At 40.6% G+C, this 121,439-nt stretch overlaps 1 protein-coding gene across 1 annotated transcript; it reads left to right on the top strand.

Moving 5' to 3' along the window:
* The first annotated feature begins 31,197 nt into the window (after positions 1-31,197).
* Positions 31,198-99,867, top strand: ARHGAP12 (Rho GTPase activating protein 12). The gene is made up of 17 exons (XM_062506916.1): positions 31,198-31,866; positions 58,003-58,266; positions 63,304-63,444; positions 65,006-65,086; positions 72,916-73,041; positions 76,259-76,333; positions 79,070-79,131; positions 80,767-80,848; positions 87,237-87,338; positions 87,702-87,800; positions 90,321-90,423; positions 91,393-91,512; positions 94,362-94,460; positions 96,479-96,556; positions 97,313-97,447; positions 97,717-97,819; positions 98,241-99,867. The coding sequence occupies exons 1-17, from the start codon at positions 31,198-31,200 to the stop codon at positions 98,413-98,415; spliced, it is 2,514 nt and encodes an 837-aa protein (XP_062362900.1). The 3' UTR covers positions 98,416-99,867.
* Positions 99,868-121,439: the final 21,572 nt, after the last annotated feature.

Genomic DNA, 121,439 nt, shown 5'->3' on the forward strand with positions numbered 1-121,439 from the left:
CGTATCTGCACCCTGGGATGTCGCGTTCTGTGCTCTGCACGGTGTGGGCACTGCGGCCTTGCGGAACGGAGCTCAGTCCCTCGGAGCTCAATCCATCGGCTGTGTCCGCCTCCAGTACCGAGGGAAGTGTTGATACGTACCTGCAGCAAGGAGGGCAGCATAACCCACATTCTCCGCGTTCCCGAATCCACAAAACTGGGCGTGGGAATGACTCGGAGGTGCCCCGGGGTGTGTGTTAAAGAGAGCCATTTCCACAGCTCCTGTTGTGAGGAACAAATGCCTGGAAACCTCTGTCCTGTAAATCAGCTGAATTGTTTCCTACAGCTGGAATCGAATACACTTCACAGCTTATAACGGCGTATTGAAGATACCTGTGAAGTCACTCGCTGTTTTAGTGGTTTCTTGATTTTGCTTTTGTCACAAGCAGCATTAAAAAGTAAAGGTAAATTAGCTCAGTAAAGTGTAAATGTCGGTGTTTACCCTGCCAGCTCACCACCTTCATCAGCAGGCCCAGTTCCGATGGCCAGGGGTTGTGCTGCCCGATAGATGTTTTAAGTGATCACTCATCGTCCTATAAACAAGCGAGTATTTGGAGGGTATTTTGTGATGATCTTCCCTGAGAGGGTGCCAATGATTCCATAAATGCTTTTACTGCAGGAAATACCCTTCAGCTGAAACCAGGACAGAGCTCAGTCTGCTGCCCAGGAAGGTTTCAGCCACAGCTCACTGCGAGGCGTTTCTGTGCCTGCAGCAGCCTGGTGACCTTAGTGCCTGGGGCAGGTTTGCAGGGGGGGTGGCAGCAGGGTGACCCTTTTTCCTGCTGCTGAGGGAAGAGCCAAGGTCCTGCAGGAGAGGGCATCCTCTCACAGGTGCTTGGTGGGCTGTCCCGCAGAGGCAGCGCAGCTCCTGCTGCTGTCACCACCAGGCTCAGCCCCTCAGACTGCAGAGCTCTCCCCTTTGCCCACGTCGGGTGTGAGTGACTTGCCCCTGTGCTGGGGGAAGGGACGAGCTACCTGCTTCTCCTGGAAGATACGGTATTGCTGCTCCTACAGGTCTGCTTTCCTCCCGTGTGCTCAGGGTCACAAAACAGGAGAGGAGCTGAGCCACAGGCCGTGGAGAGGAAGGAATACAAGCCAGGCTGTGGCGGAGTAATAAAGGTTTTGAGTTTGGTTTGTGACACTTTCTAGGTCTGAGGTTCAGCTTGACTTAGGCTGAATGATGAGTTCCTCCACTGCCCGGGCTGAGGTCATCCTCCCTGCCCAGCAAAGGACTGTTTTGGTGATGAGCCTGCGAGGTGGTGATGAAGTGTAAGCTACTCTTGTTATCTCATTGCTCGGGGCACTAAAACCAGAATTGTCCACCCGGGGCTGAAATTCCAGCGATGCTGAGCTAGAGGGACAGCGAGCACTAACCCGGCCCGTGATGGAATCCGCCCGAGACCTTGCGGCCACGAGAGAGCACGGGGACAGTGGGGCCTCGTGCGCCGGGCACCCCGGGCCAGGGATCCAAGGATCCCTGCTCGCTGCCTTGGCCCGGGGCTCTGTCCTGCCTTCAGTCCGGAATCTGGGGCGTCAGCCGGGCCCGGATCCGCTCGGGACGCGGCCCCGGCCCCGGCGCGGCTCCCGCTCAGCGCCAGGGGGCGCGCTCAGCGCCCGAGCATTCCGGGAGCGCTCCCGCGGGATCGCCGCCGCTTCCCGGGCTCTGGACGGCCCGGCCCGTTCCCAGCCCGGGGTCCCGGCACCGCTCGGACCCGCCTGTGCTGCTGGGTCCCTCCTGTCCTGCCGGGTCCCTCCTGTCCTGCCGGGCACCGCTGCCGTGCTGCTCCTCCCCCCTGAGCCGCCCAGGACTGAATCCTGGCGGTAGAACTCTGGGACAAGACTCATGTCCAGTTTCTGAATAAGTACCGGAATATTCTGCTATGCATTTTCCACTCGGTGTTCAAATCACATCTTTTTAAGGGAAGATACTTGGAAGTGTCGCAAAATTTGGTTTCTTTATTTGAACTGCAAAATGAATAGTATGAATTAATGGCAGAAAGTCAGACTTGTGCAGTGAATGAATCATTATCAAATCCACTCATAGGTGAAGCTTGAGACATTTTTGTATTTTTCTCTCATTTCCAGCTGACTTGTCTTCACTGATCCACAGACACTTGAGCAGCATGAGAGAGGTGGGAAGAGTCATTCCTGATGATAAATGGATTTTTTCCCCCATGCTCATTATTTTAGAGGACTGTCAGTTTCCCTTGGCAGCCTGTACAATGGGTTTGCTCTCTAATAAATGCAGATAGCAGTAAATTAACGTTTCATTCCTACAGTGACAAACAGTGGCATCCAGTTCCAGCTCAGAATAATTCAATGACAAAATGGCAGCAGACATGTACCTCGCCTGTTATGGGCTAATCAGAGATGTAGTGTTCAAATTGGACTCAAAGCATCCACATAACTTGGAGTGAATTTATTAGCCTTTATTAGCTGGTAAAAATGAGCTGGGAAGTGTGAGAGAACACAAATTTAAAAAAGAAAATGAAAGATCAAAAATGCATAAAGATAAGCATAAAAGCGTGAGTCAAATCTAATAAAAATTCCGTTTCTACTCTTCATCTAACTGGAAACTGTGCAGAAACTGTCAGGGGAGGAGAGCTGTATCCACAATGGACTGCAGGAGTATAAGCACATGAGGACATGAAGAAAGGTATCCTTGGTTCACAAGCTTGGCTGATAAAGCTGGTAGGAATTATGCTGCCAGCCTGGGAAAGGATGGAGTTTTTTTTTTTATTATGCTCTTGGTCAGAGTTTGGAAACTTAGAACAAAGCAAGACTGTGGAGATGGAGACCCAGAGGTATCTGGAAACTGTTGCACCAAAGAGGTCCAGTAGAGAAGAGCAGATACCCACTGCAGGGAGAGTCCAAAGGCCAGTGAAGGGTGAGCAGAGCTCCCTATGACTCCCCTTCCTTGCCATGGTGCTGGGAAGGGAGCTGCTGATGCTGAGGCTCCTCTCTGCTCCACCTCTGCTTCCTTTGTTCCTTCCTGCTGATGCTTGGCTGGTGGGCCTTAGCTGGATTGACCGTGAATGCTTCTTTCTTCTGGAGTTACAGCACATATGGGAAAACACTCCAGAGGGAAGTGGATACTGAGATTTTTGAGACAACTTGAAAAGAAGAAGAGATCTTGCAAGGACAGGAAATCCAGCCTTTACTTTTACAACATGCCCCGTGGTTTTGTTCTGCACATCAGCAGTTCTGTAGAAGGGAAAGGACCAGTGGAAAACACAGGGTTCCCCTTTCATTTGTGCTCAGCTTTCTGGGCTGGGTGTTTCTGAAAGACTATTTTAGTGCATGTGTTCTCAGTGAGAGCTATGCTTTATGCCAAGTTAGTGCCTGGCATAAAATCTTACAGGTGCTAGTTGCTTTTGAATTTTCATCAGATATTTAAAAGCATCTCATTTGTGTCCCCTAGAATTAGCCTGAAGATTCTCATCACACTTGTTTTTTATTAATGAAAGCTCTTAGAGACACATCTGGCATATTTTATTGATCATAATCTCATGGCTGAAAGCTCATCTTGGTAGCTATAGCAACAGAACTTTTTTTTTCAAATGTCAACATAGCTCCACAAAAAGTGGAATAAGGGGGAGCAGATAATTTAAATTACTAGACAGCTAATAACCCCTTCTTCTGTAATAACTCCTTCTTCTGTAACCAGTTCTGAGATTTCTGATTTGAGACAGTAAATAATGGATAGGAACCAAGTCTCTCAATGACTACCTCTGCTGTGGAAGCTTGTGAAAGCAGAATAACATGGATGAATGTGGTATCTCCAGAGTCTTTTTTTTGCTGATTGTCCATTGCTCCCATCCTCTGCTGAACTGCAAGGATCATGAGCAGGCTATGGGCACAGACCATGGAGGAGCAACAGTACAGAGCATGTATTTGCAGCTCTCCCTCTACTACCCAGTCAGGCAGGGCTCCCAAACACTTCCCACAGCAGCAGGACTCGCTCCTGCTCTTGGGGGCAAGAGGCACTCCCAAAATGTGCCTGGGAATTAAGAAGAAGTGATTCAGACTGGAATTATAACCTTCTGTAAGTGTGCTCTGGTGCCCAGAGACCCCTGTGAGACTGTCACCACCAAGTTTTTCTTAGAGATTTTCTCAGGTGTGTCTTCTCAGGCACAAGTGGGACCTGCAGGTAACCTGGCCTGCACTGTGGGATGGCTCTTTCCTCTGCTTCCAGCTCCAGTGTTTGGCTCTGAGAGCATTCCTAGCAGTGTTTCTTCATCCTGCCTTACAGGCAGCATCCTGCTAGCACTTGAGAATGGTGACTTGAAATGGACAGACAAATAAAGCAGTGGGTGGATGCTGTTATCTCCCTTGCTTTCCCTTAGGGCTTTCCAGTAAGGCAAGTGGAGAACCACCCTCAACCTCCAGCCAGAGCAGAATGTCAGATCCAGCTGTGGCTGCCTGACTTCTTCAGGTCTGCAAGAAACTGCATATGGGTATAACCAGTATTTAAAAAAAAATATCTAGACATTCAAACCTTCACATCATCTTCTCAGCAATTGAAAAAAAAAATAGGCCTTTGGAAGTGCTGGAGAGCACAGCCCTGAGGAAATTGCAGAGGGTGAAAGGCAGACTCCTTCATTGGGGTCTGCAAATGCTGCTGGGTAGGGGCTGGAAAATGTTCCCAGCAACTCCATGGCTGGTGAGCAGGGCAAAACACTTTGGTGTCCTTAAATTGTTCCCCCAAATGGTGATTGCATTCCCCAAGTCCCGATCCCGATCCCGGTGGGGTAAATTTCCCTGGGCCACACAGTCTCAGGCAGGGCTGATGGTCTTGGCAGCACCCTACAAAGGGCCTAGATGATGATGAAGATGATGAAGATGATGATGATGGTGACTGAAGTCAAACTGACAGCTGTCAGGCAAGTCATTCAGGGGCTCTGCTGCTGTAAATATCACCTATGTGTCCTGCCTTTCTGTGCAGTCCTGTCCTCAGCCCCAGCAGCGCGAGGCTGTCCCTGCAGATGTCCTTTCCACCCAAGGAACCGCAGAGATCACCCTCTCAAATCCCAGGGTGGGCTGAGGTTGGGTTTGCTTTTGTTTTATTTTACATCATCTCTTCGGGGTTACGCTAAACGTCGCTGTGCCCCCAGCTGCAGGTGCAGGTGGCCGGGGCAGGGCTGGTGCCACTGACCCCCGTCCCCCGCGCAGACCATGCAGCCGCTCATCCGTGCTAATCCCAGCTCAGGTCACTGAGCGGGAACAAGGCGAGGATTGTTCCCTGGAGCCGGGGAACAGCAGGAACCGAGGCACGGGGAGGGCAGGGAAAGCCGCTCTGCCCCATCGCGGACACGGCAGAGGGTGAACGGCGTTCCCGTTTGGCTGCGGGGAATGCCAAGGGCTGGATGCTGCGAGGGATGCTGGAATCGATGCCGAGACCTCCTGCTGCTGAATAAAAGGGTGACTGGACGCAGGTTGGCGCTGACTTGGTGAAACACATTTCCCCTGAGCTGCCCCCTGGTAGAGGAGATAACCATGGGGAAAATATGCAGCGACGGAGCTGGCAGGGATGGACACAGCAAATACTTGTGCCCTTACGGGTTCCTGCTGGTTGGAGCGCACCTCCCTGCCGGGACAGGTCCCTCGCTGCATTAACACCCAGAAATTCGGGGAAGTGAGGCCAGAGGGATGCACCGTTCTGTCACAAGGCGAAGGGTGGGCTTTGCTTCCTCTTCAGTCACTCAAGTGCATCGCTGGGGAGAGTCTGCACTTTTATATGGTGAGAGCAAACATGGAAGAATAAAGTAGGTCCATAAGAGTGGGTGAAAACAAGAGAATTTCAAAGGCAAAATGGCCCATGTGGTTGGGGAAAGTCAAGGGGACTTCAGAAAATGATTGTGGTGTTGCTCTTGAAAGCAACAAAGGTGTACAGAGTGTTTCTTTGCTCCATTTAATTTCTTCCCCTGCCTTTGCATTTCTTGAATGCTATTCCGGGAAAAGTCTTTCACCTTAAGGAAAGGTTTTGCTGCATTATCATAGCTGAGGGTCTCTGGCAGATCAGTGCTGGAAGAGTTTGCCTGGTGCTGCTACTAGCAGTGGGCAACATCACTGGCAGGATCATCCACAGAGAACTGAGCACCCACTGGGAAGTTTTGAACTCATACAGATCTCAGATATTTTAGAAAAGATTTATGAGATCGCCTTTTGTTTTAGTTCCTGTTGTGCCTTTACAGCTGTGAAGATAGCACACCACCCACATCTAAGAGGAGCCTCAGACAAAATCAAATCAAACCCAAAATTTAGGTGCATCACAGCAGCCTGCCCTGACCCAGTAGGGATCTAGTTCTGTTATCTCCTTCTTTTCCACACCTGCAGACATCAAAGTCCCTGCACGTCTGTCACCTCCTGGAACAGCACAGCCAAGGAGAGGGAACGTGCTGACCCCTCGCACCCAGACCAGGGCTCAATGTCTGGGAATGTGCTGCAGGCAACATTACAGGTTGCATTATTTGGAATTCAGCACTTTCAGGAGTGAGGATGGGAAAGGGCTTTTCAACATCTACTCATGAGTGATGACCTCTAGGCCAGAGACTCACACTGGCTTGACCCAATAAATATTTATGGACTCCATACAAAAGTGGAGAACTTCCACCGATGGAGCTGAGAGAGCAGCAAGAGCTTGTCACTGCCCTTGGGCAGAGGAAGGGCTGGACCAGGAGTTCCCATGTCATGGCTGTTCTAACCACAAAAAACTCCTAAACCAGAGGATGAAAACCAATGAAGCAATGAAAACCAAACCCAGAAGCTAAATGAACTGAAACAGAGTCATGACTCATGTATGGTGTATGGGTCTGCACTGAACTTCCTACTCCTACTTTCCATACACCTTCAAAGAGCTATAAAAACACTCCACTTGTTTTTTTTTAAGATGAGCTTAGAAAGAATATTTGCAAAAAACTATTGTTTAAGCTCTCATGAGGAGCAGGGCTGGACTCTACCCTCCTCAGCAGCTATTTCAGCTCCTGCCTGGGGCACACTGCACTCCCTACACTGTCTTCTTTTCATCTTGTGGGTATGTACCTACCTCTTCTGCATCCCCTGTGTAGTTGTGATATTATGAATGCTAGTCAAAAATTAAATATCACAGGGTGCTATTGCAGCCCAAATCATCCCTGTGACTCTAGTCTGTGCTTGTAGCTAGTTTGTGTGTGATTATTGTAGCAGGATTGTTTTCTAGGCTTGTAAATGAACTTAGCTGAGGAGTTAAGTTTATCTTCTGTACATGTTACTGATATGATCATTTGTATTTGACTCAGTCAGCAGTCATTTAGTACACAGGCATTAACAAACACTCATTAAAGTCAGGTAGAAACTGAGTGCTGCTTAGTACCCCAAATACCTCAGGCTTCTTGTAGCACTGCAAAATGATTTCACTATTTATTCAGGTATATGTATATATATATATATATACATATATATATATACACAACATGTGTTGTATCTATCTATCTAATCTATCTCTATCTATTCTACATCTACATCTACATCTACATCTACATCTACATCTACATCTACATCTACATCTACATCTATCTATATCTATATATCTATATCTATATCTATATCTATATCTATATCTACACAAAGATATGTGTAGATGCATGCATGTGCATGTATGTTTGGAGACTGTTATGTTCTGCTGACCCTTCAAAACAGAGTCATCCCTGTGGATGCTCTCCAGTTGACATGACCTCACTCAGTTTACTCCACGAGTGTGGGGTGGGGCAGGGCTGTTCTCACTGTGAGTGCAGCCCCAGCCCACGCAGCCTGAAGTCAGCAGCAGCCCCACCAGTGCCCGGGTGACCGGGTGACCGTGGTTGGAGTTCCTCCCACTCCAGGGAGCAGAGCAGCTGTGGATGAGCCTTCCTCTGGAAGGTGGGAAAGAAGCAGGTGCTCTGCCCCAGCAGGACATTAGCTGCATAAACCAGCTTGGTGCAGACTGGGCCTGGTACCAAGTGTTAGAAGAGCTCACATTTTATTTAGTGTGTCTGTTTCCAAGGCAGAGCCTGAGCTGGCTGCAGTCCTGCATTGAAGGCTCTTTGCTGCCCATGACAAGGGGCTCAGTGAGAATATCCTCAGGAGGAAAACTGCCCTGAAATTGCAGTGTGTCTCCTCAAACTGTTGTCACATCACCAGTGCTGGCAGCAGCAACCCACCAGGTGCTTCTGGCAGGGCAGACCAAAGGGGCACCTCGCTGTCAGGGGCAGCAGTGGCTCCTGCACTTCTGCACCAGGGCATGGGGGTAGGCAGCTGGTTTGTGCCACCTCTCTCCTGCACAAGCACCCCCAGAGCAGCAGTAAAGTGGAAGATTGTGTCCTGCACTCTGATTTACTTGGAAAAAGATATGTCGCTAAATATTGACTCATTCTGCAATGAGACTAATACTTTCCAAACAGCTGCAGGTCTCTCCTACCCTCTGAAATATTCTTGTGGGGGAGTGACGTGGAATATGTTCCCCTCTGAAATACTATTTTCGTTTGATGTGTGTTCTAATGCGTGTGCAATACTGTCAGTGAGATTGCCCCAAACTGTCACGTGTTGAAGACTCTGTGCAATTTGTTTCTATAATGGCACTTCTTACTGCTGAACATTTTAAGTGGTTTTTTATAAGCAGACAAGTATTGGGAAAGTCTTGCTTGAAACAGGGAAAACAGCTCCTGGGAGAAAACAATTTTTATTGTTCTTGGTTTATGAAACACTTTGCAGAGGTCAGACTTCTTTTCTGTGTAAAGATTGCACAGAGGGGTACAGAATGATTTTTTGAATGTCACAGTATGTCAGTAGCAGAGGTAGAATGTCATTATTAAGCATTAATTAATTAATGTTAATAACTGAAAAGCAGTGGAAGGGATGAGGTGGTAGGGCTATGTTCAGACTAAAGGTCCTTGCTCCTGGTCTGCCTCTCAAACTGCTCCCAAAGCAGGTGCACACAACATATCTTGCCTGTGCACTTCAGCTGCCCTGACTGAGCTCTGCCCTGACCTTCCCTTGCAAAGGAGGGCAGGCTTTTGCCCACAGGACCAGCATATTAAATTAAAACAAAACCAAAACAAAACCAAAACAAAACCAAAACCAAGACCCAAACCCCAAGACAGGGCACTGTGCTTTGCAGGGAAGCAGCCTGCTCCACCCTGCCTGATGAATCACATCATCCTTGGTGCTGTGAGCTGCAGCCAGGGCATCTGGAACCAGGATGTTGATGGATGCCATGGACACGTTCAGAGGGAATGAGAAGTTCAAGCAGCACAGCAGTGGCACAAATGGCCCTTCCTGTCACAGACAGACACACCCCAGGCTCAGCACAAGCAGGGGCACTGCCTGTGCTTTGCAGGCACATTTTGAGTGTCTCTGGCTCTTTGAAAGGGTGTCCAGAGGGTCACCTGTGCTGGAGCCATGACCTCAGTGACTGGATGGCTTGGAAGGTCCAGAGAGGCAGGAGGGGTTCAGCAGGGAGGACCTGAGTGAACAGGATAGAGCAAATCTCTGATGTATTCCTACCAGCCCTGTGTATGTGAACAAGATGAAGTATAGAAGCATTCACCAGGACAGCAGTAATTAGTTGCAATTTGTGACTCAAAATGCATAATTAATGCTGTGTCACATACTGAGCATCAGTCATGCAATGAGAGGGTTGTGATGGCAATTAGAAATTCCTGAGTTTCAGGGGCATTGCTGCGTCAAAAATCCTGCTCCATTTGTGCAAGTTGCCTGGGCAGTATCAAGCCTTTGTGCAGCATCAGGCTGAGGGACTGCTTGCACCTCACAGGAACCTTGGTGCAGCTCCATCTCCAAAGAAATGGCAGTTTCTTTGTCCTGGAGCACATCTCTGAGTGACAGAGTAATCCTAAGCCCAGGAGAGAGCCAGCTCTCCTGCCGAAAAAGGGAAATATTGAAGGTCCTCCTACTCACTTTTCTTTCCTTGAAGTCTCCTCCTACACATTTCCCAAGAGCTCCCTCCCTCTCATATGAGCTTCTCCCACTCCATGGAGCTTGGGGAATGGTCATGCCACAGCCCAGGGCTTCAATCTGAGGTGTGAACAAAAGTGATCTGTGCCTGCCTCAGTGCCCATGGCACAGCAGTGCTGGGCTCTGAAACCAGTGGGCGATGCAGCTTGTCCATGGGTGTCCTACCTCCAGTGTTGCACATCCAAAATGCCTGTCCAAGAGCTGAGACACCTTTGCAGTGACTCAGCTCACGTGTTGCCTGTCAATAACATTTCCTGTTTCAAAAGACATCCTGGGCTGATGCCACCCTGTTTGTCTTCTGCTCCTGTCAAATGCTTCCAGCATCACACAGGCACTGTCAGATGTGTTTGGTTTGGGCACCCAACCTAGTATTTCCCAATATTTGGGTTTTCTCAGTCGAGATGAATACTGGGGCATTTTCATGGTCACATCTGCATACAGGGAAAGGAAGGACTACCTGCCAGCAGCAGGGACAAAGAAGTGGTGTCCCCACTGAGGCTGAAACTTAAAATCATGCTGTTCTTATTAAAAAAAAGAGAGAGGTTGGTGCTGGTGCAGACAGCACAGTGTCCCATGCCTACCAGAGGGAGGAGAGGAGTGGTGATCTCCCCAGCTTCCTCATTAGCACCACTCACGTTCCTTCTTACTGATTTTTAGGAAGCAAACTTCATTTTGCATTAAATACCTCCTGCCTCTATACCCCACACTCCTCATGGCCTTTTAATGGTTGTCCTAAAGCATTTTGAGCTAAATGCTGCTTTCAAACATGTCCCCAAGCCCTACTGGTACCACTGGATCATCCTTTTTAGCCTTCCACCCATTAATGGCCCTCTTACAATATTAATGGCTCACACTTCTAATAATATGAGGTTAATCTAACTCTGCATTTTTTACATAGCAATTGTTATTAAATCTCTGAATCCTGATGAAATATTATCAAGTGGCTTCTACCAGCTGCTACAGTGGTAAGGCTGTTCGCACAGACTACTGATTTCTTTTGTTTTGTGGAAGCTCTACAGGACTGAAGAAGGACCACATATTATTTTTTACTGCAGGCTTTTCACAGGTCACTGAACTGACACCTACAGTAAGCAGACCACCATTATTATTCTGAACAGGGAGGCAGCCCCATCCCAGCATTATGAACAGGTTTGAGAAAATTACTGATTTTTTTTGGTTCAGCCGCTGAACCAAAATGTTAATAAAAGAAACAAAGAAGCAATTACCAGAGTGAGCAGTATGTAAAATTTGCAGGTGTTTCTTTTAGCTAAAAAAAGCCTTGTCCACAAAAAACATTTAATCTGACCTACATTAAAACATTTTATTTCCTTCCTTATTTTATTTCCTTTTTGTTAAAAATTAAAAAAAGAAAAAAGAAAAAAGGGAGAGGTTCCATACACAGAGCTGTTCCTACGCATTCAAGATGCCAGCCAGCATCACGCTGAGAAATCCTCCCTCAGAAAGTGGCTGGGCCCCCACTGCACTGAGTGAATGACAAGGATCTCACACTGACCCAAAAATGCTGCTGCTGTGTCCAATTGACCAATAAATACTGTCTTGTTCAGGGATGATCTCCTGAATAGCCAGGCAATCACAGTTCCTTGGCTAAAAGCTCCCTGATGGGTGGGGATTCATTTGGAGAGGATGTGAGTCTCCAGTCTCCAAGGGCGTGGGGCCAGGAGCATCCTGCAGTATCCTCTCTCTGTAGTGGGGAGAATTGTCACCAACAATTAATCACATTTTTGTTTGCTCCTTTGTTATTTTCCCCCACAAATTTGGGTAAAATTGATGAACAGTTTTGGAATAACTGAATTACTTCTAAGGGAGAATTTGTAGTTTTCTTCTAAGAAACTGCTGAGATCTAGCTCAGCAGATTATTACTATTAGCAGCTCTGAGGATCCTTTGGGCAGCTGGAGACCATGTAGAAGAGACAGAAGTGAGACTAAACATTTTCCAAGCAAAGATATAATTAGGGATTAGAGAGACTGATCCTACTGCATAGTGTAATTAGGAGATTATGACATGGCATTGGCTGGGATTAGATTTGACAGAAAAATCTGTGCTCTGCTATATAAAACCTTCCAGGTTCTGAAATGAAAACCTATTAACAAAAAAATCTTCACTGTCTTAAACCCATATTCTGCAGCAGCATGGCTGTGTGTCGAGAGGAGTGAAGGGAAGCTTGTGTGGTCTCCTGGACAGAAGTAAAGAAACCCCTGACAGGAGGTGACCACAGCTCTGCCTTTCCTGCACAGAAACTGGTCCCAGCTGAGCCTCCCCTGGTGTCCTCAGCACCCCCTCAGCCAGACCTTTCTTTGAGCACCTCCTGGGTGGCAGCACCATGGGGCAGTGACCTGAGGACCCCTGCTTCTCCTCTGGCTTCTGGGCAGGTTCCTGGGATCTCCCCTGGGGTTTGGGAAGAGGCTTGAAATGCACCTGCCACATCCTGGGCCCTGGGCATTGCATGGGAGCACAGAACCACTCTTTACTCAGCAATGGGGCCAGTGAAGGCACCCTGTGGGCTGGTGGGCAGGGAGAGAGGGAGAAGCTCACCTGAGCACAGCCCTGGTGTCACAGTGCTCCTCATCAGCCAAGCCAGCCCCTAAATCCAATGAGCACAAGGAAAACTGTGAGAACCAGCTGCATGGATCACATTCCCTTATCTCCCATCCTAAAGCAGTTCTAAAATCAATAACTCAAAAAAAAAATATCCCTACATTATACCTCTAAATGAACCACCAGCAGGACAGGCTTGGTGTGCTCTCAGTAAATTAATTCTTGTTAAAAGTCAATAAAACACTCCAGTGAAGCATCCCCCAAAACAAGCAGTAAGACCAGTTCTGCCATTCTGCTGCAGTATTTTTTGTGTTGCCCAGAGATGTAGATTTCCTGGGGAGAAGAGGGAAATTGGGAATCCTAATGCTCCCCTGCAACTCCAAGAATTTTGCCATGGGTTTCTTTGTCACATGCTACAGTTGCAGCACCAAGGCTGTCCAGTTCCCACAGCATCTTCTTCTCTCTTTCATGCATTATTAATTCTTCAGCACACGTTTTTACTGTGTTACATCTTTTACTCGCTATTCCTGGCAGAGTAGATTGTAAATGTGAACAACTATGGGTATTCCACTTTCCTCATTATATTCCCCAGCACAGGAGTTGGATAATAAAATAACAACTTCATCCTACAGTCAATTAAGAGGAATAAATCTGTGGATGGAATACATGCGACAAACCCCCAGTGTGAGAAGGCATTGCAGCCTCTGCTGATCCATTTTTTAGTTTATAAAAATCAATGTATTATAAAGTTTCAACAGGCTTCATAAGAAGATCTTGACCAAATCAAAGGCTTCTTTTACTTTGGGGAGCATTGATTTTAGCAAGGTCAGTTGCCTTTCTCTTGCCGTGCAATCACAGAATGAAAAACTGCAGAATTTACAGAAAATGGAGAGTCATCAGCACACTATCTTGTCAGAGTATGATTTGTCTGGAGACAAGTGACTGTCAGATTTCCTCAGCCTAGGAAGTTAATCTGAGCACTATCTGTCATCTAGTAACTGTGCTAAACTTCCTAACATTGCATCAAGCCAAATATTCAGGATACTAAAATGAAAATTAAACATGTGATTTTAAGTAAAAATTATTCCAGAGCAAGTGCTCGGATTTGCAAATATTTTAAATTACTGTTTTGAATTGTTTTGCAGTTTTATCTCTCATATGAACTAAATCTTTTGATATATCATAGGCTTGTCTAGTAAATATAGTTGTTTCTCCTCTGCATTGTAATTTCCTTGGTCGGGATTATTACCCACTGGAGTACCTTACTTAGCCTTTTTGCTGTCTGACAAGCTAATTAAAAAGTTACTTGAAGTTGCAAATAAAGAAGTAAAAGATTTAGAACTATAAAAAGTAATCTGCATGCTTCTATAAAAGCATCTCTCTGGGGGATATAAAATGACTGCAATGTACAGTCAGGAATAAATGGTAACACAGAAAATCAGAGCTGCAATTTCATCTCCCATTAGGCTATTAAATAATTTTCCTTTGACAGTGATTGCAGTTAAGCTTCAACATAGTTGAAGTTGAGCTTCACACCTGAAGGACGGGATGTCATCCAGAGGAACTTGGACAGGCTCAAGAAGTGGAGCCATGGGAACATCCTGAGGTTTAGTAAGACCAGGTACCAGTTTCTGCCCTGGCCTGGGGCAACCCCAGGTGTCAGAACGAGCTGGGGGCTGGAGAGGTCAAGAGCAGCCCTGCTGAGAAGAGCTTGGGGTGAATGAGAGGTTGGACATGTCCCAGCCATGTGCACTCACAGCCCAGAGAGCCAAACATGTCCTGGGCTGCATCCAAAGCAGGGTGGGCAGTGGGGCAGGGATTGTGTCCCTCTGCTCTGCTCTGGTGAGACCCACCTGGAGCACTGCACCCAGCTCTGCGTTTCCAGCACAGGAAGGACATTCTTGGAGCAAGTCCAGAGGGGGCCACCAAGATGATTAGAGGGATGGAATACCTCTCCTGTGAGGAAAGGCTGGGAGAAAAGTGGAAAAGTGAAGGCTTCAGGGTGACCTAATTTCAGCTTTTCAGCATCTGAAGGGAGCACACAAGAAAGATGGAGAGGGACTTTTTACAAGAGCATGTAGTGACAGAACAAAGAGGAATTGATTCAAACTGAAAGAGAAAGGTTTAGATTGTTTATTAGGAAGGAATTCTTTAATGTGAGAGTGGCCAGGCACTGGCACAGGTTGCCCAGAGAAGCTGTGGATTCCCCATCCCTGGAAGTGTTCCAGGCAAAGCTGGAGGGAGCTCTGAGCAAGCTGGTTTGGTAAGAAATATCTCTGGCCATGGTAGGGGTTTGGAACTTGATGATCATTAAGGTCCCTTGAGAACTTGTTTTAAAAGTGTGTGTTGACAGTCATCTGTACAAAGTATAGTAGTCTTTTCCTCCCACATTTGGCCCAGCAGGACCATTGGGTAGTTTGTCAGAAGCTGCAGAAATGGTCAGGAGCTCCTGAAATGGGAATTTAATTCCTTTTTTTCCAGAGTAGGTTTTTTTTTAGGTTTTTTTTTTTTTTTTTTTTTTTTTTTTTTTTTTTTTTGGGGAGGGGGGGTTGGTAAGATCTTGAAGATCTTACTGTTCCTAAAATACCTGCTTGCTTAGGGGAATTTTAAATGTGAGTCTTCTCACTTGTGTTTATTTGTTGAACCCTTGGGAGAAAGAAGTCTTCCTGTATCTCTAACAGAGTACCCTGAAAAGATCTATATTTAAAGCAAGCCTACTCACCTGCCTGACAGCTCAGTTCTGTGGAATAATCTTGTTGCTTGGGGTTCATCCAGAGCCCTGGGGACAACTTGTTCCTTCAACACCCCCAAAGATGTCACTTGTACTGCCACCAAGTTTAGGGGTCTGACCTTACTTCCTGGCCCTGGGATGAATTTCCCTGGCAGTCCCTGCTGTTTTTGCAGCAGATGGCAATAACCCATATTGGGTGAGTGGGGGGAGCAGGGTGGGCAGGAGTCCCCCCAGCAGCCCTGCAAATCCCTGTGGTGTGGAGAGAGGGGAAAGCAGGGAGGAGAGAGCAAGGTAATGAATAATAGATTACTAAAATCTAGCCAGGGAGAAAGTGCATACACAGGAGAGGGGTAGAGTGCATAACTCATCTATAATTGCTGGATGGGGGGGCGGGATTTTAAATAAAGAAGAGAGCTGGGTTTTGTTTCCCTTTGTTTCTCTTTTGAGTTTTCCAGCAGTGTAAATGTATTTTTATTCACCTGTCTTGGCCTTAGGGCCCAAAGGTGACCCAGCTACTATCCTGCCATCTGTCAGGTGATGGGGCTGGTCACACATGAGATGCCAAGGCCTGACTGAAGCATGACCTAAAAATGACTGTAGCCTGTAATACTGCAGGCTCAAAGTGGTGAGTGTGTAGGATACACCTTTAAAAAGAGCGGGACAAAATGCTGATACCATCTTGTCAATGGCTATTTCACAGCTCCTGAAAATACCCTGCAGGAATTTCTATCTTGTGATTCATGGTTAATCATCCTGCTCACTCTGCAAGCCATAAAATTTAGTGAGGTTGACTTTTGTCACAGCAAATGAAAACCAGTTTAACTTTCTTGTGCTCCTGCAGAATGGACAAGGGACTGTAGGCTGGCTGACTTGGAGTCTGTAAAGGATGTGTCCTTGGGAATTGACTATGTTTGTGTCTGAAAGTGATGATTTGATGTGATAACTTACACCCTGGATTTGTCAAGATTAAACACAAAATTCTTATTTGCATTACAGAAGGTCACATAAATATAGGCCCATGGTCTCAGCTCAGAGCTCTGTTTGTGCCAATATCCTGTCTCTGAAAGCCAAAAAAATTAAGCTCATCTGGAGGAATAGCAAGTGGGACAACATGCCCTGGTTTTCTAATCACTGGGGGCAGAGATGAAAAGCTGGTCTGTGCTGTAAAACCTGAACATTTGTGACTGCTGCTGTTCAGGGCTACCTGTGTAAAGTGCCTTTTGTTTTCTCATCTTGCTACACTCTTGGCCTCAGTGAAAGACTTTGGCAATAAGTTCCTTGTTCTAGTTTGTGTGAAAACCTTTCTCAGTTTCTGCTTTGTAGCATTTCAATATCACTGGATGTTCCCTTCTTTTTCCTTTTCTTTTTATGAAAAAACCCACTTAGAAACTTTTGATCTGAGTTGTCTTTACCATGATGATATATTTTATTTCAGAGTTTCCTGGTACTGATCTCTTCCAAAGGTGAATGTTTTCAATGTCTTAAAAAAAAGGGCACAATAAAGTGGGAAGAATGGGTAATGCCCACTCAGAAAACATGCAGAAAACTGAAGAGCTACTCACATAAGAGAAGGTAACACTTCAGTTTTCATGTCTCTCCTGTCTTCTTTCAAGAAGCAAATGCAAAGGGCTGAAGAAGGTAATTTTTTTGGGGTGGATATTTGATTGCAGGAGCTGAAGCTGAAGACCTATAACTCTTAGAAATTAGTAACTGTTTATTATTTCTGTTACCAGCAGACATGTTTTAACTTCTGTTGTCATGGCAGCTTCTCAGCCTCCACAACAATAACCTGTCTTATGCTTATTGCTGAATTATGGTGTGTCCAGCACCTAACAAAACACTCAATTTGTGGCATGCACAGAGTACCTAGTCCAGACTACCAGCTCGGCATTTCTGTCGCTATTCTGTTAAAATGGAGCTGATGCAGTGAATGCCAGAGATCATTTAGTACCAGCTGGGCTGGCACAGAAAACTGCACTGTGAGAGACTTGCTCAGAAGTAACTGTCCTGCCCTTTATTTTCTGACCAAGAAGAGATAAGATACCTGTAGATACTGTGGTTCTTTTTAGGATAATTTGTGGTTATTCATGCACAAAACAATTTCCATTAAACAGGAGTGGAAGTGGGTGATATATTTTCCAGCGAATCATAAATTAACAACAAATTTGGCTTCAGTCATTAAAAAAACTCAGATTTGATCTGAATTTGTTTGAACCATGCTGCCTGTGGAGAGCAAAGGAAAAGCGATGTCAATGAATTCCTGTCACAGAGCTGGGGGAGGGGGATGCCTCTTTTGGACATTCACACTTGGCATGAAAAATGCAGGTTCAGTGTCTGCTTGAGGGGATTTAAGCCCCCTCTACCACCTCTTTCTCAGTCCTTCATCACTAGCAGACTCACCATTTAGTATTCTGGGATGCCTGCAATCCTGTTGCTGCTGTGCCACTTAGCATTAATAATTAAATCTTCCCTGCAGAGGGACTGAGCTTCAGATATCTTCCATCCTTGAGGAGTGCTCCAGGCTGAGATGCATTCACACCCTTTGTTTAAATGACTGCTCATGTATTTTCCATACACCAAAATGCTGGCAGTCAGAGGGACCAAAGGTGGCCCATTTAGAGTGACTCTTGTGGTTGGGAGGCTAATCTGGAAGAGATTGTAAGCAAGGTTTTAAACCCAGTTTCTGCTTAATTTGAACTAAACTGCAAAGTCTTTGTTTTACTATAAGAACTCTCACATTTAAATTTGTTTTGACCCTGGTCATGACCTGATTTTAATTTTGTTGCCCTCCTCCCCGCCCTCCTTGCTTTTTTTTTTGTCTCAGCAGGAAGCCTGAGAACTCTCCCTCCCTTTCCATTAGTTGCAAACATAATGCTAAGGAAACTTTGGGCCTGTGAACACCTCTCACTTGGCTTTGGAGTTTATTCATCCCTAAGGTAGAGCTATTATTTCATAATTGGAAGCACCTTCGAGGGACTCTTTTATCAGTAGTTTAATAGCTACTTACAGCTCTGCCACTGCTTCCTTGTGAATCTGCCTTGGTGTTAACAGCTTTTATCTTGGCTCAGCTGTTTGCAACTGCTCTGGGGCTCCCCACTTCCAGGACATAGTTTCATCCTGACCGAAACCAGCATCCTACACGGTATCACTCTGTCATTGGGGCAGACAGGTGCTCACCACATTTCTTCCCACGCTGCAGGAAGAGATCGTGACCTGAGTTATGTAAAACAGCGGATGGAGAGAACATATGATGTACTGGTAAAGTCATGACCTAGCATGCACAAGGCCTCTAGACTTTCTAATTAGGGACTGAGCTAATTAGAACTGGCTAAAATGCCCATATAGTGCATATGTTTTTATTTCATGGGCTTCAAAAGAGATATAAGAATAAACCTTTAAAAGGTTTAGCATTTATTAAATTGAAACCTGACTTTTCAAATGAAGTATGTTGTTACATGAATCAACAATTTTTACGAGAGTTTGGGGATTGATTTAATGACTTTGATAAGGCTAAGACGTTTTCATGAACATTTTACAGAGTGCCAGCACAGTGAATGGCTGAGGCTGGGGTGAAAGGCATTAGACCACAGCTATGACAAAGAGGTGCAATGCAGTGTCACAGCCAGCACAGCCTTTGATTTCTCCCTTTCTTTATCACAGAGCAATTGCAATGGTCAAACCATGATCTATGTGAAACATTCCAGGGTATCCCTCACATACACTTGGGATGTAAAACACTGGCTGAGCCAAAATACGAAAAGTTTCCATTCTTTCTCATGAAACTTCTATTTCACTGTTTTAAAATCACATGAAAATAACAAAGACCCAGCCAATCCCCTTTTATCACTTTCTCCCATGGTTTCCTCTCTAGTGAAAAGCTGGAATGACTCATTTCTGGCTAGAAGCAGGTGAGACAGCAGAACTAACATTAGCATTGACTGTGTCACCTATGGCAGTATTGCTAGGCCAGCCTTCAAGAAATGAAATTCTTCATAAGGGTTTCTGTTCACTTTTTAATGAAAAGAGGAAGGAAAACCAGTAGAGAAACTTGCAAGAAAGCAAACATAAGACAAAATGTAGATTTGGATTCCTTAAGATATCTCTGTTTGAAGGAGTGACAGGATTGGAAAGGGTTTGGGCCCTGAACTCCATTGACTCCTTGGGAATGGCTATGATATACTGAAATTACTAAGAAGTCTGAGCCAGCACATAGTTTCCTTCATACCAGCCCACTCAGGGACTTGAAATAACTTTTTTTTTTTTGGTCAAAAGCAAAACACAGAAAACACAGAAATGAAAGACAGAAACACAGCTTGTCATGGAAATGTCATCACCTTCTACCTGACTCCTTCTGCAGTAGCTATTGGCACAGGAGGATTTTTTTTTTTTTTTTAATGAAGCAGAATGAAATTCTGAAGAGTTGGTGCAGGGGCTGTGATGGAACAGAGGAACTGGAGAAGGAAAAATAAAAGGTGGCATCTGTACTAGTCAGTTAAACACAATCACAGGTGCTGGAACTTGATCATCCATACTGTGAAATTGTGAAAGCAGTCCTCCCCATGGCTTTGGTGAGAGGCTAGCTTGCCATCTCCCACACATGTTCTGCAAGGGGACCATTCCCAGCCAAGCTTTAGACTGTGATTGCAAGAATGTTTACTCAGTTGAATATTACAGTTATCAGATTAAGTATTTTTCTGAGTCACTGGGATCCACAGAGTGAAACCTCTTCCAACAGGATTGCTCTCCAGTTCCGTTTTCTTCAAGAACAACCCCATGGTGACCAGGCAATACCTTTAAAAGAAAATATCCTGCTTATATAACAGAAATAAAACGTGTGTCTATTTTTCATATGACTGATTTCAGACAGCTGAAGATTAAAATCTAAGTCTTTCTTTCTCATGAATTTGTCTAATTCTTTATGCACATGAAAACTTCTGGCATTCACCATTTCCAGTGGCAGTGATTTCCACTAAGTACACGAGCAGACTCTGGAGTGCAATTGATCTGATCACACATGGGTGCCTACTGTAAGACGAGATGAATTACTCCCCAAACTCCTTTAATTGCAATAAATAGAACTCCACTGGGTCTGAATGGAGCTTTGTCATCCATCTTTGATGTAGATACACACTGATAGATACCTCAAAAAAAACTTGGGTAGGATGAACCTCACCCCTGACTTTTACCTATGCTTGTTGAACTGAGGGAAAACTTTTCCAGTTTCTGCTGTTCCTCAGAAAAACCATCCAGTGTGAACTAGACAACCTCACATAACTTCACTTTGACCATCCATTGGGAGCTTTTCTGGACCTTGAGGAGCCTCTGTGGTTGCATGGGATTAGCAATGTGCAGTATGAGCTGGAGCTTCCAGTTTCAGAGCACCCACCAGTGACCGCATTGTTTACCAAGTCACACCGTACCCTTGCACTGAAGTAAAATCTGAACTTCTGTGATTTGAGGAACCAGAAACTACCCTGTTAATCTTCTCTAAGCCTGAATTTGGTGCAGTATAATAAAATTAACATGAATAAGATATTCAACACAATAGGTTTTATTTAATTATTTTTGTAAAGCCATGTATAATTTAAATTCTGCTTATCAGTGGTTGATAAATGATCCTTCCTTTTCTTTGAAAACATGCAAGGCACCTAGAAATTAAAGACACTTATGCAGGGCTGTCCTTAATTCTCCATGGTATAAATGGACATTTACACTGTGCCTTTGAATATGAGCGTTTTTTCATTACAGGTTTATAAAACTGATATTACTATTTAAAGGATTAATTAATTACCTGTTAGCTCAAACCATAGTGAGATCAAGACACGATTAGCTGTGTAGAGATGACTAAGATTTAGCTTAGGCAAAGGTCTTAGGTCAAGGTAGCACAAAGAAATGTCCACCTTCATCTACTGTGGGTTTTAGTTATTCAGTCAGAAAATTATTCATTACTTTTCTCCATTTTTAATTCTGTGCTGTGACTCAGAGGTATATTTTAGTGCTCCACACAATAAGTGATATGGTTTGGAGTACTGTGCTCATGAAGAGAAAAGAGATAAACAGTTTAACTACACAGGTAAGTAGGGAGTGAGATCTTGGCAACACCAAAATCAAAAGGTCAGATTGACCAGAACAAAACTCATTTTGTTCTTTAGTAAGGCTGACAATCAGATAGCTGCAAAAAAATGTCCTACACTCACAAACTGAGACTGCAAATACAAACAATATGTATGTTTAATTTTTGTTACAGCTTCCACTGGCTGCTCTGAGACAGATGTGAATATTGAAGATCACAGTGGTGATGTGGCTAACAAACACAGCAGAATAAAAAAGCATGGGTTGGCCACAGTTCACTCTGCCTAACACAATTTGCAAAAATAATCTGCCAGAAAAATGGAAAAAAATTTACAAATTCCTTGCTGATTTTTCACAGTAAAACAAATCATCATCTCTGAACTGTGGATAAAAGTTCCTCCTTAAGGCAGAAAATTCCTTTGTAGTGTCATGGTGAAAGAAGTTCTTTACTGAACTTGTGAGAAATCTGGATTCCTTTTTCTATATTCTTTACTTTAGTTGTTCCCTCACCAATTGATTTTCCTTACAATGCACAGTTATATAAATAAAGATGGCTCATCTATTAGTTGAGTCAGGAGATGGGGAGTAAATTGATAAGTTCATGCAAAAAGCCTACAGCATCTGCACTTTGTGAAAAAGTGTTTTTGTAGTACAGAGAAAGAACAGAAAGAAGGAATTGATTGTATGTCTACATGTGGGTGGTAAGAGTATTTTTAGATAGAGGTGAGAGGCTGGAAGCTGTCAAGAAACTGAGAGAAGGAGAAGAGTACACAGGAGATGCCCCAGGTAATGTGTTTTATATCAGGAAAGTTGAACCATTATATAAAATACAATGTATACAAATGTATACATTTGTAAGCAGCATTAAAAGTAAAATAAAAAATATTCTATTTATATAAAAAATATTTGCTGAAGTAAATAATTTGTCTAAATTCAGAATGTTTTCTCTAGAGCATATCACTGCTGAGGTTATAAGACCAAAAAGAGAAAAGAGGTCTGAAAGGGAGTGAAAACTTGAGGAACCAACAAAATGAGCAAGGTGGATATTTGCAGTATCCGCTGTTAGATGTGACAAAGCTTTTTGTATTTGCTTTCTTGGTCATTTCCGAAAGAAAGAATCAACACAGTTCATAATGAGATTATGTTTGGTAAGGAGGGGTGGCAAACAATGAATAAACAACCCAGATTTAATACCAATCACGTTTTCAGCAGCACATTTCTGCTGGTTACCTAACACGAGTTCTGGCACTATGAGTAACAGCATGGCAGCAGCCACTCTCAGATATGCATTTCTAATTAATTAAAACATGACACACATCTAGAATTACTGTGACTGAGGCATAAAATAATGGACAGCTGAACTTGCAGAGACGTGATATAGACTCAGAAGAAAAAAAATAGAAAGGAAATGAAATGGCAATTTGCCCCTCCAAATTAATAAGCTCAGCTTTTTATACATATAATGCCAGTATTTGAGGACTTTGAGTCTGAAGTGTGAAAGCAACATTTCTATGTCTAATTCAAACACCGTAAGTGGATTTTTTCAAGACTGGATTTTCAGAACTATAAAGCTTGTTTTCTATGGATTTGTGTTTTATCATAGATAGTAACTATCATCTTTCTCTCCACTATCACAGCATTTATAATGTCACTTTCTTATGTGGTTTCTTCTTCACCTCTATACGGCTGACGGCTTCTACAGACCTTGTGGGAGCTTAACTACCTTCAAGGGAACTCCCTTTTGGCAAACACAGTTAAATTTGGACAAAGGTTTTGAAGGTTTGGCATGATAGAACAGACAAACACTTCAAACACTGACGTTTCATAAGGAATCAGTTTACAAAGAGAGAGATTGATGTCGTTGTGTGCAAGGTATGATACAGAACAGTCAGAACAAAACAGATACATGAATTGAGTCCTGTTCTCTCTACCACAGCTCGCATGTACTACATAAAGCAATTACAGTTGGCAGTTCTTTCAATCTGGGATTTGTGAGGTCAGTACATGTACTGGATGTTTCCAACTAATATATACATGTAGTCCCATCTGAGGTATGAGTACGGCAGCATTCCTACATCTCCAGGAAAAACAAGCCACGGTAAAGGAGTAAAGGTTGTGAACTTTAGCTCTTTCTACTCCAGTGAAAGGGCACAGTAATCCTTCGTAGGCAGAATACGCAACAGACACTAAAATTAGAACTTGGGCTGGCCGGTTTATTTGTAATGTGGAATCTTTCATGACTGCATTTGGGCAGGGACTTAAAATTACATATCTTCTGGCACCTTCAGCTCTATTATGCCTGTTGAGCTTATGTGGGACCATTGGTTCAACCCTGACTCATTGGGAAGAGTGCCTCCCACTGAATCTAATGCCATATCCTGCAGCACTCTAGTGAAGCCTTGGCAGTAGGGTAGGATAATTACAATGTGGTTACTATGACTGATTTTTTGAGATGCTTTTATAAACACCTCAGGCATGACAGCAGGTAAAATGCAGTGAGTTTGTTCAGAAGCATCCATATGTCCCACGTATATATTTTTTTTTACCACAAAACTGGGCATACAGATAGAATCCTACTAGACAGAAACATCCAAGATTTACTCTATATCATTTTTACATATGAGTAATTTACAAGAGTATGAATAAAAAACTACTGTCCTTTGACACATTTCTTTTACCTTCCAATGACAAATAATGGACATCCATATACAGGATGTTTCCCTTATATTAGAAATGCTGGTGTCTAGTCTGCTTTTTCCAGACTCTGTGAACAATTGCTGAATGGGTGGGTGTAACAGTGTTATCAGCCTTATAACACCAACACAGTTTTAAAATCTATATTTTGTGACCAGACAGCCCAAAGTCAAATTATCCTTGGTGTCAAGGGGACATTCTCACAAGTATTCAGCCTCAAGAAGAAAAAGCTTTGAGGTATATGCAGTGTTTTCTACTTTTCTTGCATGTTTGTTGCACAACACATATGAGATTTCAAGGAAATATCAATATTGGAAGTTCAATATGGATTCCAATTCTGTATGAAAATATGTCCACATGTTCAATTAAACCTATTGATGCTGTTTTCTTCTTTTCCTCAGTTAAAGTCTGTTTCTCTCTCTTGTTGGCAGTTCTCAGGTCTTTTCCCATTGCTTGTCCTTCCCTCAGCAAACCTGTTCTTTCCACCTTTTGATGATTTTACTGTCTCCTTCCTCCTTCCGCGTGTTAAAATACTCAAAGAAGAAGTTAGACCAGCATTACCCTTCGTTAGATTAATGGAGTGCAGACAGTTTACGCATCTCCATGCCATTGTTTCAGGCTGTTTGCAGATTCATTCAGATATCGCTGTATCAGTTACAGTCAGTTCATGCTTTCAAGGTTATCTTTGCAACCAAGAGAAATAGATACTGCTTTTTCAATGAGAAAGATAAGATTACTTAAAATTTGAAAATGCTATGAAGGACACCTAAATATTTTCAAACAATGCTTGAAAACTTCATTTTTTAATATAGGAAGAGATACCAAGCAAGTTAACTCGAAATGAATGTCAAGGACTGTTTCTTAATATTTCTTTTGGGGCAACTATTTACAAAAATGTGTTTTCTTCAGGCATCGTCCGTTAAACAGCCAGACCGACCCCTGTTTGCAGCGAGGAAGGTGCGTGGTTTTTGTTTTCCCTCTGTTGGTTTCACCAGGGACAGAAAGGCCTGGGTGTTTCACACGACCACGCTCAGTCAGGAGCTGCGGGCATCGCTCCAGCAGCCGCCCCGGAGCGCTTGAGCAGCCCAGGGCGAGGCGGACAGCAGGACGGCCGGACGAACCGGGGCCGTGCCGTGCCGTGCCGTGCCGTGCCGTGCCGTGCCATCCCCAGTTCCTCACCGGGGGCCGGGCGGGCCCGGGCACCACCCCCGCCCCACCCCCGCCCGGGCCCGCCCCGGCACGTGACCCGCGGTGACGCCGCCGTGCCCCGGAGCCGACGCGGGAGCGGAGCGGGAGCCGCCGCAGCCGGAGCGGGGCCCGGGCGGCAGGTGGGTGTCTGCGCCGCGGCCCCCGGCCCGCCGGGGGGAGGGCACGGGAGAGGAGGGAGGGGAAGGCGGGGCGGGGACGAGCGCGGCGCTGCCGCCGCCGGGACGGTCGGGCAGGGCTGGGTGGCCCCGCGGGGGCACGTCCGTGCCCGAGCCGGCGCACGGGGCCGCCGCTTCCCCCCCCCATCCCCCCCCCGACCGCCGCCGCCCTCCCGCTGTCCCTCCCTGTCCTGGGGCGCCTCGCGAGCGGCCCCGCACCCGCCGGGGGTCCGGGCGGCGCCGCCCCGCGCTGCCCCCGGCGGCGGCTCCGTCTCCGGCTCCGTTCCGCGGGCGGCGCCGGGAGCGCCGAGCTGGCGGCGCCGGGAGGCAGCTCCGCACCTGGGCGCTCCCGGCGCGGGCCGCGCTGCCGAGGCGGCGGGGCCGGGCCGCCCGCGCTGCCGTGTGCGAGCGGCGCCCGCTCACCTGCGGGAGACAAAGGGAGGCAGCGGCGGCCCCGCCGCCCTTCCCGGGCGCCCCCGCCGGGCCGGGGGGGTCTGCCGCCCTTGTGTGAACTTGAGCGCGGCACCTCGGGCCGGGCCGGGCCGGGCCGGGCGGGGCGGCCGTGCCGCGCTATTTATAGCCAGTGCTCGCTGTCAACAACTTAACAAAAGCCCGCACCGAGGAGCGAGCGGGGCTGGGAGGGAGCTCGCGGGGGGCGGGGGGGCTGCAGCGGCGCTGAAAAGTTGTCTTGACACTTGTTTAAAATGCATCGCTTATTCAGTGCTCTGAGTCACGGGCAATTATTAAATGGTTGCTTATTATGCCTCTAGCGTTTAAAGGCGTGTGAGCTCCGGGTAGGTAGTTTACTTGCAAGTAGCTAGCGCTCGATTTCTAACTGTGCTAGAGGAAAGAGTGAAGGGCTAAGTTTGTTTTCATAGGGCTTGTAAGTTGCCTGTGTTTTGGTTATATATGTTGTTTCTACTTGCCTCTATTTGTAGGCAACTTTTGCACGCTCTAAATGCACGCTTTGTAGAGTGTGGCTCTTACAGGCGTCGGTGAGGACTGGTCTGCATGAAATACTGGGTGAGCAGTCAGGTGTTCTGGACAAGCAGTGGTGCCCCTTGGGAAGAAAGGTATGAATTGGGTTGAAGTCTGACAAGGATCCGGTCTCCCAGGCAGTGGTCATGCAGATACAGCCTGAACCCCTAAGAAAGCTGCCCAGGGAGAAACAGAATTATGGAATTTATTGAGGTGGAGCCAGGGTATCTCATCTGGCCTGAACTGTTAAGAATTTATCTTAATTTAGCCTTCATAATTGAGTTTATTTCTGTATCAGAACTGCGGAAGGGTTTATTTCAGTAGTGGGTGAAGTTTGATGCTGAAAATGGAAAAAGATTACACAAGTCAACTGCTTCTTCTTTGTAGGACACTTCGAACAAGGTCACACAATGAAATTTAAGGCGATCTGTTAATACTCAGTGGTGTTTTTAATAACTTATCATCTGCTTGCTTTAGGAAGTAACAGTTCCCTTTCCCCAGTAAGGTTTTTTTTTTTTTTTTTCCCTAGTGGAAAAGAAAAGAAATAGCAGAAAGTATTTTAGGTTATTTCCCAAGACTCAGTTACCTGAGATGAGAAGTAAATGCTCTGTGCCTGATAATTTCAAAAGAGAGGGTGATGTGTGGTTTCCTTGAATTCTAGGATAATGCTGAAGGTGGGGGTGATCATATCTCATACAATACACGAGCGTACTATATGTGCATCATATATGATCCTATTCTTGATTCTGTGTCTTAGGACCGTGCTTCTTTCAAGCGTTTGCATATGGACTCCAATCGAGAGAGCATCATTCTGTAGTTAAGACTGGATGCTGTAAGGTGAGGATACAGCTACAGGGTTTAGGTTGCTCCAGAAAAGGCTCAGCTCTAAGCCGACCTCTCTGAACCCTGCCTGTCTGAGGGCGATTGGAGCCGTCACATCGGCTCTGGATAAAAACGGTCTCGTTTTTTGGGGACTCACATAAAAATGTAGCTAGAGGCAAATGTTGGCATGGTTGGAACCCCTGGTGCTGTGTGTGCACCCGCTTGTGGGGAGAGCTCCCCGGAGCCCTGAGTGCCGAGCAGAGGCTGCTGGCCCGGTGCCGGGAGCATCCGATCGGGCCGGTTCGGTGCCGGGAGCAGCGGAGCTGATCGGGCCGGTTCGGTGCCGGGAGCAGCGGAGCCGATCGGGCCGGTTCGGTGCCGGGAGCAGGCAGGGCCGGGCCGGGCCGGTGCCGGTTCGGTGCCGGGAGCAGCGGAGCCGATCGGGCCGGTTCGGTGCCGGGAGCAGGCCGGGCCGGGCCGGTGCCGGTTCCGGTTCGGTGCCGGGAGCAGCGGAGCCGATCGGGCCGGTTCGGTGCCGGGAGCAGGCCGGGCCGGGCCGGGCCGGGGCGCGCCCGCGGGCGGAGGGCTGGGGGAAGGGAGGAGCTGACCTCTGCGAACACCCGGGGTTGCCAGCCTTACTCAGCCTTAGCTGAGTAAGAGATGGGAACGGTTCCATGGGCAGCCGGAGGCCGAAGGGATCTCTCTGTCCCGGTGCCGAGCCAAAGCCCTGCTCGTCTCTCTCGCACCCGGTGCCGTGCCTGTGATCGCCAGGCTCCGCTCCCTGGGACAGCGGGAATGCCCCGTGAAATGGTGGTTTGTGTGTCCACGTGGGGATGTGACCCACCTTAGATCACTTGCCAGTAGGGATTGGGGTTTTCTTCACCAGGAGAAAAGCGAGGTCTGAGTCTGTTTTTTGGTGTTCATGAACAGGTTTTCTTAATGAGGCCTTTTGTTATTTATCTCTCAGTCAGACATTGAGACTTTATTTAAGGCATTATTTATTTAAGGTGTGAAAGCTTACAGATGTTCTCTGTGGAAGCAAATGATTTTTCATACTTATCCGTCCTCTGATTAGAGTAATTCAACCTTCTTTACCAACGTGGGTGCCATCCAGCATGACAGGTAAATAAATGGTAAGGAATAAAAACCACGGTGAGGATACAAGGGCTGATGGAACCACCCATATCACTTCAGTTGTTGACTAGTAGCACAATGAAGTCAGTAGTCCAAGTGTCAATACTGTGCATTCACACCTGCGTTGTTGTGAGCCCCTAACAGCAGAGGTTGGACCTAGGCTCCCATGGTCTTTAACCTGTGTTTTGTGAGACAGCTTCATGAAAGGACATTGCAACTGTGTCCCCTGGGCTGCACAGAGGATACAGGCAGTCTACCTTTTGTGACACAAGAGCTACATCAGAAAAATCAAACCAAAAAGAAAATTAATGCGTTTGAATCTGTGAAATCAAGGCCATGGTAGTTGTTTGCTGATCTACAGGGTTAATTTCTCGCTATACCACCTATACGTATTTCTTGCTTTTTTGGGTTGAAGAGGAGAATTAGAGCCTTGCTCAATCCTGATGATGTGATCTGTTTGTAAAACTGTTTTAGTGTTCTGGCTGAAAACAGCCAGTCTCTCTTTAATCAAATGTTCAACATTACCAAATGTTTGCTGTTTACTTGATAATTTTGCAGCTTGGATGAAAGACCAAAAATTATGCTGCTTATTTTGTTGTTTCTTTTTTGTTGCTATTTTTTTAAAGGGGTTAGGCTGCAAATTTATTTCTGAAGTGGGTAGAGATATTTTTGTATATTCTGTATATTCTATATATTCTGTTTTATTTTACTTGTATCATTCAAATTTTTGTTTTTTTTTAACATAACATGCTACCTGTTGAACCTTTCTGTCTTGAAAAAATGTTAAGCGTGCATTCTCAATAAGTAGTCATATGGAACTGGCAAAAGAGGAATGAAAAATCCAAGCTTTTAAACACTTGTTAACCCTGTGGGAAACCAGAGGCTTATGTTCACTCTGGTTTCTGTGTGGGAGAAAGAGACTCTGGATGGATTCTTGTCCTGTGGTTCAGCTTTTTGAGGTAACAGAGCTTTGAGGTAGACTGCAGCTTGGTAAGACTTGTATTTTTTTGGTGTCTGACCCGGAAGCCATGAAAGGGGTAGGTAGCAGCTTTGAAGGAGTCAGGTTTGTTAAGAAGAAAAAAATGTCATGTGCATGGCAGCATTTCCAAAAGTAGGAAGAGAGTGGGAATGGCTGCAGTTTGTTCACATTTACCTTCTGCTGCTGTTGCTAAACAACTGCAGAGCTGCACTTAAAAACACCTATTTGTGTAGAATAGCTGGTAAGCAAGTTGTTTTGTACCGAGGCTGTAAATAGACTTTGAATGTCAATGTACCATTTTATGGTAGAAAGTAAACACCAGAATCCTGACCTTTTTTTTCCTACTGCTTAGTGTTCCTATTGTCAGCTTTGTTGAATGTGGTACCACCATTCCTTCTGTCAAGTGTATGATAAAATTGTTAATCTGACTTTGTGATTCTATTTGGAGCCTTGAAAACAGTGGTGGCTTCCTAGCTACCTGTAGGAAATGCTTCTTGGAAATAAAAGAAGATGGGCTGTGGGAGAGTGACACAGATTAAAGATGGGCACTTCTGTCTTAATGTAATACTTTAGCTTTTTACCTTCTTTTTATCAGAGCTTTTTACTTTGTCTCTGAGTTATCTGGCAAATGGATTTCTTTCAAGGCTCAGATCAAATAACAGAAATGGCAAAAGAAGATTGTACAATCCTTAGTGGTTTCTGCTTTAGATCTCCCTGGAAGTTCTTTTCTGTTTTTATTTCTGTCCTTAGTCCCGTTTAGCAGCTGAGTTCACTCTGTGTGTGTGTGCCTGCATGGAATTGCATTAGTTCCACTCTGTGGCAGGGTAAAGGCTACAAATCTCATCACAAAGTCTTAACTTGCAGAGTTGCAAGTTTTTACATAACTTTTCTCATTTGTGAAACATGTATTTAAAAATAAATAAAGATGTGTTTGTTAATCTCTGTAAGATTAAATATAACAGCATTTTACTTGAATTCTCCTGTGTTCTGTGTGAATGATGGAGATCTTACATGCTTTGATTTTTCAAGATTAAAAATTCTACCTTTTGTGTTAATTTGCTATATTATGTTCAGTGCAAGTTGGCAAGACTAATGCTTACCCACCCATGAATTTGGACATTGATGCTACATGATTAAATAGAGAGAATTTGTTTGTGGGTATGGGTGCAGTGGCAGTTGTCTGGATTATAAAGATGCTGAAAAGTACTTTTCAGAATTTTCATGTATTATTAATTATTTAATTACGCATTTTGGTTCATACTCCTGTTTTGTCACTGTTGAGGTTTTTGTTTGCATTCTAAGATCTAGTCCTTAAACATTTGGTTAGATCAGGTTTTCTGTGAGGTAAATAAATATTTGGAATATTTTGATTAAAGCTAGTGCAATAACAGAGTTTAACAAATAAATTAAGCCTATATGTAAGCAAGAGAATGACACAAATCAGCTCCCTCACCAAATCCCCAGTGATCAATCAATGTTATTCAGTAATAGAAACAATAACTAATTAATTAATTAAGCTAATGAGCCACTTGATAGCAGGAGGGTTGTGTGACTAGAACCATTAAATCAGTGACCCAAGTTGTTCTACTGATTTTCTATTTCAACACTGAGAAAGCTATCTGAAAATACTTATTTTTTCCAAAAGTTGACCTAAGGTTGACATGAACTGAATAGGCAGGATTTTTTTAAAAAATTATTTTTCTCCAATATATTCTTAAACGGCCACTTGATTACATACACTGTTTTTTTTTCTTACAGCTCTGAACATTAACAGGAAAATAACACTGAAACAGAATGTCGCTTACTTTTTGTCTGAAAAGGTGAAATCTTTTCAGATAGAAATGGCTGATAAGGGTGGGAAGATGCTTCCAGGACAACTTTACATTCAAGTGGAATATGACTATGAATATGAGGCCAAGGACAAGAAAATTGTGATCAAGCAAGGGGAGAAATACATCTTAGTGAAAAAGACTAATGATGATTGGTGGCAAGTCAAAAGAGATGAAAATTCCAAACCCTTTTATGTGCCAGCACAGTATGTGAAGGAAATACCCCGGAAAGCACTGATGCCACCTGTGAAGCAGGCAAGCATGCTGCCAAATAATACCTTGAAGTTGACACATGGATTACAGAGATCAACAGAAAATGTGAATAAGTCACCAGAGCTTTCTAGTTTTGGAAAATCTTCTCCAGTACAAGTGTCTTGTTTAGTTCGAGATGCCAATCAAAATCTGGGACTGAACAATAGCCCCTGTCAAACTTTCGGTTTGAATCTGGACCTTACCCAGAACAATGGAAAACTTAACAATGAGTTGCAGTCTCCCAAGGTTTCCAGTCAGTTTAGAACAATTTCCATGGGTCATTTCCCATGCCCAGAGTTCTTGGAAATAGAGAAGACCAGCTTTTTGCATGAACAGTCTTGTGATTCAGCAGGAGAAGGCTCAGAAAAAATTCACCAAGATTCGGAGTCTGGAGATGAACTCAGTAGTAGTTCCACAGAACAAGTGCAGGTAAGATTAAAAATGGCTCCCATGCCTGGTTTGTTTTCTTTGTTATTGCCATAATTGTATGCTACTGTTTTGAGAGTTATTCCCAAAAAATTCCAACTGTTTAAATAAAAATGTCTTCTCTCAGCATGAAATTGTTACTAAAATCAAGATAGTTGATGTGTTTAGTTCTTGCAGAATTACTGTGTTATGGGAATTGATTCCAATTATGTTATTCTATGATTTAAAGAACAATAGTGTTTCCATATTAAGATTGGTTTAATATGACACTGAATTTGTGTTATATTTTCTTTCAGAGGAAGGGAGCCTACTGCTCTAACTCCTCATGAGTTGGCTTGTTGAAATAATAGTGCTAGTTACTGTCAGTTTTCCCTGAGTGTATGTAGATAATGTAAGAACTGTAAATTAATGCCTTAGTGGATTTAGTTACACTTCAGATTTACATGGAGTTTAATTTCTGGCTTGATCGTTTTATTTGTAGGCTGTTTTAATGAGTCAGCCCTGCCAATTCTGCTTTTCACAACTTTACTCTGAATTAAAACTCAAAACATGTGAGTTTGTTAATTAGTATGGAAGAATCTCAGGAATGATGTACTCCTACTTCAGGCTAAAACTGAGCATTGACGGCCTTTGTCCTTGGTAAAGCAGTTTCACTTCGTAATTATTTTTTTTTTTACCAGGCATCCCCTGCCCCCATCAAAAGATTAGAACTCAGACTTAATCAGGTCACTTCTAGTACGGGTAACCAAGTTAATTAGTCTATTGTAATCCAGGTTTGCTCTTAAACCAGTGATGTATGTGTGCATACAAGTAGTTATATATTTATATATGTGTGTTTATGTAGATAATTCCACCACCTCACACTTGCCTCCCCCATCTTTTCTGTAGGGACATGTTAAATTGTTTTCAATTCTGTTAAAGGCTCCCTACTTTTGAAATTAATCTGTAATGTGAAACTGTTTTTGCTTGGATGAAAACTGATTGTTATGGTAAATCCCATTTGCCAGCATGTGTTCAGAGTACCAGAGGATCTCAAATCAAACTTGATGCTAACTTCAGATATTAAAAGTTTTACCATTGAGAGCTGTGAATCAGTATGTTGCTAATAAGAAACAATGAAGACAAAGCTGCTTAGGAACAAGTCAATATGGGAAGATCTTAAAGATACAAGACTGATTATGTGAATTACAGAGTCTTGAACTGTGTGTGTATATATGTACTAAAATACTCAGAGTCAGTAACTTTTCAATATTCTACTAAATTCTTGACCTCATTCTTGATATTTGGAGTTTCTATAGTTATGGGACACTGTGTCTCTAATATTTGTATATTTTATGTTAGTTTAAACTTAATCACCCCTCTCCCAAATAATGTGGAATGAGTAGGATTACTGAATTTAATTTCTTTCCTTCAGTGATGTCTTACGCAGTGTGAGAATCTGTGAGCTTTCTTGCACTTTGTACAGTGCTGCCCTAGCTCAGTGTAGTTGATATGAACCACTTAGAACTTGGCATGATAAAGTGATTACTAGATATTTATTTTAGAAGCGTGTGTTGGCACAGCCATATTAATCAATTGTCAAACAAATTATGAAAATACCAAGGAATGTTTAGAAAGTATATCCTACTTTAAATAGTTTACCACATGAAAATTTATATTATGTGGTAGGACAGTTCCTTCTTCTGTGTTGGCTATAATTTGATGCATTTCCTTCTCTAAAGCAGATGGAATTAATATTGCATGGGTGTCTTTTGTCAATAATAAATATATGGCCTGCAGCTCAGTTTCCACTGAACTTTGTGCCTCTTGATGCAGTGACACTTAATCTTTTCACCATTCTCCCCTCTCACCCCTCCCTACTATACATTATTCAATGCTGCAACTGGTTTATAAGTTTGTATTTGTGTGGAGCAGAAATGCATGTATTGTTGACACTGTGTTATGGGAGGTCTGAAGTGGGGGACTTTTGACAGTGTTTAAGAATAACAAATGCTAAAAATACCACATTTTGGCTGTGGAAAATGGTTGGTAGTTTGAGTGATGTTACTGAAGAACTTGCCATTATCAGAAACTTGGGCAACAAGAGCGTGGGTGCTCACTGTGCCTTGCAGTTTGCCTTATTTTGTAACTTAGTCTCATTCTGTGTTATCACTAGCTCTTTAAATACAGTGAAAATGTTTGACATTTAGTAGCTGTGGGGATTAAAGCAGCGGTAGAACTGATGTCACAGTTAGCTCAGTCTAGATGTTCAGAGTGCCAGCCTTCTCACTGGAGCAGCTTGGCAGTTTTTTTAGAATTCTTTCAATAATGAGCATTGTTTAGTAGAAATCAGCTGTGCAGAAATTAATGGCTCAGAAAGCTGTTTTTATTGCTCTTAGTCTGTAGTGAGAACATCAAGTTCCTGGCTTTCACGCACAAACAGGATTTCACTTCACAAGACTGACTGCTTCTCCCTCCCCTGCCTGCTGTGGAGTTCACTTTTATGCAGTCTGCATTATAATAAACTCTAAGCTACAGGTGTTTTCTCTTAAATTTGTAAGATTAGAAGCTAGAATTACTTTAATGCCTTCATGTAAAGTAAGTTTTTGGTGGTGTTGGGGTGATTGTATTCAGCTTTAGCCTGACCTTCATTGTGTTTTCACTGTCCTTGAGTACAAATATGAGATACAGAGGAATGCTTCTCTTGTGAGATCTTTCTAAGAAGTGGTTACATTATTCCCTGAAGATTATCCTCCTCCTCCTTTCCAGTAATAAAGTGCAGGTTCTACAACTGTACAGTCTTGAAGTCATAGGCTTGCTGGCTATGGAAATACTGGAATATCCAGAGCCTCCAAAGTAGAGCATAAAGGAAGGATTTTTTTAGCAGATGAAATATGTGAAGGGAAGGGCTGAGAGGTGGCAGTGTGAGCAGAAGTATTTGCTAATGGAGGTGTATCAAAGGGTCTGGTCAAGAGAAACATCAGAACTGGATAATGAACATTCTTGACATTTTATGCAAAGAAATTACAACTGTTGGTTGCCACTCTGGTGGATAAGGCGTTGTATGAACCATATGTTAGCTTATGGACTTGAACTGTAGGAAGGCTGGAGGTAATTAGAGGAAGTAGGGATTGAGAGGAAACAAGCTTCAATTTAACCAGATTTAAATCTGGTGTTGACAGTAACTGCAGGTCGAGTTAGAGCTGAATAAAATTGTTTCAGTGAATGCGCAGCTGAGTGTAAGAATCATTGAGACAATGATGGCACTCAAAGCTGTGAGAATGATGAAGTTCAAGAAAATTTAGGGAAAATGGTGTCAGGTGTGATGTCCTGATCCCAAGAAAAGGGCAGAAATACTCCTCAGGGATGCCAAGGATGTGGGGAAGATGAAAAGTTCTGAAAGACTGATTCTTTAGCAGATATGGACAGTACTTGAAAGAAGCAGATGGGATGTCTAAGCACTATGCAGTAGAAGCAGAGACTTGAGTAATTGTTCTAAAGATGGAAAAAAAAAAAAAAAAGACTTACATGTTCAGGCATGCCTAAACAGGCAGGAAAAGATGAAGCAAAAGAAGAAGGCATTAAAAGTGGTCTTTAAAAAGCATCCTGGGCAATGCTTGCTTTCCTAACAGGTTTTGAGAGAGAAGGTGTACAGACAGGGAGAGAGTTGGGTGAGTTCAGAGATCATGTCGAGGGTGTTCAGGTGTTATCTTTGAGGATGATACTTTGGAATGAAATCATTACAGACAGAAATTAACATCTGCTTTTGGCAATGCTAATGCATGACCTATGGGAAATAACTTTGTTTCTGATGCATGTTACCTCCTCTTTTGTCACAGGAGACATAGAATGTATTTAAGAGTAAATACATGGCACTGTCTTAATGTTACTTTTTATGCTTATTAAAAGTTACTTTTAGCAGCAGGTTGGTTTTAATCATTATAAATATAGACAGTGACCTATTTGCAAAGATTGTTCTGTCTTTCATCCTCTTTAGTAATTGACTATTGCATAAACTGTGAAGCACTAAAGGGGATTACCACTAGGATGGCTGTTTTGCTTTGATTAATTCCAAGTAGTAAAGATCTTAAAGAGCTCTTTCTGTCTTGCCTTTGCAATTTCTGTGGAATTGCAGTAACTTTTTGCTCAGGAAAAAAGATATTTTGTGTTTCTGTGGATGTCAGAGCATATCTTCTGGAGATCTTGGCGTTCTTGACTTTGTCACTTCATTGAAAGGCTGGTGGCAAATCATTAGTGTTAGACTGCCTTGCTGGTCAAATGTTAAACCTCTGAAATAAATGGCTGTCACTGTTTTGTGGGGCACAGAATCAGTTTGCTTCTACGATAAGAAATTTCATGCTGTTTTTTTTAATTTAATTAATTTGTCCAAGAAATGAGTAATTTGACAATATGAAGGAAGCATGCAGGAATTTTTTTTTCTTAATAAAACTGAACCTGTTTGCAGATTCATGGCAATATGTATAATGTAATAGTTTATGTTTTAAGTACCATCTTTTAATCTCTTAACTTCTTAATAACAGCATTAGTTATTCTAATGATGTTAAATGCTGTAAGCACCGATTATAATGAGGTGAAGACTAACTTTCAATGACAAGGAACCAAAAGCTTTATAGTTGAAGGAGTTTTATAGAACACTAATTTTAATATTTTTCCATAATTTCAGTAGCTGCTGCTAGAACTTTGTAAACAGCTTGAAATGCTTGCTAAATTACATTAGCAACTCTAAGGTTCTGGACAGATAATACTGAGGAATATTTTTCCTGGCTGGTTTTGAATGTATGCTTTTTTTTTCCTACACAGTGTCAACAGGCCTGGATACTTTCACTTTACAGTGGTGCTGTTTGTGATCAGCTTGGTCTCTGTAGTTTTAATATGTAAGTCAGGTATAGTTCTTCCTCTTGGGCCAGGTGAGTATTTCTGGGTTTAGGTGCCCTAAAATGAGCAGCCCTTTTGTGCCACTAGCTGCCTACAGCCCATATCCTGTATGCTTCTCTGAACATCCCTGCTGCAAATCAGATTGACCTTCCTTAAAAAAATAAAGAGCAGGCATAAGTGTTATCTGCGTGAGGCAGTTGTCAGAAAATCATGACCTGTGAGACAAGTTGGTTTTAGTTGACTAGCTTGTTCTAATACTGGTGTTGGGTGCTCAGCCGAGTAAGCTACAGATCTACTTGGTACATGACAGTTTGATGTGCTTTCAGAATTGAAGCAAACATCTAGTGCATTGTTAAAATTCTGCAAGTGCCAACACAGTTTTTCGACTCTTGCACCTCTATTTACTCTTAATTTCATGCAAAAAATGATGAAATGGAACTTTGAAGGCACTGATTTAGATGAATAAACCTGTGTGTTTTATCGTGGTGGAATTACTTCCTAGCTCAAATGAAGCTCAAGTTGCACTGCTTAAGGAAGAATAGTCATAATATAGAATTGATTTTTCTGTTTTTATGTAGAAAAGTGTAATTTCTAGTGTGCAACCTGTGAATTTTGGTGCATGCTATCCCACCTGCCTTTTCTTTTGAATTCATGCCAAGTACCAGCCTCAGCAGGGTGATGACAGAATCTTTAGGGATGTTGGAGTAAATGCTTAAAAAGGAAAGCAGCCCTAGGAAAAGGAATAGATGTTTTGTCTCACTGCTGCCTAAGTTGAAAGCAGCTGGAGATACCAGGAATTTGCTTTTTCTCAATTGGCAGTGCTTCTGTCATTTGAAGTAGGGAACTACCAGACTCAGAAAAGACTGTAATAGGTAAAACTCTGCTTGAGACTGTTTTGAGAATATTTGATCGTATCTTGTTCTCTCACATAACTCGGGGTACAAACAGTTGTTTTTGCTATGTCTTTACCTGGTTATAATCTAGGCAGTTGTTTAATGTTGCAGTGCTTGCCTATAGAACAAAGGTGCTGTTATTCTCTAGAATCCTAAAGAAAGTATCATTTGTTTCACAGCAGTGTGACAAAACATCAGGGAACGTATGACTCTGTAGAATAAAATGCAAAATACTTTTTTCCTTTTTTTGAGGCAGCTCTCTGGAATAGTAGACATTTGTGCTTAAAAAAAAAAAGGCAAAATCTGTGCATATCTAGTACCCCAACAGCTGATATATCTCTGACGTGCTTTGCCAGGTATGTTTGATTTAAAAACGATAGAGGCAAATGGGTTTTGCCTTTATGTGGAGTTTGTTCTACAGCTAAGGACACTACTTTTGTGCAAAACAGTCTTTCAGGATAGTAAGAACTGAGGATTCTCTAATGACTTCTGTGATCGTGAGTAACTGGACAACATACTGTTAGAATACTTTACAAATTTTGAATTTAGCCTGTCTTAAAAGGACTTTGGACTGAGTTCTTGGGAAAGACAGCATACTTCTAGTAGATTATAGTTCTGTTCTGGTAGACATGAAAGTGCTAGGTTAGTGCAGAGAGGCATTCGAGCAAGCATAGAGAATGTCAGTAGTAGGAAATGGTGCAAAATGAAAATGCAGAATGCAAATTTCGTGGTGTTTCTGTATTCTAAATAACATGCATTTGCTGGCCTCTCTTGTCTTGAAGAAAAGGTAGTAGTGCTGAAAACAGTGTAGAAGAGGTGAAAAGCACAAGCAGAAACATGGAACAGTTCCCTGAAGGCTTTGCAAAAATCTTACATGGGGGTGGGGGTGCACATTTAGTGTTGCATGCAGAGGACTCCTGACTTCTACGCTGTTTGTTGCTGAAATGTCTGGGGAATTGTTGAGAACTAGAAGGCAGCCTTAATTTTGCTATGCTTTCCCCCCAGCTTTTGATAGTTCGTCCTGTCTTTGTAAACTCTTCTGACAGAGATTTGGATGACACGTGTACAGTGATGCTGTGAAAACTGGCATAGGTGTTTGGAGTCTGTATTTTAATTCATTCTAGTTTTCCATCTGATAAGTTTCGTAAATGAAAGTTAGAAGTTAAAGAGCTGTCTGAATGAATTTAGGTTATTGCTTATGTTGACTTTTGATGTTAAATTATCTGGCTTCACCTTCTGCTTATAATCGAAATAATGATTAGAATCTTGGACTCCTATTTCAAATCTGAAATTGCGTATTGCATTTTGAATTTAAATAACATAGTTTTAATTATTCCCTTTTAAAATGGTTTACCTAAGGCTTCTCAATGGTCTTCAGATAATCTAGTTAAATTAAGTAACTTCCCTGTATTTTGTTTAAATGGAATGCTGAAGAGCAGAGTTTTATGTCTGTTTTCTGCTGGTGTGTAGAGTACAGTCTTTTGCTTTTGTGTATTGTTCAGCTGAATCATTTTGCTGCTCTAGTCACCACCTGGCTCTACAAATATTTATTTCTAGTGCTGCAGGGAGGTGGTGGTGCTGGCCCAGGCAGTGTTGTGGTGAGTGTATCAAAAGCCTGTGAGTCACAACTCCTTTATGGCAGCCTAGTCACAGTCTAGTGCAAAGTCAGCAGATCTGAAGGACCTGGGGACACACTTGCTCTTTTACTGTCACTGATGTTTTGGAACTCAGGCAACAAGTGTGCTTATGCAATACTGTAATAATATGTTATGTCTGATAAAAAGGAAAATACATTAAACAAACTTTCTGTACTCTCAACTGGTTGTTCAGCATGTCTAGTAATATTGCATGCACATTTATTTTCTAGAGAGCTTGGAAGATCACCAGGATATTGTTTGGAAATAATTCATGGTGCAACAGAAACATTACAATGCTGCACATAACTATTGTTTATCTTTTAAGTATTTAGCAGAAGCCTTATCCTGCACTAAAGTGTTGCAGCAATAAGTTAGGTTCTTGAGTGACTTTGTGCTTTTCCTGTTGTAATGGAATACAGGTGCTTCCCTCCTCCCCCCAGCCCCCACCACTGAAGATTTATCAACATGCTTGGCACTATCCATATCAGCTCTTGGTTATGGGCATCCAACTGGAAAAGCTGATAGACGTTTGTCATGCATAACTGCATTGTGCTTTAGGCACAGGGGACTATGTATATGTGTGGGTATATATGTACATACCTACGTTCTCTGTAGAGATGAGACATAAAAAAACCGGGGGCTGTTTCTTGATAGCGTTTTGATCTTGATTTGCACCTCATACAGTGTGACTACGAACTTTAAGCTTCCTCACAAGATGTACTCATCAGTGCTGTCTTTTTCTGTCATCCAGATAAGTCCATTTGTCCTGGCTGTGACTACATTGTGTTCATCACTCTGACTTGTAATGGCATTCTCATGCTTCCCTGAGGCTCTGTTCTTTTCCTGCTGTAATGTGTTACTCCATGGTGCTCATGCCCACGAGCTGTGCCAGAGGAGTGCAAGGCTTCTTCCCAGGAGAGCTTTTCCCAGCCTGGCTCTGTGGCTGCCCTGCCATAGGCAGGGAGCAGGGGCTGGAGACGAGGCAGCGTGGCCCTGGTGGTCACACACTACTGTCCCTCTGACCCTCTGCCCATCTCTCATCCTCTCACTGAGCTCATCTGCCCCTGGCTGCTCCTCACCAGTCTCCCACTGCAGCCCCGTCAGGGAAAGCCTCAGCCTTCAGCCTCCCTGGCTTTCGTTCTTGCCTTTGCCAGCCTGCAGGGAGATGCTGATGTGCCTGCCTGAGGAGATGCACAGGGCCAGCCTAGTTCAACTTGAGATGGTTTTTCTTTTAATTCTTCCGTGCTTCAGTCTCAAAGAGAGACCTGTCTCAGTGTTTTGCCAGGTTATGGGTGGTGATCCATCAAGGTGTAAATTTTAAGTTTTGTTTACTTTTCAGTTATATATGTAAAAATTGTATCGCATAGATTTTTGCTTTTTGCTAGTTCATAAGTTGCTATTTTAACTATCAGTTGAGCAAAACTTAGGTATGGGCTCGGTCTTTTGGCTATTTTCTTTAGTGGAAAAATAGAAAAATCCAAATCCCAAATGCTGTGCTAAAAATCTAGATCTAAACTCTGTTATTCTTCTTTTCTTGTTTTGTAAGTCTTTAAAGCCTCAGCAGATTGTGTCCAAACTTAAGGTGTGATGGTTCCCTGTACAGCATTTGTGAGGGCTGTAAAACAGCTCTTTCTAGCTGCTGCAGGTCTTTGGTGTGCTGTTTATTGAAACAGTTGAAGTGAACATTGTGCTGAGATGGTACTACTCTGACAAATTCTTTCTTTGTAATCAGTTTTCTGAGAAAAGTAGCTTGAAGGGGTATGTTTAAATTCTGCACCCATAGATGGTCTTAGGAATTGTCTGCTTGTCCTGCTCTCACATCATTACTGTCTGTCCATAAAATGCTGCATCGCTTCTCAAAGTATTATGTTAAATGGTGATTTAAGAGCACTGAGCCAGCCTCTGTGTTGTTCTTGGTATGGCTGGATCTGCTTGAGTGCAGCCTCAGAATTATAAAGTAAATAAAATTCCACGACTACTGAGTCTTTTTATATCTCCTTAACTGCTATCTGAAACAAAAATCTCTGGTTTAATGTTCATCGAAGTAAAATGGTAGTTGCAGATTTACTTTAACATTTTCATATTGAAACACAAAATGAGATGACAGAGGTATACTTCCTTTTCTAGATACTGATTTGCAGAAATAGCTGTTATTGAAAATGAAAGACATTCTTGCTAGTGTAAGGAAAATAAAGGGGAAGAAAAACTGCAGAAATGCATGGCTGAGTGTTTCATGCTTTGTCCTTACACTGGGTGCCAACAAACTGTCTGCAAGTAGAGAGAAACAGACTAAGAAATACAGTCAAAGAACAAATACTTCTATTTTCTGTAGTTGTAGAGAGGAAAAAAGATGCAACCTAGTTGAGATTCCCATGAGAATTTTATTGCTTTACTTAATTCTTCTGTAAGCAGTACATATAGTCTATTGCTGACTGTGTCTGGGATTTTGAGAAAAGTCTGTGCAATTGTATGCTTGGCTTTAGCATTTTAAAAAGCTTTCAAAAGTGATATTAAAAAATCTCTAACTTCAAGTTAGAGATATCCAGTGGATTGGATATATTTTTTTGAAATGTTCCTTCTGCTATTCACTATACTTTTGCAAAACTGAATCCCAGTGTTAAAACTGGAGAGTGATATCATTGTCTGTTCTAGCTCAATTAAAGTTGAAAATGAAAAATATCTTAGCACCGTGGCATAATTATGTAGAGGCTTATTTTTGTGTGGTCTTAAACCGCTATTGAGGGAAATATTCCTGCTCAGCTCAAAATTTGAAACACATCACATAAACATACAAATATGCTAACTGATATCACTTGTTTTGCTCATCCTATTATGTCTTTTAAGGCAAAATTTTGAACTGAAGTCTTGACCTAATGTTCTCTGTCTGTCTTCTCTGGCATGAGACACGGCTTTCTACTTTATCCCTCATTACCAGAAAGAAATGTTATACGTGCTGTAATAGGAGGTGTTCTTTGTCCTAAGTCATTAAAATACATGAGATTGAGGGTGTTCAAGCAGCCCTAACAAAACTTCAGAGTTTTGCTTGTGTGCTGTAGCACGTACATTGTCTTGAGAATAGAGGTAGTGTCTTGGGAATTTAGAAGGCCTTGTGACATTTTGTCTTAATTCTTTATATTTCTCTCCCCTCCAATATAAGTGACAGGTGCCAATATCTGTGGGATTTTTAGTGCTTTATTTAGAAATTTCAACGTGCAAACTAAACAGCTGAGTACTTATGTATACTGGAGGTGACAATATATAAAGAGCCTGTTAAGAGCCCACCTTAAAATGGGAATTTAATTTTAAAATACTTCTCTAGTGGAGCTGTGAACTTCCTTTCCCTAAGTGCCAAAATCAGAGGTATTTTTCCTGGTCGGAGAAACACAAAACACATGCAAAGTATTGGAAAAACCAGAAATATATTCATTTTAACGTTAAGTATTTTTCCCATCTATTGCTTTTTGCCTTAAGGTTTGTTTGCTTCAGGCAGGCTGGTGAATGTCCCATTCCAATATACTGGGAGACAGGGAGGATTACAAAGAAATGCAGTGTCCTAAAATACCAAAGGCTCCTTTGAAAATGGAATTTTAATCTCTTCTCCAAGTCCTTACACAGTGACTTTGTCTTGCACCTTGTAAAAAGTCTTGCTGTCTGTCATAGAACCCACTAATTATATTCAGTGTTACACAGTAAACATGTGAGGGTACTGGATCTGAATACAGATTTGATAAAGGATAGCCTAATACAGGGACTAGTGGGTTTTAAAGACAGGAAAGTCTATTAAGATAACTGTTGTTTGAAATCTGCCTGGTGAAAATGAATTTTGATTTTTAAAACAGTGAAATTTTAGATTATCTGTTTTAATAATAGGATAAATGAGTAAGTGGGAGCATGATGTCTTAATTTTAATTTAACCATTTGAAAGATTACTTGCTATCTGAAATTGTTTAAATATGTTAAAAAATTTGAATGATGAGGGGAAAATGGCTTTTGCATGATCTCTAAGCTTCAGTCTTTATTGAGGGAAGGTTTATATGGAAAAGGAAGCCTATGAAAAGCCACCAAAACCATGTCAAACAGCTTCTTGGTCTGAATCTTCATGTCAAAGGATCTTCTGATATTTATGCTTTATGCTAAGAATACCAATAAAGACATGATTTATGATAAGTGACTTAAAAAATTTGATACTTGTAACTTCTTGCAGGTACTAGATGCATTTTGTCATAGTATGCCAGCCAGTATGGCCTAAAGCTCTGTACTGCTGTGGCAAAAGCGGGCATAAAACTTCAGTTTCTGCTCAGAATAGATGAATCTGCATGCTAAAATGGAAAGGATGTGCTCTTAGCAGAGTTTAGCAGTTTAACATCTCCCTGCATTCCTCTGAGAGGATTTATGGCTGCAAGGCTCATCTTGGAAGCTTGAGGCTTCACTGGAGGTTTTGTTATGATTGCTGTACTGTTGCTGTGCCAGATTGTTTGCCCTTCCTCTAATCCCCCATTTCAGTGGCAATCTGAAATGCACAGCTCTAATGCTTCCAGTAAGTGTTATTTAGGAGATACAGCTAATCACCCTCCATACTCAATTACTGCTCTTGTGAAGACAAAAGCATTTGGAGTAATGTTAGCCTAAAGCCTCTTCAGGCACTTATATTTTCCCAATAAGCTTTATATCTTTAATACAGCTGTTGTACTGGATGTGGCTGAACAGCAAAATCTTCACAGTCACCAAGCAGAACAAGCTCTGACACTGGCAGCAGTGTTGCAGAGGGCTCTCTGGGCAGTGGGCTGATCAGCTTTCAGCACTTCTGCTCTACAGACCCTCGTGGGACCTGGGACCCAGAGCTCCTACAATGCCTGCAGTTGCATCATTCACCTTTTTATATGAGCTCAATGGAAATCTTGCTGGAAAACAACATAGAAATCAACGGCAAAATATTTGTGTAGCCAGTAATTCTAAATGCATTAATTATTAATAAATTTTTCTCTTGGAGACTTCCAGGAAGTTCAGCTTCCATTCTATCTGCAGATGAACACCAGCTTTCTGTCAGCTTGCAAGAACAGCTTCACGGGCTGAGCATTGCTATATATTCAAGCATACATGCATGACCTTTAAAGCATTTCCCCCCCCCTCCCCCACAGCTTGGTAGATAGTGCTGCCATACTTTATTATACTTGTATTTTCAATGAGAATGTTCTCTAAAGGCTGGTGGCTCTGGCTGATCCACTGAGTGCTGAGCATGGAATTATAATTCATCAGCACGGGGGAGGGCTGTGGCACAGGCACTGCTTACTGCCTGTTGCTTAATCAGCATGAAACTATTAGCAAATTCTTGCCACCTCAGCTATAATGTCCTGCTAATAGGTTTGCTTTATTGCATAGGACAGTCAAAAAAGCCTGGAATGCTTTCGTAATTTTGAGTAAGCATAACATTCCTCTTAATGAAGTTTGACAGCATTTTCAGAACTCCCTCGCACTGTGTAACAAGAGTACCGTTAGACATTCCTGTGTACTAAGTGCTGGTAATGTATTTGTGTCTTTTCTAATGCAACTTTTCTTACATGAAAGCTTTTACATTAGAATTTAAAATTATGTTCTTTTACAAAATAGATTCCTGGCAACAAAAGCATCTGCATATTATTAGTCCATTTAAACATACTCTCTAAATTTAGTCATGGTTTTACAGTTGTCAGAAGACTTTGTAAATCCTACTTCAGTGGAAAAAAAATCACAGAAATTATTTGTGGTTTTTAAAATTAACTTAGATTATGTCTCACCCCCCAGTATTTTGGAATATGCTTGGCAATCTGGAGCATGCAGTGTGTGGGGGAATGTGTGTGCTGGTGTGGCCTTTCACTTGGATCATCAGGAGTAAGTTTCAGAGAGGTTTGGTGCCAAATATTTCAATCTGACTGTTTCCTTTTCCTCCCTGTCTTTTGTTTAGGGGCATTATTTTTTTTTTTAAGGCAGTTTAATAAGTCCTTCATTTTACTGATAAAATAGAATGAATCTCTGATACCTAGGGCTTGGGGTGATTTTTAGTTTTTCTTGTCAGCAGTGAAAAATGGTGTTGTACATAGAAGGAATTCAATTATGTCAGTTAATTTGCTTTTAGTAAGTTGTGAAGTTGTCTTGCAACGTGGGAGAAGTGAGAAGGGTCGCTGTATTTTCCCACTCCCCAGTGTGGTACCAGGCAGTCTGCATGATGGGAAGGGATGTGACAAAGACCTCTGCTTCCTATTTTTATTGCAGGGTCTGGTTCACTTGCAGCTGCTCTCGCTCATTTCTCTTACTTCTGAGAGTCTATCTCATTCCTGGAGCCCAGAATTCAAAAATGGTTTTTATGGTCTTAATCCAGCAGTGCTGCTCATGGTCAGAATGGCTCTACTTTGAATGCAGTGCCATCCCTGGGAAGATCAGATGCAATCTTTATGATCAGTGCATCTTCAGTAGACCCTCTCTGGATTGGTATAACTGTGACAGAAGGCTTTGGGAGATGGAGTCTACTTCAAATATCACAATACTTAACCCCCACACTCCTCCTTTCTGGCAGGCAGTACCTCTTTGTTTCAGCTCTTCATAAGAGTTCTTTCGTCCACAAACTTTGTTTGAGAAGGACCTGCAAACAAGCAGGGAAATTTCTGTTAAAAATTTAATTGCAGTAGATGTTCATACTTGTCTGAGTGAATGAAATCCACACAGAAAACTAGAGTAAGACTTTTTATGTGTGTGTCCTGTTACTTACACAGCTGGCATGTACAGCAAACACAGCATTTTGTTGAATAGGTAGTACCAAGCCTTTTAATTACTCAGCAGTCCATGTAGAACATAAGAGACCATTGGAACTGTGTTCTGACATTTTGCAATTCATACCAATGGACATCATGCAATAATTTTCTGTGTGAAACCTGTAACTGAGTTATGTTTAAGGAGTGTTGTTGGAAGAGGAGAGATTTAGTTTTGGCTTTGGAGGGTGGATATCTGTGCTGAGCTTCTGAGGGAATTGTTGATGTGTCCATTCGTTATTATTCTTTGAATATTGTGGCATACACTCTTTCTCTCCCCCTTTTTTAAAAGTAAGTTTCTAGACCATGTGACACAGTCTTAATCCCTTCACCATTTGTTTTATGTAAGACAGATACGCATTGATGCTATTTAGGGGTTCTTTCTTGGTTACTGTAGCATACAATCAATGGGATTTTTTTTTTAATACTCATGGACATGTAGAAGTTATATTTGAACTGTGAAAATTACAATTAACTGCTTCTGAACAAATGAATAGTGGATTTTAGATTGCACTGCATTTGCTCAGAACCGTAAAGAAGTTAAGCAAAAGCCCCCAAACCCAGTTGATTTAGTTTGCAGGACCTCTCTTTTGTATTACAAAATGCAGCTTGTTTCATGATTTGCTTATTTACAACTTTTCAGGGAAGAAAAATGACTTTAAATTTCCTATAAATGCTGCAGCTGTGAAAGCAAACCAGGGGGAAATGGCCACAGGTCCCAGTAAAACTACTTTTAATTAAACATGTGTGGTTTGCCAGCTCATAACATTTTGGGGTGGTTTTTGCAAATTGTACCTGGGAATTGACTTGCGAGCTGCAGTTCTGAGGATGCTGAAGTTGATAATTCACAGTCAGGGGAGAAGTGCAGTTGAAGCATGAGTATTCCCATTGGCACATTTCAGGATATTGCCTTGGGTGACTTAAATTCTGTGCTGGAAGGCTTTTTAGTGTAGACATGATTTTACTGCCTTTTTGATCATCTCTGGACATGGAAGTGGGTTTGTCCATTGTTGAACTTTCTTGTTCTGGGAAAAAAAAAAAAACCCAAAAAAACCACATTTATCCCACCAAGTATAGCACCGTGTATATTTTCTTGTCTGGTTTGTTTTGCATCTTACTAATTATTTGTGGTTAAGTACCTCGGCGAACTGGACAGGATCACTACAGGGTTGACATGACTGAAATCTATTTTTTTCTGAGATCTGAGAAGTTTAATTGTCCATAACCCATCCCTCAGATTTGTGGGAATGTCTGAAATTGGAAGGATAAGTAGACCCAGCGATAGCTTCTTGTTTTATCCATGCCAGTTTTGCTACAGGTTGAAGAAAATTGTCCTTAAATTTTTCTCTTTGGGAGAGGTGTGCAGGGGAGAGAAAATTTTCTAACTGGTATGATTTTATAACACTTCCAGGTTTTAACTTACCTTGAGTATTGAGATACCCTGGTGTTTTGCAGAGGAGCATATAGCATCTTTCCTTGCTTAAATTGATTTAAAATATTCCCACCATTCCTGACTCATTTTTTTCTACTAAAAAGTAATATTAGTAATATTTTTAATTTTTTTAAGAAGCTGTGAGGGAAATGTTTTATGCTCCATTTGTAAAGTATTGCATGTATTAGATTTCATGTTAAGTTTTTCTTAAAATGCTGACTAAAACATGTTCTTCAGAATTCAGGTTTTTCATTTCAAGTGCAGGACTTAAGCTAGTAAATAAAATATCTTTCTCTTTTCACTCTTATCTTTCATCCTACTGCTGTGTTCTGTACTCTGGGGTGGCAGGAAAAGCTGTCCTTAGTCATCTTAAAAATATTTGTTATTCTCTGCTTGAGCTACTTGAGGTACTTAGTTCTTTCTCTGATGCCATGAGACCTCCTCTACTTCAGTTTTTTAGTGCTCTGATCACCATGGTACTGTATTGCACTTTCTTATAGGTTGCTGATTATTCTGAAATAAAAACAAGGACTTTAACCCAACATTTCAGTTATGCATACTTGTGCAATAAATCAGCTTTTTACTATATACTTTTAATAGATTCTTCATTTGTTTCAAACTTCAGATGTGAGTGTGCTGCTTTTCAGGATGAGGGTTACAGGTGTGTAATGAAGCCTTGTTTACAAAGCTTTGTGAGAGTAAGGAAAGTAGAGAACAACCCCATTGTGGCTCTTTCTCGCTGCATAGGAACAGAAGCAAGAATACCAGAAGTGCTATTGAAGGTTGTGAACTAAACTGCCCTTAAGCTTTCAAGGAAAGTTCCCTATTTTCCTGATCATGCTGTTGCAAAAGTTAGTTCCTTGTTTGCTCCATATGTAAGTAACTTTTTTTCCCTCTTCAATCTAGCCTTTATTTTTTTCCTGTCCCTGAGAGAAATACACAGTTCTTCACTTGTATATATTTCTATAACTTTCTATATAATGTAGTCTATATATTTCTAGATATATATTTCTATAACTTCTGTCAGTTTCTATAACTGATTCTGTTTTAGATACTTGAAGATAATTCCTTCTCTCAGACACCTTTGGAATTTAATTGGGCAGCTAAACCTCATTAAGGACTAAGAGGTTCTGAAAGAGAAGGTCCTGTTCCCCTGTCACCTTAGTCAGACACTTCAGAGGTATCTCTGGCTGACCTTGCAGTGACCTGCAAATACCTCAGGAGTTAAAATATGGGAGGCTTTTTGTTTGTTTGTGTGTGGTTTTTTTTTTGTTTTGTTTTTGAAGTCTCAGTGGGATTACTTTATTGCCATTTTGGTTTTTTCTATCCCTTTGCTGCAGGGTCAATCAGCATCAGGGGTGCAGAGGGCAAGGGAGATGGGGTTGCTCCTTTTGGTAGCTGGTGGCCAGGAGACCAGCATAGCTAGCTCTTAAAAATGTTTCAATCATCTTTGATTTTCTGAAACAAATCTGTGCTTTTTCTTGTTTCCTAAACTTTGAGTTGTTGCCTGAGTCTGTTGAACTGTGTGCTTTATTGATTTGATTACATGAACTGAATTAGCAAAAACATTTGCTGAATTTCTGTATAAGCAGAAATGTCAGTGTGACTTCTACCTTCCTGCATGAAGGAAATTATTTTCTTGTGTGCATGGGTACTTAGGGTAACTAACTCATTTAAAGTTACTTTGGTAAGTTACTTTTCTCTTGGCTTCCCTTTCTGTGAAGATTAGCAAACCAGTTTCTTCAAAAGGAAGAAGTGAAATAAAGTTGTTTTGGCTTTTTTAAGAGTAGACATTCTGATGTGTTAGAAAGGATAGCTCTTAAAAATTTGCCCGAAGTTAGAAACATGGACTTTGTGTGTGCAGTCTTAAGAACATTCTGTGATTCTTATTTCCCTAATTCAAGTTTGTTTTATATTAGAATATGAATACATTACTTGATGAACAGATTTTATCATAATTTTTATAGACTTTGGTTGCAAAATTTGTGCTTTGGTATCTAAAGGTATAGAGTTAGCATGACAGTATGTAAAATGTGGTTCTTCAAATCATGTGCTTTGAAATTGTTTAGCCAGTCATGATCCCTAGCACATGCTTTTTCAGGTGTTTCTGTTTATAAATTAAGCACTCTTGAAACTTGTTTCCAAAGATTTCAATACAGTGTTTATGGAAGTCAATGTGAATAGCTACAGCTACATTGTCTCTTTCTGAAGTTTATTCCCAAATGGGCAGCGTAGTCAAGGCAATTGCCCTCTGGAGTTTTGGGGCACATGAGAGGTATAGTAGCTTGTCAATGGTAATTGCAGGTAATAAACTCAGGGAATGTTTGGAGAGGCAGATGTGGAGGTAACAGGGTAAAAATTGACTGGAGCCTACCAATTACACAACAAGAATGCATTACTGTTAATATATTAGTAAGGCAAACCAACAGATTCCATTCTAGTATCTGATTTGATAGTTTGCTTCCTAGGCCAGTTAACTGTGTTCTTCACTGGGGTTTGCCACCTTAATTAATCCCATAAGATATTTCCAGTATCCCAGTAAGTGTGCTCATATGTCAGCTTTGCTTATTACTGTTTGAATACTGGTGATGTTCTGCAGCTGCATATGTTATTAAAAACTTCTAAGTCCTGCAGTTCTTAAGCTTAAGAAGATGTTTTGAAATTATTCTGACACCTAACCAAGAAATACAACCATAGCAAATGCTTGCCAGATTGGCTGCCGCAAGCAATATTTGGTGAAGGAGAGTTTCACACAAGTGAAATCTGCTTTTGCAGCAGAGTAAAAGGACAGCAGCTGTAAACTGAGTGGGAGTTCTCCATTTGCTTGTCAAGTGTTTGGAATGAAATACCCTTTCTAACAGAACACATATTTGATGGCTGTTCTGTTCTGTTTCAGAACTGTCTTGCAAATTGTTATTTTCTCTATTCTTTTAAAGAATCCCCACCTATCTACTGTGAAAGTGAACCATTATGATACATATATAGAGTTTAAAAATTCTTAATTGTTCTGGGTTTTTCCTTATCTTTCTAATGGGATAGTTTTTGCTCTACTGATTGATGGGGTTTTGCTAACTTGTGTGGTAGTATTTAGATTTCATTCTGTTTATTCAAGTGGTTCTCAAGCTATCTTTTAGGTTTTTGAGCTTGCTCAGTACTCAACTTCAGTAACTTGGGAATTTTATCAGGGGTGGTGTTTACTTTCCCATCTGCACTTTTCATGGGTTCCTGACTTTACACTGCTTTGTAAAAGCACTGGACCCTCAAAAGTACACTTAAAAGCTATGAGCTCTGTACTTTTGAAAATGTAAACTGTAGAAAAAATTGCTATTCAGTTTGAAGTGACTGTAATGGAAACTTTTCCATGACCTTTAGGCTATTATGAGTTCAAATAATACCATTCTACACTATTCCCACAATGATATTTGATAGGAGCTAACTTCTTAGACGTGCTGTGTTTCTGTAATGGATACAACATAGAAGTGTTCCATGAAGATCTTAATAATCTGCCTTTAAGAATACTTTCACCTCTCTGAGGCAAATGAGATGTACAGCTGTACATTAAACCGGTTAAAGCAGTAAATGCTTTGGTAAATGAGGAGTCTCCACTACTTCTGAAACTTCAAGAGATTATTATGCTGTAACAGTTCTAAAACAACTGAAGGGCTTGTTGTGTTCTTGTGATACATGCTATCATGAAAACCTATTGCCCTATTACAGGATGATTTTCCACTGGAGAAAGCAAGCTGGGCTTTTCTTGTGTTTTCTTAGTGTACTATTTTAGTTTTTATAGAATGCATCCTTGAGAGTCATCACAAATGTTTCCCAACAGCTTTATTATTCACAAATCTGCATTCAGATATGTACTGTGGGCTTTACAGAGCTAAATAATTGATAGCAATTGAGCTAAAATGTAGAAACAACTTGAAATTAACTTCCCTAAAAGTGGAGGAAAAATAAATGTGTAAATCTCCTTCTGTATGGCATATCCAGGTTGTTCAAGATGTGGACTAAATTTCTGAATTAGGTTACAGATAACTTTGAGTGTTGAAAGTCTCAGCATTTGATCTGGTGAGCAGGGGGAAAAAGGGGTGAAGGAAATTTACTGTCTTGCTTTTGAACATTGTCAAATTTGGCCCCTCTTTCCTAACTGGGCTAAGCTTGCTGTATAAACATATATGACGTAAAGTGATTCATATAGTATTGAAATTTTCTGCTATAGGAAAAGCAGTTTTGTCTATATCGTTTGACAAAAGGTTTTTTATGGAAAGAAGAAGCTAGACTGTGCAAGTGGCAAAGTACAAGTACGGTAAACACTGTCATCTTTGTGCATGTTTGACAAAGGATCCCATTGTAAGATCTTATTTCCTTTTTTTAAAATATTTGACATCACTGTTGCAGTCCTTCAGTATACTTTCTTTTATTGCTATAAACTTCCTACGTGCATATGTAATAGTTTGCTCATGCAGTGAGCAACTGAAGGAATGTGAATGGGAAATTTGAAGAGTATGCAGGGGAAGAAATGGTTTTCCATCAATTTTCTTTGATTGGTCACTTAATGCTGGATGATCTGGGAGGGGTCTCTGGTACTCCAAGACCCAGCCAAGTGCTCCCTCCTGCCACAGGCTAAGTCCTTCTGCTGCAGCCAGTTTCCATTCCTGTTCCTGAGTGCTTCTGAATGTGGCAGAGGCAGATACCTTTAGCTTTCTGTGCTGCAGGATTTTGCAATACAATTAAATAAATCATTATCTTGATGAGTAAGAAAATAATTTAAGTCACTTCTTTTGGACTACAAAGGGAAGAGAATGTATTTAGTTTGAGGGGCTTTTTGCTATGCACCTGGATATTGGCAGATCACAGTAACACTAGGTAAAGATTTCTATTTTCATCAATTATAATGTGGTGTTTTTTTTTTTTTTTTTTTTTTTTTATGAGAGAGCTAAAACAGACGATAATTTGCATGGCTGAAATAACACAAGTATATTCTAGCAACCCTGATGTCCTCAGACTGTTTCATAATCTGGTTTCAGGAAGCAAAATATTAATAGAAGTATATATAATAAAAATAATTGTATGCAACTCTCTCTAGTAATAGAAAGAAGTAATATATCAGCCTGTAGTTCAGTGTAAGTAAAATACAACATTTCCTGAAAGATAAAATTAGCAAAGATGAATCATGATTAAGTTAACTGTTTCCAGTCGAATCGAAAGTTACTGACTAGCCATTAAAAATTACTTTGAATCTGTCTGCTTAGTTTTTAAATGGGATGCTTTAAACTGTTGAATGGCCTTTATTAGGCAGGTATGTTTGAATGATTTGTATGGGATGATTTTATTTCTGTATTGCTTTGCAATGTCATATTTTTTTTCTTACCACTTTGTAATGGCAAATCAACTGAACACAAGAACTTCAATGCACTTAAATAATACTTGCATTACTGTAGCTTGTCTGAAATTTATAATCAGCTGTTAACAGGCTTATAATATTTACTCTCATATTTTGTTTTATATGTTCCTTAGACTTAGAGTGTGAATTATCCAACCTATGTTGGAGAAGGTTAGAGCATAAAAAATTTGTTTCGGTTATCGTTGAAATTTGGTTTGTTAAATTAGCTTTCTCTATTCACCTCTGAGGTAGTAGAGGACTCACTGAAAAATCTCCCCCGTGGGTTTTTGGGTATAAATTGTAAATATGCCTGTATCTGTTAGAAAGAGAACAGAGTTCAGCATGTTTGTAAAAATATAAACCAAAAGCAAAAAGAGGAAAGAAAAGATAAGCTAATTATTCCATTTGAAGCTGTCACTTTATGAAAATGAAACTGTAGAGTTTTAGAGATTTCTTTTGTATCATTCCTGTTGAATAAAGCTGGTATTGAAGTCCCAGTACTTCCTAAAAGGACAGTGGGAATTCCTTGGCAAGAAGCTCAGTTGTTGAGGGAACTGGGATGCTTCATTCCCAGTCTCAGGATGCTGTGGGATTTTCCTGTTCTCCTTTCTTCAGCTTGCTGCTGCAGAGACAGTATTCCCTTGCTTTCCTTCAATATAATGCTCCTCTTTTGCATGAGTCTGGACAATCTGTTGTTTGTAACTTCATAAGGAGTATTGAGATTTGCCTTTCCTTTTTTTAAAAGGTTCTTTATTTTTAGCAGCTACTTACGGCAGTCTGAATGGTGCTACTGAAATGAAAGCTTTTACATTCAGGTTCATAACATTAAGAGAAGCTGCAAACAGAAGCACCACAGTGAAAGCAATTTCATGTGTGGTATAGGTCATGTTTTGCAGTCTAGCATTGCAGTAATTCTTTAAGCAATTGTTATGTGCTAGAGGTTTTGTGTTTTGAATTTAAGTTCTATAAAAAGAAAAAGGTAATTACTAGTTACAAGCAAACTTTTTTTTCTGGGTTTTTGTTGCTGGCATACTATGCTACTTCACAAGGTACTTTTCATTACTGAAATATGTACATTTACTTTCCATTGCACTGAGTTCAGGTTTCCAGAGGCCTGATAGCATATCTGTGGCCTTTGTTAAAAATATTTACTGTTCATTCATGAATGATTAACAGCTTGTTTTTTTTTTTTTTTTAAAAGGCCCATATCTGCTTCCTACTGTGCCAGTATAAAAACTGTGTTCTGAAAGTGCTGTGTGTGCAGTCTCTGTTTGAAGAGTGTTGTGTGCTGATCTGGAAACTTGGTCCTGCCTGCATGAACCTCTCTTCCTTATCAATTAGCAAGGATCTAGTTCAAGCAGGCATTTCTGACTGACTGAAGTTAAATGTGGCAGATTTCTACAGTATTATACAGGGCATTACTGAGCTCTGGGAGAGGTCCTAATGTTCTTGAAGTGGTCAGAGTGCCTAATGGGCTGTACAATTTTCATTCATGTTGCAGTGTCATAGAAGTATTTCTGCTTTCTAATTTTCCTACATCACTTTTACATCAGGAGTCCTTCACTGTTCTTACCAGGAGAAAGCAGCATGAAAAAGTCTGAAATCCATATCAAATAGCAAATGAATGTTGAAATGTTTGGAGTATAAGGCGTTTAGTGTGTGCATGCATGGGCGTGTTGAAGGACGTGTTCTTGCAATTCTGATAGTGAGAATACAAGGAGTCTCTTTGGGAAGATTTAATTCCATGTTTATGAGCATTCAGAGTTTGATAGTGCAAAAAAAAAAAAAGACCTCAGGGAGGGAAGTTCTCGCTGGAAGTCCTGTTTTTAATGTTTAGCATATATTTAAATCTCCCTTAACTGTGTATGTCTGGTTTTGGGCATAGACCCATGGAAGTGATCAGGAACTGTTTTGGTCTAGATAATGCTTTGTCTATTCATATTACTATATTGTCAGTGAGTAGTGATTTTAATAAATGAAAGTTAAATTAATCTGCTTTTTGGCGTGAAATGGTTGAAGTTTTTTGCAGAACTCAGTTGTGAACTCACAAAATGGTGATCTGAAAGGAAAGGGGGAGGTGGTGCAGTGCCCAGGAGCTCTGCAGGGACATCCACTGTGGCCTCCTTTGTGGGACTCCCCTTCCCAGGCTGAGGGGTGGGAGTGAGGGGGGATTGACCTTCCTGCCAACACTATCAAATGTGCACTAATGTTAATTTCAGGAAACTTTGAACTTTCTAAAAACTGGTTTTTCTTATCAATAAATAAGATATTGACAGAATTAGCCTTGGTAAGGTTGAGTGCTGTTGAACTGAGCAAAATCCTAGACACAACATACCTCATCACATGGTTCTGGGTATGAGGAAGTTTTGTTGTGTGCTACAAGGTTATTAAAAATAGCTCCTGATAACAAAGTCATATCCCTCAGATGTGCTTATGGGCTAAGCTGTGTGTTATAGTCAGATTGGTGGCTTTGCATTTTCTTAATGCGTCACTGAAAGCAGTCTTTCCAGACGTCTTTCAAAAATCTTGCAGTTCTCTCAGAAAAATCTGTCAGAAGAGAAGACAACAGGGAGTGAAAGTAGCTGGAGGGCTGGCTTGGCTGCACAGCTAGTTGTCTTGTTTACTGCTCAGGAAAAAAGTTCTGTCTTCTCCTTGAAAACCAGAAATTGTGTATTTGGTGTATTGTAACAGAAATTGTACTATGGTACATTGAGTTTGGAAGCACTGAGCATTCAGAAGAAAATCCCTCATTTCCACTTTGATATCCTGTTACTGCTTCAAACATAACTTGTACACTGCCTGAATTAGGTGGCAGGCTGTGAGCTCCCAGTACTGGCTGAGCACGTCCCTGTCCTGCAGCTTCATCTGGAGTTGTGCTGGTTATAATGCTGAAATGCTTGAAAACCTCAGTGTGAAGCCTCTGAGCCATAATCCTATGAGTTGCTTGAGAAAATACCCCAATGCAAAAAATGTACCAAGCATTCTGTTTTGCAGGCTATTTTGAAAAAACTTTTATTAATACACAGAACTATTTTTTAATAATGGCACTTAATTATCTTAATTAAATCAAAAAAGTAGCTGTTAAATGTGGGCCAGACAGCAAAGCTGCTTACTGCTTTGTGTAGAAGAGGAATTTCAGGAGGAGGTGAGGGTTGTGCAAGCCACCAGCCCGCTGTGGCAGCCAGGATGCTTGATGGTGCCACTTTTGCCACTTCCTTAAAAGAGAGGAAGGAGCTGGAGGTTTGTGCATTCTGTGGTGTCATTTCAATGACAAACCCTGTGGCAGGATGGTTTATGTGGGAGATGCAGCTCTGCAGGCTCTCAGGAGACCAAGGCAGAAACAGTGCTCTTGAATGAGGAGGCATCAACATTCCTGCCCCAACATCCCAGGGAATTGGTTCATCCCTCAAGACAGTAGGGTGGTCTTCATTCCAAGTAGTGTTGTTTATGCTTTTAGGGCTCACAGGATCAACTTCTACCAAAGGCAACTGTTCTAGCCTCCTCACCCAAAAAAAAAAGAAAAAAAAAAAGGCAACATCTGTGACTTAGATAGTAGAAAAATACCCTTTTACTGTTCATCAAGTTTTGTAACAGATTTTTCCTTTGATTCAGGTATAGGAGGATACTGATTAGCTTTGGCTTTCTCATTTTGCCAGTGCTGCTTTTTTTTTTTTTTGTTTTCAGGCACTTGTGGTTTGCCTTAGATGTACTGTACTTGCTATATCTGGTAAGCTGTGTTGTCTGTTTTAAAGGCATGCAAAACAAGTCCATGCCTGTTACAATCTTGTTAAGTTCCTCTCTAGCTGTTTCCCCCTTTGGTTGTGGATATTGCCCATATTTGGTTCTACCTATGGTGCAATCAGTTTATATCTGATTGTGTGGTATGATATGCTGTCTTGCCTGAGCAAACCCTGATAATTCATGATTAGATGTGGCCTAGATTAGCATCTTATGATTTTAATGCTTAAAAGTCCATTATAAAAGCTCTTCTATGCAATGAAGTAGCAATAGGAGGCACAAGGACTTGCCTACAGCAAAGCTGCTCAATTAAAACCAGGGGCATGGCTTAAATTGTATGTTTTTTTCCTTTAGAGTACCTAAATATTGTGCCTTAAAATACAGAAATGGCAGTGCATTACCAGAAATCTCTTTAATTTGGTTTAATAGCTAGCTGCTTTCACAATCTCATAATCACAGCTCTTGTGAAAACACATGCTCTTACACTCTGCATGGTGTGTTTGTATTAGGCTTTAAAAATTGAACATCTGAAGCTTTATTTCTCTCCTAAACACTGTAGGGGCTCATTTGTAAGTACTTCTGGTTTCAGTAAGTTCTGTGGTCTTCGAACCATAATTTCTGCTGTCACATAAACAAACTATTTATTAATAAGCAATTGTCATTAGCGTTTTGTTTTCTTCTAGGTGTTTGTTGTTCTACTTTTGTGCAAGTATGTGAACAAAATCAGGTGGATAAGAATATCCACTTAATTTCTACGAGAAGAGAGGGGTAATTGAAGCCCTTGGTGATGTTGCCTAAAGTATTTTCAAATAACTGGTGAACTGTCCAGGTGTTTTTTCAGAATTTCTTAGTCACAGCACTGTGCTTATCTTTCTGACTGAGCTGCCTGTTTAGACCTTGCTGAGAATGCAAAAGTGCTGCTTTACATTCACCATCACTGTATCAACAGTGAGGTGGAAAGGTTGGGGAACAATCTTTGCCTAACAAGTAGCATCTCAGATGTGCTATGTATTGTCTTGAGCAAGATTGCATTACTTATGGTTTCTGAGCAATACTTGAACTATAAAGCTGAAGTTTTTCAGCAAGGCATGGCAAGCATATAATTTTTTGATGATGATTCCAGTGTATTTCAAATCCACTGTAAGACATAATTATCAGCTGTCGTCTGGAGAGATGCTTAAAAATGGATTCAGTATTAAATAAATATAGCTTGTGATATATATCCTAGAATTAAGAATTTAATGTTCTTATACCTCAGCATTTTATGGCTGTCCTTTTTGCTTTTGTACTTAACAACAAAGAAAGGAGTTTGTTGGTTTGTTTTACTACTGTATTCTGATTTGTAAGGGAGCATCAAAAATTCATTTACTCGTTAACAGTGCATTTCTTCTCTCAATAGCCAACTACTCCACCAAGCCAAGGGAGGCCTGATTCACCAGTTTATGCTAATTTACAAGAACTGAAAATATCTCAGTCTGCACTTCCACCACTACCTACAAGTGCTCCAGTCCAAATAAATGGGGAATGGGAAACCCATAAAGATACGACAGGACGCTGTTATTACTACAACAGAGGATCACAGGAGCGAACCTGGAAACCTCCGCGGTGGGCCCGAGATGCAAGCATTAATAAAGGGGATTCCCAGAGCCATGCAGATCATGAGGTAGTTCCTTCTGAGATCAAAAGCAACGGGACTGTAATGCATATCAATGGTCTTTTGCTGTGGAATTTGGTACCTCTTAGTTTCAAGCTGTCAAGGAGTGTCTTCCTTTGTCTTTTTGATTATGTGTCTTGGTATGAAGTAGTCAACAGTTTCAGTCTTGTGTTCCTTTTGGGTACAGGAACTGTGTGGAAGAGAAGCAACTTGTAAAAATGCCTGTACAAACAGCCTCATAGCAGATGTTGCTACTTTTGACTAGATTGCATTCAGGCCATAAACATATGCTTTAGGTATATCGATGGATATTACATTATGTAAAAGTTTTGCTTTTGCAAAGCCTTTTGGTAAAGCTTTGCTGCTGACCTTGCTTGAGATAGTTGAAGCTTACTATGAAGTTACTTATGTTAAAAGATGATTTGGACTAATATCTGAGGTACAAATTTATTCTGTGCAGCCAGTTGCTAGGGAAAGTCTGATGGTGGGGTGTGTTTATCTGAACTGTAGTAGTTCAGATAAAGCAAAGGAATTGGGATATGGATATTGCTATTTAGATATGCTTAAAATAGTGTTCTTGTGTCCAAACAGTACTGAGGTTAACCAGTTTCTTGATGGAAAGAAAAAGGAGATATTTATCAATAAATCTTCTACATAGTTCATTTCTATATACCCTTTTCATATATATATATATATATATATACACATACATACATATATATATATACACACACACACACACATATATATATATACAGTTGTCTTGGGGTGACTTTATGATTTTCTCCTGCACCAACTATATATAGTGTCTCTATGTATATATCTAAGCTATAAAAGCAGAATTTAATTTTAGAATTGAATTATGGATTTCTCAAGAATTTTTGATTGCTGGAAGCCAGTCACAGAGGTCTACCTCTGGAAAGGTAGTAACAGGAGCAGGACAGAAAGGGAAATGGAAACCTGTAATTTCCTTTGGCACTGGCCTTCACAGCAGCCATGACATCCACAAGCATTTAAATAGCCAAATTTTCTTGCCTCAGGCGAAAGGCAGCAACAGGCAAACAGATGGAATGTTTATGCCTGTCCCTTTGGTATCTCTGGTGATAGTCTCTTAATTTGTCACTGACTGTCCTTTTGCTGGATAAGACTGGTTTTAGTCTGGATAAGCTGATTGCTTTTTTGATTAGTGCTCCTTGTCGTAGCAATGGTTTTCTCATTGTTGCAGTTCTTCCTTCTTTTCATGGAAGGACTTGCAAGAATTCTTTCTCCCTCCCCATCTGCAAGCAATCCCTCTGCATCTTATTCATATGTCTGTACCATCACTTTACCACATGGTTGCATCTTCAGAATGCTTGATTTATAATTTTTTTTAATTGCCCATAGCTTCTTTCATCTCAGTTCTTCTGTTTATTTGTGATGCTTCAGGTATCACAAGTTGGCCATCAGACATTTATGTCTATCAAGTTTTCAGTCTTCGTGAGACCAGTGGATAATGCATATTCTGATTTTTAACTAGACGCTAAGTCTCTATTTCCAGTAGCATAAGCTCCTTAGGTTAATTTGTGTCTTGACTAGGTTATCAAAATATGAGTCTAGGGGGAGATACATGTTGCATGGTCATGTCAATCCACATACCAGCAGTCAATCATGTGTTGATTTTGAAGTTGCTTTTCCCCCATCCCTCTTTCCTTTCTTTCCTTTTCTGCTCTGCTTTTGGGAGCATGCTTCACACTCCACTGTTTGTGTTCCTTTTTGGAGCCTCTGGGTACTTAATCCAATAAAAAGTAAAGATTGAGATCCAAGATTAAGATACAGTAAGATGTAGGGCATCTCAAATTTTGTCTGATTAGGTAAAGTTAAAGCTAATATATCTTAATAATTATAAGTTGGCTTTTATGCTAGTCTGAGTTATGCTCTTTTAATAATAAAAGAGTGCATGCATAAGGATTAAATGCTAATTTCTGCTGATTTGTCCTCAGAGGAGCTTGTGTTGTATTAGGTAGCAAAATGGAAGGTGATGTAAAAATGAGAATTGAGTGATCACATGTTCTAAAATATGAGTAATGTATGAAACATGACACAGTTTATAGTTGGTCTTTGAACTTGGTGATTAGGAAATCGAATTTTATTGGATAATTAAAAAGGGGCAGAATTGTACCTTATTTGCCAAAGTAGCTGGTCACAGAGAAAGAAAACAGTTGTGGGTCATGACAGTTAAATGGATGTTATATGTTATATGGATGGGATGTGGGGAAACAGTGAAGTCCTATGGACAGGGCCTATAGGAAAGTGTATAAAATTTTGGAATTACAGATAAAATGTGTTATAGGCAGTGACTTGTTAATGTATCTGAGGAAGGAGTGCTTAACAGTAACTAGGAGAAATTTGTCAAGTGAAGTAATTTAATTAAGTTGAACTGTAAAAGGAATGAGATGTCACAAGATCAGAGAAGACAAACCCTTATTACCTAGGTAGGAGGTCATAAGGTGAAGTATACATCCACAAATTACCAAACAGCTGTAGAAAAGCAACGGGTTTTAATTGAATTTCAAAACTAGATTTAAATCCTGTCCAGAATGCTATTTCATTCCATGTTTTTTGTTTCAATATAAAAAAAAAAACAGTAATAAAAGGATGGGAGCTTTCTTAATTAGTATTCTTCCTGATTATTTTTACTTTTACAAGAAGTAGTAATGTTAAAAGCTAGCAAGGTTGAGTGATAGAAGGGAGACAGATAGCTGTTCCTATTAAATGCATAGTGCTGAACTGGTCTCTGCCCCCAGGAATTCTCTATGAAATAGAAAAAATAATGACAATAGAAGCAATGATGTGGGGGACCTTTTCTGTAGTTCTCTTTAATGTCACAGCTAAGCTCTTACAAGGTGCAAGGTTGGGCAAGTGCCTGCTTAAGATGGCTTTATTTAAGTGTGAGATAGTGTAACTGGGGATGAGACTGGAGATAAAGCACGGACAATATGAAAAAAAACATACAAGCAGTTAATGCTGAAAAAGTGTTGAAAGAGAAATTGAAAGCTGTGGAACGTGGTTTAGCCAGTGTTCTGTAAACCCTGTTGATGCAGCTTTAGCAGCTGTTCCTGACAGCTCAGGGACAAGGAGTGCCTTGGCTTGGTAAAATTTGTAACAACTCAGGAATTCTGTTGAAGCTTAGGCCTGCAAAAGTACAGGATGTGAGTTAAGCCTTGCAGCATTTGAACTATTATTATATGGATGCCATGCAGATAGACACATTGACAGTCATTCCTGCTGTACAACAGTGGTTTTACTAGGAGAATTTTCATTTTTAGGTCATCTGTTTAGTTTTACCTGTGTAGGGTGTTTCTTCAGTATCAGGAGTTGCTTGGAGGAGGCAAATACCAGTCTATTATATTAGGTTATAATCTCTGTAGATAGCAATAAAAATGTCCAAAGTCTTCAACACTGATTTGCCATATGTCAGTGCAATTAATATTTAACTATTAAGACCATGTAAATTTAAGTACGTGTATACAGTATAGTTATCCTAAGAAACAGTAGTTCACATGGGACCAATAGCACCTTTGGCAACTCTTACACTTGCAAAATTAAGATTGAAAAATGGGACTGAAGACTACCCCACCCTGCTCCTTCTGCTCTCCTCCCCTCCACAGTGGCTAGGAATTGGCACATGAGAATTTCACATTGCCCCATTGCAAGAGAGGTAGCATTGGTTAATCCATAGTATACATGCTCACATTCTGAAAGCTGTAGAGGACGTTTATGTTTTCTCATGTTCCTTAATTAATGGCCTGAAGATTTCCTGTGGGTTTTCCTGTGCTTGGTCAACTGGATTATGTCAGTTGAGGGAGTTTGTGTCACATAAGTGGTAAGGTACTCAGAAAAATAACACCAAAAAAACATACATAGAAATCATTTGGGTATGTCACTAAGTACATAGTCTCAAAACCCACTGATTATTATAAACTGGGGAGTTTCTGGTAATTTAATATTTTTTCTTAGACTTAATTTTTTTGGGAGAGATTTTTTTTCCTATTTAAAATCGGAATTGTGGCTCTCTCCTGCCTTACAGTTTTTTCTCAAAACCCTCATGCCAGTGTTATTGAACCATAGTATTTTACTCCTGTTGTTTCTGAGTAGCGGGGTGTATTAAATGTTATGCCTCCTGCTAGCTAAGGATCCAAGACACTGAAAGGAAATCTGCATAGAATTCCTCAGGAGACCACAGCGTAGAGATTTTGTGGGAGATGAAAGAAGTGAGATTTTTTTTGATGCATGGAGAGGATGCTTAGAATAAGACTACAGTGTGTTAGCAAGGGGATGAACAAGGTTTTTGGGGGAAACAGAAATTGTTTGATGTGTGTGTAAAATCTTTTCTCTGTGCTACACATCAAACTTGTTCCTAGCATAATAGTTTACTTCTACCATCAGGAAACAATTTTTCACCTCTGCTAGCTGTGCCTGTTGGAAAGTCTTGCTTTTGCAATGCTCTTTATGTGCATCACAGTTGGAAGAAGGAGAGTGGAAATTGATAATATTTTAAGATGCATTGGACAAGTACTGTAAAATGCTGGCATCTAGGAAGATGGAACTGGAGTTTCAAGTTGTCCTTAATCAGTCCTGTGTTTCCAGATTTATTTGAGAAAAGGAGAAGGATTTGGATATGAAATTTAGGATGGTGGTAGAAAACTGAGATAGTAGGGCTCCCAGGTTTCTTAAAGGCAATGCAGATTAGTAAAGCTAACTCTCTTCATCTGTAATGTAAATTTGTAGGAATAAAATTTGGATAAGCAAAACCCCTGGAGTTTAAATTTGAGTAGTGAAATCTGGTAGAAATAAAAAAAAAAAAGTATCAGTAAAAGCTAGTTGTTCTGAACATACTTTGAATTGTCTGCACTGTAAAAATGCATCTCATTCTCTCATATAATGTATAACAATGTGAACTCCCTGATTTCATTACTATTCTCTTTCTAGTCAAATAATCTTTGATCTTTCAGATTTTAAAGCGCTTTCATTCTCAAACCTGCCTTATATGTTTCTGACTACTTGTAGCATCTTTCATCAGAAGAAAACGACCACAGTTCTTGTTACAGCCAGTCAGATAGTCAGTATGGTTCTCCTCCAAAGGGTTGGTCAGAAGAGTTGGATGAACATGGTCAAACCTTATATACCAATGACTATACTAATGAAAAGGTACTTTTTCCTTCTTCTCATCATGTGTTCTGAATCTTTTCCACTAATTCACTTCTAGAAATGAAGCCTGCATTTCCAAAAGTGAAGAACATATCTCAGTAGTATCTCCTTTTGTTTTCTTAAATATGCATGAAGCTTTAGAAAGTGAACTGACTTTTTCTTATGTATGTTTTTGTTTCTTAGAAGTTTAATTTCCAGTTGTATATCAGATTATATTCAATGAATTTACCATGTATAATTTTTAGTTCCTGCCCTCCCCCTTGTTCTTGGTTGTTCTTCAGGAATGAGCATACCAATAAGATTTTCTTACTGTCTTTTAAGAGCTGGTCTTGTCTACGTAGACCTTTTAGTTAAGATGTTTTTAAATGGAATGTAATGCTGCTTTATCACTTCCATAATTTCCTTTATTGGAGATTTTCACTACTGCTTTCAGATGTAGACAAACTTCTTAATTAAACTACAGCCATATCAGCAGATTTATGCCCTATTCTTGCTATCTAATTGCTACTGTCAACTTACTGTGATTCTGGGCATGCCATAAAACTTCTCCCACTTAGGATAAATTACAGCATTGTTTATATTGGTGAAGCAGTTATTTTTTTTAATTGTTCACTGAAGTTGCATTGTGAGTTTTTTTAACTTACAAAGTGTTAACTGAAACAGTACTTTGTTTACCATATAGCATTACCTGTTCTTGAGTTGAATTTAGGCAAGTTTTATTTGCAAGAATTTTCTAAATAGTTGGATTTTTTGTCCATTTTATAATTTTATCCTCTTTAGTCTGTTTCTGACAAACATCTGTAAAGTACATTCCTATGTTTTTAGCAAAATATGGAGCCTTCTTTTTTAATTGCATTGGGATTGATAAAAAAACAGCTTTTCTTACCACAGTTATAGAAAGGTAATCTTGTGAAACCTGCTTGAGCCAAGAGCCTTGCAGTGAGTGTTTCTGTATTTTTCTGCAATCATCTTGATTTTTGCTCATTACAATTATTTTCTTTCTGCACGACGAGTCCCAGTTGTCATGGGCTTGTTTTTTTGACTATGTGAGGTGCTTGTAGAGGCTACAGAAATGGTATTGTCTTCTTCGTGATTCCTCTAGGGACTGCATCTCACGTTTCCACTGATATTTTGAAAAAGTTGTTCAACAAGTGCATGTATTTCTCAAATTATCAGCAGTTGCTGGTTGAGCTGCTTTTTTGGAATTTTATATATAAGACCCTGATGCAGATCTGATGGAAAAATTATACCTCCTTAAACTGACAATATAATGTTGATAAGAATGAGATGTGGCACCTTAAAAAAATCTATTTATCACAATCTCTTGTGGGATATTGCAGGACTTTTTTTCTAAGGAGTTACAGAAGAAAAAAATCAGGATGCTGAAAACCATTGCTCTCATTGCAATCTAACCTTGGTTAGTTAATGGAGATTGTGCATTAGACATGGCTGAAGTGGATGGCACTTAATTTTTAATTTACTTTAAATCTCAGGTCTCAGAGATTAACTGTTGTGACTGTCACTCTGATTATGTTTTCTGTCATCACATTTCTTTCTGCAGTGGATAAAACACGCAGATGAGCAAGGTAGACCATACTACTACAGTGCTGATGGTTCCAGGTCAGAGTGGGAGTTGCCTAAGGTGAGTGACCTAAAAAAGAAACTTTAACAACTTGGGGCTTTCCCCTCTTCCTGAGTATGTGTCCTATCAGGTCTTTAATGTGAGGTATTAACCAGCAGACAACTCGGATATTGATCTTTATTATTGCATTTGCATTTTTGTGGAATTTTTGATTATGAAGAAAAAATATATACTCGAGGACATGAAAAATGAATGTATGTAGCTATTCAGATGTCAAAGGAGATCTGGTGTCTTTGCTGAACTGAGGGCTGCAGAATGGTATCTTTGGTTTTGCTGTGATAAAGAAAACATGCATAGAAAAAAGAGAAATCTTCACTGAGAAACTGTAGTCTATTTTTAGTACTCTCCAAGGTGCTTGTACAAACAAGTGTTGAAAAAAAAAAGTTTCAGCAGAGTTTTGTGGTATCTTTGAGGATGATAGTTTCAGCAGAAGTGTGTTTTGGTATTTATTAATATTTGTAGTGAAAATAGAAACTTGTAGGGCAGCGACAGATCTAGGGACATTTGGTAGTCTGAGGATGTATCTAATACTATTTAATTCTCATATTCACTTCAAAAAACTAGGGCATTTGTCATATGGATGTTATGTATGTCTTCCCTGCTGTTTGTTCAATACTACATAATAAGGTGCAACCATTAAAAAATTGTTTCACACAAAAGTGTGTGCATAAGTATATGAAAATGTATGTTTTTCCATTCTTGTTTTGTCAGTACAAAAATCAGTATCTCAAGCCACTTTCCACTTAGAAAGGAGCAATCTTAATAGGTAGTGCTTTCATAATACTTGTGAGAAAATATTTACATTGAAAATTAAGAATGAAGTTATATAGCTTAGGAGCTGTTCTGTTATGTAAGTAAAAGAATGTGCATCTGAATCACTGAAGAGTTGAGTTAGCTTTGAGAATTCTTCTGTGTTAGTCTAATGTGTTAGTTAGATAACTTATATTTTGTAACATGTCTCAATGTAACAGTATAATCTGTACCTGTTGGTTTTAAAAGCTGTTTATCTTTTGTCTGAAAACCTGATAGACCAGGTTTTACCAGAAGCAATTATTACTTCAATGTGCAATTCAATATGAAATAATTGTGGGGAATAATGTAACAAGTACTTAATTCTATGACTTCCGCTGTGCAGAAGGTTTTGACTTGGAAGAGATTGGGTTTCACAAAAATAGATTGAGTTTGGATTTGAATTAAATAGCAAATTGTCTTTAATCCAATTAGAATAAGTCACAAAGGTAATCCAGAACCATTACCTGAGGTACATTAAGAGACATAAAGGAGTGGGTTCTAGTATTTATTTAATAATGCATGTTATTCTAGTGATTCCAAACAGAGTCTGAGTTCTGTTGTGTTAGTAGCCACTTCCAAAATGAAACATAGCCTTTGGTTTGTAATTTGTGATCTGAAAGAGAACACATACTTCTGGTAGAAATTTTCCTTGAAAATTATTTCTCATGATCTGTTTGGGCGGAATCTACTTTTTTAATTCCTTCTCGGAACTAGTAAATCCTGGCTGGCAGCAAATATAAGGTTAACAGAATAAAATGAGCAATTGACTCTTAATTAATGATTTAAGAATCTCTGTATTTTCAGAAATCCTTGGATTTTTACTTTAAATTCTGTGGAATAGATTAAATACTTCAACAAAAGATTTAGCTTGTTTATGTAAGTATATATTTGAAGATGTTATGCTTGTGAGTAATTAAGCATGACTGAAGATTAGTCTCTCAAAGATCTTGCTGAAGCTGGTTTTAAAGTACTTAAAACAAATGAATTAGACCACTCAGACTACAAAACTGCTTTGAAGATAAATAATCTATGTTGAAAACTCTCTTGAGTAGTGAGAGAAAACCATAGAAACCATCTCAGCGTTGTAACACTTGCTTAAATGAAAAGTAAGTTACTAGGAAAAGTCCAACTCCTTGCTCAGTTTTGTTTGTCTTTTTTCCTCCAGTGTATTTAGCACAAATACTGCCTTCTAAATCTTGTGAAATAAAGCAATGTAGTAGCACAGTCATGTAATGCTATTAAACCAGAAAAAGAATAGAATCTTTTTGTTAGATGGTTCTTAATAAGCTGGATTTCATTAGAACTAAGAATGTTTCAGAGATTTCTGGAAATAGCACACTAGCTGAGCTAATACTATGACATAAAAAGTCTTCAGACTAATAGAATTAACTATAAATGTGCATGTGCTTGGGAATAACACACTGTTCTTGTACATGTGTTAAAAATTGTGTGGGTATATGTTGGGAAGGGAGGACAGTTACAAAACAAATTACTTTAGACAGTCTCACAGAAAGCCCTCCAGTCATGTGAATTTAAATAACATCTAGGAATAGCTGGATGCCTCTGGCTAAAAATGATGTTTCAGATGGAGTAGCTTTGACAACTAGTGAAAAGTCTATTAAGGCTCATGATGAGTGTGACCCAGCTTTCTGCAGTGCAAGAGAAGAACATACTGAGTTAATCTTTAAAATGGATAATAATATTTTAATCATAGTTTCTACTAGATTGTGCAAAAGACTTGACATTTCTGATCTGCAGCATTCTGCTGTATTCAGTGTTTGGTTCTTGCCAATTATAAAAAAAATCCCAAACCAACCAAAGCAACTAAGTAACAAAAAACCCTAACAAACAAGCAATTAGAAGTTAGATCACTATAATGAAATAGGTTTATTTCCTGTGTAGTGAAAGAATACTGTCTAAACTCAGATTAAGAAGGGCTACAAATCTATTCCAGAAGCTTAGTTTTCTAATAGGCGTTTTATGACTTCAACAAATGAGAAATCTCTAGTAAGGGTGAGGGGAATTAAACTCATCTCGGGAGTAGGAGCTCCCTAATTTCTGAAGTTTTAAAAAAAATTAACATATCAAAATGACAAAAAAAAGGTGGGAAATCTGTCTAATAAATATTGAAATAAATAGCTGAAGTGAGAGAGAATACATAGCAGATATAATAGAAAGTCTCTCAGATTTTCAAAATGCACTCCTGGGCCAACACCTGGCATAAAAGCATGATGCTTGGCCTTCCTCTGAGCAAGCTCACTGATCCAAGAGTAGCTTTTGGAAGAAAAATGTGTGTACTGTAAGACTCTGGAGTGAACTCAGTGTTAATATTTACAGACTGTGATGTTGCAATTGCATGTGTTCTTCTCACCAGTTCCTGCAGCATAAGCTCTCCTTGCTGTATCCACAGAAGAAGCAGTAGCTGGAGGAGCTTCATTTTTGCCATTGTTAATGGACCAGATCTGACAACTGTCAGAGCATGATAGCTGAAAAAATTACAGTAAAGCAGGGTGCAGGTAATGTCAGGAACATATCATGCAATCAAATGGTAAAAGAAAATAAATATGAGAATATGTAAATAAAGCTTGGTTGTCTTATGGTAAATCTGTCATGTTCTGAGCTGTGCTGCTGGATTTGGGGTTAACCTGTGTGCTGGCATTTGAGTCTACTGCAAGTCAATGCAGTTTCATTAGCAGTAGTGACATTCTTGTCCTAAAATTTGGTATTGGCCGGTGAAAGTTGAGACAGCCTCAGCTGATGTGAGGATCCAGGTGGTTTCTAACAACACAAATAAACCCGAGTTAAGTATGAGAAGGCAGTCGGGATTTTTTTTTTCCTTTTCTCTTTAATATATGTATTTCTACTCAGAAAACCTTCTGTGATCTTCCTCCTTTGTCCTGCGGTTTAGTGGCTCCCACCTCCCCCCAGCTTTTGCTTGGGTACTCAGCAGGACCTGTGGCAATCAGCGAGGGCTTGGGGCTGCTCATCAAAGAGCCTGAGGATAAAAAGGGGAAGCAATGGATGTCCAAGACAGCAAAGTGAACCAAGTACGTTATCCAGAGGTGTCTTTCAGTCACTGGTACATTTGAGCTGAAGCTGCTTGTCCCACTGGTCTCATTCTGCCTGGGTTCTGTCCCTTCCATGTGGCTGAAGCCTCTGGCTGCTGCCACCCTGACATTCTGTGGCAGAGAACGAGGAATCTTCATTCCCTAGAGAAAGGAAGGGAATTAAATCCCTTAAAAAGGACAAAAATAATCCTTACATATTTATTTATGGGGGCTTAAGAAAAAGGTGTTACTGATGTAGTTGATAAGAAAAGAAAAAGCTGTAACATAGGTGCTACATCTATCACAACAAAAAAGTTTATTCAAAGCCAAGGACTGTAGGAGCACTAGAAAGTCGTTTTGTTATGAGGCAGCTTTAATTTTCTTTTTTTTTCAAGAAGGTTCTTCTATTTCAGACAGTGTATTGGGACAACTGCAGATAACATATATGAGGTGCTAAAGGTTATTAGGATAGCACAATGTTTTTAAATGCTGCTGTTTTGGTCTTTGACTGCAGTAAGGTAAAATGCTTCACTTTAGGTTTCTTTACCGACTTTCAGTATTGGTTGCTTCCCAGGCTTTTCTCCCTCAGCCCACCCAGTTCCTTTGTCTGGCTGAAGATGTTGCTAACATAAACCAAGAATAATCTTTTTTCTGTTTCATAAAGCTGACAGATCTGTGCCAGCTCTGAAGAATGGGGACAACTGCTACAAATAACTTGGAGGTGTTACATTTGTTTCAGCCACAGTTAGGCTAGGATAGAGCCTTGGGCCATGCTATGTATCAGTTTAAAATTAACTGGAAATCACTCAGCCAGTTGAGAAGGTTAGAAAATTTTATACTGAGGCAAAGAAAGCCTTTAAGTAGCTGGAGAAGGTATTGAACAAATTCAGCAATGAAAAGAATACTCTGTCACCTGAATTTACACCACTGCTGTCCTTGAAGTAAAGCAAAAACTGTAACAAAAAGAAATCCCTCTTTTGTTTGGTGTGTGCAGTCAGAGAATGAACAATTTGCTCATATGCTGCCCCTTGTGTGATAGAAAATGCTCCCTATGAAGTGGGGGACAAGCTGAGGTGATGTGCCAGAGAAGGGTTGGTGTAATGAGACAAGTTTGAGTTTGTGGAGATTTCCAAGGAGCAGTAGTGTATACATTTGGAGTCGTGTTCTACATTTTAAAAAGCTTTAGAGTTAAGAAAATAAAATTGCACCCGAAGAAGATGCTGTTAAGGCATGTGGTGTAGCAGGGGTTGTGCCACCAGACAATTTGAACAGGTCAGTTTTATTGCAGAGGACAACCCTTGCCTGATCTGTCTTCAAGATTGCACCAAGTCTTAGGCATAGAAAGCCTGCCTGCTTATGGTTATGTAAAAACAATATTTTGTTTGAGGGAAGGCAAGCCCAACCTAGTTTCTGGTAAACAATGGTAAATACTGCAAATGCAGGAGGAGAGAGCAGCTCCTCTGCAGGTAGGAGTCCTGTAGGTTGTCAGAATGGGAACCAGACCTGAAGCTGTTCTGCAAGGCTTTGTGACCTGAGGTTGGGTGGGAGCAGAGCAAAGAGTAGCAGGGTGGTGTCATCCAGCCAGGTAAGCCTTCCAGCTCTGGCCACCTCTCCCTGTTCAGGGGACTCTGCCAGGTCTACAGGATGGTGAGTTCTGCTGGACAATGCAGAGTAGGAAGTGGTGTCTCTGTCTCCCTCGGATTCTCTTTGGAGATCACAGACCAATTAATGTATTTTAAAATTGGAGACTTGTCATGAGCCCAGAAACACAAACCTTTTATTTCCACATCACCCTTCCCCCCAGTGTGTTTTACTATTTATAATGAATAAAACAAACAAAGAAAAAACCTCACAGACATCAGAGAAAAAAAGATTGACTTGAAGTTTCTACTGTGAGAAAATGGGGCAAAAATGTCAAATGTTCCCTTTAAAGACTTGTCAGTTTACCAACACTGTTTCTATCACCAATGCAAATTATTTAAGCTGCTAAGATAGAGCTCAGTGTTCCTGAGTTGTTAGCAGTGTTTTGTTGATGAGCTCCATATACTGTGGTACTTGTTAAATATGTTTAGTAAAACTTGAATTTCTTGTTACAGTTCCTTTCTCCTTCAAGGTGGGGTTGGTTGCCTGTTAGAGAGGTTAACTCCTGATGGCTTGTGATAGTATCAAAAGCACTATTTAAATATAGACCACCTGTGCCCATATCCTAACTTTTAAAATGTACTTAAATTCAGGATAAATTACTTCAAAATACATACTTATTTATTCAATTCCTTGAGTTACTCAAGGAAAGTACCTGGAACATTTCCATAAATAATGTATGCCAGAGTCAGTAATGTGTAAATATATTTCTGAAGTAAACAGTTCTGTTTCGTAGCAAGAAGCGTGTTGGAATTGCCCACCTAAATGGGTTAGAGCTGCTGCAAGGAGTGCTGTTTGTTGCAGCCTTTGTGATTTAGACATAGTTTCTCTGGAAATGGTTTAGATTTTAGTTTTAATGCTGGCAGGCAGTTTTGCTGCACATTGCTCAGCATGCTGCTGCAGTTTGGGTTGTGGGATCACCACCAGAGTGGATATTTCCTTAACAAGAAAGCAAGGCAGGACTGGGGTCCTTTCAGCATGTACCATGGCCCAGCTTTTGGTTTAACAAGGAAACAAACTGGGAGTTGCTTAAATCTCACCACTGTAGGGAAGCAGTTGTCATGTGAGTGGAAATGTGCTGAAGCCAGTACCAAGGCAGGCTCAGAAGTGACTTTCTGCAGTGACAGCCAATATGCTTCTGCCTGTACATGAACTACTGAATTTTATTCTCAGTACTGCAACATCCATTCACTTGGGAGTGCTTTACTAGTCTTGTGGATATTTAGCATTTGGTTACATTAAGTTATTTAACTTTTAAGCATCTGTTGGGTTATTGGAGCATTAACTCTGTTCATAGTAAAATCCAAAGCTAACTCAAGCATTGTGAGTAGTAGCAATTCTGATTCTTTGTAAGGGCAATAAATATAACTGTATTATGCAATTTTGGTAAGATTTAGTGTTTATGTTGTTTAGGTTAAAGCTTGCCATGCTTTGTTAGTATGTGCAGGTGTAGGTTATTCTGTCTTTGAAAACCTGAGGCTCTGAGCTTATAGTAGGAATCAGTAGCAAAACCATAGAACTCAGTGTCCTTGCAAAGATTGTTTCTTTAGCCTTCTCAGGTAAAAGGGGCACTTCACTTTTCTTTGTTATTTCCTACCTAGTGGATTCTAGGGCTTTACATGACTCCACAAATACTGGCTGCCTTAAGTTTCTTTCTATGTGCAGGTTTTAGTCTTTTGATACTGACTAAAAAGAATGAGATTTTAATAAATTACTTAAACCCCCCATATGTTGTTGTCTTTTCTTGTTTGTGTTTTCAGTATAACACTTTGTCTGAAATAGTTTTAGAATTTTTTATAATGTATTGATTGTGATAATGTAAAATGGCAACACTATTAATGAAAATATGCTGCAGTTGTGAGATCTAGTTAAATGTTGTATCCTTCTCATGAGAGTCATACTAGGCAGTCATAACAATATAAATATCTTACTGCAGGATAATAGGTTTTTCTTTTTCATACACAAGAGCTGGTCAGGTGCTGTAGTACTGTCAATGCAATATGAAGAGTGAATGTTTAAATCTTGTATTCCTGTAGGTCCTTGGTGGTTCTCAATACCCTACTGGGTTGCAAAATCAGAAGCATCTGCTGCAGCAGAAGTCAAACATCTCTCTGCCTTTGGAAATTATTATCCCAACAAACCAGTCTTAGTTACTGCTTCAGAAAGGACTACAGGAGAAAGGACAATTCTGAAGACTAAATGCAAAATAAAACCAAGGCTGTTTCCACACCCTTGGGTGGTGACATCAGGGGTCTGAAAGCTTGCACTGTTTAGGCAAATGAGTGGTATATCCAGGTCTTGTTTGCATGAATTAGATTCTACTTACAATTTTATTTTTCTTTTCTTTAGTATAATGCTTCACCACAGCAACAAAGAGATATAATAAAGAGTAGGAGTCTGGACAGAAGGCTACAGGAGCCAATAGTTTTAACAAAATGGAGACACAGCACAATTGTGCTGGACACCAATGACAAGGTAGGAGCAAGTTATCAGCATACTGAAATGCTGCTTTTTTCTGATGTGTGATATAATTAATGTACCAGAAATAACTGTGCCAATTTCTGAAATTTCATTTTTCTTTTAGTCTCTTGTATCACTGTTTATAACATGCAGCACACTGTTCAATAACTTCACTACTGTTACTTTGTGAATAGTAGCTCTTTTCTTGTCCTTGAAGTATTTTAACTAGTGTTGGTTCAGGGCAAAAGCTGTGCACGGCTGCAAAAGGGTTGTAATATTGTTATTGAAGGGCAGAGGACAGTACTGAAAGTGCTGAAACACTTGGCTTTGATGCTCTCCAGAGCTGAGCTGCTGTTTAGTCTGAAAAATTCTGGGAGTCAGTAAAAACAAAAGCTGTTTTCTGCCCATTCTTGGGGCATATTCTTGATAGTCCTTTTGGGCTGTGCAGTAACAGGTGCTGTTTAAGCCAGCAAGGAGACAGGGCCTCTCCCTAGCTCTCCCTGTGCTTTGACCCTTTCCCTACCCATTTCTGCTTGTGCTGGGCCATTCTGCCTGTGGGTGAGGAGAGCTGATGTGAGCTGAGCAGGGAGGAACTGAAATGAGTGCTGTACGATGGTGATGTGCTGGTTTCTGTAACTTCCCTGAAGTCCATCCCAAGATTCATGGAAAATGAAATAACTTGGTAGTGCTGAAATCTTAGCACGAACTTCTCAGAATGAAATACCAAGAAATGGCATTGTAGGATCCCTTTTCCTAAAATTCTGAGGAAAAAAAAAAAAAAAGAATGCAGATTTGAAAATGTAAGGAGAATCCTATGTGCAATCACAGATGTCAAAACCAAACTTAAATGGACAAAACACAGTGGCTGTAATGACAATGGATCTGCTGCCAAGAACGTTACTTGCTTGACCTGTTGTTTCCATTTTAATGGACTTGCTTTCCATGAGTTGACTTCGCTCTTCAGAGCAAGATGTATTGGGTTTGATCCTGAGCTTTTGAGTTGTCAGTTTGGGATACATCATGTGTGGTGTTGAGGAGGCAGTGGGCTGTGCTTGGCTGGAGACTTTGCACCTCTTGGCATGAATTCAGCTCGAGCAATTCTGAGATCCCACTGCTGCTCCTTTCCCCTCCCTCCTCTTCCTCTGCCTCGTGCATCCTTCTGTACTCAGTGTGTTGTGGCATTCCATGAGACACAGCCTCCATGGAGCCCTGATAAATCAAAGATGAGTGGACACTTCTAGCCTTATGTGCAGTTTATGCTGTACAGGTATGAATGATTTTGTTGGAGATAGCTTGAAGTTCTGGCTTTGCTTTTAAAGGCAGACTTAACTTTTTATTTTTTTGGCATAAGATGTACTACTGTTTTGGAAAGAACTTTATGTAGTACTACATGGAATGAATAAACTTTTGTAAAACATTGAATAAGTGGAGCTGTTTACATTTCTTCAAGGCTCAGTGTTCACATATCGAGAACTTAAATCTAGTGAAGCAAACATGAAAATGCACAAATGTTATGGGTAATAACCAAAACAATCTCTATTTGAGCTGCATTTGTGAAGTCTTAAGTCAGCAGCCTAAAATTCCTTTAACAGTTTTCAAACATGTAGGCAGCACGTGTTTTTTATTGGTGAGGAAAAAATAGTTGATATGAAGCAAAACATTAATGCTTTGAGAAAACTTAAAATGTGTAGTGGAGCAATAAACTAATGTTTTATGGAAAGACAATTTTTAGTGCATTAATGCAGCTGTTTTATTACCACTAGCAGGCACACTGTTAATATATTCTGCTTTAAATTAGAATATGGAAAAGGAATGTTTCATTACCACGAATACTGGATTTCTTGTTCCAGAGTTGCTTTTGCTGTATGAAAGCTATCTCAAATTCAGAATGACATAGAAAGGAAAATAACTGGTAGTTGTCTGGATTGGCACATGAACACCAACCTTTCTTTTTAGCTGTCTCCTAGGGAAGCTGTTTTCTGTTGATTTTCCTTTTTATTTTTTTTTCCCCTGGAAAAGCAATGGAACTTAATTGTATGAAAGTAGGGCAGTCAAAAGAGTGCTTGAAATGTGTCAGAGGGAAAGTATAGGTTGACAGGGCTCACGAGTATTTGATAATACCAAACATATTGGTTGTTGGCTGTGGCACATATCTGGATATAGCCATCAGCTAAAGAATTTGATAAGTATAGGAAAAAATACCTTCCTGGGAAGACAAGTTGATTTTTTTTTTATTTGAATTTTTTTTTTTTTTTTGTTTCCAGACATCTGAAAATTTGGAACATTTAGGCTGTTCTACTTAGTAGTGTTAAAGTTTTCTGTTATTATGTTCTGAAAGGACTAGTGGGCCACTTCTCTAGGTAGATTTGCAAGTGAATCTTAAAGCACAAATGTGCAGAGTGCCATGTTATACTGCAAAAGCAAACTGGGTTTAGGGGAGCTATCAAGAGATTTAAAAAGAGAAAGGAGAGAAATGTGTTAACAGTAACAGAGAACAAGTGATGATTTTCTTCCATTTAAAATTCTTTACCAGATTTTCAAACAGCGTGTTTTGTGCAAGGCAGCCATTACTTCAGAGGAAACACACTTGCCTTTTTTTTTCTCCAGATGGGCAATTTTTCTTGCTTTCAGAGCTTTAGTATTTTATTTTAGTCTGTAGTTAACAGTTCAGAACAAAACCCCAGATCTCTAGAGATTTTTGGTGTTTGATTATAAGGAGATTAATGATCATGACTCACCAAAATTAATAAAGTTGGTATGTGTTTTTCTACATACATAATTTTTTAATGCTAATCTTGTATTTACTAATCACACAGAAACATATTGTATTCTTTAAAATCTTAGTATATGCATACGGTATCTTATAATAAGCCATTATTTTAAATATACATCATCATTTGATAGCTGTGTTGTACAAAAAAAATCTACCCCTTTATAAGGATGAAGGATTACCTTGAAGCTGATGCAGCATGTATTAACATTTCTTTTTCAAATGGTTATGTACTAATTAATCCAGTGTGAGTGTTGCCTGTAAACCTTGTAAGAACATACTTTAGTAAGCAAATTTAGAATGTAACTGTCTGAGAATATTATGAGTGCTTAAAATAAGTATGTTTTTAATGTATGAGTGTGTAAAAACAAAGAGAGAAAACATCTTTAAGTTAAAAAATATAAAATAATTGTATGAAAGACAATAACAGTACCTGTTGACATTAACTATTTAATTTTATAGGAATCATCAACTGCTTCTAAGGCTGGTTTTCCTGAAAATGAGTCCTCTCCTTCTTCACCAAAGCATCAAGCCACAGTCAGTATGCAATGTGTTTAAATAGATAAGTAGATGTTGTAGAAACTGAGCTATTCATGATTAGAGAATTGAGGGCAAGCCTTTTTGTTCTTGGGAAAAATAACGGGATAAAGCTATTTGAAGCTTTGCATTTTAAAAGGAATGCATTGCATCCAGCTCTGCTTTCAGGAAAAAAATGTGAATGTCCATGGCTTAAATGCAACTTTTTGATAGTAGATTAAGTTAAAAATTCACTGTGACCAAGTTGTGCCAAATTATGTGGAGCTCAGTTTGCTTCCTCCGACAGTGGCATCTTATGTAGCATCTTGAAAGGTAAAAACAGAATATTCCCCCTCTTCACAGAATCCCTCGCTGTTAGTAATGGTTGATATCTCTAATTTTGGCTTGTGTCTCAGTCCGCTTAAAGAGACATAGAGGACCTGGCATAAATAAGTGATGTCCTTTGGATTTAGTAGAATAACTTCTGGGAGAAAAACCTAAGACTGCTAAACAGTTTTTTTTTTGTTTGTTTGTTTGTTTGTTTGTTTCATCTTTCCCCAGTTTATATTGTAAATGTGATCATTCCTTTTTAAACAGTGGAAAATGGATAAAAAACTTTATTTTTTTTTTAATTTTGGAACTGTACTACAGTAGCATTGAAATAAGCAACTTAGCCAGTTTTACCAGCCCTTAGGTAGCCCTCAGGGCATTAAAGGCACAACTTCTCCAGTTTCTTTCTTGCTTTATCTGCAGGGGAATAGTTCTCCATCTTAGTTGTGATAATCCATTCTCACAGTACTTCAAACAGTTTTCAACAATAAAATAAACATTATTTATTAATCAAGCATAGCTGATAGCTGTACTGAAGAGCAATTATTTCTGCATGTGATCTAATTTCTTTAAATATGGCTCAGATCTTGAATTTTTGAAATTGTATTTTGTGGAAGAGCTCATTCCTAATTTAGGTAAGAGGGCAAAAGCATCTGTATTTTCTTTAGCTGTTCGCTGGATTTAAATATTCCAAAGAAAGCTGGCAAATTTTTGAGAGTTTTGGTCCTTAACCTGCTTTTCTCTTCTTTTCCCTGATTCCCTATATTTTCCCATTAGTACCCCCTAGTGTTGCTGCTCAGTAGAGCAGTATGATACTTTGAATAATTCTCTAGAACATGCCTACTGGTTCCACTATGAGTAATTGATTAAAATCATGATTTATTTTAGGAAGTGAGCACAGGTTGCTCAGTCACTGTGAAAGTTGGTGACAGGCCATTCTGCTTGTTAAAATGGTGCAGTGCTTGGGACTCTTGGTCCATGGTCCACATGGATCCCAAATGGAGTAGTCTAAAGAACAGGATAATTCATTTGTTTGGCCTTTTGGCGAGTGGATGAGGGAAGGGGACTCGCTGATTCTGTTGAAAATACCAGTTTTGGAAAATAATTCATCTGTCACTGGTTTGGAAAAGCATTTCAGTGCAGTGAAGATATTAAACTGAGTCACAGCAGCTGCTGCCATTGGACTGGAGTAACATCTGATCCACCAGCTAAACACCTTTGTCCATGATAATGTCTTTTCTGTATTTTATGTGTTGGGCTTAAAACATGTAGGTAGAACTTTTAAGATCCATGAAGAAGAGATCTATGTCTCTCTTAAGAGTGTTGCTCATGGTATCCCAGCAAAAAAATGTTCTTCAAAACTGTATTGTGCGGTTATGGTCCATTTAAATTTGAAATTCAGAGGGAAATTCTGAGGAGGATTTATCTTCTATTTTCATTGGATCTAGAATTTAGGTCATTTTTTAAATGATAAAACTAATTTGGAAACCATTCCCTAGTTGATTGTTTCATCTAATAGCATATTTCATACATTAAGAACTGTTAGAAGCTGTTACTGAAAATGAATTGATAAAAAAAGAATTTAGCATTCTTTTAGCACCACTGGCTGGCAGGACAAGGCTAGGGTGTCAGAAGAAAATGATAGATTTTGATGCCTCATCTTAAGATGATGTTTTAAGTGAATCTTTTTATCCTAGGTTGCTTTTTTGAACATTCCTTCATTTTATTATTTTTACACAGAAACTAGAAATACTCCAATATTTGAAACATACTTCTTGTTCGACAGTGTTCTTTTCCTACCAATCATTGACTGGTCTTTAAATTTTTTTGTAGGCATGCTAGTATAGATGGTTTTCATCAACAAGACGCAACTAAGTAGTTTAAAATTCTGCTATTTTCCATGGGGATAGGAAAAAAAAGAGGACATCAAAGAAATGCTTCACTCTTCTGTTTTTAACATGAATATTTAATTTTTATGCACTTCAACCATGATTTATTTAAAATATGAAATTATATTAACATTAATAGGAAGAATTCATATGGGAATTTAGGCAGTTTTTCTGTCAGCTGCCTCCTTTTTTAGTAAAGGACTATTGTGCTATTATACAAATAATTATAAATTTACATTCATAATTTTCACTGTTTACTATCACAAATTATTAAGTTAGTCTTGTCCAAAGAACCTTGGTCTTGATGAAGTAAAGCTTTTTTACCCTCTGAATGATAATAAGTCTTTCCCAGAGGAATTTTGATTTTGCTGATCTTTGAATATTTAAATGTGCTTAAAGACAGTTTCTTGAAGTTATAACATGACCAAAGATGGCTCATTGCCAGAAATTGATTATTTGGGGGATTGAATTCTGTGATGTGATGTTAATAGAAGCATATTTTCTTTTATATTTCTAATGTCTTACTCTTTTCTTCCAGGGTCAAGAAAAGTATGGGTTATTAAATGTGACAAAAATTACAGAAAATGGGAAGAAAGTTCGGTAAGTCTTGGACTTGAAAAGTGCGACTGCTGAGGGGTTTATCAAAGGTTTATATTGTATTAGGACAGGATACTGGGATTTACAGCTTCTTACTTTTTGTCTGAATTTGCCTCAGAGGTTTTCCTGTATGACACAGCTAAACCTTACCCCATGTGTTTGTCCCAGTGAGCTGAAGATAGTGGACTGCAGAGAGCCAGAGGCTCATGTATCAGGGCTTCACACAGGCCAGTGATTTCATAAAGGTGTATTGATGAGAGACAGCTTTTTAGAATGAGATTGATTGATTGATTTACTTAAGAGCAAATCTGTATACATTATAGTGTGTCTTGTTCCTTGGATGAAATTGGTTTAAGACGAGCTTTCAGACTTTCACCTGCTGTCCTTTGGCTTCCAAGTAGTGTACATCCATGTGCTCCCTAATTCTCCCTTCACTGTGCTTGTGAAGAGTTTGGAGCAGTGTATTGCCCAACATCAGTCTCCTGTAGGTGATGAGTGACCTCATTTGTAACTTTTTTCTGCATCCCAGGCAGCAATTTGCACTATAAATCATAATGTGTAATCAGGTGATACTGTCTGACTACATTTCTGGTGTGTTGCAAAGCATCAATGGCAAATACTGCAGAGGCACATCCTCAGAATTAATTTAGATTTGCTTCTTGCCTTCCCACCCCCCACCCCCCCTTTTTTTTCTTTTTTGGTTAATTTAATATTTTAGCTCTAGTAATATGTTATATCTAGTTCAGTATTTTCCCAGACTTGTGATACATGAAGCATGCTTGACCTGAGGATTGAGTAGCCAACACACAGCTGTTATTGTAAACCCACCCTGACCTAGTCCAGTGCAGCTGGGCAGCGCATCTGACCTCCAGTTTGGTTCCTCAGAGCTGCTTCTGAGAGTTTGGTAGGGCTGGGTAGACTCTAGCTTGTGTAAGCTGCTGCTGGTACAATGTGCTGTCATCATTTACATTGCATCTGCTGGAATCATTGATCTGGATTGTTGCACTGCTGAACAGAAAGATGCAACCTGGCCATCCTGTCACTTTGAGAGCTGTTAAGTAATAATTCATGATTGGCAATGGGAATAGATATTCAGGGCTTGTCAACACCTTTTTTTTTTTTTTTTTTTTTTTTATAACCATGTCAGGAGGATGGATCTGCTGGCATAAAATCAAATAGTCAGACAACTGAAACAGCTCATTCTTTCTCTTAATTTTTTAGATCTGTGGCAAATACTTTACTGCCAATATAAAGGAGCTGATAACAAAAATGGGACAGTTGCATCTCAGATGAATGAATTTGAGAATTATGCAGTAGTTTGTCATGATGTGTTAAGTACACAGTGAGCTGAGCATTCTGGATTAGCCCCTTTGAAATTATAATTGCATGGTGTTTCTCTTGATGAATGGCTTCTACTACTAATTAGCTTTGTTTGATTTAGACTTTGATGGTCAGGCTGGGATTGTTAACATATGTTTCCTTCTACAAATATGATAGCAATTAAGACTTACTGATGCCACTAATGACTATATATGTGCTTAACTATATTAACATACAGGTCAGCTGAGCAGCAATGATCAACAGTTTAAATATCTGCTTTCAGTGTCAATTTATTTTATGTTTGTTTTCAATTTACAGGAAGAATTGGATGTCATCATGGGCAGTGTTACAAGGGTCATCACTGCTGTTCACCAAAACACAAGGAAGTGGAACTGGCTGGGTAAGCCCAGGAACAACCCCCCACCCTCACTGAAGTGTTAGTCATGTAAAGCAGAATAAACTGAAGCCCTCTTATTTGCAGGGCCTAAATGCCTATACATATATATGTATATCTAATATAGAAAAAAATACTTGTCTATAAGTTGGCAAGGAAATAGTTTAATGTAGCAATTATGATATAGCATAAGAACAAAACCAGTTGTATGTATGTATGTATGTTTGACAGGCAAGAAACTGATAACATTCAGGTGCTCCTTAGGCTTGAAGTTATTTCTCTAAGCCAAATACATTTGTGTTCTTTACTAATGTATTTGTCTAAACAGTATGTGTGTTTAACCATTCTTGGGTATTTTTCATAAACTCCAGGTAATTTTGAATGCGATACATGTAATAAAGAAAATAGTTTGACACAAGGCTTCTTGTACTGGCCTATTTCAGCAATGCAGTGTTGTTGTCTTATGATTTAGTCTTTGTCTTGCTGGATTCCATATTTTGTTTTAGATCTTCATAGTGCATGACAAGTACTTGTACTTATTTTTTTGTCTGATGAAGACCAAAAGAGAAATATCACATTGAAGATGATGATTATTCAGCTTATCATCTCTAGTGTAATAGCACTATTATTAAATTTGCTATGTTTATCCAGCTGCATTCCTGCATTAATAGGTATAGAAGTAGCTCTTTATCTGTGGTTTACAGAGCTTCTTTTGGAGGTCTGACATTAAACTGTGTGGATCTCCTGTAATAACTAAAGACAGGCCAGAGCCAGTGTTTGTTATTTCCATGTATTGTCATGTGAATTCCAGCAAAATTGCCTCTTACAGGTCTGTGCTGTCTTGCTGTGTTTTACTGCTCTTTCTACTTGGCTCACTTTCTCTGCTGTGCTTCATTATAGTTAGTGAATTGGAATTGACAATTCCTTTCTATAGTGTTCAGTTTTTTTCAGATCTGTAAATATATTTTCCCCCCCTTCTGTAGATGGGGTGGTTGGAAAAAAAAAATAGATGAGAATGGATAAATAAAGTTTGGAGTAGAAGAGAATAAAAAACATAAAGTTGGGTAAGATGGTCAAGCAGAGGGAAAAAGAAAGAAAAACAATAAAGATGAAAGGCATGAGAGAAGGTAAATTCCACTGCATAGCAGGAAGTGGATTTTGGTGACTTCTGTGGTTGGCTTTTTCAGTCAAGGACCCAAAAATTATTTTAGTTTTACAGATATTAATATCCGCGTTTCAAATTAAAAGTTTTACGTAGGTAACTAGTCAAGGCCCAAAATCTCAATTACAGCTACTAATACTCTTAATTCAGGTGTGGCTGTAAATCAGAACTCTTTTTCAGCTGTATGTTGATATCATTAAAACACACAATACTAAACTGTTCATGAATACATGATAATGTTTTAAGTGATATGTGCCCAAATTAATTATCCATAAAATATAAGCAATAAGCAGAGTTGCATGATTTACGGGCGCTGGTGTAGGTTGTGTTATGCCATATAGAATAATTTAAAAATAAATTAAAATCTTAACAAATAAATTTAAAAATAAAAATGTATAAATTCTTTTGATAATTTAAGTGGACCGGAAGTCCCACAGTCAGAATATTTCTGTAAGAAGCTATCAACTGTATGTACTGTCAAGCACTGGAGTAGGGTCAGCAAAATAAATATCAATAGTACAAACAGAATAAAATGAAGCTGGAAATATTAAGCAAGAATCTCTTTCAAGGACTTAATGTTTTACACCTGCATAATCATAGCTGAATTTATAGATATGTAACTGAATGCTCAGCTCATACTCTTCTTGGTCTCTGTAGGAATTTTTTTTTTTTTTTCGTATTCAAAATTCTACCTCACCTCTCAAGTTTGTTCTGTGTCCATATTCTAATAAGGTGAAGTCAAGTCTAACAGTTTGACATATGATAAGAATTACATTTCTTCTTCATATTACAAGAAGAATATTTAGCATTCATCTAGTGATTGATGTAACCATATATTATTTTTTTGTGCATTGTTTTTTGACTTCATCACTTTTCTTCCTTTTTCTCATCAAGTCATTTTGCCAAGGGGGCTCAATTCCTGAGCTCTTGCTCTCGCTGCTTTCTTCTTGGAAAAATGCTCTCAGTCATCGACCTGCTGTCACCTATGTAAACTCTGCCCAAGTTTCAGCTATCACTGTATGTGTTCTTGTTGCATGCCTCTTGTGACTGTAAGGCTATTTGCCACTAATCCTGAAAGTAAACTTGAATTTTTCCAAGATATAGTTTTGACACTTCGTATAACAGCTCAAACAGTATCTTGTTTGCTGTTTTTGAAGGTCATCCAAGATGCAGATTAACACAAGTTTATTGCAATAATTCTGTAATTGTTCTACTGGAACAAAGTAGAAAGTGTATCTGGTTCATTGGTGCTAGAATATAATCCCAAATTTGCCTACTATATGAACCTCTAGTGCCTTGACTAATAAGCAGTATGGTATGCTGAGTTTTTTAACAGATATTTTGTCTGATTCTTTCTAACACAACTAATTTAGACTCTTTGTATGGTGGCTATGATACCTTTGATACAATGGGTACATGTTGTTTGATAATTCTAGCTGTAATTGGAATACCCAAAAATGTAAATGTTACGCATGAAGAGGTGAAAGGAAAAGAGCACAAGAATATTCTGGCTATATTCCACATACAGAAAGCTGATGTAAATTTATAGTATTTTTGTATGTAATTTAAGCATCTGTAGTTATGTTTTGAAAATGCCTAGAAGAGCTGCTGATCAAAAATTCATAAATTAACCTGTGTTAAAAATGATGCAACTGTCTTTTTCTTATTTGTGAAATTATTTGCTCTGTATGTGGAAGCCTGGGACAGATAATTTGTGGACAGTTTGATAACCTTGTAAAAGGCTACTTTTTATAATGAGATCTGGATTTTTAAAAAAGCTTTTTTCACTCAGTTTTTGGTGTGAATGAGATGTATTAGCTATTGTCAAAGTGACAGGGCTTCATAAAACAAAGAAAATGGCAACTGCTTAGAAGGATTCATCTGTCAGCTTTCTGTAATAGGCACATGTCCTCAGTGACAAGTACAGTGGTGGCAAACCTGTGAACTTCCCAAACATCAAGGAAATAGATACTCTTCAAGGTTCATCTGAGCAAACTCTTGTTTATGTTACACAACTGTGATTTTAGCCAAGGATGTTAAGTGTACATTACAATTCATCAGTATTGTGCTGCTGATCATACAGGAGCTCAGATGCTTTTGTGAGAGCTTTTTGGAATGCAAATACTCCTATCAGTCTGGTTTAAAAACAATTCATTATTTTGCTGTGATGATAAAGGTTTGTTTTGTTTTTTTTTTTTCTTAAGCTGTAGTTTTGAAACTCCCCTCTGAGCCAAAAAGTGCATGTCTCCACAACTTGCTTTCCACAGTCCATCCATGGATGACGAGGACTTGGAATGAAAGCATCCTATCCAACTCTAATTAGAAACAGAATCACAAGAATGCCAGGTGTCTTTTGTATATCAAAAGTCTTCCCATAAATAACTTACAGTTATTTCCAAAGAAATTATCACAGTACAGACTGTGTGGTTTGTCCCTTTGCAGGCTTCCAGGACTTGGAGAAAATTCTGAAAATTTTGAAAAGGCCTTCTATTTATTGACATCAGTATACATCTTCAAGTCTGTCCTTAAACTGCACAGCATCTACTCTATCTGAAGCAAACACCCTATTCTTTCCAAAAAGTTACCTCTCCCATACAGCCAGCCTAAGTACATCCCATGACTATGTTTTTTGTCTTAAAAAAGCTGTCAGAAGTAACTGTAGGACAGCTTCATATCTAGGACAGCTGGCAGCACTCTTATAGACCTCTCCCTCTTTCTGTCTTACACTGCTGCCCTTTCCAGGATTCCCAGACCACTCAAAAGAGAAATCCAGTAAGAGTAAGGGGTCTGCTCAGTAAGAGCTGGATCCCTCCTGACTGGGGCTGGCTAGGTAGCACTGTTTTGAGAAAGCAGACTGAATGTCTGTATATCAGCAGATGTAAAAGGAAAGGCTGTATTTTTATTTTTTTATTTTTTAACCTCTGTCAGCAGAACCTGCTGGCTTCAGGAGGGTTCAGTTGCCTTCAGCAATCTTTGTGTGCAGGTTGTGTGAGCAGCCCTGTGCAGCACTTGCTCCTGAAAGCTTTAAGGAGGGAAATGGCATCTGGCATCTCATTTTTGTAGACCCAGGAGCAGAAAAGAACCTTGACAGGAAAGCTCAAAGGAGAGGCTGCATGGTAAACTTTAAATGTTCTTGAAGAAAAAGGTGATGAGTGTGTAATGTGCTGGTATTTAAGAAGAGCTTTGCAGTGTAGCTGCATTATTTGCCTGGGTTTCTCCATCCTTGGATCTCATACAGCAGTTTGACCACCATTTGGGTGAAGAAGTGGTAAAAGACATTTTTTTTTTCTTTTAGCTTTAGTTTTTGCTGTCTTCTGTGATTCTCTGAAATGCTGAGGATAGTCAGGCCAAAAAGATGGATAGAGTGTAAAGCTGTAGGAGGTAATGTTGTAATGTCAGGTGTTAGCTTCAGCAAACTAATATAGTGGAGGGCTTTTCTTTTGGTCAGAACAGCACTGACAAATAACATTTTTTTCTTGCTATGTGTTGATGTCACCTCTAGCAAGTCCTGTCCTGTGATTCTCAGGGTTGTGGTTTTAACTAACCACCCCCCTGCCCCTAGTCCTGTAGAGGACTTTGGCACTGGTTTCCTGTTCTCTCTAGTCCCAAACTCTATAAATTGATTTAATTTTTTTCCAACACACAGCAAGATTGATCTAGACTGCCGGGAAGTGTATGTCTGGGACACTCTGGATGCATTGTGCAGCAGTTCTGTGACTTTCTCTTGAACAGGCAGCTGCTGCAAGAGCCAGAATGGCCCAGAGATTGTTCCTGTGGACTCTGCTGCTGAGCTGGACTTCTCTCAAAAGCTCTACTGTAATTAATAAGTGTTCTGGGATGAGGTATCTGAGAATTAAGTTAGAAAGCTGAAGGTGGTGGGGATTTTTTTCCCAAGTGCTAATTGGCATAGGGTAAATTAGAAGTACAGCCCTATTCTGATATTTCATAGGTAAAATAAAGAAGTTAAGATGCTGCTTTCCATTCAACACTTCAACGCCCTTAGGACTCTAGGCATGGAGATTTTCCAGTGGTAAACAGCCTTTCTGAAACACAATTAGCATTAATTAACATTCATGCTGGGAGTTTAATCAGAAGCAGCAGATTAGTCCTGTTTTCTGAACCATCTTTTCTCCCCTTGGATATGGCTGTGTGGAAACTTATGTTTGCAGCAAGGAGCTTGTCCTGGGGTTTAGGTCCCCCAGAGCTGTCACAGGAACAGCATTCACACATCAAAGACTTTGTGAAGAAATAAGAAAAGAGCCTTTCTGGGGGAGCAGATGCTACAAGCTTTCCCTGGAACTACAGCATGAAATTTCTGTGCTATAACTGAGTGACTTCCAACTTTCCCTGTTCCATGTGAAGTGACTCATGTGACTCACAGTTAGATCTTTTTGTTTGTGTGGGCCACTGATTTGATTTCCTTGAGGTATTACATTTCAAAGCTATGTAGTGTATGTTGAAATCATAGTAAAAGTACATTATCTAAAAAAATTCGGATGCCTAGTATAAATGTGTAAGTAGGAGGTAAGAATAGCTCCCTGAGGTTTTACTCCAAACCGTTTGAAGGGTTACTTGTGGGTTATTTGCTGTTTGTTTAGTAGACAGTAAATTCTGTTTAATTGGTAGGACAGGCTCCAGTATTGCAATAGAAGTGCTACAGAAAAGAATAAAAGCGTTGGGGGGGGGGGGGGGTAAATGTTTTTTAAAAATTATAAACAGGTAAATGTACAAACTGAGAATGTTCTTTCAGGGCGGAGGGATGTGATTCCTGTCCAGCAAGCCTACTGTTTCTGGTTTGATTTTTGGGTTTTGCATACAACTGCTGATTAAGTGGCAGAATGTTGGGGGGTGTTTTGTTCAGTTACTCATTAGCTGGTTTTGTTTAATGTTTGGGACTGCCTTGACTAAAATCAAGCTACTATCAAACATTGTATGGACTTCTGCCATTTGTGATAGGAAAAAAAGCTCTGCTGGAACCTGATTGGCATTTAAATTTGCGAAATTTTGAGGGCTTTAAGTTAAGCAGGTTGTAATAGACGTGCTTAAAGGTTGTTCTGTGGAAGATTTTTTTGTTTTCCTGGTGTCATGCCTGTTGATTTGTGGCAAAGTACTGTATCTGGTTTAAGTTATATAGACTGTAAATAATACATGTAATGTTTAAAACATGGCAGGCCTGTAGAGAATTACCTCAGGTTTAATTTTATCATCGTTGTTCCTAATTTTTTCCAGAAGTTTGGTGTTAATCAGTCTAAGCCAGAATTTACAGTGGATCTCAAAGGGGCCTTGATTGACTGGGCCTCAAAGGACAAATCCAGCAAAAAGAATGTTATTGAGGTAAATTATTTTATTCTATTTAAAAGCAGAATAATATGCAGTTTAATTACTGGTGTAAGAATTTTTCTTTACATTTAGAATCAGAAACTCGTAAAACTGAGTTTTATCCACTTTTACCTGCTTAAATACAGCTGTTATCCTAGTACCTGCAAGAAATCTCCATTTTTAATATGTCTGTATGGGATATGCTTCTCAATTTTAAGTAGACTGTTAATGGCTGTTCTCACTGGTGAATGTTCCTGATTGGCTGTGTATTAGCTAGCAATTTTACCAGTGAGAAGTTTAATTTGATTTAGGTAATTTTACTTTTGAACTGTAGTGTGTTTATCACTTCTGATGATGTCTGTTTTTATTTTTTTAAAGCTAAAAACTCGCCAAGGTACTGAGCTCTTAATTCAGTCAGATAATGACAGCTTTATTAATGAATGGTATAAAGTTCTTAACTACACCATCAATAATCAGGTATGTATTTAAATCTTGAAGGTTATATTTTCATGGTGATATTACTTAGTAAACGATTTGATGTAGCAACTTCTAAAGCTTCATGTGCATCTTCTTTTACTGATTTTCTTGAAAGCAGGCAGGAGTTTGAGGATATGGCAGTTCCAGGGGGTAGTGAGTGAAATATAATTAATAGTGGCAAAGGAAGAAAGATGGTCGACTGGCTTAAGATCCAGGAGGTGTGGGCTGGTGTCCATCCCAGAAATGAACTTCATTCTGTGTCCAAATACTTGCTCTGTCTCAGTAACCTGAAAGGTTCTGATAGAGAGGGAATAAAGGGGGAGGATGGCGAAGGGACAACTTCATGACATTCATTGTTAGCATTTGATACGGCTTCTCACTCACTATGGCTGCACTGAACTGCAAATTAAAAGCCCTGGCAAAATACTGTATTGTCTCCTCTTATCTGACAGCATAATGCCAAGTATTTAATTATCAGAGAAGTACTCAAGCATTTGCTTTTGATACTGCCAAACAAGATTAACCATTTTTTAATTCAGAAGTTGGAGGAGATCTTGGAGAAATTATTGCTCTTATACCAAGTTTAGTTAATGTGTATACTTACTTTTTAATAGTTTCAGGCTTGGCTGCTGTCCATAAGCTCCAGTTTTGCTGCTTTCAATGCCAGTCAGTGGCTTTCATCTCTCTTAGCTCTGATAGTGCTTTTCACATATGGGTGTTTTCCAGCAAAACACAGCAAGTTAATATGAATGGTTCAGTTTCTTTTTGAGTGCTCGTGGTTTAGGTTCCTAGTCTTCTGCTCTGTCCTGGTATGGAAATGTCATGGCCCTTAATAACCAGGCAAGGAAGGCAATGTCACCAGTGACACCCTTCTGTCTGCCCTGTGTAACCCAACTGAGGCAGGCCTCTTCTTCCCTGCTTGAAGATGAGTGAAGATGCAAAGGCTGAGACATGCTGGGATGTGAGTGGGGTATTATGTGTTAGGTTGAGGAAGTGAATGGTGGAATAAGGAGAGTTTATCAGCACTCTGGAGGAAAGGGTGATGTATACTGCTGGGAGCTGGTAGTCAAGAGACCCAAGACTACAAGGCGTAAGTCAAGGAAGTGTATTGATAATTTGAAGCACTGAAGCTTTGGGAACAAAAATCCATCCGATCTAAATCCAACTTCTAATTTTGGGAAGTTATTTGGAAAGTTTTGGTAATAGCAGCTGTGATCTTTTTCCCATGGCCCAGGCACTATTGCTAGCATGACAAGATCTTCGTCAAAACAAAGGGCAGATCACATTCTGTTCTTTTTGCTCCCTCAGGCTGCTGTTGTGGCAATACCCTGAGCAAGAGAAGCAGCTACCTGCACAGGATGTGCCTGCTCTTTTTTAAATATAGAAATTTCCAAGTTACTACTTTAGACTTGTTGCATGGTACAAACTAGATCCCAGATGACTTTTTTCTCAAAGCATTTAATAGGTTAAAACCCTAAAAAGCTTTGAGACCTCCTGAAGTGTGGCAGAGGATCCTTAATGTGGACATTATTTGGGCAGCTGATCTTCGATATGCAAAAAGGCTATCCAAAGCTTTTGAAAAGGAATGAAGGTGTTTAAAGGTAGTGCTGCTCTACAGGTTAAAGTGCAGCATTAGTCATGCTGCTGCTCACTCAGTGCTCTGGAGGTTTCCTTACATGTAAAAGAGGCCACTCTGGAGTCAGATTTTGGCAACTGCCTAGCAGTCCAGTTCACTTCAGTTGAACTGAAGTAAGACATACACAGTTTGGGAAGGGAATATGTTGTACTGAAACTGAGGAAGTTTCTTTCCCCATTTCCTGGTATGTCTGCAGTTGTGCACGTAGCATGGAGTGGAGGTAGGATCAGCAGACTCTGGTACCTGCCTCCACACTTCAACATGATCTATGTTTTTACTTGACAATGTTTAATGAGATTATGCTGAGATAGCAGGAACACAGGACAAGAATTTTAGGCACTGGTACACTTAGTTTTCAGAGTGAATTCAGTTTTGACTGGAGTGAGATTTTCCAACTGATAGTTCTATTTGCTATTAAAAATTTTTACTTCTAGAGAAAACAAATTGGGTAAATGCTTTAGAATTTTTTTTTGCACTTTATCAGTCAGGAATTTCTGTGGCAGACCATTAAATAGCTGATGTTTGTCTATTGGATTTGGAAAATAAATCCAACTGAAAATCACCTCTGTTGTTTATTGGTTGATGTAATGAAGTGCTATCATGAAAGGCTGGTTGTACTTTGTTCAGTGTCCAAAAACATTTTCTTTGAGTCTTGTGATGAAATAGTGTTTTTCAAAGTTACTTGCTCTGTCAATGAGAGTGGTGTTGTCTCTGAAGATGAGAGTTCAGGAAAGAACAAACAATGTCGTTATATGTCAATAATATAATATATTATTATGGGGGGAAATTGTGTATTGTAGAGCTGTCTGCAGGAAATACGTGTGGTAATGATGTATTTTCTGAACTGGCAGACTGAGCACTGCATATCTTCTTAAACCCAACAGGTAATAGAGTCTGATGAAGCATTAGATGATGAGGTACCAGATTCCCCTGGAGTGGAAAAACAAGACAAAGAGAAAGAAAATAAAGACTCTAAGAAACTTCGTTGTGAGTTGAAAATTTCCCATTAGCTGATTCTAGCAATGCTAGTTTTCATTTTCTGCATCTTCAGTATTATGTGTAAATAGGGAAGTAAAGGACAGCTGAAACTACTTAAGTTTGGAAACAGTCTTAACCTAGTTCATTCGATATCTTGATGCCACTTGGTAAATTTTCTTCCATGTTTTATTAATCATACTTTAAAAAAGGAAGAAGAAGAAAAGAAGTGTGAAATCTCTTTAGCTCCTGTTGTATGACACATTTAAAACAGGAAAATAAGCAATGGTGAAATGAATTATTTTCAAGGTGTTGTCAAATGCACAGAAATAGTATCTGACTTTTATAAATAGTTTTGAATAAGAACTCTTTTGTCGTTTTACAGTTTGGAATTTTGTTTTATCTGTGGCACAGCATCTGTAAATATTTGCTCTATTAACTCTGGCTGCAATTTTGCTAAGTTACTGCTGATGTATTGGCTGTTCAGAGAAACAAAACATTTTTAATTACACCCTCAGAATTTTGGAGCTAAATGTCTTTTAGATGCAGGAATTAACTTCCAGTGCACAGAAATTCTTTAATCAGACTGACTGTTTTGTGTCTTTTCCTTCCAGGCTCTATATGTAATTTTCAAAAAAAGTCATTATTTCTTACAAGATAGTTAACCTAATGAGAGGCAGGACTGGTTTTGAAACATAGCTGCATTTTTAAATTTCCATATCAATTTCATACATAAGCTACTGTTTTGTTGGCTTTTCAAGTTTTTAGTGACAGGGATGTCTCTTGGCAGTTTGAAAAATTGATGCTATTTGCATGAAGTTCCAGAAAGTTACGGAAAAAATTAGGGATGCGTTGCAAATTTGAATAGTTTTTTGGGTGTTCTGGAGTGTAACTATTTTTTGCTTTTAATGTTGGTTCCTTGGCTGATATATGCAGTGTTGGTTCTGTGAGTAGTAATGTTAAACGTGTTTCTCTTTTCAGCAGTGAAAGCACCCAGCAATATAGATTCCACAGATCAGAAGAAGACCAAAACAAAGCTCAAGAAGTTTCTTACACGGCGCCCTACATTACAAGCTGTCCGTGAAAAAGGCTACATTAAGGGTAAATGAACCTTTTTAACAAAGGACATAATTTGAAACGCTGAATTTAGTAGTTCATGTGTAAAATGGGGTTAAAATGGTCTAGTTTCAGAGTAAAATACATGTGTATAGTTGGTTTAACAAAAGTCTTGGCTGTATAGTGGAACTGGTGATTGCTGTACTTTTGAGTGCTGTTACTAGCCATTAAACTGCTCGGAGGATGCCCTCTCCTTCGGCTCACTGCTGGCCAAACTGCAGTGAAAACAGTGAAAACAGGGGCCCAGGAACGCCTTTGGACTCGGACTCTAGCTAAGGAGCACTGCATTCCACCCTTCTGAGCTGGAAATCCAGATATCTGACCCTCACTTGTGCAAACAGGGGAAAGAACAGCCCTTTGGGTACAAAGCTGAGTGCATGTGCTCACCTGTTCCACAAGGGTGTTTTAGTCCGTGTGGAACCAGACAATCATGTGCCGTATCATAAGAAATGAAATACTTAGGAAAACCAGGATGAGGTTACAGGAGTCTTAAGCATCGTTTTCCCATAACCTTTTTTGAATGTATGCATTGTTTTAATTGTTTCATGAAGAGTGTTACTGATACTCTTGAATCAAAGTTATGAAAGGTTTCTTTTTGTCACGCTTGTAGAAATTTGAGAGAACAGTATTTGCACAGGTTTAAGTTAATGTGTTTGTGTAAATTATTGACTTGGTACTCATTGTAAAACTTCATTTATTTATTTATTTGTATGCTTTAGCAGGACTTGTAGGTGGTGCTCTACTAGGGTCAAAATAGCATATGGGTAGGCAAATACCAGACCAAATCCTACTGTGATTTGCCTCACTGCATACTTTAACAGGTGTGCTTCTGTTGCATGTGGCGTTTGATATATTTGTGTATCTGCAAATATAATTTACTTGTAAATGATGGAAATTTTCATTGGAATAGGGAAATATTATTCCCAGACTTTGACGTTTTGCTCTGCTTTACAACTTAGTATTCATGTCATGGCTCAGTGAAATAACTTCTGACGTTGGCAAGAGTGAACACTAAGCCAAGTTTAATTTGTACATGTGCATGCTGATGGTTGGATTTTTTAATAAAGGCCTTAAGGAATGAAGAGTTTGGTTTTTATTTAAAAGCATGGTGTAAGTTTTTAAAGTTGGATTTACAGCTTTACATTTATTGTGTGAATGAAGAATACAGAAGTCTTCATTTAAAAGCCCAGTGTACTTTTGTGGCTGCTGCAGAACAAGCTTAGTAAATGGAAAGCTTGGCAAATCCAGTGTGACCAGAAAAATTAGTGAAAAGTTCTGGAAGAAAAAATCCACTTGAAACAGCATGCACTAAGTGGAGAAGTAACTGTGTTAAAGTTTTCTTACATGGAAAGTCAAAAGTACAGAAATTACTTTTAAGATGTGAAGAAAAAATACTCCTCCTGTATATGTTGAAGTTATTAAAGTCAAAGGCAATTGTAGCAAATTACTTTGTTACATGCTACTATTTTCTTCTGCTACCTAATCTGCATTGCTTTACCTGCCACAGCTGCATGCTAGCCTGGCTTTCTGCTGCGTGGGCTTTTTCAATCCTTTGCTACTGATTCTGCTTATAAAGCTCGCTGCGTGAGTAGCTGCCACAGCACTCAGGTGATGTGGACCACTGGCCTCATCATATCCAGCTAATAATGCCATTAAATGCCCATTTTCATACTGTAAAAATTGGTTTGATGTGAAGTTTGGCTTTCCCAAAGCACTAGTCAAGTTGAAGAGTTGTTAATCTACTGAAATTACTGAACATGAAAAATGGGCTAGATGCTGTGCATGATGCAAATGCAAGAGCAGTCTCTTTTGCAGAAGCTCTGAAGTAAGATACACCAGATTCTGGGAAGATGGCCACTTATGAACCTAATTTAACAGAGTAAACAAACCAACAAACACCCCTTCCCTTTAAGAGTGGGATCTTTGCTTCTCAAGATCCCGTGTCACCCTCATGCATCTGAACAGAAGAGGCCATCTATTATTTGGGCATCTTTGATGAAAGCCATAAAAATGGACCTATCAAAGACTTTGGTGATAACAGTCTGAGCAAGAAGAATTAACGTGTTGCTAAAATTCACTGAGACATTGCAAGATTCTCTTCTCTGTCCAAGCTGATTTTCATTTTTGCTCCACTTTATGATGGAAAATACTCTCCCTGGGTTGAGTAGTTTTGAAAACAAGACTCAGATTTACCATTGTCCATAGATATCTGTATATAGATTCAGACCTTGCAGCCAGGTTGCCTATTCATGGTCAGACTTGCATCCATTCAGAGCTCTGAGCTAAAAGTCCGTCATTTACAAATTTATGTCAGAAGACTCTGTGTTAAAGTGAATATATAGTGCTGTGTTAAACAGTGGGTCCAATGAAAGATGACATTTTGCAGAGTTACTTCCCAAGCAATGCCAAAAGCTTTCACTCCAGTTAAAGATCATTATCTCTTCGAATTTTTAACAAATATTGCAATAAATACATGTTGAACTTGGGACAGGAATGGAGTGTAATGGGACACATTTGAATCCATTAAATTTCTTATAGCATTATTGATGAAATTACTCTTAAAAGTATCACCTGATGGATTAAAATGATTTCAGTAGCAAAACTTCCTTTCTTGGAGGCTCACATTTGGGTAGCTGTTGACTCTCTTCTTACTGGGAGCTTTTTCTCGCTGGGAGCTGCTGAGAACTCTTTTCAAAACTTTCCTGTTTCCTCTCCAATGCTGCAACAATTGTATCCAGTAGACTTTGCCCTTTGTAGGGGTTTGTTTTAACCTGAACTAGTTCTGTCACTCGAGTCCTGTTCCGCTGTAAATCAGTCTCTTTACTTGGTTCCAGATCAAGTTTTTGGTTCAAATCTCACCAGCTTGTGTCAAAGAGAAAACAGCACGGTGCCAAAGTTCGTGAAGCTGTGCATTGAGCATGTTGAGGAACATGGTATGGTTGAATTTTTTTGTTTACAAATCTCTCTAGCTCACCACTCTTAATGTTGAAAATTTTAATCTTCAAATACTGTTGGTTTATCTGGGGACAATAATCTGAAACTTGTATCTGGAGTTAGCATTGTGTTTTCAAGAGTGAAGACATAGGTGGGATCCAAAGTGGGGAGAGGGGAGGAAATCTTTTATCTGAGAAGCTGATCTGCTGCAGTATATTTCAAGCTGAGGAGAAGGCAGGATAGGCTCCAAGGGAAGAGGGATTACAAGAAGTAGTAGAAGAGCTCATCAGGTTGGGTTTTTTTTCAGATTAAAAGTGAGACTATTGAAATGCAACTGTTCATTTTTGGAATGTTTAAACATGCTAACAATCACTTCCTTCCTTGGAGTGAACTTTTTCCTAAAAGTTTTGTTCCTGCTCTGTCTATGCACTGACTGCCAGAAGACCAGTCTGTTGGTTTGATGCCCTTCAGCCAGTTGCACAAATTGCTAAATTTTATGCAATTCTGGAGATTACCAGTGTCCACATATTGACTCAGTTATTGTCTGCTTTCATTGAAAATATGCATTTCCTACCTAATAACTGAGAACTGTTTGTTTGAGAGCTACATGTGACATTCTGGGTTGTCTGCTATAAAACACATCTTCACATTTTTGTTGAAAATTCGTCAGTTGTGTCTCCTGACATGACTGTAGTCCCTGTGGGTTTTCTTGTCTTTTTCTTGCTGTTGTCTTTGCCTTATCTCTTGGAAAACATGACTGAGAGGGGATTATGGCATCTCCATAATCATCATTCAGATATTTACTGGTCCATTTATCTGAGAACATTCTCTTGAGTATCAGGGTAAGTGTTACAGGGGAATACATGTGAATTCTAAGGCATCTTCCATGGGAACTTCATTTAGCCTGCCGTCCTCTTTGTCAGTGCTTCTATCTTACGGTCTGGGAGGGGAGAAAAACTGCTTCCATTGCATTACTCCAGTTTGACAAACTGCCACCTTGCTTGTGGCAACAGGCTTTATTCCATTTGTGATCTGAAAATTGTGAGAAAGGGATTATTTTGCTTTGTTCCTTTTTTTTATTTCTTTTTTATTTTTAAGGCAGGACTGCAGTGAAGATAGTGAAGTTTTCCTTTTTTAAGTACCTAAGGGGAAGCTGACAGAAATGAACAGCTTTTTTTTCCCTACCTCTCCAACTCTTCTTCCTTCTACCAATACACTTCAAATCAGTTCTTTCTGTAAAGGAATGACTAGTGGATTATGGGGAAAAGGGATATGTCAGATGGTGCTGGTAACTGTGCTGTGTTGCATCAGACAACTCCTTGAGGAGCTACAGGGACTTGCAGGTATTCTGGCAACACTCATCCTCTCAGTGGCACTGACTCACCTGCTGCATCCAAGTGGCTTTTCAGATAAATTCTTTACCTCCTAATCACTGCTGAGTAACTGCAATAGCAACTACAGAGACACAGTTTTCTTCTTTACCGGTCGACTGTGCAATCCAGCAAGGCAAGGGCTGCCCATTTAATTCTGTAGGGTATTGGGTAGCTCTGAGTGTGCATGTACATCATTCCTTCTCTATGTGAACCTGGTCACTTGACAACTTTGAGATGCTCTCTGTGCATGATTTGATTGGATTTTTCTTAACCGTACATTAAAAATTGAACATTGTATCCACAAAATACCTGGTTATTGCATGTTAGACTCCCATGTATTCCCTGCCCACCCACCAAGAGCATCTTAAACATGACATCTGATCTCACTGGGGAAACTTGGAGCTCTTGCCTCATTACTACTTGAATAGGAAGTTTTAGAGATTACTTTGACCTCGATGCTGCCAGACTTGTGTCAGCAAATTAAACCTCTTCTGTCTTATATGCCCTGCTGCCCATCAAAACAAGCTAGTTTAACTTAATATTTCTTTGTTACAAGGTGGGTTTCCTTTGCTTTTAATTTTGCTGAGTAGACCTATATATATTCCTTTGTAAGGCATTAAAATGGATTTATCCCTTTGTTTCAGGATTAGATATTGATGGCTTATACAGAGTTAGTGGCAATCTTGCAGTGATACAGAAGCTGAGATTTGCAGTCAATCATGGTAAGGTTACAACAATTATATTACAATAGCATATATTTTCAGATTGTTGAAGTTCATAGAAAGCTAAGGAATAAGATTTCTCTGTAACTGAAGTATGTAATGGGAAAAGACTGTCATCTTCAAAGTAAAGTTACATCAGAATTACAGAACTGACTATGTAACATACATCACTTGAAAAACCTGGTATTCTGGAGTCTCGTGTGGACCACAGAGGTTTTGCTAGACCAGAATTCTAAAAGAAGGTGGTAATAAAATTTGAGGAAGGGGGATTATTTCAAACAAAATAACTCACTACCTTTTGGAAAAACAGCAAGCATATTAAGTTTCCACTAGCACTAAAATTGTAAGTTAATTTTTTAGTGAGATTTGCTACTGCCTTTTAGTGGGAGGAGGGCTTAGCTCCTCTTCACTGTACTCTGTGTATAAAAACTTGTCTTTTGGCAGTATCTTAGTGCAGCCCATCCACAATCTGACCTCTTGTTTCCTGATTTTGTGTTGTGTCAGCAGCTCCTGTTCCCTTCTGGAGAATGCCCTAGGAGTAGGGGAACTGTATGTAGTGCAGTAGGCAGAGTTTAGCCATCTCCATCTGCTGCTGCAGCTCTGTATCCCAGAAAGGGATATGGAATGTGCTGAAGCAGAGCAAGTCTTCACTGCTTTGAAAGCAATAAGTACAGAAGAATAGTTGAGTTAATTAAAAAAAAAAATAGCTTTTATAGTTGAAGAATTGTCATTAATTATTTATTTATTTTCTCTTAGATGAGAAGCTGGACTTGAGCGACAGTAAATGGGAAGATATACATGTCATTACAGGAGCTCTAAAAATGTTCTTCAGAGAATTGCCAGAGCCACTGTTCACTTACAACCACTTCAATGACTTCGTTAATGCAATTAGTAAGTCGGGAGAACTTGCATATATGGTGTTTGGATAAGTCCTGTGCAATTTTTAAAATTATTTTGGACGTCAGAAGGTTTTGGTTTGTGAACAGGGAGGCTTGTCTGGAATTGCCTGTCTGCGATGCCGGGGCCGGCCGGGAGGTGGCAGTGCCCTATCTCGGATTGGCACTGCAAACCCTGCTTTTCGTTCCCAGCCTCTTAAATTCTGTGCTAAAGTTTTAAGCAAAAAAACTGAACTTTTGTTTCTCAACCTCACCCTTTTGCAGAGCAAGAACCAAGGCAGCGTGTCCCTGCTGTTAAAGACTTAATCAAACAGTTGCCGAAACCAAATCAGGACACGATGCAGGTACTCTTTAGACACCTAAAAAGGTAAGTAACAGATAGAAGGAAAGGCTTTGTGTTGCTGATCCTCCCTTAAAGATAAAGAATCCAATTCAAAGTACCAAGTGACTGTTCTTACTGCATTTTTTTAATATTGGACTTGATAAAAGCAGTGTATCAGTCTGTTTGGATATGAGCTTGCAGAGCACCAGGCTTGAGACAGTATGTTTCATAGTTGTGATGTTTGCTGCCAAGTCCTTTAGAGGGACTGTGACAGGACCAAGAATGGCATTTCAAAACAAAACTTTTTTCATAGAGAGGGGAGTTACAGTAGCTGTATGTCCCAATAGCAAGACTATTCATTAAATAAATACTTGGAATAGCCATTTGCTTTGGGATGTGTCTTTTTCTGTCATCCTATTGCCCTAACACTGATAAATCTCTTTTGTGTATTTTTTTTCTCTTTCAGAGTTGTAGAAAATGGAGAAAAGAACCGAATGACCTATCAAAGTATAGCAATAGTTTTTGGTCCAACCTTATTAAAACCAGAGAAAGAGACTTGTAACATAGCAGTCCACACAGTATACCAGAATCAGATTGTAGAGTTAATTCTACTGGAGTTGAATTCTATCTTTGGACGCTGACATTTTTCTTGAAAAACAAACTGGAAGTGATGGGTTGGCATTAGTACTCCATCAGAAGGAAAACCTCTTGCTGTATATGATGTTTTATGTTTGTGGACCAAGCAGCAACTTGTTTTTTTGCACTTTTGGGGAGGAGAGAAACAGGAGAAATGTTTGACCACTTTAATGCAAATTAAAGATGACACTTCAGATTTCTTTGAAAAGTTCAATATAAAAATTTGAATTGAAAAGTTTATAGTTTGCCTTTTTTAAGTATCATTGGAAAAATTTAATATAGGTTAATACACTGGATTTCTCGGAGAGTAAAACTAATAATCTCAGACTGGATAATCTGGAACTTAGTCTCAAAATTCTTCCATATGACGGGGAAAAGTCCTACCATTTTTCCTGGTATGGAAAAATTCTGTGAAGTCACATCTTAAGCTTGTTTATTGCAATGTACTTAGATCTGTATGACACACTTTTCCCAGGGGTTTCTGCATGCAGTGACTGTCATAGACTTGTGCTAAAAATTTGCTTTAGTTATTCAAATCTAATTCTTCACTTGATATCTGCTGCCCTCTTTCCTTCCTTTTCTCCTGTTTTTCTGGGATGTTTTTGTTTTTTATTTTTTACTTATTTCTTACTTTCTTTTTCTCCCAGCAGCCTCTCTGGAAGTTTTTTGCTGCTTCATAGAGCCGCACACTATTACACTATTTCAAAAACTGAACTTGTAAAAATATCCAGCAATAGTTATTTGTCTTGGGACATAATAGAAGTAATATTTAATAGACATGTTCATTTTTTCAGGGTATGTCCTGAGCTAAGTCTTGTGTTATACTGATCTAAAGCTAAAGTCCTAAGTAAATATGGACTGTAACACTGTGTTGAGTTCTTGGTATAATGCTGTGGTAGTGGGAGTTCATTCTTGATGTAAATACAGGCTGTCCTTTTGATTCCTGTACATAATTCAGTTCCTGTATAGTTTAAGATCACTTTAGTCACACATTTCTAATCATGGGTAGATTAGCTACAGTAGCATATTTCCAGTGGATGTCTGGGTTTCAGCAGGGAAACAGGTTAAGGGGAGGGAGGGAGATCTAACTGTGTGCACTTTTAGATGTTAATTACATTTGCGGGCAAATAACTGTAATGCAAATGGTACTGGAGAAATACTGAGTGTGCTTGCTAAGTTGTTAATGCACTACAAGAAGAGCCTTTTAGGTTATTTAATATGTACAGGATACATTAGAGATATGTAATATGAATTCTAACAGCTACAGATAGTGAAAGTCATGTTTTGATAGATAGCATTGTGGATTCCATCAAACATCTAAATTTAAGATTTTCTTTTTACATTAATGTAGAATAATTTGTAAAATTGGTTTTGAAAGATTTTGTTACAGGGAGCATGGTCTGCTGAAGATTTTTTTAAATGTATTTTTCTAGACTAACTGCTGTATCTGACATATTTGTTATGTCTAACCTGAATAAAGAAAACCAGTAGTTCTTTTAGAGTTTACCATACCCACTTCAGCCAACACGAACCCCCTTTAACAAGACCGATGTATCTTACTCCTTAGCATGGATGGATACCACTTGTGACAAAGATCTGTCACACTGGACTGAAGTATGAATGCCTACTTTATAACCTGAAAATTTTAGGAACTTCCCAGTCCCCTTCTTTCACAACTTGAATTGTAACATGAGGTTCAGAGAGAGCAGAATTAATTTATGGATATAAATTCGCAGTCCTTAAAACACATCCCAGCTTGGAGCCTGCTGTACAGGAAACAGTTATGTAGAGGAAGGGGGGATTGTGTCAGTAGCCTTAGGTCTGCTGTGTCCCTCTCACAGCCAGCCCTGGCTGGCAGCAGAGGGGATGTGTGGTGACACACTGAGCTGTAACCAGACTGATGGTTACAAGAATTTCACGAGCACAGGGCTTGCATGAAAAGTTTTTGGAGATGAGCGAGAAGATTAGTAACCTTGTGGCTTTCTCAGTGTCTTCTTGTGGTAATGGTGAAGTCTTGTGGTTTGTTGCAAAGCGACCTGGGTGAGAGCTGTGAAAGCCCTGTCTGAGCAGTGTGCTGTCAGCCTCCCTCGGGGCTGTCACAGCGAGCGGTGCTGAGCCCGTGCCCTAACCTGCTAGAAAATATCGACAGAGTTGGAATCTGTGGCTGTACATTATTCAAACCCTGTCTTTGGCTGTAAAGAAATAATTCCTGCTGCTACCTGAGAGGGCTTGTTCACTGGTCACCTTTTGTTGCGAGTGTTACCTTTTTCAAAGGAAGAATGCCTTTTTAAAGCAATTTGATAATGAGGATGTCACACTTTTCCTTGTATTCCCCAAAAATAAAGCATTTTGTTACTACAGTATTGAGTATGGTTTTGTGCAGTGGTCTTAATATTCTAACTTTTAGTTTGGGGAGGGGAGAGGATTCTTTTTATTTGGAAGGAATAAAGGCAAACACTTGAGACATTCAGGAAGAGGAGGAATTCCAAGCTGATGGTATATTTGTTGTGACCAACATGAAACTCTGTATGTGATCATATTAGATTTCTTCACTGCTTGAAAGATTTTGTCTTGTTCCTGTAGTTAGCTTTCTTTTAAATAATTAAAATGAGGGATTTGCACAAACACACCAGGGGTAAGCTGTGTGTATCAGATGAAACATAGTTAATTTTATATATTCTATATCAGATTTGGTTCTGGTCTAAAGTAAATTTAAAGCCTGAATATAAATTTTTTTGGCCCATAACTACTCGAAGGATACTGGAGGTCCAACATTATGTGTTGGTGCCGGCTGAAATTTTTGTTCCAGATCTAGATTTGTGTTCAGCTCTATAGTTCAGCTACACAGCAGCAGTACCAAGCAACTCTCAGGCCTCCTTGATCTGTACTGGTAACAGCTTGCTTAACTTTGAAGCTGGAGAGAGACGTGGACACAAAAAAGACAAGGCAAATATGCACAGTCATTTCATGTAAACTAATTTTTTAAGTCGGAGTTGCATGCAGGAAGCTTTATTTACTTGCAAGTGGATAGGTCCTGCTTACTGTCCAGGCTCAGGAACGCCTCCCTGTCTTCGCAGAAATCCATGATAAATTCCCTTTGTATTCCACTCACTGTTGTTGAATCCTGGCAAGCGAATCCTTGCAGCCTGAGAGAGAAGGGAGTTCAGAGGTTATGCAGTATCACTTTATTCCAAGGCCGAGCTGACTTTTTTCCCCTTAAAGGGAACAGCTTTATTTAGCCCTAAAGTGGTGATATTTTCAGAATCAATTGGTTAATTCATAAGCCATAACGTAACGCAGGCACAGTAGGGCATTCTGCGGGCCCGGGGGGAGGGACAGCATGTCTGATGAGGCTGCCCGCAGCCGCTGGGGACAGGAGAGCTCCTCTGGAGAATCTTAATTAGCCTCCACAATTGGGAAGTTCTGTGGGCAAGCAGCTGGTAGTGCTGGATCAGGCCTTTACAAAAGTAGCCCTATGTGAATGTGGGACTTAAATGAACATTCCCCCCTCTCCCGCTCCCCCAGCATTCTTGTAAACAGAGCACTTGTAAAACAAGCTCACACTGTGTAACAAACCAACATGAAAGACATTCAGAGGCGACTTGGCCTCTCAGTCCTTTTTATTGCCTTGAGAATTAAATGGAAGCTCTAATATTAGTTTCCTACAACTTCTCCAAACAGATCCTAGTTCCTTAAGGTACTTAGCTGCTACTTAAAAAAAAAATAAAAATCCGTGCTGTGTTCAGCAAACTCAGAACCGCAAAGTGGAACAAGCAGGTATAGCGGCAGTTTTATTTCTCATAGAATCTCATCTTGCAGTTTATGACCCTAAAATATAGCGGCCTGTGGAGGGGGAGAGAGATCCTGAGTGTGGAAATAAGTAAATGCAGAACACTGAAGGCAACAGAAAAAGCAGGTGTGATGGACCAGCAAGATAGCAAAGAAACATTCACTTGGAGCTGCAGGAATCCAGGTCAGAGACCTGGGAGCGAGCCAGGCTGCCAGGAGTGTGGGCTGGATCTGCTTTTTATTTTCTCTTTTTCTTCCTTTGCACATGTTACAATGCAGATGAAGGGCCAGCTATGTTTTTTAAGGGTAATTTATTCTGTGAACAGGTGGAGTTCAGTAATGTTGCAAACCTGCCTTTCTCCATCTTTTCTGGAGCTGCTTTTATGTATCAGCTCCTCAGGGATGCACTTGTATCTAACTTCCTTGGACACAAACACCTGAGTGCTAATGGGAGTCAAGAACTATGTCCCTTCCCTATGTCCCTTTGTATTGCATCTGTGCAATACAAAAATAAACTTGTTCTCAGTTTGGCAGTGTTTTTCTGGTGGCACTGAGGGCCCCATCCAAGATCCAGCCCTTGTGGCACCAGATCCTGAGAAGCACAGTGGATCAAACTCCCACTCAAAGGTGGGAGTATACCAAAAAAATAAAGCTCCAAGCTAAACTATCTTCACAACTAGTTTAGATCTGCATGCAGAGTACAAATCTGTTCAGAATAGCTTGTTAATTGAAAGTGTGAATGAAACAGCTGTCCTCTAAAAAATTAAATACTGTAATTAAAAGCTGTCATTTTTTTATATCAGGTGTTGGAAGATACATGTTAAACATTGGTCATCCTGTCTAGTTCATCAAGTGCTGCAGCCAAATAACTGGAATCAAACCACTGGCAGTGTTTCCCAGCCACTGATGTGCCAGCACTCTCTGCTTTTATGAAGAGGGTGATGCTGAGCTGGTGGTGGCTTTGTGGCTTCCTGCATGCAAGTATTAGTTACTAATTAGTTGTTCCAGTAAAGGAGGTAACTAACCTAGAAAAAGAACTGAAAAATCACCTCTTTGCAAAAAAAACTCTCCGACCAGCCTGGGCTGGGCTGTGCAGGCATTTGACCTGCACGGTGCTGTCACCAAGCTTGCCTGCCTGCTGCAGGGATGCTCTCCCCTGGCACTGAGTGCATCTTCTGGGGGTGCTGGCCTTGCCAAGGCCTCTGCCAACACACATGTGTGACCTGCTCGACTTCACAGCTTTCTTCTGTGAAAAAACTGAGACATGGTTGTGCAGAATGTAATGCCTCTCCTCTGGCAGGTTGAAGGATGCCACTGTATTTTGTGCTATGAAGAAGCTGTTTCAGAGCTGAAGTGCTGTTCTCACTGATATGCTAGTCCTGATCTAATCCAGCTCGGACCTTTTGCTTCCTTATTTGTACAACAGCCTGGAGCCCAGGGGCTGGAATGTACTGTGCTCTGCCTGGAGCACTGCTTCCCTGGCAGAGGCTGAGGCATGGGCCACTCAGCCATAGACACTTCATCACAAAGCAGTCATCAGCGTAAAAGCATGGACTAGAGAATTAGAAAAATGTTCCTCTCCAGGTACTAGTTAAAGCAGGCTGTGTGTTGCTCCGTGTCACAGAGTGCCTGCTCTTCTCTGGTGTTGCAGAAATGTACGTAAGCTGAGCAATTAGATTTACATTTGGCACAGGGCTGGAGGAAAGCAATGTGTTTCCACGCAACCTTTGAATCCCGTCTGCATTGCTTGTGTAGGCTGAGCTGTGAGCCAGCTGCCAAGAGGACAGCACAATCTTCTGTTTGCATTAAAACACTGCAGCTGTAGGTCAGGATCATGCTTGTTGTTTTCTTTTGCCCGAGCTTCCCAGCCTGTCCCATTCCAATGCATTAAAATTAATAACTTTCTGTCCACCTTTCCTATTTATGGAATACAGCAGTTCTGTGCAGCGAGCCAAGTGTGCAGGGCCCTTGGGTACAGCTTCTTACCCTGTATACACATAATTTAGTTAAGAGGCAGAGAAGAGAGTTTATTATAAATATTGAACAGTGGGCGGCATCATTACCTTTTAAAAATCATAACTAACACCCCAGGTGGTTGTCCTAATGTGTTCTGGGCTTTCTTTGCATCCCTGAGTTGAAAAGAAAGCCTAAGCACATGAGGGCGGGATGCAGCACGACAAAATGTTGAGTGCTGCTGGTGGTGGCACAGCAAATTCCACTCTGCCAACATCAGTCTCAGATGGCAGGAGTGCTGCCCATGTTGTACAAGGCAGAGGCTGAGGACTAGAGCCTTTTCTTCATTCCTGCTGCCTTTCTCATTTGCTAGGTTGTGATCTAAGCTCATGGCATTATGCAGGCCAGACACCATCCTTGTAGCCATCCTCTGTCCTCTTGGGTTTTAGAGAATCTATGAATGGAATTGGCAGTAGCCCCCCTTTTAGCCATCCGTTTCCTTGTTCCTACTTGGCCCATTCATAGTCTATATCAAATGAAAGCACTTCTTCTGGCCAAAGGCTTTCTTCCCATTTTTGTCCTAAAGGAACACTGCTCAGTTGAGCAAACCTGCCTCATCACCCATGGCAGCACTCACAGCCCTGCTGGTGTGCAAATCACTCTGCTTGGCATCTCTAGGGACTTGTCCTTGGGAGGAGCAAAAGCTCACATTAACAGCTGATATATCAAAGTGCTCCAAAATTTGCACATCTACTCAGAAGTATTGGCAAGGAGAACTGGCATTAATTATCAGGGAGGAAAACATCATGGGCAGCTTCCCTGGGTCTGGGCAGAGAAGCTGTTTACTCTGACTCCTTTCCAGAACAAGTTGAGGTGGTATCAGCACCCAGGTAGGTCACTGCAACCCTTGTTATCCTTGTGAACAAAGCTTTTCTGAAGTGCCAGGGACAAGAGCAATGGTAGAAAGTGCTGCTCCTGAAAAGCCTGAAGCAGCACTGGCAGACTGCCTCCCTGGCTGTCACCAGGGCACTGCAAAGGGACTGCACTGACCCCCAAAAACAGACTTCAGAGAGGGAAGAAGAAGAGGAATGGCTTTTAGGAGCTGTCACCAAACCAGCAGCCCTGGCACGACCTGCTGTTTTCTCCCCAGAATGCCTCACCAAGCCTCACATGTATCCTGGACGGGGCCAAGGCCACAACATGGAGAGGACCCTGGGGTTCCCCTTCCCTCCTCTTGTCAGTATCCTTCCCTCTGCATCTCCCACAGTGGTAACCATGACCTGCCCTGTAGCTTCCATGAGTCAGGTTATCTGGGCAAGAACTGCCCCACCAGCTGTGCACTGGACAGACAAGGAAAAGTTGGAATTGCCTTTCTGCTCATGGCATGAAAGTCAACATTGAAGGACCATGCTGTTAGCTACCTTGTAGCAGCTGGAAGAAGTTCTGGACACCGAAACACCCAACACATCTAGCTTGATTATTATTTTGAAGACAAAGCTTGTTGTGACCATGAACTATTTAACTTTGAACTATTTAACTTTGTTAACTTTGTAACTCTGTAACTTAGCATCTTATAATTATGTAAAAAACAATTAAGGCTCTGAACATTCAGAACCAAGATTAAAATAAAGTACTAGCACATTTGGTGTAGTCTAGCAGATTTGGCTGACAAATTAAATGAACAAACAGAAGTGCTGTTTATCACTATTTTACATGAGCTGGTGATCAGCACTATGCCTGCAACACCAGGAAGAGCATGGCAAAGCTGAACTTCCTGTCATTTACAGGAACCCATGCAAAGTCTTAAATTAAAACCCTGTAAAGCCATTCAGTGGTAGTTTGGGGCTTAGTAATGATTTCCCCACAGTGCATTGCTGCGTGGAAGATATGGCAAATCCCCTTCCTGACAGAAATTCAAGGTCTGCAAAGCTAAGCTTCCATTTCCCTTTTTATTCAGACAAAGTGATCCCCAAACAAGTCACAAAATCCTGGGTGAAGTTGAAAGAGTTGGAAATTATAACCCAGGGCAGAGCAGATGGTGCAGTCAGAGTGAGTGAGTTACTGCTCCTTTGATCCCACCAGATGGGCTCCCTCCCACCTGCCCTGCGAACAAACCCTGGGCAAAGTTGTTGCCTGCCCCCAAAGCTCTGCTCCCCACCAAGCTGCCCAGCAGCATCTCACAGTCTTGCACAAACATATTTTATAATTAAAGCACCAAAAAGGAGAGGGAAGACACAATTAGGAGGATTCTACTCCTCTTTTTGCCACCTTAACCCTGCTCCTGTTCAATCTGGCAGAACAGCACTGGCACTTTTCCCCAGAATAATGAACTTTGCTCTGTCAGATCCTTTCCTAGGAAGGTGAAATATCTAACAAATTCTGGCCCCTGTTACCCATTAAGCACAAATTGCTTCAGAATTGCCTTGACCTGATCACATTGGTCCTCCTTGGTCATCATCCTCATTATGTCTCCTAGGCAGAGCACACTTATGAATGCCACCGGGCTGTAAAAATTTCCCTCTTCTCATCCTGCTCTTTGAGTTGGACACTGGCTGCAGCTCCCCGTGGGCAGGAGGGCCCCAGCTCCAGGTACAACAACCAGGGCAAAGTTCTGGGTTGGCCCTTACCATGATGGGCATGAGCAGGAGGCACAGCCCATGCCAGGGTGGGCTGAATCCTCTGGCTGAAGAGTGCCCTGGAGTGGACAGGCAATGCTTAAAAGCACGGGGCAAGTGGGTATTCCAGGAAAATTTCCAAGCCGAGTTCTCCCCTTGCCTGAGACCTCACATTCCTTTTCTGTTTGTTTTACTGCCCAGTGGTTGGCTACCAGCAGAATGTTGGTCGCAGCTCAGTTTGTTAAAAATACTCACCCTATTATCTGTTGGATCATATTTATCCTTTATATTCCTGGTTGTAAGTAGTCCTGAAAGGCACAGGACCACTCACCTCAATGAAGACAGCCAGTCTGGGATTATGGTATTTTCATCATTGCCTGGTTTCTCCCAAAAAGTGCTGTGTAATGGCTCTGATTTCCCTTTTCAAGGGGTCTCACAGTCTTCCCTTTAAGAATGCCGTGAGGTCTCCGGCATGGAGCAATCTGTTCACAGCATAATTATTCTCTGCTAAGGCCTCAGAGACCATGAAGCTCCTGACATTTTTCACTGCCTGGAGAGGGGTAATTTTTCATTGCTTTCCTGAGGACTCTTGTACTTTGCAACAGTAATGGAACATCCAGCTACACCGAGCTGCAGCCTACAGTTTATTTTTATCTCTCCATGGGCATAAGCTGAAGGACTTCCAGCTAAAATCAGGAGAATGGAGAGGTATAAGCAAAGCTAGTGAGTACACAGAAGAAGCCCTTAGCAAACCACAGATCCTGTTATGGTGCATGCAACATGTTTTTGAAACTGTATAATAACAAGATATGCTTCACTAAATACTAAGTAAAAAGTAACAGGAGAAACCGGATCTCGAGTTATATTAAAAAAAACCTCTGAAATACAATCAGCAGCATCATCCATGCTTCTAACTTCACCAGTCTCCAGCTACAGATCTAGAGGCCAGATCCAGCTGCAGCTGCTGTGGGACTGTGTCAGCTGGGCTGCTGGTTGGGAAAGACATCACTTCATCTCTGGGATACATACTAAGGAAAACAGAGCCCAGAAACTGTACTTTGGCAGGACCTGCACATTTCCAGCTAGTTATTGCATTTTTTCACATAGTCTGTCTAAAAGAAAGTAACTGTAACAGAAACCACTCTTGCAAGCAGCTGGTAAAAAAACACAAAACAAAACAAAACAAAACCAAAAACCAAAAACCAAAAACAAAACAAACAGAGCAGAAAAAGATTGAAATTATAGCTCCTATTCAAAGGGCCATTGCATGAAAGAAGTGTTTGCAAATACTTCTGAAATCTAACATCTAATTTAACTTAACAAAACAGGTAAACAACAATCTGCAAGCCTGAAAAATGAAAATATCTGAATTTTGCCAAACCTTTCCAGTGATTTGAGAAAGAATATGTATTTTAATTTCAAGCTCTAGAAAGTGAATTATTTCTGAGAATGAAAATGTAAGGCAAAAAACAAACTCTCTTTTAATTTCTTTTTCTGGTAGAATTCCCAGCGCTGCTGCGGAAGGGCAGGCAGGCTGGACTGGCTGCTCAGCCTTACAAAGAGTAGGGGGAGAGGGGGGAGGTACAAACAGGGCCAAGGTACTGCCCTGGGCAGGGCAAATCCCTGCTCCCGAGACAACTGAATGTCTTCGTGCCCTGCAATTACTTCTCACTTGTATTAGACAATCTGCACTTAGGTGACAGAGTAAAAGTCAGTTGAATTTCTTTGGCATAGTCTTGGGTAAAAATTAGGTTGATGCTGTTTGCTCCAGACAGGGTGGGTTTTTTCTTTTCTTTTCTTTAAGCCCAACCCTAAAATTCAAATTAGGCTCCAGCTCAAAGCCTTTACCACCAGGGCATGAATGTTAAATAGCCTGTTCCCAGTCCAATCTGTTCACTGCTTGGCTAACGATTATTCTCCATAGAAACCTCACCAGAGTCAGTTATTATTCTCTCCTCATGCACTTGTATCTCTCTTGTATTTATATAAGATTAAGTAGCCCTGTTAAGTTTTTACCTCTCTGATTGGAGCTTATTTTAACCTCAATTAAGCCATCAGCCTGAGTTTCTGAAGGCAGAGCAATAGCACAGCCATTATCATTCTCTCCACCTTTTGTATGAAAATGATGTTGAGGATTGGTTGCTTTGGGGATTGCTCTGTGGCAGGTAACCAACGCTGAGAGTCAGGGAGGATAAATGGTGCCAGACTCCCAGAGGTGCTGTGGCACTGTGTAATTATTGTTCCAGACAGCTGAAAGCAGCAGGGTTTCTGGTTCCCCTGCTTAGTTTCAGTCTGCCATGATTGCTGGCACAGAAAGATGCTGATTGTAAGTAAACATCAATTATGCCCTGCTAGCCCACTGCTAACATCTCTGGGCTCACAAGAAAGAGAAGCACAGTGCTCTGCTTGGGTCCTGCTAGCAAAAAAACATCTATACAGATTTCAACTTGCAGGTTTTTGTCCTGTTTGGTCAAGGGATATTGCTCCTAAATTCCATCCTCATGAATAACAAGAGTTATGGTGCTCTTTGTATCTCTGTTTATGCGCTGTACTTCAATGTTGTTGCTAATATAATGACTAAAGTATTTGTTCTTTGAAGAAGGCATACTCAGGTGATGCAGGAAGCAATTCTGTTATCTGCTCTGGAGCAGAGGAATCATTTTAGAGTCTTTGAAAGAAAAGGAAAAAAAGCAGCCAACCAAAAAGGCAAATAAAACTTATCAATCATCCTATATGTCAAGGTAATTTTTTTCAGATGATGTGTTTTTTTTAAATGTCAGCCTATTCCTTACCCTTTTTTATGTGGCTTAGGGATTTCTTTTTTTCTTTACTAAAGGAGTCTTAAAAATGCAGAGCTCACACTGTGGCAGACGACGAGCCCTGCTCCTCGGGTTGCGTGGACAGTTACAAAGCGATTTCCGTGGCACTCGAAATGCAGCCTCTGATGCTGATGGAATTTCGCTGTGCTGTGATTGCACTGCACTGCAGTGAAATGGGTTCAATTTGATTATCTGGCTATTCCATTTCGCCTGTATTTACAACCTGCCTGACCTCTGGGGGAAGGGGACGACAGGCAGCCAGTCATGCTGGAGACATTTCAAAAGGTCAAAGCAATACAGTGTTTACTACTATAATTCACAGGGTCTACAATTCAGAGATAGTGCTCTCACGACAAAAACTGGCAGACGAGCATAGTTAATGTGAAATATTTATCTATTCCCAGAGCAAACACAGAAAGTAAAGAATGTTTTAAAAACACTCCCCTTTCTTTTTGGCACATGATGATATGTAAGTGCATAAAAGCAGTGTGCAGACAATACCTTCCTTTTTAGAAGTTTCCCTTGGCTGGTGGCAAGAGGTTTGTGTTGGACTGGCTACCTTGTCCACAGCCTTGGTGCTGATGTTAACACATTTACAGCCCCACAGGGATGATTTTGAATGTGTTGTTGCTGCTGCTGCTGCTCCCAGATGGGTGCTACCCTCTGCACTTCCACCATCTGTGCTCACCAGTGAGGCTTCAACCTCCCTACAGTGTTGTGCCAGCAGCTTGGGGGTGGCTGAGAGCAGAAAGTCCTCTGTTAATCTTTATTAAACTTCACATGCAGTCTTCCTGTCTTGAGGTACAGGTTCATTAAGGTCATAAACAATCACCACTCATCCCAACTGGTTAGCTAATAAAAAGTTGTGTTGACTCCAAAGCACTATTTAAGAATTCTTGTATACTTTATAGCCCCCAAAAGTCAGAAAGTAAGAAAAGCATCTTCATGCTCATGAAGTTCTGTGCAGCTGCCCATTTCTAAGATTTCCATCCCTCCCCAGCCTTGACCCCAGGTCTGGGTGGCCATAGAGTCTGGTTCTACATTTTGCACCTCTAACCTCTTTGTTTTTAAACACCTTAAATCTCCCCCCAAATTAGGCCCTCTGGTACTGGGGACAGAGGTGTTATGAGTTATAATAATTTTATTCTGGAAACTGGACTGGTTTTTGTTTTAAAATGAACACTTTTTATGACATGTCCTGAGAACTGTTCTCTATCATTTTACATGTTATTGGATTAATGCATGAGAGTGGAGTCTGAGAAGCAGCTATAGGACCTACTTCTTAACATCTTTCATCTTTACAGGAAAGATATTTGAAAGGCAGCCTAAGAGATCAGAGCAGCTTGAAATAAGGTAGAGCCTCAGCTCTGTGAGTCAGCACAGAACAGCACTATGAAGTGGTTCACACAGGGAAGCATCTCAGATACTGCATCACATCCCAAAAATATCACTTGAGGCTCATGCTGCCTCTCCCTGCAGCTGCTATGAGCTCCTCGTCCCCTTCTTAATTCCTAAGAGAGGTCTCTGGTGTCACCCAGTGTGGGACAGGGACAAGCACTGGCTTCACTAGCGTTGGTCAGACTCTTTCAGGCAGAAAAGGTTTGTGTAGCTCCCTCTGCTCCAGTCAGCACTGCATCACCATCTTCCACCAGTCCTCATGTAGGTATTTGACGACACACCAAAACAATAGCAGCTTGCAGGGCGGGGAAGAAGAGGAAATGAGACCTGTGTGCTGTAGGATGTGATAAGCCAAGTGAGCAAGGAAGCCAAAGGAGTGTGACAGAGGCACAGGCCATGCTTATGAAATGTGTTCAAGCCTCGCCCACAGAGCATCTTCTCTGCAACCCAGCTCACCCTCGTGGAGGAATATTCCAGCTTGGACCAAAGAGCAGCTCTCTGGTTAGAAGGTGGTTGAAAGCAGCTTCTGCTTACACACAGGACTTAAAAAAATTTTGCACCAGAGGAAGTAAATGCTTTAAGGTCACAGTACCTGGCACTAACAGTGAGTTTCCATGACCTGGGGGCAGGACGTGATTAGGCAAGGTGTTAGGGGTGTCTCATCCCAGACCCACCATTGAAACAATTTGGGGCTTTCTCCTATTTTGTAAAGACTGCAACTTGCCTTTACTTCTAGACCCTTTAGGTAATTCTCTCTGTTCTCTATCTCCTTCGATTTCTTTTTCCTCACCTTACATTTTGTTTCCCATCATTCAGCAAGAACCACTCACCTCCCTCCACCCCTTTCCCAAGGCATTTCAGCATTTGTATTTATGACCACTGTAGGCAGTCCAAAGTTCTTTAATACAAGACCATTTTCCAGTGGAGTATAAACCCATCAAAAGCAGAAAAGTTTATCATGGTTTGCTGTGTGGGATTTCTACTTTGTTTTGCAATGTTTGAGAGGCACTGTCACAAAACCTGCTCAGAGAAACCTCAGAAGGAGCTCAGGGGAAGACCCTGAGGTAACAGACCTTCACTGGGGAGCATTAGCACATCTATTGTTCAAGGCAGAAATTTAGAAACTTACTGAGACGTCTCATGTTAGTGATGGGATTTTGTCATTTCCATGCATCTTGACCAAATTTGGCCAATTTTTTAGTCTGTAAAAACTTTCAGACTGCACATGGGCAATAAATTCCAGCTTGAGTTTGCCAACTAAAATATCTTTGCACTGAACCTGCTCCACTGAGGGGCCATGAGATGCCAGATGAGCTTTCCACACCTCCCCTTTTGGGGCCCAAACACTGGGGGGCAAAGAACCAAATTAAAGTTATTTCAGAAACCTTAATTTAATTAATTTCTTGGCTCTATGACTCTACTTGAAGCTGTGCAGACAAATAATATGAAGATTCCCACTGTAAAGGAGCCATAGGAGGAATTAATATTTGCTGTATTTAAAGTATGCCAAATAAAGCTTTTACAAGAAACATGTTCGTATAACCAAAAATGTCGAAGGTATGTCTTTATTGTTTGTTAAAAGAATTGTTTAATTAATTACTCTGCAGAGCATTGCCAAGATTTACACACTAGTTCAAATAAGAGAGTTGCTTAAAAGAGCAAGATGATGTCTTTACAGAAAAAGCTTGTGTAATTGGCATAAGATCATCTTGGCTGGGCTCTGTCATGGATTGTCTATAATATTACATTGACAGGACACAGGGTAGAAAGGAGATAAGCCCATCAGGCTAGAGTTCAGGGTGGGGAATGCTGAGAAGGCTCAGAGACAGCATCTGCAGGAGTTTCTCCCATCGAGCTGTCTAAAAACCAGGCTCAGCAAAATCCTTTGTAAAAGTGAAGCAAGGAGTAAAAATAACAAGGCAATTAAAAAAAAAGAAAAGACAGAAATACCCACATCAAGAAACAAATGCATCTCCAAAGCATGATGAGAGACCAATTCAGGGAATTTTTATGCAGATAAGAGAACTTGGTGAAAAAGTTAGACTTTTTCAGACTCTCCACCCTGCAACTCATGCACTGGTGATGCTGCAGCTCACCCGTACGGGGGAGGACACTGTGCTGTCCTTGAGACCATGGCTGCTGCAGAAACTGGCATGCAACAAGGGCTCAGAAAGTACAAAACTCTGCCAAAACCACTGTCTGAATTGTCAGGCCCCTGCATGCTGAGCAGAGTCAGTGGGAGGTGGGTGGTGGAGCCCCAGTGTCCAGGTGGGAGGAGGCCAGAGGAGCCATTGGGGCCAGGTGAAGGGATGCCCATGAGCCACAGGAAGAAGTGTCACACAACCGACAAAAAGTTGCTTATAGAAAGTCTACAAAGGAAAAAAAAAAACCCTGTAGTGCTTCTTGTTAATCAAGCACCTTTGCTACTTTTCTTTATTTAATTCCAGCTGTGAGTGAAAGAAAAGCTTTAAAAAGGAGGCAAGCAAACTTCTAACTCTGCTTAGATTCCTCCAGGCTGTAAACATCTCTCCAAACAACTACAGCTACACAGCCTTGACATTCCTGATCTTTTACAACAAACTGGGCATTGAAACACGATTTTCCATGTTTGCTTCTTCACGTTACAAAAATTAGAAAGGAACAAAAAATTACAGGCTACACCAAAACACACAGACCCAGAGGGACATTCCTGAGCGTCCGCCCTGTGTCTGACCCTGGTCTGGCACATGTAACTCGAGCTGCTCTGGAAATGCCAACCATGTCAGTGGCCATCACTGGTTTTCCTGCCAGGGCTGTAACTCCAGCAGCAGGTTGCTGAAGAGCCACAGGAGAACTACAGGAACTTTATGGTGCAAATGGGCAGTCAGTGCCACCACTCCTGTCATCCACAGCTATAGCTCAATGGAACTTTGCCCTGATGGAAGCAGTCAGAACCACAGAATCACTGTAGAGATAAGGTTGGAGGGGACTTCTGGAGGCCAGCCAGGGATGCCTAGAGAAGACTGCCTAGGACCACACCCAGATGGCTTTTAAACATCTCCAATGATGGAGACTCTACCACACTCCTGAGCACCCTGTGCCAGTGTTTGGTCATCTTCACAGTGAAAAAGTGTTTCCTTACTTTCAGAGGAAGCCTTCCACTACCTAATATATTTAGAGCACTTAGGCTTTAGATTCTTGTGAAGAAGCAGGAGCAAAAGGTAATAAAACCCACTCTGCCACTGCTTCTTTGGAGTCTCCAGCCTCCTCCCTTCCTATCACAATTTTATTGACTACTGGAATAGTCTGTACCCCCTGACAAAGCAGAAATGAACATTCATGTCCAAATTATTAACAGATGTTGGGAACATCTCAGAAAACACATGAAGCCCTAAATTGGTCTTTCACTGAGATTAATATTAAAATGTCATTGCAGAATGGTGCAGTTCACAGCAATCTGCCAAGACAAAGAAAGCCTTTTACTAAGTTAAGACTGTGCTGTAAATCCAAATAAGGGAAGAGAAAAATGGAAGTTTATCCTAAGCTATCCTTAGCTCACCTTATTGTGTGAGGTGGTATGCAGCAGATCAAGTTTTTCAGCTCCCAGCTGGGCAAGACATCACTGGTGCTTGCAGACTGGAGCTCACTGGGAACCTCAGCACAGTCTGGTTGGACTTCAAGCCCGTGTTTTTCAGTTTCCTGATGTATTTAGGAACGGGATGAATTTGCAAAAACCCCAGCACTACAAGTTTTATACAGAGAGACGTGGGACTTTTGTTACTCTCTTGCTGCCCCTTCCAGGTGTTTTGGAAAAGTCTCAAGAATGGTTCACTAAAGAGCCCCCCACAGAGCATCCCACCACTTGTTAGCTGATTTATAAAAGAAAGACAGTTAAGTGTCAGCTTAGGGGCAATACAAAAACCATGAAAATTGGCATTGACTATGATTTGACACCACAAACTGCCTACCACACATACACAAAACCCACACTTGGGAAGGAATATTTCATTGGGCAAGAGTAAGGATGTGTGTAATAGGGTTGTGGATTCAGTGACTTCAAAGGAAAATGAACATGTCCAGAGAAAAGGGGTGTTTGAAGAACAGTTTAGGCTTCTACATTTTGATGCTTTTTGAAACTACTTTGGTGCAAAAGAATTCACTTCAGGCACAGGTTTTTAAAGAAAGGCTTTGAGATGTTTTGCCTTAGAAATTAGTACTTATGATGCAGCAATAGAAGGAGATCACGATTGGCAAAAACTGATTACAAAGAAGGAGAAAGAAGCCAAAGGGAGCTGGGAAAAGTCGATAAGCACAAGAGGAGCACAAAGCAGACTACAGCAATTACTGCACATTCTGCTCTTATGCCAGTACTGTACTTTGTTGAAAACATGGTGCTTTTCTGTTCCCTGCAGCATAACCAACAATCTTGCAGGCTTTCTGTGCCAAAACCCTTCAAGTCAGCATGCCATGTATTTATATCATTAAAGAAACAAGGCCACTTCATCCATGGTATTTCAGCCGATATATTGAAGATGTAAACATGTTTTGAGTGACAAAGCTTAGCAAAGTTATTCCATAGTTACCTGCTACGAAATTTCTCCAGAACTTCTAACTGACTGCTGCTACAGGTGCATATGTGCACAGCCAGAATACTCACTACAGCAGACTCGTGCTCCTGCAAGTCTCCATATTTCCCCATATCCCTACACTCCTCACGTCCCTCTGAGATCAAAGATACCATGTCCTGGTTCACAGTACAGCAGGAGCTGAAACTGGAAGTGACACATTTTAGACAGTGGCCCTTTAGTGCTAGCACAGGCTTCATGAGTTTCCACTCGCCTTGATATTAAACAGGTGTTAAACAGTAGGCAATTTTATAAGTTTCTTTTAGCTGGAAAGTGTCTGGAAAGCAATGAAAACCTCACAGAGAAGTTTTTGTGAAATGTCAGAGGGAAACATCTGTTATTTGAAAACCTAATAGGAGGGAAGCACTGCAGTAAGAACTTTCTCTTAGGTGCGTTTTTCCCATGCTGGGAAGTGCTCCACTGGGACTCTCACTCTCGCCTGCCTGCAGCACTGCTGATTGAAGCTTTTGCCTGCAAGAGCTGTAGAATCTAAAACTGTCAGAGGTCCAGGCAGGACCTGAGCCACCAGAGAGCAGATGGGCTGAGGCAGCTCAGCATCACACAGCCTTCCCAGGAAAACAAGGCCACCCAACTTAGCACCATTTTGCCTTTAATTTGTTGCATTTCCAGCAAAACTTGATCTTTAAGCACCAGTGCTGTTCATTAAATGACATCACTTGGCAGGAAAAAGAAGGTTATTTCAGGGTGTGTCACTTAACAGAAATTACTGAGGGCATCAAGGAAGATTCCAAATACAGAGAATAATAGGTAAAAATTAATCAGGAGCACTTACAGTATAGGCAAAGGCCCCACCTTCCTTCTCTTGTCATGTACTACTGGCCACCACCACCGCTAGAAAATTCAGATATAGCTTATCCTGAGGGATAAATTTGAGATGGCTCCTGAAAAGATGTTTCTTCTGCTGCAGGCGCAGCCCTGGCTGCTTCACTGGGGCTCGGGGAAGGAAAAGAACCCTTTTAGAGCATCATGCAGCTGGTGTTTCAGCCTCCCCCAACATCCTCTGCTGCCCCAACCTCAGGCACAAAGATGCTGTGGGTCCCCAGTTTGTCACAACCTCAGAAACTCTTGCCAAGAGCAATTTGGTGATGCAATGGGTCCTAGGAGAGAAAAAAAAGAGGTTGCTTTTCTATTTAGACCTAAGGCTTGAACTATATCCTGAGTCTGGTGTATACCTCAATATTATTTATATACAAATCCAGGAGATCTGAATTAGATCAAGACAAGACAAGCAAAACAAGTCATGCTCAGTCAGATTATAATTTCTCCAGTAGTTTCTTTATTTTTCAACTCAGTCTGGGGGTAGCAAGGGCTGTTATCCTCCCACATCAGAAGAGAGATGTTCACAGGAGGAACTGCAAAGTTTTTCTCTCTATCCTATGAACAAGTGATGACCAAAGCAGAAAACAATCACAGTTTTGGAAGACTTGTGTTAACTCTGCTCAGCTTGGGGCAAATTCTCAGAGCCAAAGAAACTGGTTGTTTACTGTTGTGCTGTCAGCTTTAAACTGCTTGGTATGACTGTTTTGGGTAGAATAAACAGCTTTTGTTTCATTCCTTTTCTGTACTTGGCTCCTGCATGTACTGGTTTATTGGATTGAAATATACAGATTAAGGGGATAAACTAATCAACCAACAAGGATGGAGCTCCAGTAGGCTGGGGCAGGTGGTACAGTGCAGGCTGCCAGCATAGCACCCATACCTGGGAGCATCTCTCCTCCCTGGGCATGCCTCTGTCAGGACATCACACCATGGGCACACACCTGCGTGAGAAGTCACATCCATGTTCCCTTCTCCTGGATTCTTCTGCTAGGTTTGCATGGGTCCATTTGTTTTGTGTCTGCACCTGCCTAGAAATCTGGCATAAGTTTAGACCCTGACCAAGTACTTGCAATGTCTGTCCTGGAAAAAGCCTCAGGTGAACTCATTCCAGGGCCCATGACACAATGCCCTACATATAGGACATGCAGGCATGGGTTAGTCACATGTTTTCATGGTCCTATTTAGCCAAAAGCAGATGATTGGCACAGGATGGAGTTAATGTAAGAGGCAAACCTTTACTAGACACCCCTGCACTGATTTCCATGGGCACAAAGGCCATGTGCTGGTGTGAAGGCTGCTGGCAGCATTGAGACACTAGCTGACTCTGGTTTTAGCAGCCTTCCAACCTTTAAACAGCAAGAGAAACAAAACAAAACAAAACAAAACAAAACAAAACAAATCAAAACAAAACAAAACAAAACAAAACAAAACCCAACCAAGAAAAAAAAAAACAACAAAAAATCCCCCTTGGTTTTGGGGGAAGAGGAAAAGTGACCTGTGCACATATAGGCACTTTCTTGCTCAGTCACATATGCTGCTTTTGCTCTGAGTAATCTCCAGAGACACCATGCTTGAGTTGTGCCAGCTCTTTGCACAGGCTGTTTGCTGATGTGTTATATCCCCACGGTATTTGCCATAAGCCAGGCTCCTAAAAGGCTTAGTGTGAAGTCCCGTATAGGAAAATTATTTGGCATTCATCTGCTGCTCAGTTCCAAGGAAGTTTGCCTCAGATAGACTGCAGAATCATGATGTAAATACCTACAGCTTTACATTACAGACCTAACTCAGCTCTGCCCACCTCGGAGCTGCAGGAGAAAGGCAGCAAGTGAGCAATTGCCTCCACAACCCTCCTGCAAAGTGCTCTGTCCTTCCTGGCAGCAGAAAGGCTGCAGTGTTCACAGAATTACAGAATATTCTGAGTTGGAGGGGACCACGAGGTCCAACCCTCAAGCAGATAGCCCCTACTGGGATTGAGCTTGTGATACACAGACATCAGCTCACAAGACAGGCAGTGTCCTTGAACACAGAGGATTAACTTCATGAATGACAAATTAAGAATAACCATCCCATCTTCATTATTATTCTAAAAAACTCAGAGTGTAGCAGGAAATCTGACCTCTGTTATTGCCTTTTTCTCCAAGGCAGAAATCACATGAAATAAAAAGGCTCCAGCTTCTCACCTGAAGGCACAGTTTTAACCTCCTGCAAATACACAAAGATGATGAAAAATGCCCATATTTTATCTGTAAATGTTGTACTGGGCTGACAGCCCAGGCTGAAACAGATGGGCATAGCTTCTAAAAGCAAATAACGTGTCCTGAAACACTATTTCAGCATGTGTTTCTTTTAGAATTATGGCCTGAAGAGAAATTCTAGGCGCACTGATGGACAACTGCTTCACCTCTAAGCAAAGTCAAGTCTTGTGCTTTGCAGAGCCACAGCCTCTGCTGCGTGAAAGTTCAGTCCACTCCTACCTGTGCTGTGCAGGCCACTTCCCCAGCTTCTGCCCCTTTTGTCTCCTTTCAGTTGCCTTGATTTTTTGGTCTGAAGCATACGGATCCTTATGTAGGAGCCTTTTCCCTTACAGAAGCCCCAGGTCTTCAATGAGGTCATGAGCTTTGCATGAATGGCTTAGCCTTCACTCATTAGGAGCCCTTTTTAAAAGTATATATTTTTTAGGCTATACTGACATCTGCAGGTACACCATAATGGATTTTGGAAATTGGAGATGCTGTCATTGAAGAATCAGCCTCCAGGTTTGCAATGAAAAGGATGATTGCATCACTCTGAGTGAAGGGAGCTGAGGAGCAGGGCCAGCTCCCACGAGAGGGTGCTGCACACTGCAGTGGCCAAGCTCTGCCATCAAACCCTCCCTGCTGCCAAGAGCAGACTCACTCCATGTTTATGGAATTGTTCTCAGGCCAGTAGATCACAGCAGAACAACTTCAAGGTGTATCTGCTCAGAATTAGCAGAATTGTATTTAGTGATGTTTTGGCTGATATTCAAATCTGCGTTGACCAACGTTGGCCTTAGTTTAAACAATAGCCAAAAAAACCCTGCATTTGGAAAAACACAGGATACTGTAGATGAGAATGAGGGTCAAATTAACTTATCTCATTGTTAATTGAATTTATAAATACAAATTGAAATAGTATTCAGCCGGAGCATAATGTGGTCTGCAAATATTCTCAATTTTCTACAGTTCTGATCTTATAGTAAACAAGTGAACATCTCTGATGCTGGAGATGTCACGTTAGCAAGATGTCACACATTCTTCAAAACCAAGTGGGGTTCAGAGTACCTTGCTTTTAATTAAGCTGTAAACAAAAAATCCATGAGAGATGCCACTTGAAATAGTTGAACAACAGGTGCCAGGACAGGTAGGAATTTCTGCTACCTAATGTATGCCTGGAAGTTGCAGAACTGAAAGAGATTGGCTGAAGCTTAACTGTCCACAACAATGGTATATCATAACAGTTTTGTAAAGGTGAGTTTTTCTTAGATATGTCCTTCATGAAGTAAACAAGCACACAGAATCATCCTCATTTACCTTTTGAAGATTTTTCTGACTTCTAAAAATATTCTATTACCTATACAAGACTTTCTGTAGTATCTCATCCTGAAAGTATTTCAAGACATGAGGATTTGGACAGCCATTGTGTTGCTTCTAGATATTATTAAATTACGAAAAATGAATAAATAAATTAACGAGACAGAGTCCTTTTTGTTTAAACAGAGGAACTTCCAGTATCTAAATTGTGATTTGTTTATATCACATCAAATTAAAATTTAGGCTCTTTGCCCACTGTTTATAGGACTCACCAGACACCCAGGCCTGCCTGACCAGAGGGAGCCTGATGCAAGAGGCCTTCAGGGACACAATTCCCACTTTATCCCTGCAAACTGTGCTTGTGAAGTCTCAGGACCTGCACCTCTGAGCCCTCCAGACACCTGGTCACTCACGAGAGGACAGCAGGGACTGATCCTGCAAGCTGTTACTTTTTAAATGAGATTACCATGGTCTGGTACCAGGAATTAGGTGACATACAAAAGAACACAGTAAAGCAGAAGAAAGCCTGGGATGAAGAAACGACACTCCCTTATGTCAAAAGTCAGGCTCTGCTCACTCTGGCTGTCCAGGTAGTCCTACTGAAGGTAAAGCAGGTACTGGAGCAGCTAAAGAGAAGGAAGTTGGACTGCAAGTGTGCTAATGTCAGCAGGCCTTTCCCTTCCCCAACAAAAACACTGTATCTGAGTGCTGTTTCAGTGCTCCTGCAGGTGCAGAGCTGCATTTGTACCATTTCCTGACCGAGCTGCTGGGTGCCTGGAGAAGGAGGAGAGGTGCCATTTCCCCTGTAAGCTGGACAGGAAGGGACTCGGGCACCTCTCTTCTGCTGACGACTAAGAGCCCCAACCACAGGGTACAAGAAGAGGCAAGTCACCTAACACAGCTGCACAGTGCCTGGGAGCCATGTCCCAGAGTCAGACTGAAGCCTTTGAACAACTCTCAAAAAATTGCTGCAGAGCTTAAAAATGAGCCTGGCGTGTGTTGGTGCAGAGTGCCAGCCAGCTATGGGTCAGGGGGGTGTGAGCATGAGAAGTGACCCTCTACTAACACTGCATCTCAGTACACATCTCTTAGGGCAAGATGCACAAAATAGGGTTTTAAAACCTTATCTGCCAACCAGAAGTCATGGCCCTGAGTTATGTCCCAAAGCTCTCTGCACAAGGTATGACTGCAGGGAGTCAAGCACCTGTGACCAAAGAGTGATGAAAACCAAGCTGCAGGGTAAGAAATAACCCTGCACAGCAATTAGGAAACACTTAGATCTGTCTTGTACTTTGGCAAATGTACCCAGAAAACATAGAAGTCCTGCAGCAAGAGCAGTGGCTTATCTCTATCCGAGGTTGACACCTTTGGAGCTACTGAGCCTATAACCCAGAGACAGAGCTTTTTCTAAATCCTGCAGTGGCACATTGCCTGATGAGGTAGCAGGCAGAGGTACAGCT

Source organism: Cinclus cinclus, chromosome 1, assembly GCF_963662255.1.
Source record: "Cinclus cinclus chromosome 1, bCinCin1.1, whole genome shotgun sequence".
Taxonomy (NCBI): Eukaryota; Metazoa; Chordata; class Aves; order Passeriformes; family Cinclidae; genus Cinclus; species Cinclus cinclus.

Coding starts and splice junctions, on each gene's coding strand:
- ARHGAP12 (XM_062506916.1), top strand. CDS start 31,198: ATGGCTGATAAGGGTGGGAAGATGCTTCCAGGACAACTTTACATTCAA. Junction 58,267..63,303: donor AGAGCCATGCAGATCATGAG/GTAGTTCCTTCT, acceptor GACTACTTGTAG/CATCTTTCATCAGAAGAAAA. Junction 94,461..96,478: donor TGAGCATGTTGAGGAACATG/GTATGGTTGAAT, acceptor CCTTTGTTTCAG/GATTAGATATTGATGGCTTA.